Here is a 144179-nt window from a genome sequence, read left to right on the forward strand (position 1 = left end):
CCCTGAATACACAGAGACCCTGTACCGTAACCCTTACCCTGAATACACAGGGACCTTGTACAGTGACCCTTACCCTGAATACACAGGGACCCTGTACAGTGACCCTTACTCTGAATACACAGGGACCCTGTACAGTGACCCTTACCCTGAATACACAGGGATCCTGTACAATAACCCTTACCCTGAATACACACCGACACTGTACAGTGACCCTTACCCTGAATACACAGGGATCCTGTACAATAACCCTTACCCTGAATACACAGGGACCCTGTACAGTAACCCTTACCCTGAATACACAGGGACACTGTACAGTGACCCTTACCCTGAATATACAGGGACCCTGTACAGTAATCCTTACCCTGAATACACAGGGACCCTGTACAATAACCCTTACCCTGAATGCACAGGGACGCTGTACAGTGAACCTTACCCTGAATAAACAGAGACACTGTACAGTAATCCTTACCCTGAATACACAGGAACCCTGTACAGTGACCCTTACCCTGAATACACAGGGACCCTGTACATAGAAACATAGAAACATAGAAAATAGGTGCAGGAGCAGTCCATTCAGCCCTTCTAGCCTGCACCGCCATTCAATGAGTTCATGGCTGAACATGAAACTTCAGTACCCCCTTCCTGCTTTCTCGCCATAACCCTTGATCCCCCGAGTAGTAAGGACTTCATCTAACTCCCTTTTGAATATATTTAGTGAATTGGCCTCAACTACTTTCTGTGGTAGAGAATTCCACAGGTTCACCACTCTCTGGGTGAAGAAGTTTCTCCTCATCTCGGTCCTAAATGGCTTACCCCTTATCCTCAGATTGTGACCCCTGGTTCTGGACTTCCCCAACATTGGGAACATTCTTTCTGCATGTAACCTGTCTAAACCCGTTAGAATTTTAAACGTTTCTATGAGGTCCCCTCATTCTTCTGAACTCCAGTGAATACAAGCCCAGTTGATCCAATCTTTCTTGATAGGTCAGTCCCGCCATCCCGGGAATCAGTCTGGTGAACCTTCGCTGCACTCCCTCAATAGCAAGAATGTCCTTCCTCAAGTTAGGAGACCAAAATTGTACACAATACTCCAGGTGTGGCCTCACCAAGGCCCTGTACAACTGTAGCAACACCTCCCTGCCCGTGTATTCAAATCCCCTCGCTATGAAGGCCAACATGCCATTTGCTTTCTTAACCGCCTGCTGTACCTGCATGCCAACCTTCAATGACTGATGTACCATGACACCCAGGTCTCGTTGCACCTTCCCTTTTCCTAATCTGTCACCATTCAGATAATAGTCTGTCTCTCTGTTTTTACCACCAAAGTGGATAACCTCACATTTATCCACATTATACTTCATCTGCCATGCATTTGCCCACTCACCTAACCTATCCAAGTCACTCAGCAGCCTAATAGCATCCTCCTCGCAGCTCACACTGCCACCCAGTAACCCTTACCCTGAATACACAGGGACCCTGAACGGTGACCCTAACCCTGAATACACAGGTACCCTGTACAGTGACCCTTACCCTGAATACACAGGGAACCTGTACAGTAACCCTAACCCTGAATACACAGGTACCCTGTATAGTGACCCTTACCCTGAATACACAGCAACACTGTACATTAACCCTAACGCTGAATACACAGGTACCCTGTACAGTGACCCTTACCCTGAATACACAGGGACCCTGTACAGTGAACCTTACCCTAAATACACCGGGACCCTGTACATTAACCCTTACCCTGAATACACAGGGACACTTTACAGTAACCCTTACCCTGAATACACAGGTACCCTGTACAGTGACCCTAACCATGAATAAACTGGGACCCTGTACAGTGACCCTTAACCTGAATACACAGGGACCCTGTACAGAGACCCTAACCCTGAATACACAGGTACCCTGTATAGTGACCCTTACCCTGAATACACAGCGACACTGTACATTAACCCTAACGCTGAATACACAGGTACCCTGTACAGTGACCCTTACCCTGAATACACAGGGACCCTGTACAGTGAACCTTACCCTAAATACACCGGGACCCTGTACATTAACCCTTACCCTGAATACACAGGGACACTTTACAGTAACCCTTACCCTGAATACACAGGTACCCTGTACAGTGACCCTAACCATGAATAAACTGGGACCCTGTACAGTGACCCTTAACCTGAATACACAGGGACCCTGTACAGTAACCCTTACCCTGAATAAACAGGGACCTTGTAGAGTAACCCTTACGCAGAATACACAGGGACCCTGTACACTGACCCTTACCATGAATACACAGGGACCCTGAACAGTGATCATTACCCTGAATACACAGGGACCCTGTACAGTAACCCTTACCCTGAATACAAAGGGACAGTGTACAGTAAACCTTACCCTAAAGACAAAGGGATCCTCTACAGTGACCTTTACCCTGAATACACAGGGAGCTGTATAGTGACCCTTACCCAGAATACACAGGAACCCTGTACAGTGACACTTAACCTGAATACACTGGGACCCTGTTAGCGAACCTTACCCTGAATACACAGGGACCCTGTACAGTAAACCTTAACCTGAATACACAGGGACCCTGTACATTAACCCGTACTCTGAATACACAGGGACACTGTGCAGTAACCCTTACCCTGAATACAAAGGGACACTGTACACTGACCTTTACCCTGAATACACAGGGACCCTGTACAGTAACCCTTACCCTGTTTACACGGGGACCGTGTACTGTAACCCTTACCCTGAATACACAGGGACCTTGTACCGTAGCGCTTACCCTGAATACACAGGGACCGTATACAGTAACCCTTAACCTGAATACACAGGGACCCTGAACATTAACTATTACCCTGAATACACAGGGATCCTATACAGTAACCCTTACCCTGAATACACAGGGACCGTGTACAGTAACCCTTACCCAGAATACACAGGGACCCTGTACAGTAACCCTTACCCTGAATACACAGGGATCCTCTACAGTAACCCTTACCCTGAATACACAGGCACACTGTACACTGTCCCTTACCCAGAATACACAGGGACCGTGTACATTAACCCTTACCTTGAATACACAGGTACCCTGTACAGTAACCCTTACCCTGAATACACAGGGACCCTGTACAGTAACCCTTACCCTGAATACACAGGGACACTGTACAATGACCCTTACCCTGAATACACAGGGACCGTGTAGAGTAACCCATACCCTGAATACACAGGGACCCTGTACATTAACCCTTACCCTGAATACACAGGGACTCTGTACAGTAACCCTTACCTTGAATACACATGGACCCTGTGCAGTAACCCTTACCCTGAATACACAGGGACTCTGTACAGTCACCCTTACCCTGAATACACAGGGACCTGTATAGTAACCCTTACCCTGAATACACAGGGACCCTGCACAATAACCCTTACCCTGAATACACAGTGACACTGTACACTGACCCTTAGCCTGAATACACAGGGACCCTGTACAGTAACCTTACCCTGAATAAACAGGGACCCTGTACAGTAACCCTTACCCAGAATACACAGGGACACTGTAAACTGACCCTTACCATGAATACACAGGGACCCTGTACAGTGATCTTTACCCTGAATACACAGCGACCCTGTACAGTAACCCTTACCCTGAATACACAGGGACCGTGTACAGTAAACCTTACCATGAATACACAGGGACCCTATACAGTAATCCTTACCCTGAATACACAGGGACCATGTACAGTAACCCTTACGCTGAATACACAGGGACATGTACAGTGACCCTTACCCTGAATACACAGGGACCCTGTACAGTGATACTTACCCTGAATACACAGGAACCCTGTACAGTAAACCTTACCTTTAATAAACAGGGACCTGTACAGTGAACCTTACCCTGAATACACAGGGACCCTGTACAGTAACCCTTACCCTGAATACACAGGGACCCGCTACAGTGACCTTACCCTGAATACACAGGGACCCTGTACAGTAACCCTTACCCTGAATACACAGGGAACCTGTACAGTAACTCTTACCCTGAATACACAGGGATACTGTACAGTAAGCCTTACCCTGAATACACAGGGACCCTCTACACTGACCCTTACCCTGAATACACAGGGACCCTGTACAGTAACCCTTACCCTGAATACACAGGGATCCTGTACAATAACCCTTACCCTGAATACATAGGGACCCTGTACAGTAACCCTTACGCTGAATACACAGGGACCCTGTACAGTGTCCCTTACACTGAATACACAGGGATCCTATACAATAACCCTTAGCCTGAATACACAGGGACCCTGTACAGTGACCCTTACCCTGAATACACAGGGATCCTTTACAATAGACCTTACCCTGAATACACAGAGACCCTGTACCGTAACCCTTACCCTGAATACACAGGGACCTTGTACAGTGACCCTTACCCTGAATACACAGGGATCCTGTACAATAACCTTTACCCTGAATACACACGGACCCTGTACAGTGACCCTTACCCTGAATACACAGGGATCCTGTACAATAACCCTTACCCTGAATACACAGGGACACTGAACAGTAACCCTTACTCTGAATACACAGGGACACTGTACAGTGACCCTTACCCTGAATATACAGGGACCATGTACAGTAATCCTTACCCTGAATACACAGGGACCCTTTACAGTAACCCTTACCCTGAATGCACAGGGACGCTGTACAGTGAACCTTACCCTGAATAAACAGGGACACTGTACAGTAACCCTTACCCTGAATACACAGGAACCCTGTACAGTGACCCTTACCCTGAATACACAGGGACCCTTTACAGTAACCCTTACCCTGAATACACAGGGACCCTGTACAGTGACCCTAACCCTGAATACACAGGTACCCTGTACATTGACCCTTACCCTGAATACACAGGGACCCTGTACAGTAACCCTTACCCTGAATACACAGGGACCCTGTACAGTGACCCTAATCCTGAATTAACAGGTACCCTGTATAGTGACCTTTACCCTGAATACACAGCGACCCTGTACAGTAACCCTAACCCTGAATACACAGGTACCCTGTACAGTGACCCTTACCCTGAATACACAGGGACCCTGTACAGTGACCCATACCCTAAATACACAGGGACCCTGTACATTAACCCTTATCCTGAATACACAGGGAACTTTACAGTAACCCTTACCCTGATTACACAGGTACCCTGTTCAGTGACCCTAACCATGAATAAACTGCGAACCCGTACAGTGACCCATAACCTGAATACACAGGGACCCTGTACAGTAAACCTTACCCCGAATAAACAGGGACCCTGTAGAGTAACCCTTACGCAGAATACACAGGGATACTGTACACTGACCCTTATCATGCATACACAGGGACCCTGAACAGTGATCTTTACCCTGAATACACAGGGACCCTGTACAGTAACCCTTACCCTGAATACAAAGGGACAGTGTACAGTAAACCTTACCCTAAATACAAAGTGACCTTGTACAGTGACCTTTACCCTGAATCTACAGGGACCTGTACAGTGACCCTTACCCTGAATACACAGGGACCCTGTACAGTAAACCTTAACCTGAATACACAGGTACCCTGTACATTAACCCGTACCCTGAATACACAGGGACACTGTACAGTAACCCTTACCCTGAATACACAGGGACACTCTACACTGACCTTTACCCTGAATACACAGGGACACTGTACAGTAACCCTTACCCTGTTTACACGGGGACCCTGTACAGTTACCCTTACCCTGAATACACAGGGACCCTGTACAGTAAACTTTACCCTGAATACACAGGGACCGTATACAGTAACCCTTACCCTGAATACACAGGGAGCCTGTACAGTAACCCTTACCCTGAATACACAGGGACCCTGTACAGTAACCCTTACCCTGAATACACTGGGACCGTGTCCAGTAACCCTTACCCAGAATACACATGGACCCTGTACAGTGACCTTTACCCTGAATACACAGGGTCCCTGTACAGTAACCCTTACCCTGAATACACAGGGACCCGCTACAGTGACACTTACCCTGAATACACAGGGACCCTGTACAGTAACCCTTACCCTGAATACACAGGGAACCTGTACAGTAAATCTTACCCTGAATACACAGGGACCCTGTACAGTAACCCTTACCCTGAATACACAGGGACCCTCTACACTGACCCTTACCCTGAATACACAGGGACCCTGTACAGTAACCCTTACCCTGAATACACAGGGATCCTGTACAATAACCCTTACCCTGAATACACAGGGACCCTGTACAGTAACCCTTACGCTGAATACACAGGGACCCTGTACAGTGTCCCTTACACTGAATACACAGGGATCCTATACAATAACCCTTACCCTGAATACACAGGGACCCTGTACAGTGATCCTTACCCTGAATACACAGGGATCCTGTAGAATAGCCCTTACCCTGAATACACAGAGACCCTGTACCGTAACCCTTACCCTGAATACACAGGGACCTTGTACAGTGACCCTTACCCTGAATACACAGGGACCCTGTACAGTGACCCTTACTCTGAAAACACACGGACCCTGTACAGTGACCTTACCCTGAATACACAGGGATCCTGTACAATAACCCTTACCCTGAATACACACGGACCCTGTACAGTGACCCTTACCCTGAATACACAGGGATCCTGTACAATAACCCTTACCCTGAATACACAGGGACCCTGTACAGTAACCCTTACCCTGAATACACAGGGACACTGTACAGTGACCCTTACCCTGAATATACAGGGACCCTGTACAGTAATCCTTACCCTGAATACACAGGGACCCTGTACAGTAACCCTACCATGAATGCACAGGGACGCTGTACAGTGAACCTTACCCTGAATAAACAGGGACACTGTACAGTAACCCTTACCCCGAATACACAGGAACCCTGTACAGTGACCCTTACCCTGAATACACAGGGACCCTGTACAGTAACCCTTACCCTGAATACACAGAGACCCTGTACAGTGACCCTAACCCTGAATACACAGGTTCCCTGTACAGTGACCCTTACCCTGAATACACAGGGACCCTGTACAGTAACCCTTACCCTGAATACACAGGGACCCTGTACAGTGAACCTAACCCTGAATACACAGGTACCCTGTATAGTGACCCTGACCCTGAATACACAGCGACCCTGTACAGTAACCCTAAACCTGAATACACAGGTACCCTGTACAGTGACCCTTACCCTGAATACACAGGTACCCTGTACAGTGACCCTTACCCTAAATACACAGGGACCCTGTACTTTTACCCTTATCCTGAATACACAGGGACACTTTACAGTAACTCTTACCCTGAATACACAGGTACCCTGTTCAGTGACCCTAACCATGAATAAACTGGGACCCCGTACAATGACCCATAACCTGAATACACAGGGACCCTGTACAGTAACCCTTACCCTGAATAAACAGGAACCCTGTAGAGTAACCCTTACGCAGAATACACAGGGACACTGTACACTGACCCTTACCATGAATACACAGGGACCCTGAACAGTGATCTTTACCCTGAATACACAGGGACCCTGTACAGTAACCCTTACCCTGAATACAAATGGACAGTGTACAGTAAACCTTACCCTAAATACAAAGGGACCCTGTAAAGTGACCTTTACCCTGAATACACAGGGACCTGTACAGTGACCCTTACCCTGAATACACAGGAACCCTGTACAGTGACACTTAACCTGAATACACAGGGACCCTGTTAGCGACCCTTACCCTGAATACACAGGGACCCTGTACAGTAAACCTTAACCTGAATACACAGGGACCCTGTACATTAACCCGTACCCTGAATACACAGGGACACTGTACAGTAACCCTTACCCTGAATACACAGGGACCCTGTACAGTGACCCTAACCCTGAATACACAGTTACCCTGTATAGTGACCCTTACCTGAATACACAGCGACCCTGTACAGTGATCCTTACCCTGAATACACAGGTACCCTGTACAGTGAGCCTTACCCTGAATACACAGGGACCCTGTACAGTGACCCTTACCCTGAATACACAGGGCCCCTGTACATTATCCATAACCTGAATACACAGGGAGACTTTACAGTAACCCTTACCCTGAATACACAGGTACCCTGTACAGTGACCGTTACCCTGAATACACAGGGACCCTGTACAGTAACCCCTACCCTGAATACACAGGGTCAATGTACACTGACCCTTACCCTGAATACAAAGGGACCGTATACTGAAACCCTTACCCTGAATACACATGTACCCTGTACAGTAACCCTTAGCGTGAATACACAGGGACCCTTTACAGTAACCCTTACCCTGAATACACAGGGACACTGTACACTGACCCTTACCCTGAATACACAGGGACCGTGTACAGTAACACATACCCTGAATACACAGGGACCCTGTACAGTAACCCTTACCCTGAATATACAGGGACCCTGTACAGCAACTCTTATCCTGAATACACAGGGACACTGTACACTGACCCTTAACCTGAATACACAGGGACCGTGAACAGTATCCCTTACCCTGAATACACAGGGACCCTGTACAGTAACCCTTACCCTGAATACACAGGGACCCTGTACATTAACCCTTACCCTGAATAGACAGGGACACTGTACACTGACCTTTACCCTGAATACACAGAGACCCTGTACAGTAAACCTTAACCTGAATACACAGGGACCCTGTACATTAACCCTTACCCTGAATAAACAGGGACACTGTACAGTAACCCTTAGCCTGAATAAACAGGGACTCTGTACACTGACCCTTACCTTGAATACACAGGGACCCTGTACAGTGAACCTTACCCTGAATACACAGGGACCCTTTACAGTAATCCTTACCCTGAATACACAGGGGCCGTGTACAGTAACTCTTACCCTGAATACACAGGGACCGTGTACAGTAACCCTTACCCTGAATACACAGGGACCCTGTACTATAATCCTTACCCTGAATACACAGGGACCCTGTACAGTAACCCTTACCCTGAATACACAGGGACCGTGTACAGTAACCCTTACCCTGAATACACAGGTACCCTGCAGAGTAAGCCTTACCCTGAATACACAGGGATCCTGTACAGTGACCCTTACCCTGAATACACTGGGACCCTGTACAGTGACCCTAACCATGAATAAACTGGGACACTGTACAGTGACCCTTAACCTGAAAACACAGGGACCCTGTACAGTAACCCTTACCATGAATACACAGGGACACTTTACACTGACCCTTACCCTGAATACTCAGGGACCATATACAGTAACCCTTACCCTGAATACACATGTACCCTGTACAGTAACCCTTAGCGTGAATACACAGGGACCCTGTACATTAACCCTTACCCTGAATAAACAGGGACACTGTACAATAACCCTTACCCTGAATTAGCAGGGACAAGGTACACTGACCCTTACCCTGAATACACAGGGACCCTGTACAGTGACCCTTACCCTGAATACACAGGGACCCTTTACAGTAACCCTTACCCTGAATACACAGGGGCCGTGTACAGTAACTCTTACCCTGAATACACAGGGAGCCTGTACATTAAACCTTACCCTGAATACACAGGGACCCTTTACAATAACCCTTACCCTGAATGCACAGGGACCCTGTACAGTAACCCTTACCCTGAATACACAAGGACACTGTACATGACCCTTAACCTGAATACACAGGGACCCTGTAAAGTAACCCTTACCCTGTTTACACGGGGACCGTGTACAGTAACCCTTACCCTGAATACACAGGAACACTGTACAGTAACCCTTACCCTGAATACACAGGAACCGTGTACAGTAACCCTTACCATGAATACACAGGGACCCTGTACAATAATCCTTAACCTGAATACACAGGGACCCTGTACAGTAACCCTTACCCTGAATACACAGGGACCGTGTACAGTAACCCTTACCCTGAATAGACAGGGACCCTGCAGAGTAAGCCTTACCCTGAATACACAGGGATCCTGTACAGTGACCCTTACCCTGAATACACAGGTACCCTGTACAGTGACCCTAACCATGAATAAACTGGGACCCTGTACAGTGAACCTTACCCTGAATACACAGGGACACTGTACACTGACCCTTACCCTGAATACACAAAGACCGTGTACAGTAACCCATACCCTGAATACACAGGGACCATGTACAGTAACCCTTACCCTGAATACACAGGGACGCTGTACAGTAACCCTTATCCTGAATACACAGGGACACTGTACACTGACCCTTACCCTGAATACACAGGGAACCTGTACAGTAACTCTTACCCTGAATACACAGGGACCCTGTACAGTAACCCTTACCCTGAATATACAGGGACCCTGTACACTGACCCTTACCCTGAATACACAGGGACCCTGTACTGTAACCCTTACCCTGAATACACAGGGATCCTGTACAATAACCCCTACCCTGAATACACAGGGACCCTGTACAGTAACCCTTACGCTGAATACACAGGGACCCTGTACAGTGTCCCTTACACTGAATACACAGGGATCCTATACAATAATCCTTACCCTGAATACACAGGGACCCTGTACAGTGACCCTTACCCTGAATACACAGGGATCCTGTACAATAGCCCTTACCCTGAATACACAGAGACCCTGTACCGTAACCCTTACCCTGAATACACAGGGACCTTGTACAGTGACCCTTACCCTGAATACACAGGGACCCTGTACAGTGACCCTTACTCTGAATACACAGGGACCATGTACAGTGACCCTTATCCTGAATACACAGGGATCCTGTACAATAACCCTTACCCTGAATACACACCGACACTGTACAGTGACCCTTACCCTGAATACACTGGGATCCTGTACAATAACCCTTACATTGAATACACAGGGACCCTGTACAGTAACCCTTACCCTGAATACACAGGGACACTATACAGTGACCCTTACCCTGAATATACAGGGACCCTGTACAGTAAACCTTACCCTGAATACAGAGGGACCCTGTACAATAACCCTTACCCTGAATGCACAGGGACGCTGTACAGTGAACCTTACCCTGAATAAACAGGGACACTGTACAGTAATCCTTACCCTGAATACACAGGAACCCTGTACAGTGACCCTTACCCTGAATACACAGGGACCCTGTACAGTAACCCTTACCCTGAATACACAGGGACCCTGTACAGTGACCCTAACCCTGAATACACAGGTACCCTGTACAGTGACCCTTACCCTGAATACACAGGGACCCTGTACAGTAACCCTTAACCTGAATACACAGGTATCCTCTACAGTAACCCTTACCCTGAATACACAGGCACACTCTACACTGTCCCTTACCCAGAATACACAGGGACCGTGTACATTAACCCTTACCCTGAATACACAGGTACCCTGTACAGTAACCCTTACCCTGAATACACAGGGACCCTGTACAGTAACCCTTACCCTGAATACACAGGGACACTGTACACTGACCCTTACCCTGAATACACAGGGACCGTGTAGAGTAACCAATACCCTGAATACACAGGGACCCTGTACATTAACCCTTACCCTGAATACACAGGGACTCTGTACAGTAACCCTTACCCTGAATACACATGGACCCTGTGCAGTAACCCTTACCCTGAATACACAGGGATCTGTATAGTAACCCTTACCCTGAATACACAGGGACCCTGCACAATAACCCTTACCCTGAATACACAGTGACACTGTACACTGACCCTTACCCTGAATACACAGGGACCCTGTACAGTAACCTTACCCTGAATAAACAGGGACCCTGTACAGTAACCCTTACCGAGAATACACAGGGACACTGTACACTGACGCTTACCATGAATACACAGGGACCCTGTACAGTGATCATTACCCTGAATACACAGCGACCCTGTACAGTAACCCTTACCCTGAATACACAGGGACCGTGTAAAGTAAACCTTACCATGAATACACAGGGACCCTATACAGTAATCCTTACCCAGAATACACAGGGACCCTCTACAGTAACCCTTACGCTGAATACACAGGGACATGTACATTGACCCTTACCCTGAATACACAGGGACCCTGTACAGTGACACTTACCCTGAATACACAGGAACCCTGAACAGTAACCCTTACCTTTAATAAACACGGACCTGTACAGTGAACCTTATCCTGAATACACAGGGACCCTGTACAGTGATACTTACCCTGAATACACAGGGACCCTGTACAGTAACCCTTACCCTGAATACGCAGGGATCCTGTGCAGTGACCCTTACCCTGAATACACAGGGTCCCTGTACAGTAACCCTTACCCTGAATACACATGGTCCCGCTACAGTGACCCTTACCCTGAATACACAGGGACCCTGTACAGTAACCCTTACCCTGAATACACAGGGACCCTGTACAGTGACCCTTACCCTGAATACACAGGGTCCCTGTACAGTAACCCTTACCCTGAATACACAGGGACCCGCTACAGTGACCCTTACCCTGAATACACAGGGACCCTGTACAGTAACCCTTACCCTGAATACACAGGGAAACTGTACAGTAACTCTTACCCTGAATACACAGGGACCCTGTACATTAACCCTTACCCTGAATACACAGGGACCCTCTACACTGACCCTTACGCTGAATAAACAGGGACCCTGTACAGTGTCCCTTACACTGAATACACAGGGATCCTATACAATTAACCTTAACATGAATACACAGGGACCCTGTACAGTGACCCTTACCCTGAATACACAGGGATCCTGTACAATAGCCCTTACCCTGAATACACAGAGACCCTGTACAGTAACCCTTACCCTGAATACACAGGGACACTGTAGACTGACCCTTACCATGAATACACAGGGACCCTGAATAGTGATCTTTACCCTGAATACACAGGGACCCTCTACAGTAACCCTTACCCTGAATACAATGGGACAGTGTACAGTAAACCTTACCCTAAATAAAAGTGACCCTGTACAGTGACCTTTACGCTGAATACACAGGGACCTGTACAGTGAACCTTACCCTGAATACACAGGAACCCTGTACAGTGAAACTTAACCTGAATACACAGGGACCCTGTTAGCGACCCTTACCCTGAATACACAGGGACACTGTACAGTAAACCTTAACCTGAATACACAGGGACACTGTACAGTAACCCTTACCCTGAATACACAGGGACACTGTACACTGACCTTTACCCTGAATACACAGGGACCCTGTACAGTAACCCTTACCCTGTTTACACGGGGACCGTGTACAGTAACCCTTACCCTGAATACACAGGGACCCTGTACAGTAACCCTTACCCTGAATACACAGGGACCGTAAACAGTAACCCTTACCCTGAATACACAGGGACCCTGTACAGTAACCCTTACCCTGAATACACACGGACCCTGTACAGTAACCCTTACCCTGAATACACAGGGACCGTGTACAGTAAACCTTACCCAGAATACACAGGGACCCTGTACAGTGACCCTTACCATGAATACACAGGGTCCCTGTACAGTAACCCTTACCCTGAATACACAGGGACCCGCTACATTGACCCTTACCCTGAATACACAGGGACCCTTTACAGTAACCCTTACCCTGAATACACAGGGAACCTGTACAGTAACTCTTACCCTGAATACACAGGGACCCTCTACAGTAACCCTTACCCTGAATACACAGGGACCCTCTACACTGACCCTTACCCTGAATACACAGGGACCCTGTACAGTAACCCTTACCCTGAATACACAGGGATCCTGTACAATAACCCTTACCCTGAATACACAGGGACCCTGTACAGTAACCCTTACTCTGAATACACAGGGACACTGTACAGTGACCCTTACCCTGAATATACAGGGACCCTGTACAGTAATCCTTACCCTGAATACACAGGGACCCTGTACAGTAACCCTTACCCTGAATGCATAGGGACGCTGTACAGTGAACCTTACCCTGAATAAACAGGGATCCTATACAATTAACCTTAACCTGAATACACAGGGACCCTGTACAGTGACCCTTACCCTGAATACACAGGGATCCTGTACAATAGCCCTTACCCTGAATACACAGAGACCCTGTACGGTAACCCTTACCCTGAATACACAGGGACCTTGTACAATGACCCTTACCCTGAATACACAGGGACCCTGTACAGTGACCCTTACTCTGAATACACAGGGACCCTGTACAGTGACCCTTACCCTGAATACACAGGGATCCTGTACAATAAACCTTACCCTGAATACACACGGACACTGTACAGTGACCCTTACCCTGAATACACAGGGATCGTGTACAATAACCCTTACCCTGAATACACAGGGACCCTGTACAGTAACCCTTACCCTGAATACACAGGGACACTGTACAGTGACCCTTACCCTGAATAAACAGGGACACTGTACAGTAACCCTTACCCTGAATACACAGGAACCCTGTACAGTGACCCTTACCCTGAATACACAGGGACCCTGTACAATAACCCTTACCCTGAATACACAGGGACCCTGTACAGTGAACCTAACCCTGAATACACAGGTACCCTGTACAGTGACCCTTACCCTGAATACACAGGGACCCTGTACAGTAACCCTTACCCTGAATACACAGGGACCCTGTACAGTGACCCTAACCCTGAATACACAGGTACCCTGTGTAGTGACCCTTACCCTGAATACACAGCGACCCTGTACAGAAAACCTAACCCTGAATACACAGGTACCCTGTACAGTGATACTTACCCTGAATAGACAGGGACCCTGTACAGTGACCCTTACGCTAAATACACAGGGACCCTGTACATTAACCCTTATCCTGAATACACAGGGACACTTTACAGTAACCCTTACCCTGAAAACACAGGTACCCTGTTCAGTGACCCTAACCATGAATAAACTGGGACCCCGTACAGTGACCCATAACCTGAATACACAGCGCCCCTTTACAGTAACCCTTACCCTGAATAAACAGGGACCCTGTAGAGTAACCCTTACGCAGAATACACAGGGACACTGTAGACTGACCCTTACCATGAATACGCAGGGACCCTGAATAGTGATCTTTACCCTGAATATACAGGGACCCTCTACAGTAATCCTTACCCTGAATACAATGGGACAGTGTACAGTAAACCTTACCCTAAATACAAAGTGACCATGTACAGTGACCTTTACGCTGAATACACAGGGACCTGTACAGTGAACCTTACCCTGAATACACAGGAACCCTGTACAGTGAAACTTAACCTGAATACACAGGGACCCTGTTAGCGACCCTTACCCTGAATACACAGGGACCCTGTACAGTAAACCTTAACCTGAATACACAGGGACCCTGTACATTAACCCGTACACTGAATACACAGGGACACTGTACAGTAACCCTTACCCTGAATACACAGGGACACTGTACACTGACCTTTACCCTGAATACACAGGGACCCTGTACAGTAACCCTTACCCTGTTTACACGGGGACCGTGTACAGTAACCCTTACCCTGAATACACAGGGACCCTGTACAGTAACCCTTACCCTGAATACACAGGGACCGTAAACAGTAACCCTTACCCTGAATACACAGGGACCCTGTACAGTAACCCTTACCCTGAATACACAGGGACCCTGTACAGTAACCCTTACCCTGAATACACAGGGACCGTGTACAGTAAACCTTACCCAGAATACACAGGGACCCTGTACAGTGACCCTTACCATGAATACACAGGGTCCCTGTACAGTAACCCTTACCCTGAATACACAGGGACCCGCTACAGTGACCCTTACCCTGAATACACAGGGACCCTTTACAGTAACCCTTACCCTGAATACACAGGGAACCTGTACAGTAACTCTTACCCTGAATACACAGGGACCCTCTACAGTAAACCTTACCCTGAATACACAGGGACCCTCTACACTGACCCTTACCCTGAATACACAGGGTCCCTGTACAGTAACCCTTACCCTGAATACACAGGGATCCTGTACAATAACCCTTACCCTGAATACACAGGGACCCTGTACAGTAACCCTTACCCTGAATACACAGGGACACTGTACAGTGACCCTTATACCCTGAATATACAGGGACCCTGTACAGTAATCCTTACCCTGAATACACAGGGACCCTGTACAGTAACCCTTACCCTGAATGCATAGGGACGCTGTACAGTGAACCTTACCCTGAATAAACAGGGACACTGTACAGTAACCCTTACCCTGAATACACAGGAACCCTGTACAGTGACCCTTACCCTGAATACACAGGGACCCTGTACAGTAACCCTTACCCTGAATACACAGGGACCCTGTACAGTGACCCTAACCCTGAATACACAGGTACCCTGTACAGTGACCCTTACCCTGAATACACAGGGACCCTGTACAGTAACCCTTACCCTGAATACACAGGGACCCTGTACAGTGACCCTAACCCTGAATACACAGAGACCCTGTACAGTGACACTTACCCTGAATACACAGGAACCCTGAACAGTAACCCTTACCTTTAATAAACAGGGACCTGTACAGTGAACCTTACTCTGAATACACAGGGACCCTGTACAGTGACACTTACCCTGAATACACAGGGACCCTGTACAGTAACCCTTACCCTGAATAACAGGGATCCTGTACAGTGACCCTTACCCTGAATACACAGGGTCCCTGTACAGTAACCTTTACCCTGAATACACAGGTAAACTGTACAGTGAGCCTTACCATGAATACACAGGGGCCCTGTACAGTAACCCTTACCCTGAATACGCAGGGACCATGTACAGTGACCCTAACTCTGAATACACAGGTACCCTGTATAGTGACCCTTACCCTGAATACACAGCGAACCTGTACAGTAACCCTAACCCTGAATACACAGGTAACCTGTACAGTGACCCTTACCCTGAATACACAGGGACCCTGTACAGTGACCCTTACCCTAAATACACAGGGACCCTGTACATTAACCCTTATCCTGAATACACAGGGACACTTTACAGTAATCCTTACCCTGAATACACAGGTACCCTGTTCAGTGAGCCTAACAATGAATAAACTGGGACCCCGTACAGTGATCCATAACCTGAATACACAGGGACCCTGTACAGTAACCCTTACCCTGAATAAACAGGGACCCTGTAGAGTAACCCTTACGCAGAATACACAGGGACACTGTAGACTGACCCTTACCATGAATACACAGGGACCCTGAACAGTGATCTTTACCCTGAATACACAGGGACCTGTATAGTAACCCTTACCCTGAATACACAGGGACCCTGCACAATAACCCTTACCCTGAATACACAGTGACACTGTACACTGACCCTTACTCTGAATACACAGGGACCCTGTACAGTAACCATACCCTGAATAAACAGGGACCCTGTACAGTAACCCTTACCCAGAATACACAGGGACACTGTACACTGACCCTTACCATGAATACACAGGGACCCTGTACAGTGATCATTACCCTGAATACACAGCGACCCTTTACAGTAACCCTTACCCTGAATACACATGGACCGTGTCCGGAAACCTTACCATGAATACACAGGGACCCTATACAGTAATCCTTAACCAGAATACACAGGGACCCTGTACAGTAACCCTTACGCTGAATACACAGGGATATGTACAGTGACCCTTACCCTGAATACACAGGGACCCTGTACAGTGACACTTACCCTGAATACACAGGAACCCTGAACAGTAACACTTACCTTTAATAAACAGGGACCTGTACAGTGAACCTTACCCTGAATACACAGGGACCCTGTACAGTGACACTTACCCTGAATACACAGGGACCCTGTACAGTAAACCTTACCCTGAATACACAGGGATCCTGTACAATGACCCTTACCCTGAATACACAGGGTCCCTGTACAGTAACCCTTACCCTGAATACACAGGGACCCGCTACAGTGACCCTTACCCTGAATACACAGGGACCCTGTACAGTAACCCTTACCCTGAATACACAGGGAACCTGTACAGTAACTCTTACCCTGAATACACAGGGACCCTGAACAGTAACCCTTACCCTGAATACACAGGGACCCTCTACACTGACCCTTACCCTGAATACACAGGGACCATGTACAGTAACCCTTACCCTGAATACACAGGGATCCTGTACAATAACCCTTACCCTGAATACACAGGGACACTGTACAGTAACCCTTACGCTGAATACACAGGGACCCTGTACAGTGTCCCTTACACTGAATACACAGGGATCCTATACAATAACCCTTACCCTGAATACACAGGGACCCTGTACAGTGACCCTTACCCTGAATACACAGGGATCCTGTACAATAGCCCTTACCCAAATACACAGAGACCCTGTACCGTAACCCTTACCCTGAATACACAGGGACCTTGTACAGTGACCCTTACCCTGAATACACAGGGACCCTGTACAGTGACCCTTACTCTGAATACACAGGGACCCTGTACAGCGACCCTTACCCTGAATACACAGGGATCCTGTACAATAACCCTTACCCTGTATACACACGGACCCTGTACAGTGACCCTTACCCTGAATACACAGGGATCCTGTACAATAACCCTTACCCTGAATACACAGGGACCCTGTACAGTAACCCTTACCCTGAATACACAGGGACACTGTACAGTGACCCTAACCCTGAATACACAGGTACCCTGTATAGTGACCCTTACCCTGAATACACAGCGACCCTGTACAGTAACCCTTACCCTGAATACACAGGGACCCTGTACAGTGAACCTAACCCTGAATACACAGGTACCCTGTACAGTGACCCTTACCCTGAAAACACAGGGACCCTGTACAGTAACCCTTACCCTGAATACACAGGGACCCTGTACAGTGACCCTAACCCTGAATACACAGATACCCTGTATAGTGACCCTTACCCTGAATACACAGCGACCCTGTACAGTAACCCTAACCCTGAATACACAGGTACCCTATACAGTGACCCTTACCCTGAATACACAGAGACCCTGTACAGTGACCCTTACCCTAAATACACAGGGACCCTCTACATTAACCCTTATCCTGAATACACAGGGACACCTTACAGTAACCCTTACCCTGAATACACAGGTACCCTGTACAGTGACCCTAACCATGAATAAACTGGGACCTCATACAGTGACCCATAACCTGAATACACAGGGACCCTGTACAGTAATCCTTAGCCTGAATAAACAGGGACCCTTTAGAGTAACCCTTACGCAGAATACACAGGGACACTGTAGACTGACCCTTACCATGAATACACAGGGACCCTGAACAGTGATCTTTACCCTGAATACACAGGGACCCTGTACAGTAACCCTTACCCTGAATACAAAGGGACAGTGTACAGTAAACCTTACCCTAAATACAAAGTGACCATGTACAGTGACCTTTACCCTGAATACACAGGGACCTGTACAGTGACCCTTACCCTGAATACACAGGAACCCTGTACAGTGACACTTAACCTGAATACACAGGGACCCTGTACAGTAACCCTTACCCTGAATACACAGGGAACCTGTACAGTAACTCTTACCCTGAATACACAGGGACCTTGTACAGTAACCCTTACCCTGAATACACAGGGACCCTCTACACTTATCCTTACCCTGAATACACAGGGACCCTGTACAGTAACCCTTACCCTGAATACACAGGGACCCTGTACAATAACCCTTACCCTGAATACACAGGGACCCTGTACAGTAACCCTTACGCTGAATAAACAGGGACCCTGTACAGTGTCCCTTACACTGAATACACAGGGATCCTATACAATAACCCTTACCCTGAATACACAGGGACCCTGTACAGTGACACTTAACCTGAATACACAGGGACCCTGTACAGTAACCCTTACCCTGAATACACAGGGAACCTGTACAGTAACTCTTACCCTGAATACACAGGTACCCTGTTCAGTAACCCTAACCATGAATAAACTGGGACCCCATACAGTGACCCATAACCTGAATACACAGGGACCCTGTACAGTAACCCTTAGCCTGAATAAACAGGGACCCTGTAGAGTAACCCTTACGCAGAATACACAGGGACACTGTAGACTGACCCTTACCATGAATACACAGGGACCCTGAACAGTGATCTTTACCCTGAATACACAGGGACCCTGTACAGTAACCCTTACCCTGAATACAAAGGGACAGTGTACAGTAAACCTTACCCTAAATACAAAGTGACCATGTACAGTGACCTTTACCCTGAATACACAGGGACCTGTACAGTGACCCTTACCCTGAATACACAGGAACCCTGTACAGTGACACTTAACCTGAATACACAGGGACCCTGTACAGTAACCCTTACCCTGAATACACAGGGAACCTGTTCAGTAACTATTACCCTGAATACACAGGGACCTTGTACAGTAACCCTTACCCTGAATACACAGGGACCCTCTACACTTATCCTTACCCTGAATACACAGGGACCCTGTACAGTAACCCTTACCCTGAATACACAGGGATCCTGTACAATAACCCTTACCCTGAATACACAGGGACCCTGTACAGTAACCCTTACGCTGAATAAACAGGGACCCTGTACAGTGTCCCTTACACTGAATACACAGGGATCCTATACAATAACCCTTACCCTGAATACACAGGGACCCTGTACAGTGACCCTTACCCTGAATACACAGGGATCCTGTACAATAGCCCTTACCCAGAATACACAGAGACCCTGTACCGTAACCCTTACCCTGAATACACAGGGACCTTGTACAGTGACCCTTACCCTGAATACACAGGGACCCTATACAGTGACCCTTACTCTGAAAACACAGCGACCCTGTACAGTGACCCTTACCCTGAATACACAGGGATCCTGTACAATAACCCTTACCCTGAATACACACGGACACTGTACAGTGACCCTTACCCTGAAAACACAGGGATCCTGTACAATAACCCTTACCCTGAATACACAGGGACCCTGTACAGTAACCCTTACCCTGAATACACAGGGACACTGTACAGTGACCCTTACCCTGAATATACAGGGACCCTGTACAGTAATCCTTACCCTGAAGACACAGGGACGCTGTACAGTAACCCTTACCCTGAATGCACAGGGACGCTGTACAGTGAACCTTACCCTGAATAAAATGGGACACTCTACAGTAACCCTTACCCTGAATAAACAGGAACCCTGTAGAGTGACCCTTACCCTGAATAAACAGGGACCCTGTACAGTAACCCTTACCCTGAATACACAGGGACCCTGTACAGTGACCCTAACCCTGAATACACAGGTACCCTGTACAGTGACCCTTACCCTGAATACACAGGGATCCTGTACAATAACCCTTACCCTGTATACACACGGACCCTGTACAGTGACCCTTACCCTGAATACACAGGGATCCTGTACAATAACCCTTACCCTGAATACACAGGGACCCTGTACAGTAACCCTTAACCTGAATACACAGGGACACTGTACAGTGATCCTAACCCTGAATACACAGGTACCCTGTATAGTGACCCTTACCCTGAATACACAGCGACCCTGTACAGTAACCCTTACCCTGAATACACAGGGACCCTGTACAGTGAACCTAACCCTGAATACACAGGTACCCTGTACAGTGACCCTTACCCTGAATACACAGGGACCCTGTACAGTAACCCTTACCCTGAATACACAGGGACCCTGTACAGTGACCCTAACCCTGAATACACAGGGACCCTGTACAGTGACACTTACCCTGAATACACAGGAACCCTGAACAGTAACCCTTACCTTTAATAAACAGGGACCTGTACAGTGAACCTTACCCTGAATACACAGGGACACTGTACAGTGACACTTACCCTGAATACACAGGGACCCTGTACAGTAACCCTTACCCTGAATACACAGGGATCCTGTACAGTGACCCTTACCCTGAATACACAGGGTCCCTGTACAATAACCCTTACCCTGGATACACAGGGACCCGCTACAGTGACCCTTACCCTGAATACACAGGGACACTGTACAGTAACCCTTACCCTGAATACACAGGGAACCTGTACAGTAACTCTTACCCTGAATACACCGGGACCCTGTACAGTAACCCTTACCCTGAATACACAGGGACCCTCTACACTGACCCTTACCCTGAATACACAGGGACACTGTACAGTAACCCTTACCCTGAATACACAGGGATCCTGTACAATAACCCTTACCCTGAATACACAGGGACCCTGTACAGTAACCCTTACGCTGAATACACAGGGACCCTGTACAGTGTCCCTTACACTGAATACACAGGGATCCTATACAATAACCCTTACCCTGAATACACAGGGACCCTGTACAGTGACCCTTACCCTGAATACACAGGGATCCTGTACAAAACCCTTACCCTGAATACACAGAGACCCTGTACCGTAACCCTTACCCTGAATACACAGGGACCTTGTACAGTGACGCTTTACCCTGAATACACAGGGACCCTGTACAGTGACCCTTACTCTGAATACACAGGGACCCTGTACAGTGACCCTTACCCTGAATATACAGGGATCCTGTACAATAACCCTTACCCTGAATACACACGGACCCTGTACAGTGACCCCTACCCTGAATACACAGGGATCTGTACAATAACCCTTACCCTGAATACACAGGGACCCTGTACAGTAACCCTTACCCTGAATACAGAGGGACACTGTACAGTGACCCTTACCCTGAATATACAGGGACCCTGTACAGTAATCCTTACCCTGAATACACAGGGACCCTGTACAGTAACCCTTACCCTGAATGCACAGGGACGCTGTACAGTGAACCTTACCCTGAATAAACAGGGACACTGTACAGTAACCCTTACCCTGAATACACAGGAACCCTGTACAGTGACCCTTACCCTGAATACACAGGGACCCTGTACAGTAACCCTTACCCTGAATACACAGGGACCCTGTACAGTGACCCTAACCCTGAATACACAGGGACCCTGTACAGTGACCATTACCCTAAATACACAGGGACCCTGTACATTAACCCTTATCCTGAATACACAGGGACACTGTACAGTAACCCTTACCCTGAATACACAGGGACCCTGTACAGTGAACCTAACCCTGAATACACAGGTACCCTGTACAGTGACCCTTACCCTGAATACACAGGGACCCTGTACAGTAACCCTTACCCTGAATATACACGGACACTGTACAGTGACCCTTACCCTGAATACACAGGGTCCCTGTACAGTAACCCTTACCCTGAATACACAGGGACCCGCTACAGTGACCCTTACCCTGAATACACAGGGACCCTGTACAGTAACCCTTACCCTGAATACACAGGGAACCTGTACAGTAACTCTTACGCTGAATACACAGGGACCCTGAACAGTAACCCTTACCCTGAATACACAGGGACCCTCTACACTGACCCTTACCCTGAATACTCAGGGACCATGTACAGTAACCCTTACCCTGAATACACAGGGATCCTGTACAATAACCCTTACCCTGAATACACAGGGACCCTGTACAGTGTCCCTTACACTGAATACACAGGGATCCTATACAATAATCCTTACCCTGAATACACAGGGACCCTGTACAGTGACCCTTACCCTGAATACACAGGGATCCTGTACAATAACCCTTACCCTGTATACACACGGACCCTGTACAGTGACCCTTACCCTGAATACACAGGGATCCTGTACAATAACCCTTACCCTGAATACACAGGGACCCTGTACAGTAACCCTTAACCTGAATACACAGGGACACTGTACAGTGATCCTAACCCTGAATACACAGGTACCCTGTATAGTGACACTTACCCTGAATACACAGCGACCCTGTACAGTAACCCTTACCCTGAATACACAGGGACCCTGTACAGTGAACCTAACCCTGAATACACAGGTACCCTGTACAGTGACCCTTACCCTGAATACACAGGGACCCTGTACAGTAACCCTTACCCTGAATACACAGGGACCCTGTACAGTGACCCTAACCCTGAATACACAGATACCCTGTATAGTGACCCTTACCCTGAATACACAGCGACCCTGTACAGTAACCCTAACCCTGAATACACAGGTACCCTGTACAGTGACCCTTATCCTGAATACACAGAGACCCTGTACAGTGACCCTTACCCTAAATACACAGGGACCCTCTACATTAACCCTTATCCTGAATACACAGGGACACTTTACAGTAACCCTTACCCTGAATACACAGGTACCCTGTTCAGTGACCCTAACCATGAATAAACTGGGACCCCATACAGTGACCCATAACCTGAATACACAGGGACCCTGTACAGTAATCCTTAGCCTGAATAAACAGGGACCCTGTAGAGTAACCCTTACGCAGAATACACAGGGACACTGTAGACTGACCCTTACCATGAATACACAGGGACCCTGAACAGTGATCTTTACCCTGAATACACAGGGACCCTGTACAGTAACCCTTACCCTGAATACAAAGGGACAGTGTACAGTAAACCTTACCCTAAATACAAAGTGACCATGTACAGTGACCTTTACCCTGAATACACAGGGACCTGTACAGTGACCCTTACCCTGAATACACAGGAACCCTGTACAGTGACACTTAACCTGAATACACAGGGACCCTGTACAGTAACCCTTACCCTGAATACACAGGGAAGCTGTACAGTAACTCTTACCCTGAATACACAGGGACCTTGTACAGTAACCCTTACCCTGAATACACAGGGACCCTCTACACTTATCCTTACCCTGAATACACAGGGACCCTTGTACAGTAACCCTTACCCTGAATACACAGGGATCCTGTACAATAACCCTTACCCTGAATACACAGGGACCCTGTACAGTAACCCTTACGCTGAATAAACAGGGACCCTGTACAGTGTCCCTTACACTGAATACACAGGGATCCTATACAATAACCCTTACCCTGAATACACAGGGACCCTGTACAGTGAACCTTACCCTGAATACACAGGGATCCTGTACAATAGCCCTTACCCAGAATACACAGAGACCCTGTACCGTAACCCTTACCCTGAATACACAGGGACCTTGTACAGTGACCCTTACCCTGAATACACAGGGACCCTATACAGTGACCCTTACTCTGAATACACAGCGACCCTGTACAGTGAACCTTCCCTGAATACACAGGGATCCTGTACAATAACCCTTACCCTGAATACACACGGACCCTGTACAGTGACCCTTACCCTGAATACACAGGGATCCTGTACAATAACCCTTACCCTGAATACACAGGGACCCTGTACAGTAACCCTTACCCTGAATACACAGGGTCACTGTACAGTGACCCTTACCCTGAATATACAGGGACCCTGTACAGTGAACCTTACCCTGAATAAAATGGGACACTCTACAGTAACCCTTACCCTGAATAAACAGGAACCCTGTAGAGTGACCCTTACCCTGAATAAACAGGGACCCTGTACAGTAACCCTTACCCTGAATACACAGGGACCCTGTACAGTGAGCCTAACCCTGAATACACAGGTACCCTGTACAGTGACCCTTACCCTGAATACACAGGGACCCTGTACAGTAACCCTTACCCTGAATACACAGGGACCCTGTACAGTGACCCTAACCCTGAATACACAGGGACCCTGTACAGTGACACTTACCCTGAATACACAGGAACCCTGAACAGTAACCCTTACCTTTAATAAACAGGGACCTGTACAGTGAACCTTACCCTGAATACACAGGGACACTGTACAGTGACACTTACCCTGAATACACAGGGACCCTGTACAGTAACCCTTACCCTGAATACACAGGGATCCTGTACAGTGACCCTTACCCTGAATACACAGGGTCCCTGTACAGTAACCCTTACCCTGGATACACAATGACCCGCTACAGTGACCCTTACCCTGAATACACAGGGACACTGTACAGTAACCCTTACCCTGAATACACAGGGAACCTGTACAGTAACTCTTACCCTGAATACACAGGGACCCTGTACAGTAACCCTTACCCTGAATACACAGGGACCCTCTACACTGACCCTTACCCTGAATACACAGGGACCCTGTACAGTAACCCTTACCCTGAATACACAGGGATCCTGTACAATAACCCTTACCCTGAATACACAGGGACCCTGTACAGTAACCCTTACGCTGAATACACAGGGACCCTGTACAGTGTCCCTTACACTGAATACACAGGGATCCTATACAATAACCCTTACCCTGAATACACAGGGACCCTGTACAGTGACCCTTACCCTGAATACACAGGGATCCTGTACAATAGCCCTTACCCTGAATACACAGAGACCCTGTACCGTAACCCTTACCCTGAATACACAGGGACCTTGTACAGTGACGCTTTACCCTGAATACACAGGGACCCTGTACAGTGACCCTTACTCTGAATACACAGGGACCCTGTACAGTGACCCTTACCCTGAATACACAGGGATCCTGTACAATAACCCTTACCCTGAATACACACGGACCCTGTACAGTGACCCCTACCCTGAATACACAGGGATCCTGTACAATAACCCTTACCCTGAATACACAGGGACCCTGTACAGTAACCCTTACCCTGAATACAGAGGGACACTGTACAGTGACCCTTACCCTGAATATACAGGGACCCTGTACAGTAATCCTTACCCTGAATACACAGGGACCCTGTACAGTAACCCTTACCCTGAATGCACAGGGACGCTGTACATTGAACCTTACCCTGAATAAACAGGGACACTGTACAGTAACCCTTACCCTGAATACACAGGAACCCTGTACAGTGACCCTTACCCTGAATACACAGGGACCCTGTACAGTAACCCTTACCCTGAATACACAGGGACCCTGTACAGTGACCCTAACCCTGAATACACAGGGACCCTGTACAGTGAACCTTACCCTCAATACACAGGGACCCTGTACATTAACCCTTATCCTGAATACACAGGGACACTGTACAGTAACCCTTACCCTGAATACACAGGGACCCTGTACAGTGAACCTAACCCTGAATATACAGGTACCCTGTACAGTGACCCTTACCCTGAATACACAGGGACCCTGTACAGTAACCCTTACCCTGAATACACACGGACACTGTACAGTGACCCTTACCCTGAATACACAGGGATCCTGTACAATAACCCTTACCCTGAATACACAGGGACCCTGTACAGTAACCCTTAACCTGAATACACAGGGACACTGTACAGCGACCCTTACCCTGAATAAACAGGGACACTGTACAGTAACCCTTACCCTGAATACACAGGAACCCTGTACAGTGACCCTTACCCTGAAAACACAGGGACCCCGTACAATAACCCTTACCCTGAATACACAGGGACCCTGTACAGTGAACCTAATCCTGAATACACAGGTACCCTGTACAGTGACCCTTACCCTGAATACACAGGGACCCTGTACAGTAACCCTTACCCTGAATACACAGGGACCCTGTACAGTGACCCTAACCCTGAATACACAGGAACCCTGTATAGTGACCCTTACCCTGAATACACAGCGACCCTGTACAGTAACCCTAACCCTGAATACACAGGTACCCTGTACAGTGATACTTACCCTGAATACACAGGGACCCTGTACAGTGACCCTTACGCTAAATACACAGGGACCCTGTACATTAACCCTTATCCTGAATACACAGGGACACTTTACAGTAACCCTTACCCTGAATACACAGGTACCCTGTTCAGTGACCCTAACCATGAATAAACTGGGACCCCGTACAGTGACCCATAACCTGAATACACAGCGCCCCTTTACAGTAACCCTTACCCTGAATAAACAGGGACCCTGTAGAGTAACCCTTACGCAGAATACACAGGGACACTGTAGACTGACCCTTACCATGAATACACAGGGACCCTGAATAGTGATCTTTAACCTGAATACACAGGGACCCTCTACAGTACACTTTACCCTGAATACAATGGGACAGTGTACAGTAAACCTTACCCTAAATACAAAGTGACCCTGTACAGTGACCTTTACCCTGAATACACAGTGACCTGTACAGTGAACCTTACCCTGAATACACAGGAACCCTGTACAGTGAAACTTAACCTGAATACACAGGGACCCTGTTAGCGACCCTTACACTGAATACACAGGGACCCTGTACAGTAAACCTTAACCTGAATACACAGGGACCCTGTACATTAACCCGTACACTGAATACACATGGACACTGTACAGTAACCCTTACCCTGAATACACAGGGACACTGTACACAGACCTTTACCCTGAATACACAGGGACCCTGTACAGTAACCCTTACCCTGTTTACACGGGGACCGTGTACAGTAACCCTTACCCTGAATACACAGGGTCCCTGTACAGTAACCCTTACCCTGAATACACAGGGACCATAAACAGTAACCCTTACCCTGAATACACAGGGACCCTGTACAGTAACCCTTACCCTGAATACACAGGGACCCTGTACAGTAACCCTTACCCTGAATACACAGGGACCGTGTACAGTAAACCTTACCCAGAATACACAGGGACCCTGTACAGTGACCCTTACCATGAATACACAGGGTCCCTGTACAGTAACCCTTACCCTGAATACACAGGGACCCGCTACAGTGACCCTTACCCTGAATACACAGGGACCCTGTACAGTAACCCTTACCCTGAATAAACAGGGAACCTGTACAGTAACTCTTACCCTGAATACACAGGGACCCTCTACAGTAACCCTTACCCTGAATACACAGGGACCCTCTACACTGACCCTTACCCTGAATACACAGGGACCCTGTACAGTAACCCTTACCCTGAATACACAGGGATCCTGTACAATAACCCTTACCCTGAATACACAGGGACCCTGTACAGTAACCCTTACCCTGAATACACAGGGACACTGTACAGTGACCCTTACCCTGAATATACAGGGACCCTGTACAGTAATCCTTACCCTGAATACACAGGGACCCTGTACAGTAACCCTTACCCTGAATGCACAGGGACGCTGTACATTGAACCTTACCCTGAATAAACAGGGACACTGTACAGTAACCCTTACCCTGAATACACAGGAACCCTGTACAGTGACCCTTACCCTGAATGCACAGGGACCCTGTACAGTAACCCTTACCCTGAATACACAGGGACCCTGTACAGTGACCCTAACCCTGAATACACAGGTACCCTGTACAGTGACCCTTACCCTGAATACACAGGGACCCTGTACAGTAACCCTTACCCTGAATACACAGGGACCCTGTACAGTGACCCTAACCCTGAATACACAGAGACCCTGTACAGTGACACTTACCCTGAATACACAGGAAACCTGAACAGTAACCCTTACCTTTATTAAACAGGGACCTGTACAGTGAACCTTACCCTGAATACACAGGGACCCTGTACAGTGACACTTACCCTGAATACACAGGGACCCTGTACAGTAATCCTTACCCTGAATACACAGGGATCCTGTACAGTGACTCTTACCCTGAATACACAGGGTCCCTGTACAGTAACCCTTACCCTGAATACAGAGGTACCCTGTACAGTGAGCCTTACCCTGAATACACAGGGACCCTGTACAGTAACCCTTACCCTGAATACGCAGGGACCATGTACAGTGACCCTAACTCTGAATACACAGGTACCCTGTATAGTGACCCTTACCCTGAATACACAGCGACCCTGTACAGTAACCCTAACCCTGAATACACAGGTAACCTGTACAGTGACCCTTACCCTGAATACACAGGGACCCTGTACAGTGACCCTTACCCTAAATACACAGGGACCCTGTACATTAACCCTTATCCTGAATACACAGGGACACTTTACAGTAATCCTTACCCTGAATACACAGGTACCCTGTTCAGTGAGCCTAACCATGAATAAACTGGGACCCCGTACAGTGATCCATAACCTGAATACATAGGGACCCTGTACAGTAACCCTTACCCTGAATAAACAGGGACCCTGTAGAGTAACCCTTACGCAGAATACACAGGGACACTGTAGACTGACCCTTACCATGAATACACAGGGACCCTGAACAGTGATCTTTACCCTGAATACACAGGGACCTGTATAGTAACCCTTACCCTGAATACACAGGGACCCTGCACAATAACCCTTACCCTGAATACACAGTGACACTGTACACTGACCCTTACCCTGAATACACAGGGACCCTGTACAGTAACCTTAACCTGAATAAACAGGGACCCTGTACAGTAAACCTTACCCAGAATACACAGGGACACTGTACACTGACCCTTACCATGAATACACAGGGACCCTGTACAGTGATCATTACCCTGAATACACAGCGACCCTTTACAGTAACCCTTACCCTGAATACACATGGACCGTGTCCGGAAACCTTACCATGAATACACAGGGACCCGCTACAGTGACCCTTACCCTGAATACACAGGGACCCTGTACAGTAACCCTTACCCTGAATACACAGGGAACCTGTACAGTAACTCTTACCCTGAATACACAGGGACCCTCTACAGTAACCCTTACCCTGAATACACAGGGACCCTCTACACTGACCCTTACCCTGAATACACAGGGACCCTGTACAGTAACCCTTACCCTGAATACACAGGGATCCTGTACAATAACCCTTACCCTGAATACACAGGGACCCTGTACAGTAACCCTTACCCTGAATACACAGGGATACTGTACAGTGACCCTTACCCTGAATATACAGGGACCCTGTACAGTAATCCTTACCCTGAATACACAGGGACCCTGTACAGTAACCCTTACCCTGAATGCACAGGGACGCTGTACAGTGAACCTTACCCTGAATAAACAGGGACACTGTACAGTAACCCTTACCCTGAATACACAGGAACCCTGTACAGTGACCCTTACCCTGAATACACAGGGACCCTGTACAGTAACCCTTACGCTGAATACACAGGGACCCTGTACAGTGACCCTAACCCTGAATACACAGGTACCCTGTACAGTGACCCTTACCCTGAATACACAGGGACCCTGTACATTAACCCTTACCCTGAATACACAGGGACCCTGTACAGTGACCCTAACCCTGAATACACAGAGACCCTGTACAGTGACACTTACCCTGAATACACAGGAACCCTGAATAGTAACCCTTACCTTTAATAAACAGGGACCTGTACAGTGAACCTTACCCTGAATACACAGGGACCCTGTACAGTGACACTTAACCTGAATACACAGGGACCCTGTACAGTAATCCTTACCCTGAATACACAGGGATCCTGTACAGTGACCCTTACCCTGAATACACAGGGTCCCTGTACAATAACCCTTACCCTGAATACACAGGTACCCTGTACAGTGAGCCTTACCCTGAATACACAGGGACCCTGTACAGTAACCCTTACCCTGAATACGCAGGGACCATGTACAGTGACCCTAACTCTGAATACACAGGTACCCTGTATAGTGACCCTTACCCTGAATACACAGCGACCCTGTACAGTAACCCTAACCCTGAATACACAGGTAACCTGTACAATGACCCTTACCCTGAATACACAGGGACCCTGTACAGTGACCCTTACCCTAAATACACAGGGACCCTGTACATTAACCCTTATCCTGAATACACAGGGATACTTTACAGTAATCCTTACCCTGAATACACAGGTACCCTGTTCAGTGAGCCTAACCATGAATAAACTGGGACCCCGTACAGTGATCCATAACCTGAATACACAGGGACCCTGTACAGTAACCCTTACCCTGAATAAACAGGGACCCTGTAGAGTAACCCTTACGCAGAATACACAGGGACACTGTAGACTGACCCTTACCATGAATACACAGGGACCCTGAACAGTGATCTTTACCCTGAATACACAGGGACCTGTATAGTAACCCTTACCCTGAATACACAGGGACCCTGCACAATAACCCTTACCCTGAATACACAGTGACACTGTACACTGACCCTTACCCTGAATACACAGGGACCCTGTACAGTAAACTTACCCTGAATAAACAGGGACCCTGTACAGTAACCCTTACCCTGAATACACAGCTACCCTGTACAGTGAGCCTTACCCTGAATGCACAGGGACCCTGTACAGTAACCCTTACCCTGAATACGCAGGGACCATGTACAGTGACCCTAACTCTGAATACACAGGTACCCTGTATAGTGACCCTTACCCTGAATACACAGCGACCCTGTACAGTAACCCTAACCCTGAATACACAGGTAACCTGTACAATGACCCTTACCCTGAATACACAGGGACCCTGTACAGTGACCCTTACCCTAAATACACAGGGACCCTGTACATTAACCCTTATCCTGAATACACAGGGACACTGTACAGTGACCCTTACCCTAAATACACAGGGACCCTGTACATTAACCCTTACCCTGAATACACATGGACCGTGTCCGGAAACCTTACCATGAATACACAGGGACCCTATACAGTAATCCTTAACCAGAATACACAGGGACCCTGTACAGTGAACCTAACCCTGAATACACAGGTACCCTGTACAGTGACCCTTACTCTGAATACACAGGGACCCTGTACAGTAACCCTTACCCTGAATACACACGGACACTGTACAGTGACCCTTACCCTGAATACACAGGGACCCTGTACAGTGAACCTAACCCTGAATACACAGGTACCCTGTACAGTGACCCTTACCCTGAATACACAGGGATCCTGTACATTAACCCTTATCCTGAATACACAGGGACACTTTGCAGTAATCCTTACCCTGGATACACAGGTACCCTGTTCAGTGAGCCTAACCATGAATAAACTGGGACCCCGTACAGTGATCCATAACCTGAATACACAGGGACCCTGTACAGTAACCCTTACCCTGAATAAACAGGGACCCTGTAGAGTAACCCTTACGCAGAATACACAGGGACACTGTAGACTGACCCTTACCATGAATACACAGGGACCCTGAACAGTGATCTTTACCCTGAATACACAGGGACCTTTATAGTGACCCTTACCCTGAATACACAGGGATCCTGTACAATAACCCTTACCCTGAATACACAGGGACCCTGTACAGTAACCCTTACCCTGAATACACAGGGACACTGTACAGTGACCCTAACCCTGAATACACAGGTACCCTGTATAGTGACCCTTACCCTGAATACACAGCGACCCTGTACAGTAACCCTTACCCTGAATACACAGGGACCCTGTACAGTGAACCTAACCCTTTATACACAGGTACCCTGTACAGTGACCCTTACCCTGAATACACAGGGACCCTGTACAGTAATCCTTACCCTGAATACACAGGGACACTGTACAGTGACCCTAACCCTGAATACACAGGGACCCTGTACCGTAATCCTTACCCTGAAGACACAGGGACCCTGTACAGTAACCCTTACCCTGAATGCACAGGGACGCTGTACAGTGAACCTTACCCTGAATAAACAGGGACACTCTACAGTAACCCTTACCCTGAATACACAGGGACCCTCTACATTAACCCTTATCCTGAATACACAGGGACACTTTACAGTAACCCTTACCCTGAATACACAGGTACCCTGTTCAGTGACCCTAACCATGAATAAACAGGGACCTGTACAGTGACCCATAACCTGAATACACAGGGACCCTGTACAGTAACCCTTACGCAGAATACACAGGGACACTGTAGACTGACCCTTACCATGAATACACAGGGACCCTGAACATTGATCTTTACCCTGAATACACAGGGACCCTGTACAGTAACCCTTACCCTGAATACAAAGGGACAGTGTACAGTAAACCTTACCCTAAATACAAAGTGACCATGTACAGTGACCTTTACCCTGAATACACAGGGACCTGTACAGTGACCCTTACCCTGAATACACAGGAACCCTGTACAGTGACACTTAACCTGAATACACAGGGACCCTGTACAGTAACCCTTACCCTGAATACACAGGGAACCTGTACAGTAATTCTTACCCTGAATACACAGGGACCTTGTACAGTAACCCTTACCCTGAATACACAGGGACCCTCTACACTGATCCTTACCCTGAATACACAGGGACCCTGTACAGTAACCCTTACCCTGAATACACAGGGATCCTGTACAATAACCCTTACCCTGAATACACAGGGACCCTGTACAGTAACCCTTACGCTGAATAAACAGGGACCCTGTACAGTGTCCCTTACACTGAATACACAGGGATCCTATACAATAACCCTTACCCTGAATACACAGGGACCCTGTACAGTGACCCTTACCCTGAATACACAGGGATCCTGTACAATAGACCTTACCCTGAATACACAGAGACCCTGTACCGTAACCCTTACCCTGAATACACAGGGACCTTGTACAGTGGCCCTTACCCTGAATACACAGGGACCCTGTACAGTGACCCTTACTCTGAATACACAGGGACCCTGTACAGTGACCCTTACCCTGAATACACAGGGATCCTGTACAATAACCCTTACCCTGAATACACACGGACCCTGTACAGTGACCCTTACCCTGAATACACAGGGATCCTGTACAATAACCCTTACCCTGAATACACAGGGACCCTGTACAGTAACCCTTACCCTGAATACACAGGGACACTGTACAGTGACCCTTACCATGAATATACAGGGACCCTGTACAGTAATCCTTACCCTGAAGACACAGGGACCCTGTACAGTAACCCTTACCCTGAATGCACAGGGACGCTGTACAGTGAACCTTACCCTGAATAAACAGGGACACTCTACAGTAACCCTTACCCTGAATACACAGGAATCCTGTAGAGTGACCCTTACCCTGAATAAACAGGGACCCTGTACAGTAACCCTTACCCTGAATACACAGGGACCCTGTACAGTGACCCTAACCCTGAATACACAGGTACCCTGTACAGTAACCCTTACGCTGAATACACAGGGACCCTGTACAGTGTCCCTTACACTGAATACACAGGGATCCTATACAATAAACCTTACCCTGAATACACAGGGACCCTGTACAGTGACCCTTACCCTGAATACACAGGGATCCTGTACAATAGCCCTTACCCTGAATACACAGAGACCCTGTACCGTAACCCTTACCCTGAATACCCAGGGACCTTGTACAGTGAGTCTTTACCCTGAATACACAGGGACCCTCTACAGTGACCCTTACTCTGAATACACAGGGACCCTGTACAGTGACCCTTACCCTGAATACACAGGGATCCTGTACAATAACCCTTACCCTGAATACACACGGACCCTGTACAATGACCCCTACCCTGAATACACAGGGATCCTGTACAATAGCCCTTACCCTGAATACACAGGGACCCTGTACAGTAACCCTTACCCTGAATACAGAGGGACACTGTACAGTGACCCTTACCCTGAATATACAGGGACCCTGTACAGTAATCCTTACCCTGAATACACAGGGACCCTGTCCAGTAACCCTTACCCTGAATGCACAGGGACGCTGTACAGTGAACCTTACCCTGAATAAACAGGGACACTGTACAGTAACCCTTACCCTGAATACACAGGAACCCTGTACAGTGACCCTTACCCTGAATACACAGGGACCCTGTACAGTAACCCTTACCCTGAATACACAGAGACCCTGTACAGTGACCCTAACCCTGAATACACAGGTACCCTGTACAGTGACCCTTACCCTGAATACACAGGGACCCTGTACAGTAACCCTTACCCTGAATACATAGGGACCCTGTACAGTGACCCTAACCCTGAATACACAGGTACCCTGTATAGTGACCCTTACCCTGAATACACAGCGACCCTGTACAGTAAACCTAACCCTGAATACACAGGTACCCTATACAGTGACCCTTACCCTGAATACACAGGGACCCTGTACAGTGACCCTTACCCTAAATACACAGGGACCCTGTACATTAACCCTTATCCTGAATACACAGGGACACTGTACAGTAACCCTTACCCTGAATACACAGGTACCCTGTTCAGTGACCCTAACCATGAATAAACTGGGACACCGTACAGTGACGCATAACCTGAATACACAGGGACCCTGTACAGTAACCCTTACCCTGAATAAACAGGGACCCTGTAGAGTAACCCTTATGCAGAATACACAGGGACACTGTAGACTGACCCTTAGAATGAATACACAGGGACCCTGAACAGTGATCTTTACCCTGAATACACAGGGACCCTCTACAGTAACTCTTACCCTGAATACAAAGGGACAGTGTACAGTAAACCGTACCTTAAATATAAAGTGACCCTGTACAGTGACCTTTACCCTGAATACACAGGGACCTGTACAGTGACCCTTACCCTGAATACACAGGAACCCTGTACAGTGACACTTAACCTGAATACGCAGGGACCCTGTTAGCGACCCTTACCCTGAATACACAGGGACCCTGTACAGTAAACCTTAACCTGAATACACAGGGACCCTGTACATTAACCCGTACCCTGAATACACAGGGACACTGTACAGTAACCCTTACCCTGAATACACAGGGACACTGTACACTGACCTTTACCCTGAATACACAGGGACCCTGTACAGTAACCCTTGCCCTGTTTACACGGGGACCGTGTACAGTAACCCTTACCCTGAATACACAGGGACCCTGTACAGTAACCCTTACCCTGAATACACAGGGACCGTATACAGTAACCCTTACCCTGAATACACAGGGACCCTGTACAGTAACCCTTACCCTGAATACACAGGGACCCTGTACAGTAACCCTTACCCTGAATACACAGGGACCGTGTACAGTATCCCTTAGCCTGAATACACAGGAACCCTGTACAGTGACCCTTACCCTGAATACACACGGTCCCTGTACAGTAACCCTTACCCTGAATACACAGGGACCCGATAGAGTGACCCTTACCCTGAATACACAGGGACCCTGTACAGTAACCCTTACCCTGAATACACAGGGAACCTGTACAGTAACTCTTACCCTGAATACACAGGGACCCTGTACAGTAACCCTTACCCTGAATACACAGGGATCCTGTACAATAGCCCTTACCCTGAATACACAGAGACCCTGTACCGTAACCCTTACCCTGAATACACAGGGACCTTGTACAGTGACCTTACCGTGAATACACAGGGACCCTGTACAGTGACCCTTACTCTGAATACACAGGGACCCTGTACAGTGACCCTTACCCTGAATACACAGGGATCCTGTACAATAATCCTTACCCTGAATACACAGGGACCCTGTACAGTGACCCTTACCCTGAATACACAGGGATCCTGTACAATAACCCTTACCCTGAATACACACGGACCCTGTAGAGTAACCCTTACCCTGAATACACAGGGACACTGTACAGTGACCCTTACCCTGAATACAGAGGGACCCTGTACAGTAATCCTTACCCTGAATACACTGGGACCCTGTACATTAACCCTTACCCTGAATGCACAGGGACGCTGTACAGTGAACCTTACCCTGAATAAACAGGGACACTCTACAGTAACCCTTACCCTGAATACATAGGAACCCTGTACAGTGACCCTTACCCTGAATACACATGGACCCTGTACAGTAACCCTTACCCTGAATACACAGAGACCCTGTACAGTGACCCTAACCCAGAATACACAGGTTCCCTGTACAGTGACACTTCCCCTGAATACACAGAGACCCTGTACCGTAACCCTTACCCTGAATACACAGGGACCTTGTACAGTGACCCTTACCCTGAATACACAGGGACCCTGTACAGTGACCCTTACTCTGAATACACAGGGACCCTGTACAGTGACCCTTACCCTGAATACACAGGGATCCTGTACAATAATCCTTACCCTGAATACACAGGGACCCTGTACAGTGACCCTTACCCTGAATACACAGGGATCCTGTACAATAACCCTTACCCTGAATACACACGGACCCTGTAGAGTAACCCTTACCCTGAATACACAGGGACACTGTACAGTGACCCTTACCCTGAATACAGAGGGACCCTGTACAGTAATCCTTACCCTGAATACACTGGGACCCTGTACATTAACCCTTACCCTGAATGCACAGGGACGCTGTACAGTGAACCTTACCCTGAATAAACAGGGACACTCTACAGTAACCCTTACCCTGAATACATAGGAACCCTGTACAGTGACCCTTACCCTGAATACACATGGACCCTGTACAGTAACCCTTACCCTGAATACACAGAGACCCTGTACAGTGACCCTAACCCAGAATACACAGGTTCCCTGTACAGTGACACTTCCCCTGAATACACAGGGACCCTGTACAGTAACCCATACCCTGAATACACAGGGACCCTGTACAGTGACCCTAAACCTGAATACACAGGTACCCTGTATAGTGACCCTTACCCTGAATACACAGCGACCCTGTACAGTAAACCTAACCCTGAATACACAGGGATCCTCTACAATAACCCTTACCCTGAATACACAGGCACACTGTACACTGTCCCTTACCCAGAATACACAGGGACCTTGTACATTAACGCTTACCCTGAATACATAGGTACCATGTACAGTAACCCTTACCCTGAATACACAGGGACCCTGTACAGTAACCCTTACCCTGAATACACAGGGACACTGTACACTGACCCTTACCCTGAATACACAGGGACCTTGTAGAGTAACCCATACCCTGAATACACAGGGACACTGTACATTAACCCTTACCCTGAATACACAGGGACTCTGTACAGTAACCCTTACCCTGAATACACATGGACCCTGTGCAGTAACCCTTACCCTGAATACACAGGGACTCTGTACAGTCACCCTTACGCTGAATACACAGGGACCTGTATAGTAACCCTTACCCTGATTACACAGGGACCCTGCACAATAACCCTTACCCTGAATACACAGTGACACTGTACACTGACCCTTACCCTGAATACACAGGGACCCTGTACAGTAACCTTACCCTGAATAAACAGGGTCCCTGCACAGTAACCCTTACCGAGAATACACAGGGACACTGTACACTGACCTTACCATGAATACACAGGGACCCTGTACAGTGATCATTACCCTGAATACACAGCGACCCTGTACAGTAACCCTTACCCTGAATACACAGGGACCATGTACAGTAAACCTTACCATGAATAAACAGGGACCCTGTACAGTAATCCTTACCCTGAATACACAGGGACCCTCTACAGTAACCCTTACGCTGAATACACAGGGACATGTACAGTGACCCTTACCCTGAATACACAGGGACCCTGTACTGTGACACTTACCCTGAATACACAGGAAACATGTACAGTAACTCTTACCCTTAATACACAGGGACCTGTACAGTGACCCTTACCCTGAATACACAGGGACCCTGTACAGTGACACTTACCATGAATACACAGGGACCCTGTACAGTAACCCTTACCCTGAACACACAGGGATCCTGTACAGTGACCCTTACCCTGAATACACATGGTCCCTGTACAGTAAATCTTACCCTGAATACACAGGGACGAGCTACAGTGATCCTTACCCTGAATACACAGGGACCCTGTACAGTAACCCTTACCCTGAATACACAGGGAACCTGTACAGTAAATCTTACCCTGAATACACAGGGACCTTGTACAGTGACCCTTACCCTGAATACACAGGGACCCTGTACAGTGACCCTTACTCTGAATACACAGGGACCCTGTACAGTGATCCTTACCCTGAATACACAGGGATCCTGTACAATAACCCTTACCCTGAATACACACGGACCCTGTACAGTGACCCTTACCCTGAATACACCGGGATCCTGTACAATAACCCTTACCCTGAATACACAGGGACCCTGTACAGTAACCCTTACCCTGAATGCACAGGGACACTGTACAGTGACCCTTACCCTGAATATACATGGACCCTGTACAGTAATCCTTACCCTGAATACACAGGGACCCTGTACAGTAACCCTTACCCTGAATACACAGGGACGCTGTACAGTGAACCTTACCCTGAATAAACAGGGACACTGTACATTAACCCTTACCCTGAATACACAGGAACCCTGTACAGTGACCCTTACCCTGAATCCACAGGATCCTGTACAGTAACCCTTACCCTGAATACACAGGGCCCCTGTACAGTGACCTTAACCCTGAATACACAGGTACCCTGTACAGCGACCCTTACCCTGAATACACAGGGACCCTGTACAGTAACCCTTACCCTGAATACACAGGGACCCTGTACAGTGACCCTAACCCTGAATACACAGGTACCCTGTATAGTGACCCTTACCCTGAATACACAGCGAACCTGTACAGTAACCCTAACCCTGAATACACAGGTACCCTCTACAGGGAGCCTTACACTGAATACACAGGGACCCTGTACAGTGACCCTTACCCTGAATACACAGGGCCCCTGTACATTAACCCTTACCCTGAATACACAGGGACACTTTACAGTAACCCTTACCCTGAATACACAGGTACCCTGTACAGTGACCCTAACCATGAATAACCTTTTGACCCTGTACATTGACCCTTAACCTGAATAGACAGGGACCATGTACAGTAACCCTTACCCTGAATACACAGGGCCCCTGTACAGTGACCCTAACCCTGAATACAAAGGGACCATATACTGTAACCCTTACCCTGAATACACATGTACCCTTACAATAACCCTTAGCGTGAATACACAGGGACCCTGTACAGTATCCCTTACCCTGAATACACAGGGACACTGTACACTGACCCTTACCCTGAATACACAGGGACCGTGTACAGTAACACATACCCTGAATACACAGGGACCCTCTACAGTAACCCTTACCCTGAATACACAGGGACCCTGAACAGTAACCCTTATCCTGAATAGAGAGGGACACTGTACACTGACCCTTACTCTGAATACACAGGGACCGTGAACAGTATCCCTTACCCTGAATACACAGGGACACTGTACAGTAACCCTTACCTGAATACACAGGGACCCTGTACATTAACCCTTACCCTGAATAGACAGGGACACTGAACACTGACCCTTACCCTGAATACACAGGAACCCTGTACAGTAACTCTTACCCTGAATACACAGGGATCCTGTACAATAACCCTTACCCTGAATACACAGGGACCCTGTACAGTAACCCTTACGCTGAATACACAGGACACTGTACAGTGTCCCTTACACTGAATACACAGGGATCCTATACAATAACCCTTACCCTGAATACACAGGGACCCTGTACAGTGACCCTTACCCTGAATACACAGGGATCCTGTACAATAGCCCTTACCCTGAATACACAGAGACCCTGTACCGTAACCCTTACCCTGAATACACAGGGACCTTGTACAGTGACCCTTACACTGAATACACAGGGACCCTGTACAGTGACCCTTACTCTGAATACACAGGGACCCTGTACAGTGATCCTTACCCTGAATACACAGGGATCCTGTACAATAACCCTTACCCTGAATACACACGGACCCTGTACAGTGATCCTTACCCTGAATACACAGGGATCCTGTACAATAACCCTTACCCTGAATACACAGGGACCCTGTACAGTAACCCTTACCCTGAATACACAGGGACACTGTACAGTGACCCTTACCCTGAATATACATGGACCCTGTACAGTAATCCTTACCCTGAATACACAGGGACCCTGTACAGTAACCCTTACCCTGAATACACAGGGACGCTTTTCAGTGAACCTTACCCTGAATACACAGGAACTCTGTACAGTGACCCTTACCCTGAATACACAGGGACCCTGTACAGTAACCCTTACCCTGAATACACAGGGCCCCTGTACAGTGACCCTAACCCTGAATACACAGGTACCCTGTACAGTGACCCTTACCCTGAATACACAGGGACCTTGTACAGTAACCCTTACCCTGAATACACAGGGACCCTGTACAGTGACCCTAACCCTGAATACACAGGTACCCTGTATAGTGACCCTTACCCTGAATACACAGCGAACCTGTACAGTAATCCTAACCCTGAATACACAGGTACCCTGTACAGGGAGCCTTACACTGAATACACAGGGACCCTGTACAGTGACCCTTACCCTGAATACACAGAGCCCCTGTACATTAACCCTTACTCTGAATACACAGGGACACTTTACAGTAACCCTTACCCTGAATACACAGGTACCCTGTACAGTGACCCTAACCATGAATAAACTTTTGACCCTGTACAGTGACCCTTAACCTGAATACACAGGGACCCTGTATAGTAACCCTTACCCTGAATACACAGTGACAATGTACACTGACCCTTACCCTGAATACAAAGGGACCGTATACTGTAACCCTTACCCTGAATACACATGTACCCTGTACAATAACCCTTAGCGTGAATACACAGGGACCCTGTACAGTAACCCTTACCCTGAATACACAGGAACCCTGTACAGTGACACTTACCCTAAATACACAGGAAACCTGTACAGTAATTCTTACCCTTAATACACAGGGACCCTGTACAGTAACCCTTACCCTGAATACACAGGGACCCTGTACAGTAAATCTTATCCTGAATACAGAGGGACACTGTACAGTGACCCTTACCCTGAATAGACATGGTCCCTGTACAGGAACCCTTACCCTGAATACACAGGGACACTGTACATTAACCCTTACCCTGAATAGACAGGGACACTGTACACTGACCCTTACCCTGAATACACAGGGACCCTGTACAGTAAACCTTAACCTGAATACACAGGGACCCTGTACATTAACCCTTACCCTGAATAAACAGGGACACTGTACAGTAACCCTTACCCTGAATAAACAGGGACACTGTACACTGACCCTTACCCTGAATACACAGGAACCCTGTACAGTGACACTTACCCTAAATACACAGGAAACCTGTACAGTAATTCTTACCCTTAATACACAGGGACCTGTACAGTAACTCTTACCCTGAATACACAGGGACCCTGTACAGTAATCCTTACCCTGAATACACAGGGATCCTGTACAGTGACCCTTACCCTGAATAGACATGGTCCCTGTACAGGAACCCTTACCCTGAATACACAGGGACCCGCTACAGTGACCCTTACCCTGAATACACAGGGACCCTGTACAGTAACCCTTACCCTGAATACACAGGGAACCTGTACAGTAACTCTTACCCTGAATACACAGGGACCCTGTACAGTAACCCTTACCCTGAATACACAGGGACCCTGTACACTGACCCTTACCCTGAATACACAGGGACCCTGTACAGTAACCCTTACCCTGAATACAAAGGGATCCTGTACAATAACCCTTACCCTGAATACACAGGGACCCTGTACAGTAACCCTTACGCTCAATACACAGGTCCCTGTACAGTGTCCCTTACACCGAATACACAGGGATCCTATACAATAACCCTTACCCTGAATACACAGGGACCCTGTACAGTGACCCTTACTCTGAATACACAGGGATCCTGTACAATAGCCCTTACCCTGAATACACAGAGACTCTGTACCGTAACCCTTACCCTGAATACACAGGGACCTTGTACAGTGACCCATACCCTGAATACACAGGGACCCTGTACAGTGACCCTTACTCTGAATACACAGGGACCCTGTGCAGTGATCCTTACCCTGAATACACAGGGATCCTGTACAATAACCCTTACCCTGAATACACACGAACACTGTACAGTGACCCTTACCCTGAATATACATGGACCCTGTATACTAATCCTTACCCTGAATACACAGGGACCTTGTACAGTAACCCTTACCCTGAATACACAGGGACGCTGTACAGTGAACCTTACCCTGAATAAACAGGGACACTGTACAGTAACCCTTACCCTGAATACACAGGAACCCTGTACAGTGACCCTTACCCTGAATACACAGGGACCCTGTACAGTAACCCTAACCCTGAATACACAGGTAACCTATACAGTGACCCTTCCCTGAATACACAGGGACCCTGTACAGTAACCCTTACCCTGAATACACAGGGACCCTGTACAGTGACCCTAACCCTGAATACACAGGTACCCTGTATAGTGACCCTTACCCTGAATACACAGGGACCGTGAAAAGTATCCCTTACCCTGAATACACAGGGACCCTGTACAGTAACCGTTACCCTGAATACACAGGGACGCTGTACAGTAAACCTTAACCTGAATACACAGGGTCCCTGTACATTAACCCTTACCCTGAATAAACAGGGACACTGTACAGTAACCCTTACCCTGAATACACAGGGACACTGTACACTGACCCTTACCCTGAATACACAGGGACTCTGTACAGTGACCCTTACCCAGAATACACAGGGACCCTTTGCAGTAACCCTTACCCTGAATACACAGGGGCCGTGTACAGTAACTCTTACCCTGAATACTCAGGGACCCTGTACAGTAACCGTTACCCTGAATACACAGGGACCCTCTACAGTAAACCTTACCCTGAATACACAGGGACCCTGTACATTAATCCTTTCCCTGAATTCACAAGGACACTGTACACTGACCTTTACCCTGAATACACAGGGACCCTGTACAATAGCCCTTACCCTGAATACACAGAGACCCTGTACCGTAACCCTTACCCTGAATACACAGGGACATTGTACAGTGACCCTTACCCTGAATACACAGGGACCGTGTACAGTGACCCTTACTCTGAATACACAGGGACCCTGTACAGTGACCATTACCCTGCATACACAGGGATCCTGTACAATAACCCTTACCCTGAATACACACGGAGCCTGTACAGTGAACCTTACCCGGAATACACAGGGATCCTGTACAATAACCCTTACCCTGAATACACAGGGACCCTGTACAGTAACCCTTACCCTGAATACACAGGGACACTGTACAGTGACCCTTACCCTGAATATGCAGGGACCCTGTACAGTAATCCTTACCCTGAATACACAGGGAACCTGTACAGTAACCCTTACCCTGAATGCACTGGGACGCTGTACAGTGAACTTTACCCTGAATAAACAGGGACACTGTACATTAACCCTTACCCTGAATACACAGGAACCCTGTACAGTGACCCTTACCCTGAATACACAGGGACCCTGTACAGTAACCCTTACCCTGAATACACAGGGACCCTGTACAGTGACTCTAAATCTGAATACACAGGTACCCTGTACAGTGACCCTTACCCTGAATACACAGGGACCCTGTACAGTAACCCTTACCCTGAATACACAGGGACCCTGTACAGTGACCCTAACCCTGAATACACAGGTACCCTTTATAGTGACCCTTAACCTGAATACACAGGGACCTTGTACAGTAACCCTTACCCTGAATACACAGGGACGCTGTACAGTGAACCTTACCCTGAATAAACAGGGACACTGTACAGTAACCCTTACCCTGAATACACAGGAACCCTGTACAGTGACCCTTACCCTGAATACACAGGGACCCTGTACAGTAACCCTAACCCTGAATACACAGGTACCCTATACAGTGACCCTTACCCTGAATACACAGGGACCCTGTACAGTAACCCTTACCCTGAATACACAGGGACCCTGTACAGTGACCCTAACCCTGAATACACAGGTACCCTGTATAGTGACCCTTACCCTGAATACACAGCGACCCTGTACAGTAACCCTAACCCTGAATACACAGGTACCCTCTACAGGGAGCCTTACCCTGAATACACAGGGACCCTGTACAGTGACCCTTACCCTGAATACACAGGGACACTTTACAGTAAACCTTACCCTGAATACACAGGGGCCGTTTACAGTAACTCTTACCCTGAATACACAGGGACCCTGTACATTAATCCTTACCCTGAATAGACAGGGACCCTTTACAATAACCCTTAACCTGAATACACAGGGATCCTGTACAGTAACCCTTACCCTGAATACACAAGGACACTGTACATGACCCTTTCCCTGAATACACAGGGACCCTGTAAAGTAACCCTTACCCTGTTTACACGGGGACCGTGTACAGTAACCCTTACCCTGAATACACAGGGACCCTGTACAGTGACCCTAACCCTGAATACACAGGTACCCTTTATAGTGACCCTTAACCTGAATACACAGGGACCTTGTACAGTAACCCTTACCCTGAATACACAGGGACGCTGTACAGTGAACCTTACCCTGAATAAACAGGGACACTGTACAGTAACCCTTACCCTGAATACACAGGAACCCTGTACAGTGACCCTTACCCTGAATACACAGGGACCCTGTACAGTAACCCTAACCCTGAATACACAGGTACCCTATACAGTGACCCTTACCCTGAATACACAGGGACCCTGTACAGTAACCCTTACCCTGAATACACAGGGACCCTGTACAGTGACCCTAACCCTGAATACACAGGTACCCTGTATAGTGACCCTTACCCTGAATACACAGCGACCCTGTACAGTAACCCTAACCCTGAATACACAGGTACCCTCTACAGGGAGCCTTACCCTGAATACACAGGGACCCTGTACAGTGACCCTTACCCTGAATACACAGGGACACTTTACAGTAAACCTTACCCTGAATACACAGGGGCCGTTTACAGTAACTCTTACCCTGAATACACAGGGACCCTGTACATTAATCCTTACCCTGAATAGACAGGGACCCTTTACAATAACCCTTAACCTGAATACACAGGGATCCTGTACAGTAACCCTTACCCTGAATACACAAGGACACTGTACATGACCCTTTCCCTGAATACACAGGGACCCTGTAAAGTAACCCTTACCCTGTTTACACGGGGACCGTGTACAGTAACCCTTACCCTGAATACACAGGAACACTGTACAGTAACCCTTACCCTGAATACACAGGGACCGTGTACAGTAACCCTTACCCTGAATACACAGGGACCCTGTACAGTAAACCTTACCCTGAATACACAGGGACCCTGTAGAGTAACCCTTACCCTGAATACACAGGGATCCTGTACAGTAACACTTACACTGAATACACAGGGACCGTGTACAGTAACCCTTACCCTGTATACACAGGGACCCTGTAGAGTAACCCTTACCCTGAATACACAGGAATCCTGTACAGTGACCCTTATCCTGAATACACAGGGACCCTGTACAGTGACCCTAACCATGAATAAACTGGGACCCTGTACATTGACCCTTAACCTGAATACACAGGGACCCTGTACAATAACCCAAACCATGAATACACAGGGACACTGTACACTGACCCTTAAACTGAATATACAGGGACCATGTACAGTAACCCTTACCCTGAATACACATGTACCCTGTACAGTAACCCTTAGCGTGAATACACAGGGACCCTGCACAGTAACCCTTACCCTGAATACACAGGGACACTGTACACTGACCCTTACCCTGAATACACAGGGACCGTGTACAGTAACCCATACCATGAATACACAGGGACCATGTACAGTAACCCTTACCCTGAATAGACAGGGACGCTGTACAGTAACCCTTATCCTGAATACACAGGGACACTGTACACTGACCCTTACCCTGAATACACAGGGACCGTGAACAGTATCCCTTACCCTGAATACACAGGGACACTGTACAGTAACCCTTACCCTGAATACACAGGGACCCTGTACAGTAACCCTTACCCTGAATAGACATGGACACTGTACACTGACCCTTACCCTGAATAAACAGGGACCCTGTACAGTAAACCTTAACCTGAATACACAGGGTCCCTGTACACTGACCCTTACCTTGAATACACAGGGTCGCTGTACAGTAACCCTTACACTGAATACACAGGAATCCTAAACAATAACCCTTAACCTGAATACACAGGGACCCTGTACAGTGAACCTTACCCTGAATACACAGGGATCCTGTACAATAGCCCTTACCCTGAATACACAGAGACCCTGTACCGTAACCCTTACCCTGAATACACAGGGACATTGTACAGTGACCCTTACCCTGAATACACAGGGACCGTGTACAGTGACCCTTACTCTGAATACACAGGGACCCTGTACAGTGACCATTACCCTGAATACACAGGGATCCTGTACAATAACCCTTACCCTGAATACACACGGAGCCTGTACAGTGAACCTTACCCGGAATACACAGGGATCCTGTACAATAACCCTTACCCTGAATACACAGGGACCCTGTACAGTAACCCTTACCCTGAATACACAGGGGCCGTGTACAGTAACTCTTACCCTGAATACTCAGGGATCCTGTACAATAACCCTTACCCTGAATACACACGGAGCCTGTACAGTAACCCTTACCCTGAATGCACTGGGACGCTGTACAGTGAACTTTACCCTGAATAAACAGGGACACTGTACAGTAACCCTTACCCTGAATACACAGGGACACTGTACAGTGACCCTTACCCTGAATACACAGGGACCCTGTACAGTAACCCTTACCCTGAATACACAGGGACCCTGTACAGTGACTCTAAATCTGAATACACAGGTACCCTGTACAGTGACCCTTACCCTGAATACACAGGGACCCTGTACAGTAACCCTTACCCTGAATACACAGGGACCCTGTACAGTGACCCTAACCCTGAATACACAGGTACCCTGTATAGTGACCCTTACCCTGAATACACAGGGACCGTGAAAAGTATCCCTTACCCTGAATACACAGGGACCCTGTACAGTAACCCTTACCCTGAATACACAGGGACGCTGTACAGTAAACCTTAACCTGAATACACAGGGTCCCTGTACATTAACCCTTACCCTGAATAAACAGGGACACTGTACAGTAACCCTTACCCTGAATACACAGGGACACTGTACACTGACCCTTACCCTGAATACACAGGGACCCTGTACAGTGACCCTTACCCAGAATACACAGGGACCCTTTGCAGTAACCCTTACCCTGAATACACAGGGGCCGTGTACAGTAACTCTTACCCTGAATACTCAGGGACCCTGTACAGTAACCGTTACCCTGAATACACAGGGACACTCTACAGTAAACCTTACCCTGAATACACAGGGACCCTGTACATTAATCCTTACCCTGAATTCACAAGGACACTGTACACTGACCCTTACCCTGAATACACAGGGACCCTGTACAATAGCCCTTACCCTGAATACACAGAGACCCTGTACCGTAACCCTTACCCTGAATACACAGGGACATTGTACAGTGACCCTTACCCTGAATACACAGGGACCGTGTACAGTGACCCTTACTCTGAATACACAGGGACCCTGTACAGTGACCATTACCCTGCATACACAGGGATCCTGTACAATAACCCTTACCCTGAATACACACGGAGCCTGTACAGTGAACCTTACCCGGAATACACAGGGATCCTGTACAATAACCCTTACCCTGAATACACAGGGACCCTGTACAGTAACCCTTACCCTGAATACACAGGGACACTGTACAGTGACCCTTACCCTGAATCTGCAGGGACCCTGTACAGTAATCCTTACCCTGAATACACAGGGAACCTGTACAGTAACCCTTACCCTGAATGCACTGGGACGCTGTACAGTGAACTTTACCCTGAATAAACAGGGACACTGTACATTAACCCTTACCCTGAATACACAGGAACCCTGTACAGTGACCCTTACCCTGAATACACAGGGACCCTGTACAGTAACCCTTACCCTGAATACACAGGGACCCTGTACAGTGACTCTAAATCTGAATACACAGGTACCCTGTACAGTGACCCTTACCCTGAATACACAGGGACCCTGTACAGTAACCCTTACCCTGAATACACAGGGACCCTGTACACTGACCCTAACCCTGAATACACAGGTACCCTGTATAGTGACCCTTACCCTGAATACACAGGGACCGTGAAAAGTATCCCTTACCCTGAATACACAGGGACCCTGTACAGTAACCCTTACCCTGAATACACAGGGACGCTGTACAGTAAACCTTAACCTGAATACACAGGGTCCCTGTACATTACCCCTTAACCTGAATAAACAGGGACACTGTACAGTAACCCTTACCCTGAATACACAGGGACACTGTACACTGACCCTTACCCTGAATACACAGGGACCCTGTACAGTGACCCTTACCCAGAATACACAGGGACCCTTTGCAGTAACCCTTACCCTGAATACACAGGGGCCGTGTACAGTAACTCTTACCCTGAATACTCAGGGATCCTGTACAATAACCCTTACCCTGAATACACACGGAGCCTGTACAGTGAACCTTACCCGGAATACACAGGGATCCTGTACAATAACCCTTACCCTGAATACACAGGGACCCTGTACAGTAACCCTTACCCTGAATACACAGGGACACTGTACAGTGACCCTTACCCTGAATATGCAGGGACCCTGTACAGTAATCCTTACCCTGAATACACAGGGAACCTGTACAGTAACCCTTACCCTGAATGCACTGGGACGCTGTACAGTGAACTTTACCCTGAATAAACAGGGACACTGTACATTAACCCTTACCCTGAATACACAGGAACCCTGTACAGTGACCCTTACCCTGAATACACAGGGACCCTGTACAGTAACCCTTACCCTGAATACACAGGGACCCTGTACAGTGACTCTAAATCTGAATACACAGGTACCCTGTACAGTGACCCTTACCCTGAATACACAGGGACCCTGTACAGTAACCCTTACCCTGAATACACAGGGAGCCTGTACAGTGACCCTAACCCTGAATACACAGGTACCCTGTATAGTGACCCTTACCCTGAATACACAGGGACCGTGAAAAGTATCCCTTACCCTGAATACACAGGGACCCTGTACAGTAACCCTTACCCTGAATACACAGGGACGCTGTACAGTAAACCTTAACCTGAATACACAGGGTCCCTGTACATTAACCCTTACCCTGAATAAACAGGGACACTGTACAGTAACCCTTACCCTGAATACACAGGGACACTGTACACTGACCCTTACCCTGAATACACAGGGACCCTGTACAGTGACCCTTACCCAGAATACACAGGGACCCTTTGCAGTAACCCTTACCCTGAATACACAGGGGCCGTGTACAGTAACTCTTACCCTGAATACTCAGGGACCCTGTACAGTAACCGTTACCCTGAATACACAGGGACCCTCTACAGTAAACCTTACCCTGAATACACAGGGACCCTGTACATTAATCCTTACCCTGAATTCACAAGGACACTGTACACTGACCCTTACCCTGAATACACAGGGACCCTGTACAGTAACCCTTACCCTGTTTACACCTGGACCGTGTACAGTAACCCTTACCCTGAATATATATGGGCCCTGTGCATTAACCATTAACCTTAATACACAGGGACCGTATACAGTAACCCTTACCCTGAATACACAGGGACCCTGTACAGTAACCCTTACCCTGAATACACAGGGACCCTGTACAGTAATCCTTACCCTGAATACAAAGGGACCGTTTACAGTAACCCTTACCCTGAATACACAGGGACCCTGTAGAGTAACCCCTACCCTGAATACACAGGGATCCTGTACAGTAACCCTTAACCTGAATACACAGGCACACTGTACACTGTCCCTTACCCAGAATACACAGGGACCGTGTACATTAACCCTTACCCTGAATACACAAGGACACTGTACATGACCCTTACCCTGAATACACAGGGACCCTGTACTGTGACCCTAACCATGAATAAACTGGCACCCTGTACAATGACCCTTAACCTGAATACAGAGGGACCCTGTACAGTAACCCTTACCATGAATACACAGTGACACTCTACACTGACCCTTACCCTGAATACACAGGGACCGTGTACAGTAACCCTTACCCTGAATACACATGTACCCTGTACAGTAACCCTTAGCGTGAATACACAGGGACCCTGTACATTAACCCTTACGCTGAATACACAGGGACACTGTACACTGACCCTTACCCTGAATACACAGGGAGCGTGTACAGTAAACCATACCCTGAATACACAGGGACCCTGTACAGTAACCCTTACCCTGAATACACAGGGACGCTGTACAGTAAACCTTATCCTGAATACACAGGGACACTGTACACTGACCCTTACCCTGAATACACAGGGACCGTGAACAGTATCCCTTACCCTGAATACACAGGGACCCTGTACAGTAACCCTTACCCTGAATACACAGGGACCCTGTACAGTAACCCTTACCCTGAATAGACAGGGACACTGTACACTGACCCTTACCCTGAATACACAGGGACCCTGTACAATAAACCTTAACCTGAATACACAGGGTCCCTGTACATTAACCCTTACCCTGAATAAACAGGGACACTGTACAGTAACCCTTACCCTGAATACACAGGCACACTGTACACTGACCCTTACCCTGAATATACAGGGACCCTGTACAGTGACCCTTACCCTGAATACACAGGGGCCGTGTACAGTAACCCTTACCCTGAATACACATGTACCCTTTACAGTGACCCTTAGCGTGAATACACAGGGACCCTGTACAGTATCCCTTACCCTGAATACACACGGACACTTTACACTGACCCTTACCCTGAATACACAGGGAACGTGTACAGTAACACATACCCTGAATACACAGGGACCCTGTACAGTAACCCTTACCCTGAATACACAGGTACCCTGTACAGTAACCCTTATCCTGAACACACAGGGACACTGTACACTGACCCTTAACCTGAATACACAGGGACCGTGAACAGTATCCGTTACCCTGAATACACAGGGACCCTGAACAGTAACCCTTACCCTGAATACACAGGGACCCTGTACATTAACCCTTACCCTGAATAGACAGGGACACTTTACACTGACCCTTACCCTGAATACACAGGGACCCTGTACAGTAAACCTTAACCTGAATACACAGGGACCCTGTACATTAACCCTTACCCTGAATAAACAGGGACACTGTACATTAACCCTTACCCTGAATACACAGGGACACTGTACACTGACACTTACCATGAATACACAGGGACCCTGTACAGTGACCCTTACCCTGAATACACAGTGACACTTTACAGTAACCCTTACACTGAATACACAGGGGCCGTGTACAGTAACTCTTACCCTGAATACAGAGGGACCCTGTACATTAAACCTTACCCTGAATATACAGGGACCCTTTACAATAACCCTTACCCTGAATACACAGGGACCCTGTACAGTAACCCTTACCCTGAATACACAAGGACACTGTACATGACCCTTACCCTGAATACACAGGGACCCTGTACAGTAACCCTTACCCTGTTTACACGGGGACCGTGTAAAGTAACCCTTACCCTGAATACACAGGAACCCTGTACAGTAACCCTTACCCTGAATACACAGGGACCGTATACAGTAACCCTTACCCTGAATACACAGGGACCCTGTACATTAATCATTACCCTGAATACACAGGGATCCTGTACAGTAACCCTTACCCTGAATACACAGGGACCGTGTACAGTAACCCTTACCCTGAATACACCGGGACCCTGTAGAGTAACCCTTATCCTGAATACACAGGGATCCTGTACAGTGACCCTTACCCTGAATACACAGGGACCCTGTACAGTGAACCTAACCATGAATAAACTGGGACCATGTACACTGACCCTTACCCTGAATACACAGGGAGCGTGTACAGTAACCCATACCCTGAATACACAGGGACCCTGTACAGTAACCCTTACCCTGAATACACAGGGACGCTGTACAGTAACCCTTATCCTGAATACTGAGGGACAATGTACACTGACACTTACCCTGAATACACAGGGACCGTGAACAGTATCCCTTACCCTGAATACACAGGGACCCTGTACAGTAACCCTTACCCTGAATACACAGGGACCCTGTACAGTAACCCTTACCCTGAATAGACAGGGACACTGTACACTGACCCTTACCCTGAATACACAGGGACGCTGTACAGTAAACCTTAACCTGAATACACAGGGTCCCTGTACATTAAACCTTACCCTGAATAAACAGGGACACTGTACAGTAACCCTTACCCTGAATACACAGGGACACTGTACACTGATCCTTACCCTGAATACACAGGGACCCTGTACAGTGACCCTTACCCAGAATACACAGGGACCCTTTGCAGTAACCCTTACCCTGAATACACAGGGGCCGTGTACAGTAACTCTTACCCTGAATACTCAGGGACCCTGTACAGTAACCGTTACCCTGAATACACAGGGACCCTCTACAGTAACCCTTACCCTGAATACACAGGGACCCTGTACATTAATCCTTACCCTGAATTCACAAGGACACTGTACACTGAACCTTACCCTGAATACACAGGGACCCTGTACAGTAACCCTTACCCTGTTTACACGGGGACCGTGTACAGTAACCCTTACCCTGAATACATAGGGACCCTGTGCATTAACCATTACCCTTAATACACAGGGACCGTATACAGTAACCCTTACACTGAATACACAGGAACCCTGTAGAGTAACCCTTACCCTGAATACACAGGGACCCTGTACAGTAATCCTTACCCTGAATACACAGGGACCGTGTACAGTAACCCTTACCCTGAATACACAGGTACCCTGTAGAGTAACCCCTACCCTGAATACACAGGGATCCTGTACAGTAACCCTAAACCTGAATACACAGGCACACTGTACACTGTCCCTTACCCAGAATACACAGGGACCGTGTACATTAACCCTTACCCTGAATACACAAGGACACTGTACATGACCCTTACCCTGAATACACAGGGACCCTGTACTGTGACCCTAACCATGAATAAACTGGCACCCTGTACAATGACCCTTACCCTGAATACACAGGGACCCTGTACAGTAACCCTTACCATGAATACACAGTGACACTCTACACTGACCCTTACCCTGAATACACAGGGACCGTGTACAGTAACCCTTACCCTGAATACACATGTACCCTGTACAGTAACCCTTAGCGTGAATACACAGGGACCCTGTACAGTAACCCTTACGCTGAATACACAGGGACACTGTACACTGACCCTTACCCTGAATATACAGGGAGCGTGTACAGTAACCCATACCCTGAATACACAGGGACCCTGTACATTAACCCTTACCCTGAATACACAGGGACGCTGTACAGTAAACCTTATCCTGAATACACAGGGACACTGTACACTGACCCTTACGCTGAATACACAGGGACCGTGAACAGTATCCCTTACCCTGAATATACAGGGACCCTGTACAGTAACCCTTACCCTGAATACACAGGGACCCTGTACAGTAACCCTTACCCTGAATAGACAGGGACATTGTACACTGACCCTTACCCTGAATACACAGGGACCCTGTACAGTAAACCTTAATCTGAATACACAGGGTCCCTGTACATTAACCCTTACCCTGAATAAACAGGGACACTGTACAGTATCCCTTACCCTGAATACACAGGCACACTGTACACTGACCCTTACCCTGAATATACAGGGACCCTGTACAGTGACCCTTACCCAGAATACACAGGGACCCTTTACATTAACCCTTACCCTGAATACACAGGGGCCGTGTACAGTAACCCTTACCCTGAATACACAGGGACCCTGTACAGTAATCCTTACCCTGAATTCACAAGGACACTGTACACTGACCCTTACCCTGAATACACAGGGTCCCTGTACAGTAACCCTTACCCTGTTTACACGGGGACCGTGTACAGTAACATTTACTCTGAATACATAGGGACCCTGTACAGTAACCCTTACCCAGAATACACAGGGACCGTATACAGTAACCCTTACCCTGAATACACAGGGACCCTGTACAGTAACCCTTACCCTGAATACACAGGGACCCTTTACAGTAATCCTTACCCTGAATACACAGGGACCGTGTACAGTAAACCTTACCCTGAATACACAGGGACCCTGTAGAGTAACCCTTACACTGAATACACAGGGTTCCTGTACAGTAACCCTTACCCTGAATACACAGACACACTGTACACTGTCCCTTACCCAGAATACACAGGGACCGTGTACATTAACCCTTACCCTGAATACACAGGTGCCCTGTACATTAACCCTTACCCTGTATAAACAGGGACACAGTACAGTAACCCTTACCCTGCATACACAGGGACACTGTACACTGACCCTTACCCTGAATACACAGGGACCCTGTACAGTGACCCTTACCCTGAATACACAGGTACTCTTTACAGTAAACCTTACCCTGAATACACAGGGGCCGTGTACAGTAACTCTTACCCTGAATACACAGGGACCCTGTACATTAATCCTTACCCTGAATAGACAGGGACCCTTTACAATAACCCTTACCCTGAATACACAGGGACCCTGTACAGTAACCCTTACCCTGAATACACAAGGACACTGTACATGACCCTTACCCTGAATACACAGGGACCCTGTAAAGTAACCCTTACCCTGTTTACACAGGGACCGTGTACAGTAACCCTTACCCTGAATACACAGGAACATTCTACAGTAACCCTTACCCTGAATACACAGGGACCGTGTACAGTAACCCTTACCCTGAATACACAGGGACCCTGTACAGTAATCCTTAACCTGAATAAACAGGGACCCTGTAGAGTAACCCTTACCCTGAATACACAGGGATCCTGTAAAGTAACCCTTACACTGAATAAATAGGGACCGTGTACAGTAACCCTTACCCTGAATACACATGGACCCTGTAGACTAACCTTACCCTGAATACACAGGGATCCTGTACAGTGACCCTTACCCTGAATACACAGGGACCCTGTACAGTGACCCTAACCATGAATAAACTGGGACCCTGTACAGTGACCCTTAACCTGAATACACAGGGACCCTGTACATTATCCCTTACCCTGAATACACAGGGACCCTGTACAGTAACCCTTACCCTGAATACACAGGGACCCTGTACACTAACCCTTACCCTGAATAGACAGGGACACTGTACACTGAGCCTTACCCTGAATAAACAAGGACCCTGTACAGTAAACCTTAACCTGAATACACAGGGACCGTGTACATTAACCCTTACCCTGAATAAACAGGGACACTTTACAGTAAACCTTACCCTGAATACACAGGGACACTGTACACTGACCCTTACCCTGAATACACAGGGACCCTGTACAGTGATCCTTACCCTGAATACATAGGGACACTTTACAGTAAACCTTACCCTGAATACACAGGGGCCGTTTACAGTAACTCTTACCCTGAATACACAGGGACCCTGTACATTAATCCTTACCCTGAATAGACAGGGACCCTTTACAATAACCCTTAACCTGAATACACAGGGACCCTGTACAGTAACCCTTACCCTGAATACACAAGGACACTGTACATGACCCTTACCCTGAATACACAGGGTCCCTGTAAAGTAACCCTTACCCTGTTTACACGGGGACCGTGTACAGTAACCCTTACCCTGAATACACAGGAACACTGTACAGTAACCCTTACCCTGAATACACAGGGACCGTGTACAGTAACCCTTACCCTGAATACACAGGGACCCTGTACAGTAAACCTTACCCTGAATACACAGGGACCCTGTAGAGTAACCCTTACCCTGAATACACAGGGATCCTGTACAGTAACACTTACACTGAATACACAGGGACCGTGTACAGTAACCCTTACCCTGAATACACAGGGACCCTGTAGAGTAACCCTTACCCTGAATACACAGGAATCCTGTACAGTGACCCTTACCCTGAATACACAGGGACCCTGTACAGTGACCCTAACCATGAATAAACTGGGACCCTGTACATTGACCCTTAACCTGAATACACAGGGACCCTGTACAATAACCCTTACCATGAATACACAGGGACACTGTACACTGACCCTTAAACTGAATATACAGGGACCATGTACAGTAACCCTTACCCTGAATACACATGTACCCTGTACAGTAACCCTTAGCGTGAATACACAGGGACCATGCACAGTAACCCTTACCCTGAATACACAGGGACACTGTACACTGACCCTTACCCTGAATACACAGGGACCGTGTACAGTAACCCATACCATGAATACACAGGGATCATGTACAGTAACCCTTACCCTGAATAGACAGGGACCCTGTACAGTAACTCTTATCCTGAATACAGAGGGACACTGTACACTGACCCTTACCCTGAATACACAGGGACCGTGAACAGTATCCCTTACCCTGAATACACAGGGACACTGTACAGTAACCCTTACCCTGAATACACAGGGACCCTGTACATTAACCCTTACCCTGAATAGACAGGGACACTGTACACTGACCCTTACCCTGAATACACAGGGACCCTGTACAGTAAACCTTAACCTGAATACACAGGGACCCTGTACATTAACCCTTACCCTGAATAAACAGGGACACTGTACAGTAACCCTTACCCTGAATAAACAGGGACACTGTACACTGACCCTTACCCTAAATACACAGGAAACCTGTACAGTAACTCTTACCCTTAATACACAGGGACCTGTACAGTGACCCTTACCCTGAATACACAGGGACCCTGTACAGTAATCCTTACCCTGAATACACAGGGATCCTGTACAGTGACCTTACCCTGAATACACATGTTCCCTGTACAGTAACCCTTACCCTGAATACACAGGGACCCGCTACAGTGACCCTTACCCTGAATACACAGGGACCCTGTACAGTAACCCTTACCCTGAATACACAGGGAACCTGTACACTAACTCTTACCCTGAATACACAGGGACCCTGTACAGTAACCCTTACCCTGAATACACAGGGACCCTGTACACTGACCCTTACCCTGAATACACAGGGACCCGGTACAGTAACCCTTACCCTGAATACAAAGGGATCCTGTACAATAACCCTTACCCTGAATACACAGGGACCCTGTACAGTAACCCTTACGCTCAATACACAGGTCCCTGTACAGTGTCCCTTACACCGAATACACAGGGATCCTATACAATAACCCTTACCGTGAATACACAGGGACCCTGTACAGTGACCCTTACTCTGAATACACAGGGATCCTGTACAATAGCCCTTACCCTGAATACACAGAGACTCTGTACCGTAACCCTTACCCTGAATACACAGGGACCTTGTACAGTGACCCTTACCCTGAATACACAGGGACCCTGTACAGTGACCCTTACTCTGAATACACAGGGACCCTGTGCAGTGATCCTTACCCTGAATACACAGGGATCCTGTACAATAACCCTTACCCTGAATACACACGAACACTGTACAGTGACCCTTACCCTGAATATACATGGACCCTGTACAGTAATCCTTACCCTGAATACACAGGGACCTTGTACAGTAACCCTTACCCTGAATACACAGGGACGCTGTACAGTGAACCTTACCCTGAATAAACAGGGACACTGTACAGTAACCCTTACCCTGAATACACAGGAACCCTGTACAGTGACCCTTACCCTGAATACACAGGGACCCTGTACAGTAACCCTAACCCTGAATACACAGGTACCCTATACAGTGACCCTTCCCTGAATACACAGGGACCCTGTACAGTAACCCTTACCCTGAATACACAGGGACCCTGTACAGTGACCCTAACCCTGAATACACAGGTACCCTGTATAGTGACCCTTACCCTGAATACACAGCGACCCTGTACAGTAACCCTAACCCTGAATACACAGGTACCCTGTACAGGGAGCCTTACCCTGAATACACAGGGACCCTGTACAGTGACCCTTACCCTGAATACACAGGGCCCCTGTACATTAACCCTTACCCTGAATACACAGGGACACTTTACAGTAACCCTTACCCTGAATACACAGGTACCCTGTACAGTGACCCTAACCATGAATAAACTGGGACCCTGTACAGTGACCCTTAACCTGAATACACAGGGACCCTGTACAGTAACCCTTACCCTGAATACACAGGGAAAATGTACACTGACCCTTACCCTGAATACAAAGGGACCGTATACTGTAACCCTTACCCTGAATACACATGTACCCTGTACAATAACGCTTAGCGTGAATACACAGGGTCCCTGTACAGTAACCCTTACCCTGAATACACAGGGACACTGTACACTGACCCTTACCCTGAATACACAGGGACCGTTTACAGTAACACATACCCTGAATACACAGGGACCCTGTACAGTAACCCTTACCCTGAATACACAGGGAACCTGTACAGTAACCCTTATCCTGAATACACAGGGACACTGTACACTGACCCTTACCCTGAATACACAGGGACCGTGAACAGTATCCCTTACCCTGAATACACAGGGACACTGTACAGTAACCCTTACCCTGAATACACAGGGACCCTGTACATTAACCCTTACCCTGAATAGACAGGGACACTGTACACTGACCCTTACCCTGAATACACAGGGACCCTGTACAGTAAACCTTAACCTGAATACACAGGGACCGTGTACATTAACCCTTACCCTGAATAAACAGGGACACTGTACAGTAACCCTTACCCTGAATACACAGGGACACTGTACACTGACCCTTACCCTGAATACACAGGGACCCTGTACAGTGACCCTTACCCTGAATACACAGGGACACTTTACAGTAAACCTTACCCTGAATACACAGGGGCCGTTTACAGTAACTCTTACCCTGAATACACAGGGACCCTGTACATTAATCCTTACCCTGAATAGACAGGGACCCTTTACAATAACCCTTAACCTGAATACACAGGGATCCTGTACAGTAACCCTTACCCTGAATACACAAGGACACTGTACATGACCCTTACCCTGAATACACAGGGACCCTGTAAAGTAACCCTTACCCTGTTTACACGGGGACCGTGTACAGTAACCCTTACCCTGAATACACAGGAACACTGTACAGTAACCCTTACCCTGAATACACAGGGACCGTGTACAGTAACCCTTACCCTGAATACACAGGGACCCTGTACAGTAAACCTTACCCTGAATACACAGGGACCCTGTAGAGTAACCCTTACCCTGAATACACAGGGATCCTGTACAGTAACACTTACACTGAATACACAGGGACCGTGTACAGTAACCCTTACCCTGTATACACAGGGACCCTGTAGTGTAACCCTTACCCTGAATACACAGGAATCCTGTACAGTGACCCTTACCCTGAATACACAGGGACCCTGTACAGTGACCCTAACCATGAATAAACTGGGACCCTGTACATTGACCCTTAACCTGAATACACAGGGACCCTGTACAATAACCCTTACCATGAATACACAGGGACACTGTACACTGACCCTCAAACTGAATATACAGGGACCATGTACAGTAACCCTTACCCTGAATACACATGTACCCTGTACAGTAACCCTTATCGTGAATACACAGGGACCCTGCACAGTAACCCTTACCCTGAATACACAGGGACACTGTACACTGACCCTTACCCTGAATACACAGGGACCGTGTACAGTAACCCATACCATGAATACACAGGGACCATGTACAGTAACCCTTACCCTGAATAGACAGGGACGCTGTACAGTAACCCTTATCCTGAATACACAGGGACACTGTACACTGACCCTTACCCTGAATACACAGGGACCGTGAACAGTATCCCTTACCCTGAATACACAGGGACACTGTACAGTAACCCTTACCCTGAATACACAGGGACCCTGTACAGTAACCCTTACCCTGAATAGACATGGACACTGTACACTGACCCTTACCCTGAATAAACAGGGACCCTGTACAGTAAACCTTAACCTGAATACACAGGGTCCCTGTACACTGACCCTTACCTTGAATACACAGGGTCGCTGTACAGTAACCCTTACCCTGAATACACAGGGATCCTGTACAATAACCCTTACCCTGAATACACAGGGACCCTGTACAGTAACCCTTACGCTGAATACACAGGGACCCTGTACAGTGTCCCTTACACTGAATACACAGGAATCCTAAACAATAACCCTTAACCTGAATACACAGGGACCCTGTACAGTGACCCTTACCCTGAATACACAGGGATCCTGTACAATAGCCCTTACCCTGAATACACAGAGACCCTGTACCGTAACCCTTACCCTGAATACACAGGGACATTGTACAGTGACCCTTACCCTGAATACACAGGGACCGTGTACAGTGACCCTTACTCTGAATACACAGAGACCCTGTACAGTGACCATTACCCTGAATACACAGGGATCCTGTACAATAACCCTTACCCTGAATACACACGGAGCCTGTACAGTGAACCTTACCCGGAATACACAGGGATCCTGTACAATAACCCTTACCCTGAATACACAGGGACCCTGTACAGTAACCCTTACCCTGAATACACAGGGACACTGTACAGTGACCCTTACCCTGAATATGCAGGGACCCTGTACAGTAATCCTTACCCTGAATACACAGGGAACCTGTACAGTAACCCTTACCCTGAATGCACTGGGACGCTGTACAGTGAACTTTACCCTGAATAAACAGGGACACTGTACATTAACCCTTACCCTGAATACACAGGAACCCTGTACAGTGACCCTTACCCTGAATACACAGGGACCCTGTACAGTAACCCTTACCCTGAATACACAGGGACCCTGTACAGTGACTCTAAATCTGAATACACAGGTACCCTGTACAGTGACCCTTACCCTGAATACACAGGGACCCTGTACAGTAACCCTTACCCTGAATACACAGGGACCCTGTACAGTGACCCTAACCCTGAATACACAGGTACCCTGTAAGTGACCCTTACCCTGAATACACAGGGACCGTGAAAAGTATCCCTTACCCTGAATACACAGGGACCCTGTACAGTAACCCTTACCCTGAATACACAGGGACGCTGTACAGTAAACCTTAACCTGAATACACAGGGTCCCTGTACATTAACCCTTACCCTGAATAAACAGGGACACTGTACAGTAACCCTTACCCTGAATACACAGGGACACTGTACACTGACCCTTACCCTGAATACACAGGGACCCTGTACAGTGACCCTTACCCAGAATACACAGGGACCCTTTGCAGTAACCCTTACCCTGAATACACAGGGGCCGTGTACAGTAACTCTTACCCTGAATACTCAGGGACCCTGTACAGTAACCGTTACCCTGAATACACAGGGACCCTCTACAGTAAACCTTACCCTGAATACACAGGGACCCTGTACATTAATCCTTACCCTGAATTCACAAGGACACTGTACACTGACCTTTACCCTGAATACACAGGGACCCTGTACAATAGCCCTTACCCTGAATACACAGAGACCCTGTACCGTAACCCTTACCCTGAATACACAGGGACATTGTACAGTGACCCTTACCCTGAATACACAGGGACCGTGTACAGTGACCCTTACTCTGAATACACAGGGACCCTGTACAGTGACCATTACCCTGCATACACAGGGATCCTGTACAATAACCCTTACCCTGAATACACACGGAGCCTGTACAGTGAACCTTACCCGGAATACACAGGGATCCTGTACAATAACCCTTACCCTGAATACACAGGGACCCTGTACAGTAACCCTTACCCTGAATACACAGGGACACTGTACAGTGACCCTTACCCTGAATATGCAGGGACCCTGTACAGTAATCCTTACCCTGAATACACAGGGAACCTGTACAGTAACCCTTACCCTGAATGCACTGGGACGCTGTACAGTGAACTTTACCCTGAATAAACAGGGACACTGTACATTAACCCTTACCCTGAATACACAGGAACCCTGTACAGTGACCCTTACCCTGAATACACAGGGACCCTGTACAGTAACCCTTACCCTGAATACACAGGGACCCTGTACAGTGACTCTAAATCTGAATACACAGGTATCCTGTACAGTGACCCTTACCCTGAATACACAGGGACCCTGTACAGTAACCCTTACCCTGAATACACAGGGAGCCTGTACAGTGACCCTAACCCTGAATACACAGGTACCCTGTATAGTGACCCTTAACCTGAATACACAGGGACCTTGTACAGTAACCCTTACCCTGAATACACAGGGACGCTGTACAGTGAACCTTACCCTGAATAAACAGGGACACTGTACAGTAACCCTTACCCTGAATACACAGGAACCCTGTACAGTGACCCTTACCCTGAATACACAGGGACCCTGTACACTAACCCTAACCCTGAATACACAGGTACCCTATACAGTGACCCTTACCCTGAATACACAGGGACCCTGTACAGTAACCCTTACCCTGAATACACAGGGACCCTGTACAGTGACCCTAACCCTGAATACACAGGTACCCTGTATAGTGACCCTTACCCTGAATACACAGCGACCCAGTACAGTAACCCTAACCCTGAATACACAGGTACCCTGTACAGGGAGCCTTACCCTGAATACACAGGGACCCTGTACAGTGACCCTTACCCTGAATACACAGGGCCCCTGTACATTAACCCTTACCCTGAATACACAGGGACACTTTACAGTAACCCTTACCCTGAATACACAGGTACCCTGTACAGTGACCCTAACCATGAATAAACTGGGACCCTGTACAGTGACCCTTAACCTGAATACACAGGGACCCTGTACAGTAACCCTTACCCTGAATACACAGGGAAAATGTACACTGACCCTTACCCTGAATACAAAGGGACCGTATACTGTAACCCTTACCCTGAATACACATGTACCCTGTACAATAACGCTTAGCGTGAATACACAGGGTCCCTGTACAGTAACCCTTACCCTGAATACACAGGGACACTGTACACTGACCCTTACCCTGAATACACAGGGACCGTTTACAGTAACACATACCCTGAATACACAGGGACCCTGTACAGTAACCCTTACCCTGAATACACAGGGACCCTGTACAGTAACCCTTATCCTGAATACACAGGGACACTGTACACTGACCCTTACCCTGAATACACAGGGACCGTGAACAGTATCCCTTACCCTGAATACACAGGGACACTGTACAGTAACCCTTACCCTGAATACACAGGGACCCTGTACATTAACCCTTACCCTCAATAGACAGGGACACTGTACACTGACCCTTACCCTGAATACACAGGGACCCTGTACAGTAAACCTTAACCTGAATACACAGGGACCGTGTACATTAACCCTTACCCTGAATAAACAGGGACACTGTACAGTAAACCTTACCCTGAATACACAGGGACACTGTACACTGACCCTTATCCTGAATACACAGGGACCCTGTACAGTGACCCTTACCCTGAATACACAGGGACACTTTACAGTAAACCTTACCCTGAATACACAGGGGCCGTTTACAGTAACTCTTACCCTGAATACACAGGGACCCTGTACATTAATCCTTACCCTGAATAGACAGGGACCCTTTACAATAACCCTTAACCTGAATACACAGGGATCCTGTACAGTAACCCTTACCCTGAATACACAAGGACACTGTACATGACCCTTTCCCTGAATACACAGGGACCCTGTAAAGTAACCCTTACCCTGTTTACACGGGGACCGTGTACAGTAACCCTTACCCTGAATACACAGGAACACTGTACAGTAACCCTTACCCTGAATACACAGGGACCGTGTACAGTAACCCTTACCCTGAATACACAGGGACCCTGTACAGTAAACCTTACCCTGAATACACAGGGACCCTGTAGAGTAACCCTTACCCTGAATACACAGGGATCCTGTACAGTAACACTTACACTGAATACACAGGGACCGTGTACAGTAACCCTTACCCTGTATACACAGGGACCCTGTAGAGTAACCCTTACCCTGAATACACAGGAATCCTGTACAGTGACCCTTATCCTGAATACACAGGGACCCTGTACAGTGACCCTAACCATGAAAAAACTGGGACCCTGTACATTGACCCTTAACCTGAATACACAGGGACCCTGTACAATAACCCAAACCATGAATACACAGGGACACTGTACACTGACCCTTAAACTGAATATACAGGGACCATGTACAGTAACCCTTACCCAGAATACACATGTACCCTGTACAGTAACCCTTAGCGTGAATACACAGGGACCCTGCACAGTAACCCTTACCCTGAATACACAGGGACACTGTACACTGACCCTTACCCTGAATACACAGGGACCGTGTACAGTAACCCATACCATGAATACACAGGGACCATGTACAGTAACCCTTACCCTGAATAGACAGGGACGCTGTACAGTAACCCTTATCCTGAATACACAGGGACACTGTACACTGACCCTTACCCTGAATACACAGGGACCGTGAACAGTATCCCTTACCCTGAATACACAGGGACACTGTACAGTAACCCTTACCCTGAATACACAGGGACCCTGTACAGTAACCCTTACCCTGAATAGACATGGACACTGTACACTGACCCTTACCCTGAATAAACAGGGACCCTGTACAGTAAACCTTAACCTGAATACACAGGGTCCCTGTACACTGACCCTTACCTTGAATACACAGGGTCGCTGTACAGTAACCCTTACCCTGAATACACAGGGATCCTGTACAATAACCCTTACCCTGAATACACAGGGACCCTGTACAGTAACCCTTACGCTGAATACACAGGGACCCTGTACAGTGTCCCTTACACTGAATACACAGGAATCCTAAACAATAACCCTTAACCTGAATACACAGGGACCCTGTACAGTGACCCTTACCCTGAATACACAGGGATCCTGTACAATAGCCCTTACCCTGAATACACAGAGACCCTGTACCGTAACCCTTACCCTGAATACACAGGGACATTGTACAGTGACCCTTACCCTGAATACACAGGGACCGTGTACAGTGACCCTTACTCTGAATACACAGGGACCCTGTACAGTGACCATTACCCTGAATACACAGGGATCCTGTACAATAACCCTTACCCTGAATACACACGGAGCCTGTACAGTGAACCTTACCCGGAATACACAGGGATCCTGTACAATAACCCTTACCCTGAATACACAGGGACCCTGTACAGTAACCCTTACCCTGAATACACAGGGACACTGTACAGTGACCCTTACCCTGAATATGCAGGGACCCTGTACAGTAATCCTTACCCTGAATACACAGGGAACCTGTACAGTAACCCTTACCCTGAATGCACTGGGACGCTGTACAGTGAACTTTACCCTGAATAAACAGGGACACTGTACATTAACCCTTACCCTGAATACACAGGAACCCTGTACAGTGACCCTTACCCTGAATACACAGGGACCCTGTACAGTAACCCTTACCCTGAATACACAGGGACCCTGTACAGTGACTCTAAATCTGAATACACAGGTACCCTGTACAGTGACCCTTACCCTGAATACACAGGGACCCTGTACAGTAACCCTTACCCTGAATACACAGGGACCCTGTACAGTGACCCTAACCCTGAATACACAGGTACCCTGTATAGTGACCCTTACCCTGAATACACAGGGACCGTGAAAAGTATCCCTTACCCTGAATACACAGGGACCCTGTACAGTAACCTTACCCTGAATACACAGGGACGCTGTACAGTAAACCTTAACCTGAATACACAGGGTCCCTGTACATTAACCCTTACCCTGAATAAACAGGGACACTGTACAGTAACCCTTACCCTGAATACACAGGGACACTGTACACTGACCCTTACCCTGAATACACAGGGACCCTGTACAGTGACCCTTACCCAGAATACACAGGGACCCTTTGCAGTAACCCTTACCCTGAATACACAGGGGCCGTGTACAGTAACTCTTACCCTGAATACTCAGGGACCCTGTACAGTAACCGTTACCCTGAATACACAGGGGCCCTCTACAGTAAACCTTACCCTGAATACACAGGGACCCTGTACATTAATCCTTACCCTGAATTCACAAGGACACTGTACACTGACCCTTACCCTGAATACACAGGGACCCTGTACAATAGCCCTTACCCTGAATACACAGAGACCCTGTACCGTAACCCTTACCCTGAATACACAGGGACATTGTACAGTGACCCTTACCCTGAATACACAGGGACCGTGTACAGTGACCCTTACTCTGAATACACAGGGACCCTGTACAGTGACCATTACCCTGCATACACAGGGATCCTGTACAATAACCCTTACCCTGAATACACACGGAGCCTGTACAGTGAACCTTACCCGGAATACACAGGGATCCTGTACAATAACCCTAACCCTGAATACACAGGGACCCTGTACAGTAACCCTTACCCTGAATACACAGGGACACTGTACAGTGACCCTTACCCTGAATATGCAGGGACCCTGTACAGTAATCCTTACCCTGAATACACAGGGAACCTGTACAGTAACCCTTACCCTGAATGCACTGGGACGCTGTACAGTGAACTTTACCCTGAATAAACAGGGACACTGTACATTAACCCTTACCCTGAATACACAGGAACCCTGTACAGTGACCCTTACCCTGAATACACAGGGACCCTGTACAGTAACCCTTACCCTGAATACACAGGGACCCTGTACAGTGACTCTAAATCTGAATACACAGGTACCCTGTACAGTGACCCTTACCCTGAATACACAGGGACCCTGTACAGTAACCCTTACCCTGAATACACAGGGACCCTGTACACTGACCCTAACCCTGAATACACAGGTACCCTGTATAGTGACCCTTACCCTGAATACACACGGACCGTGAAAAGTATCCCTTACCCTGAATACACAGGGACCCTGTACAGTAACCCTTACCCTGAATACACAGGGACGCTTTACTTTAAACCTTAACCTGAATACACAGGGTCCCTGTACATTACCCCTTACCCTGAATAAACAGGGACACTGTACAGTAACCCTTACCCTGAATACACAGGGACACTGTACACTGACCCTTACCCTGAATACACAGGGACCCTGTACAGTGACCCTTACCCAGAATACACAGGGACCCTTTGCAGTAACCCTTACCCTGAATACACAGGGGCCGTGTACAGTAACTCTTACCCTGAATACTCAGGGATCCTTTACAATAACCCTTACCCTGAATACACACGGAGCCTGTACAGTGAACCTTACCCGGAATACACAGGGATCCTGTACAATAACCCTTACCCTGAATACACAGGGACCCTGTACAGTAACCCTTACCCTGAATACACAGGGACACTGTACAGTGACCCTTACCCTGAATACACAGGGACCCTGTACAGTAACCCTTACCCTGAATACACAGGGAACCTGTACAGTGACTCTAAATCTGAATACACAGGTACCCTGTACAGTGACCCTTACCCTGAATACACAGGGACCCTGTACAGTAACCCTTACCCTGAATACACAGGGACCCTGTACAGTGACCCTAACCCTGAATACACAGGTACCCTGTATAGTGACCCTTACCCTGAATACACAGGGACCGTGAAAAGTATCCCTTACCCTGAATAAACAGGGACCCTGTACAGTAACCCTTACCCTGAATACACAGGGACGCTGTACAGTAAACCTTAACCTGAATACACAGGGTCCCTGTACATTAACCCTTACCCTGAATAAACAGGGACACTGTACAGTAACCCTTACCCTGAATACACAGGGACACTGTACACTGACCCTTACCCTGAATACACAGGGACCCTGTACAGTGACCCTTACCCAGAATACACAGGGACCCTTTGCAGTAACCCTTACCCTGAATACACAGGGGCCGTGTACAGTAACTCTTACCCTGAATACTCAGGGACCCTGTACAGTAACCGTTACCCTGAATACACAGGGACCCTCTACAGTAAACCTTACCCTGAATACACAGGGACCCTGTACATTAATCCTTACCCTGAATTCACAAGGACACTGTACACTGACCCTTACCCTGAATACACAGGGACCCTGTACAATAGCCCTTACCCTGAATACACAGAGACCCTGTACCGTAACCCTTACCCTGAATACACAGGGACATTGTACAGTGACCCTTACCCTGAATACACAGGGACCGTGTACAGTGACCCTTACTCTGAATACACAGGGACCCTGTACAGTGACCATTACCCTGCATACACAGGGATCCTGTACAATAACCCTTACCCTGAATACACACGGAGCCTGTACAGTGAACCTTACCCGGAATACACAGGGATCCTGTACAATAACCCTTACCCTGAATACACAGGGACCCTGTACAGTAACCCTTACCCTGAATACACAGGGACACTGTACAGTGACCCTTACCCTGAATATGCAGGGACCCTGTACATTAATCCTTACCCTGAATACACAGGGAACCTGTACAGTAACCCTTACCCTGAATGCACTGGGACGCTGTACAGTGAACTTTACCCTGAATAAACAGGGACACTGTACATTAACCCTTACCCTGAATACACAGGAACCCTGTACAGTGACCCTTACCCTGAATACACAGGGACCCTGTACAGTAACCCTTACCCTGAATACACAGGGACCCTGTACAGTGACTCTAAATCTGAATACACAGGTACCCTGTACAGTGACCCTTACCCTGAATACACAGGGACCCTGTACAGTAACCCTTACCCTGAATACACAGGGACCCTGTACACTGACCCTAACCCTGAATACACAGGTACCCTATATAGTGACCCTTACCCTGAATACACAGGGACCGTGAAAAGTATCCCTTACCCTGAATACACAGGGACCATGTACAGTAACCCTTACCCTGAATACACAGGGACGCTGTACAGTAAACCTTAACCTGAATACACAGGGTCCCTGTACATTACCCCTTACCCTGAATAAACAGGGACACTGTACAGTAACCCTTACCCTGAATACACAGGGACACTGTACACTGACCCTTACCCTGAATACACAGGGACCCTGTACAGTGACCCTTACCCAGAATACACAGGGACCCTTTGCAGTAACCCTTACCCTGAATACACAGGGGCCGTGTACAGTAACTCTTACCCTGAATACTCAGGGATCCTGTACAATAACCCTTACCCTGAATACACACGGAGCCTGTACAGTGAACCTTACCCGGAATACACAGGGATCCTGTACAATAACCCTTACCCTGAATACACAGGGACCCTGTACAGTAACCCTTACCCTGAATACACAGGGACACTGTACAGTGACCCTTACCCTGAATATGCAGGGACCCTGTACAGTAATCCTTACCCTGAATACACAGGGAACCTGTACAGTAACCCTTACCCTGAATGCACTGGGACGCTGTACAGTGAACTTTACCCTGAATAAACAGGGACACTGTACATTAACCCTTACCCTGAATACACAGGAACCCTGTACAGTGACCCTTACCCTGAATACACAGGGACCCTGTACAGTAACCCTTACCCTGAATACACAGGGACCCTGTACAGTGACTCTAAATCTGAATACACAGGTACCCTGTACAGTGACCCTTACCCTGAATACACAGGGACCCTGTACAGTAACCCTTACCCTGAATACACAGGGACCCTGTACAGTGACCCTAACCCTGAATACACAGGTACCCTGTATAGTGACCCTTACCCTGAATACACAGGGACCGTGAAAAGTATCCCTTACCCTGAATACACAGGGACCCTGTACAGTAACCCTTACCCTGAATACACAGGGACGCTGTACAGTAAACCTTAACCTGAATACACAGGGTCCCTGTACATTAACCCTTACCCTGAATAAACAGGGACACTGTACAGTAACCCTTACCCTGAATACACAGGGACACTGTACACTGACCCTTACCCTGAATACACAGGGACCCTGTACAGTGACCCTTACCCAGAATACACAGGGACCCTTTGCAGTAACCCTTACCCTGAATACACAGGGGCCGTGTACAGTAACTCTTACCCTGAATACTCAGGGACCCTGTACAGTAACCGTTACCCTGAATACACAGGGACCCTCTACAGTAAACCTTACCCTGAATACACAGGGACCCTGTACATTAATCCTTACCCTGAATTCACAAGGACACTGTACACTGACCCTTACCCTGAATACACAGGGACCCTGTACAGTAACCCTTACCCTGTTTACACCTGGACCGTGTACAGTAACCCTTACCCTGAATACATATGGGCCCTGTGCATTAACCATTAACCTTAATACACAGGGACCGTATACAGTAACCCTTACCCTGAATACACAGGGACCCTGTACAGTAACCCTTACCCTGAATACACAGGGACCCTGTACAGTAATCCTTACCCTGAATACAAAGGGACCGTTTACAGTAACCCTTACCCTGAATACACAGGGACCCTGTAGAGTAACCCCTACCCTGAATACACAGGGATCCTGTACAGTAACCCTTAACCTGAATACACAGGCACACTGTACACTGTCCCTTACCCAGAATACACAGGGACCGTGTACATTAACCCTTACCCTGAATACACAAGGACACTGTACATGACCCTTACCCTGAATACACAGGGACCCTGTACTGTGACCCTAACCATGAATAAACTGGCACCCTGTACAATGACCCTTAACCTGAATACAGAGGGACCCTGTACAGTAACCCTTACCATGAATACACAGTGACACTCTACACTGACCCTTACCCTGAATACACAGGGACCGTGTACAGTAACCCTTACCCTGAATACACACGTACCCTGTACAGTAACCCTTAGCGTGAATACACAGGGACCCTGTACAGTAACCCTTACGCTGAATACACAGGGACACTGTACACTGACCCTTACCCTGAATACACAGGGAGCGTGTACAGTAAACCATACCCTGAATACACAGGGACCCTGTACAGTAACCCTTACCCTGAATACACAGGGACGCTGTACAGTAAACCTTATCCTGAATACACAGGGACACTGTACACTGACCCTTACCCTGAATACACAGGGACCGTGAACAGTATCCCTTACCCTGAATACACAGGGACCCTGTACAGTAACCCTTACCCTGAATACACAGGGACCCTGTACAGTAACCCTTACCCTGAATAGACAGGGACACTGTACACTGACCCTTACCCTGAATACACAGGGACCCTGTACAATAAACCTTAACCTGAATACACAGGGTCCCTGTACATTAACCCTTACCCTGAATAAACAGGGACACTGTACAGTAACCCTTACCCTGAATACACAGGCACACTGTACACTGACCCTTACCCTGAATATACAGGGACCCTGTACAGTGACCCTTACCCTGAATACACAGGGGCCGTGTACAGTAACCCTTACCCTGAATACACATGTACCCTTTACAGTGACCCTTAGCGTGAATACACAGGGACCCTGTACAGTATCCCTTACCCTGAATACACACGGACACTTTACACTGACCCTTACCCTGAATACACAGGGACCGTGTACAGTAACACATACCCTGAATACACAGGGACCCTGTACAGTAACCCTTACCCTGAATACACAGGTACCCTGTACAGTAACCCTTATCCTGAACACACAGGGACACTGTACACTGACCCTTAACCTGAATACACAGGGACCGTGAACAGTATCCCTTACCCTGAATACACAGGGACCCTGAACAGTAACCCTTACCCTGAATACACAGGGACCCTGTACATTAACCCTTACCCTGAATAGACAGGGACACTGTACACTGACCCTTACCCTGAATACACAGGGACCCTGTACAGTAAACCTTAACCTGAATACACAGGGACCCTGTACATTAACCCTTACCCTGAATAAACAGGGACACTGTACATTAACCCTTACCCTGAATACACAGGGACACTGTACACTGACACTTACCATGAATACACAGGGACCCTGTACAGTGACCCTTACCCTGAATACACAGGGACACTTTACAGTAACCCTTACACTGAATACACAGGGGCCGTGTACAGTAACTCTTACCCTGAATACAGAGGGACCCTGTACATTAAACCTTACCCTGAATATACAGGGACCCTTTACAATAACCCTTACCCTGAATACACAGGGACCCTGTACAGTAACCCTTACCCTGAATACACAAGGACACTGTACATGACCCTTACCCTGAATACACAGGGACCCTGTACAGTAACCCTTACCCTGTTTACACGGGGACCGTGTAAAGTAACCCTTACCCTGAATACACAGGAACCCTGTACAGTAACCCTTACCCTGAATACACAGGGACCGTATACAGTAACCCTTACCCTGAATACACAGGGACCCTGTACATTAATCATTACCCTGAATACACAGGGACCCTGTACAGTAACCCTTACCCTGAATACACAGGGACCGTGTACAGTAACCCTTACCCTGAATACACCGGGACCCTGTAGAGTAACCCTTATCCTGAATACACAGGGATCCTGTACAGTGACCCTTACCCTGAATACACAGGGACCCTGTACAGTGAACCTAACCATGAATAAACTGGGACCATGTACACTGACCCTTACCCTGAATACACAGGGAGCGTGTACAGTAACCCATACCCTGAATACACAGGGACCCTGTACAGTAACCCTTACCCTGAATACACAGGGACGCTGTACAGTAACCCTTATCCTGAATACTGAGGGACAATGTACACTGACACTTACCCTGAATACACAGGGACCGTGAACAGTATCCCTTACCCTGAATACACAGGGACCCTGTACAGTAACCCTTACCCTGAATACACAGGGACCCTGTACAGTAACCCTTACCCTGAATAGACAGGGACACTGTACACTGACCCTTACCCTGAATACACAGGGACGCTGTACAGTAAACCTTAACCTGAATACACAGGGTCCCTGTACATTAAACCTTACCCTGAATAAACAGGGACACTGTACAGTAACCCTTACCCTGAATACACAGGGACACTGTACACTGATCCTTACCCTGAATACACAGGGACCCTGTACAGTGACCCTTACCCAGAATACACAGGGACCCTTTGCAGTAACCCTTACCCTGAATACACAGGGGCCGTGTACAGTAACTCTTACCCTGAATACTCAGGGACCCTGTACAGTAACCGTTACCCTGAATACACAGGGACCCTCTACAGTAACTCTTACCCTGAATACACAGGGACCCTGTACATTAATCCTTACCCTGAATTCACAAGGACACTGTACACTGAACCTTACCCTGAATACACAGGGACCCTGTACAGTAACCCTTACCCTGTTTACACGGGGACCGTGTACAGTAACCCTTACCCTGAATATATAGGGATCCTGTGCATTAACCATTACCCTTAATACACAGGGACCGTATACAGTAACCCTTACCCTGAATACACAGGGACCCTGTAGAGTAACCCTTACCCTGAATACACAGGGACCCTGTACAGTAATCCTTACCCTGAATACACAGGGACCGTGTACAGTAACCCTTACCCTGAATACACAGGTACCCTGTAGAGTAACCCCTACCCTGAATACACAGGGATCCTGTACAGTAACCCTTAACCTGAATACACAGGCACACTGTACACTGTCCCTTACCCAGAATACACAGGGACCGTGTACATTAACCCTTACCCTGAATACACAAGGACACTGTACATGACCCTTACCCTGAATACACAGGGACCCTGTACTGTGACCCTAACCATGAATAAACTGGCACCCTGTACAATGACCCTTACCTTGAATACACAGGGACCCTGTACAGTAACCCTTACCATGAATATACAGTGACACTCTACACTGACCCTTACCCTGAATACACAGGGACCGTGTACAGTAACCCTTACCCTGAATAGACATGTACCCTGTACAGTAACCCTTAGCGTGAATACACAGGGACCCTGTACAGTAACCCTTACGCTGAATACACAGGGACACTGTACACTGACCCTTACCCTGAATATACAGGGAGCGTGTACAGTAACCCATACCCTGAATACACAGGGACCCTGTACATTAACCCTTACCCTGAATACACAGGGACGCTGTACAGTAAACCTTATCCTGAATACACAGGGACATTGTACACTGACCCTTACGCTGAATACACAGGGACCGTGAACAGTATCCCTTACCCTGAATATACAGGGACCCTGTACAGTAACCCTTACCCTGAATACACAGGGACCCTGTACAGTAACCCTTACCCTGAATAGACAGGGACATTGTACACTGACCCTTACCCTGAATACACAGGGACCCTGTACAGTAAACCTTAATCTGAATACACAGGGTCCCTGTACATTAACCCTTACCCTGAATAAACAGGGACACTGTACAGTATCCCTTACCCTGAATACACAGGCACACTGTACACTGACCCTTACCCTGAATATACAGGGACCCTGTACAGTGACCCTTACCCAGAATACACAGGGACCCTTTACATTAACCCTTACCCTGAATACACAGGGGCCGTGTACAGTAACCCTAACCCTGAATACACAGGGACCCTGTACAGTAATCCTTACCCTGAATTCACAAGGACACTGTACACTGACCCTTACCCTGAATACACAGGGTCCCTGTACAGTAACCCTTACCCTGTTTACACGGGGACCGTGTACAGTAACATTTACTCTGAATACATAGGGACCCTGTACAGTAACCCTTACCCTGAATACACAGGGACCGTATACAGTAACCCTTACCCTGAATACACAGGGACCCTGTACAGTAACCCTTACCCTGAATACACAGGGACCCTTTACAGTAATCCTTACCCTGAATACACAGGGACCGTGTACAGTAAACCTTACCCTGTATACACAGGGACCCTGTAGAGTAACCCTTACACTGAATACACAGGGTTCCTGTACAGTAACCCTTACCCTGAATACACAGACACACTGTACACTGTCCCTTACCCAGAATACACAGGGACCGTGTACATTAACCCTTACCCTGAATACACAGGTGCCCTGTACATTAACCCTTACCCTGTATAAACAGGGACACAGTACAGTAACCCTTACCCTGAATACACAGGGACACTGTACACTGACCCTTACCCTGAATACACAGGGACCCTGTACAGTGACCCTTACCCTGAATACACTGGTACTCTTTACAGTAAACCTTACCCTGAATACACAGGGGCCGTGTACAGTAACTCTTACCCTGAATACACAGGGACCCTGTACATTAATCCTTACCCTGAATAGACAGGGACCCTTTACAATAACCCTTACCCTGAATACACAGGGACCCTGTACAGTAACCCTTACCCTGAATACACAAGGACACTGTACATGACCCTTACCCTGAATACACAGGGACCCTGTAAAGTAACCCTTACCCTGTTTACACGGGGACCGTGTACAGTAACCCTTACCCTGAATACACAGGAACATTCTACAGTAACCCTTACCCTGAATACACAGGGACCGTGTACAGTAACCCTTACCCTGAATACACAGGGACCCTGTACAGTAATCCTTAACCTGAATAAACAGGGACCCTGTAGAGTAACCCTTACCCTGAATACACAGGGATCCTGTAAAGTAACCCTTACACTGAATAAATAGGGACCGTGTACAGTAACCCTTACCCTGAATACACATGGACCCTGTAGACTAACCTTACCCTGAATACACAGGGATCCTGTACAGTGACCCTTACCCTGAATACACAGGGACCCTGTACAGTGACCCTAACCATGAATAAACTGGGACCCTGTACAGTGACCCTTAACCTGAATACACAGGGACCCTGTACAGTATCCCTTACCCTGAATACACAGGGACCCTGTACAGTAACCTTACCCTGAATACACAGGGACCCTGTACACTAACCCTTACCCTGAATAGACAGGGACACTGTACACTGAGCCTTACCCTGAATAAACAAGGACCCTGTACAGTAAACCTTAACCTGAATACACAGGGTCCCTATACACTGACCTTACCCTGAATACACAGGGACCCTGTACAGTAACCCTTACCCTGAATACACAGGGATCCTGTACAATAACCCTTACCCTGAATACACAGGGACCCTGTACAGTAACCCTTACGCTGAATACACAGGGACCCTGTACAGTGTCCCTTACACTGAATACACAGGAATCCTATACAATAACCCTTACCCTGAATACACAGGGACCCTGTACAGTGACCCTTACCCTGAATACACAGGGATCCTGTACAATAGCCCTTACCCTGAATAAACAGAGACCCTGTACCGTAACCATTACCCTGAATACACAGGGACATGGTACAGTGACCCTTACCCTGAATACACAGGGACCCTGTACTGTGACCCTTACTCTGAATACACAGGGACCCTGTACAGTGACCATTACCCTGAATACACAGGGATCATGTACAATAACCCTTACCCTGAATACACACGGAGCCTGTACAGTGACCCTTACCCGGAATACACAGGGATCCTGTACAATAATCCTTACCCTGAATACACAGGGACCCTCTACAGTAACCCTTACCCTGAATACACAGGGACACAGTACAGTGACCCTTACCCTGAATATGCAGGACCCTGTACAGTAATCCTTACCCTGAATACACAGGGAACCTGTACAGTAAACCTAACCCTGAATGGACTGGGACGCTGTACATTAACCCTTACCCTGAATACACAGGAACTCTTTACAGTGACCCTTACCCTGAATACACAGGGACCCTGTACAGTAACGCTTACCCTGAATACACAGGGACCCTGTACAGTGACCCTAAATCTGAATACACAGGCACCCTGTACAGTGACCCTTACCCTGAATACACAGGGACCCTGTACAGTAACCCTTACCCTGAATACACAGGGACCCTGTACAGTGACCCTAACCCTGAATACACAGGTACCCTGTATAGTGACCCTTACCCTGAATACACAGCGACGCTGAACAATAACCCTAACCCTGAATACACAGGTACCCTGTACAATAACCCTTACCCTGAATACACAGGGACCCTGTACAGTGACCCTTACCCTGAATACACAGGGACCCTGTACATTAACCCTTACCCTGAATACACAGGGACACTTTACAGTAACCCTTACCCTGAATACACAGGTACCCTGTACAGTGACCCTAACCATGAATAAACTGGGACCCTGTACAGTGACCCTTAACCTGAATACACAGGGACCCTGTACAGTAATCCTTACCCTGAATACACAGGGACACTGTACACTGACCCTTACCCTGAATACAAAGGGACCATATACTGTAACCCTTACCCTGAATACACATGTACCCTTTACAGTGACCTTTAGCGTGAATACACAGGGACCCTGTACAGTAAACCTTACCCTGAATACACAGGGACACTGTACACTGACCCTTACCCTGAATACACAGGGACCGTGTACAGTAACACATACCCTGAATACACAGGGACCCTGTAGAGTAACCCTTACCCTGAATACACAGGGACCCTGTACAGTAACCCTTATCCTGAACACACAGGGACACTGTACACTGACCCTTAACCTGAATACACATGGACCGTGACCAGTATCCCTTACCCTGAATACACAGGGACCCTGTACAGTAACCCTTACCCTTAATACAAAGGGACCCTGTACATTAACCCTTACCCTGAATAGACAGGGACACTGTACACTGACCCTTACCCTGAATACACAGGGACCCTGTACAGTAAACCTTAACCTGAATACACAGGGACCCTGTACATTAACCCTTACCCTGAATAAACAGGGACACTGTACAGTAACCCTTACCCTGAATACACAGGGACACTGTGCACTGACCCTTTCCATGAATACACAGGGACCCTGTACAGTGACCCTTACCCTGAATACACAGGGACACTGTACAGTAACCTTTACCCTGAATACACAGGGACCCTGTACATTAACGCTTACCCTGAATAGACAGGGACACTGTACACTGACCCTTACCCTGAATAAACAGGGACCTTGTACAGTGACCCTTACCCTGAATACACAGGGACCCTGTAGAGTGACCCTTACTCTGAATACACAGGGACCCTGTACAGTGATCCTTACCCTGAATACACAGGGATCCTGTACAATAACCCTTACCCTGAATACACACGGACCCTGTACAGTGACCCTTACCCTGAATACACAGGGATCCTGTACAATAACCCTTACCCTGAATACACAGGGACCCTGTACAGTAACCCTTACCCTGAATACACAGGGACACTGTACAGTGACCCTTACCCTGAATATACATGGACCCTGTACAGTAATCCTTACAATGAATACACAGGGACCCTGTACAGTAACCCTTACCCTGAATACACAGGGACGCTGTACAGTGAACCTTACCCTGAATAAACAGGGACACTGTACAGTAACCCTTACCCTCAATACACAGGAACCCTGTACAGTGACCCTTACCATGAATACACAGGGACCCTGTACAGTAACCCTTACCCTGAATAAACAGTGACAATGTACACTGACCCTTACCCTGAATACAAAGGGACCGTATACTGTAACCCTTACCCTGAATACACATATACCCTGCACAATAACACTTAGCGTGAATACACAGGGACCCTGTACAGTAACCCTTACCCTGAATACACAGGGACCCTGTACAGTAACCCTTACCCTGAATACACAGGGACCCTGTACAGTAACCCTTATCCTGAATACAGAGGAACACTGTACACTGACCCTTACCCTGAATACACAGGGTCCGTGAAAAGTATCCCTTACCCTTAATACACAGGGACACTGTACAGTAACCCTTACCCTGAATACACAGGGACCCTATACATTAACCCTTACCCTGAATAGACAGGGACACTGTACACTGACCCTTACCCTGAATACACAGGGACCATGTACAGTAAACCTTAACCTGAATACACAGGGACCCTGTACATTAACCCTTACCCTGTATAAAGAGGGACACCGTACAATAACCCTTACCCTGAATACACAGGGACACTGTACACTGACCCTTACCCTGAATACACAGGGACCCTGTACAGTGACACTTACCCTGAATACACAGGAAACCTGTACAGTAACTCTTACCCTTAATACACAGGGACCTGTACAGTGACCCTTACCCTGAATACACAGGGACCCTGTACAGTAACCCTTACCCTGAATACACAGGGATCCTGTACAGTGACCCTTACCCTGAATACACATGGTCCCTGTACAGTAACCCTTACCCTGAATACACAGGGACCCGCTACAGTGACCCTTACCCTGAATACACAGGGACCCTGTACAGTAACCCTTACCCTGAATACACAGGGAACCTTTACAGTAACTCTTACCCTGAATACACAGGGACGCTGTACAGTAACCCTTACCCTGAATACACAAAGACCCTGTACACTGACCCTTACCCTGAATACACAGGGACCCTGTACAGTAACCCTTACCCTGAATACACAGGGATCCTGTACAACAACCCTTACCCTGAATACACAGGGACCCTGTACAGTAACCCTTACGCTCAATACACAGGACCCTGTACAGTGTCCCTTACATCGAATACACAGGGATCCTATACAATAACCCTTACCCTGAATACGCAGGGACCCTGTACAGTGACCCTTACTCTGAATACACAGGGATCCTGTACAATAGCCCTTACCCTGAATACACAGAGACCCTGTACCGTAACCCTTACCCTGAATACACAGGGACCTTGTACAGTGACCCTTACCCTGAATACACAGGGACCCTGTACAGTGACCCTTACTCTGAATACACAGGGACCCTGTACAGTGATCCTTACCCTGAATACACAGGGATCCTGTACAATAACCCTTACGCTGAATACACACGAACAATGTACAGTGACCCTTACCCTGAATATACATGGACCCTGTACAGTAATCCTTACCCTGAATAAACAGGGACCCTGTACAGTAACCCTTACCCTGAATACACAGGGACGCTGTACAGTGAACCTTACCCTGAATAAACAGGGACACTGTACAGTAACCCTTACCCTGAATACACAGGAACCCTGTACAGTGACCATTACCCTGAATACACAGGGACCCTGTACAGTAACCCTAACCCTGAATACACAGGTACTCTGTACAGTGACCCTTACCCTGAATAGACAGGGACCCGGTACAGTAACCCTTACCCTGAATACACAGGGACCCTGTACAGTGACCCTAACCCTGAATACACAGGTACCCTGTATAGTGACCCTTACCCTGAATACACATGGTCCCTGTACAGTAACCCTTACCCTGAATACACAGGGACCCGCTACAGTGACCCTTACCCTGAATACACAGGGACCCTGTACAGTAACCCTTACCCTGAATACACAGGGAACCTTTACAGTAACTCTTACCCTGAATACACAGGGACGCTGTACAGTAACCCTTACCCTGAATACACAAAGACCCTGTACACTGACCCTTACCCTGAATACACAGGGACCCTGTACAGTAACCCTTACCCTGAATACACAGGGATCCTGTACAACAACCCTTACCCTGAATACACAGGGACCCTGTACAGTAACCCTTACGCTCAATACACAGGACCCTGTACAGTGTCCCTTACATCGAATACACAGGGATCCTATACAATAACCCTTACCCTGAATACGCAGGGACCCTGTACAGTGACCCTTACTCTGAATACACAGGGATCCTGTACAATAGCCCTTACCCTGAATACACAGAGACCCTGTACCGTAACCCTTACCCTGAATACACAGGGACCTTGTACAGTGACCCTTACCCTGAATACACAGGGACCCTGTACAGTGACCCTTACTCTGAATACACAGGGACCCTGTACAGTGATCCTTACCCTGAATACACAGGGATCCTGTACAATAACCCTTACGCTGAATACACACGAACACTGTACAGTGACCCTTACCCTGAATATACATGGACCCTGTACAGTAATCCTTACCCTGAATAAACAGGGACCCTGTACAGTAACCCTTACCCTGAATACACAGGGACGCTGTACAGTGAACCTTACCCTGAATAAACAGGGACACTGTACAGTAACCCTTACCCTGAATACACAGGAACCCTGTACAGTGACCATTACCCTGAATACACAGGGACCCTGTACAGTAACCCTAACCCTGAATACACAGGTACTCTGTACAGTGACCCTTACCCTGAATAGACAGGGACCCGGTACAGTAACCCTTACCCTGAATACACAGGGACCCTGTACAGTGACCCTAACCCTGAATACACAGGTACCCTGTATAGTGACCCTTACCCTGAATACACAGCGACCCTGTACAGTAACCATAACCCTGAATACACAGGTGCCCTGTACAGGGAGCCTTACCCTGAATACACAGGGACCCTGTACAGTGACCCTTACCCTGAATACACAGGGCCCCTGTACATTAACCCTTACCCTGAATACACAGGTACCCTGTACAGTGACCCTAACCATGAATAAACTGGGACCCTGTACAGTGACCCTTAACCTGAACACACAGGGACCCTGTACAGTAACCCTTACCCTGAATACACAGGGACAATATACACTGACCCTTACCCTGAATACAAAGGGACCGTATACTGTAACCCTTACCCTGAATACACATGTACCCTGTACAATAACGCTTAGCGTGAATACACAGGGTCCCTGTACAGTAACCCTTACCCTGAATACACAGGGACACTGTACACTGACCCTTACCCTGAATACACAGGGTCCGTGTACAGTAACACATACCCTGAATACACAGGGAACCTGTACAGTAACCCTTACCCTGAATACACAGGGACACTGTACAGTAACCCTTATCCTGAATACACAGGGGCATTGTACACTGACCCTTACCCTGAATACACAGGGACCGTGAACAGTATCCCTTACCCTGAATACACAGGGACACTGTACAGTAACCCTTACCCTGAATACACAGGGACCCTGTACATTAACCCTTACCCTGAATAGACAGGGACACTGTACACTGACCCTTACCCTGAATACACAGGGACCCTGTACAGTAAACCTTAACCTGAATACACAGGGACCCTGTACATTAACCCTTACCCTGAATAAACAGGGACACTGTACAGTAACCCTTACCCTGAATACACAGGGACACTGTACACTGACCCTTACCCTGAATACACAGGGACACTGTACAGTGACACTTACCCTGAATACACAGGAAACCTGTACAGTAACTCTTACCCTTAATACACAGGGACATGTACAGTGACCCTTACCCTGAATACACAGGGACCCTGTACAGTAACCCTTACCCTGAATACACAGGGATCCTCTACAGTGACCCTTACCCTGAATACACATGGTCCCTGTACAGTAACCCTTACCCTGAATACACAGGCACCCGCTACAGTGACCCTTACCCTGAATACACAGGGACCCTGTACAGTAACCCTTACCCTGAATACACAGGGAACCTGTACAGTAACTCTTACCCTGAATACACAGGGACCCTGTACAGTAACCCTTACCCTGAATACACAGGGCCCCTGTACACTGACCTTACCCTGAATACACAGGGACCCTGTACAGTAACCCTTACCCTGAATACACAGGGATCCTGTACAATAACCCTTACCCTGAATACACAGGGACCCTGTATAGTAACCCTTACGCTCAATACACAGGACCCTGTACAGTGTCCCTTACACCGAATACACAGGGATCCTATACAATAACCCTTACCCTGAATACACAGGGACCCTGTACAGTGACCCTTACTCTGAATACACAGGGATCCTGTACAATAGCCCTTACCCTGAATACACAGAGACCCTGTACCGTAACCCTTACCCTGAATACACAGGGACCTTGTACAGTGACCCTTACCCTGAATACACAGGGACCCTGTACAGTGACCCATACTCTGAATACACAGGGACCCTGTACAGTGATCCTTACCCTGAATACACAGGGATCCTGTACAATAACCCTTACCCTGAATACACACGAACACTGTACAGTGACCCTTACCCTGAATATACATGGACCCTGTACAGTAATCCTTACCCTGAATACACAGGGACACTGTACAGTAACCCTTACCCTGAATACACAGGGACGCTGTACAGTGAACCTTACCCTGAATAAACAGGGACACTGTACAGTAACCCTTACCCTGAATACACAGGAACCCTGTACAGTGACCCTTACCCTGAATACACAGGGACCCTGTACAGTAACCCTAACCCTGAATACACAGGTACCCTGTACAGTGACCCTTACCCTGAATACACAGGGACCCGGTACAGTAACCCTTACCCTGAATACACAGGGACCCTGTACAGTGACCCTAACCCTGAATACACAGGTACCCTCTATAGTGACCCTTACCTTGAATACACAGCGACCCTGTACAGTAACCCTAACCCTGAATACACAGGTACCCTGTACAGGGAGCCTTACCCTGAATACACAGGGCCCCTGTACATTAACCCTTACCCTGAATATACAGGGACACTTTACAGTAACCCTTACCCTGAATACACAGGTACCCTGTACAGTGACCCTAACCATGAATAAACTGGGACCCTGTACAGTGACCCTTAACCTGAATACACAGAGACCCTGTACAGTAACCCTTACCCTGAATACACAGGGACAATGTACACTGACCCTTACCCTGAATACAAAGGGACCGTATACTGTAACACTTACCCTGAATACACATGTACCCTGTACAATAACGCTTAGCGTGAATACACAGGGTCCCTGTACAGTAACCCTTACCCTGAATACACAGGGACACTGTACACTGACCCTTACCCTGAATACAGAGGGACCGTGTACAGTAACACATACCCTGAATACACAGGGACCCTGTACAGTAACCCTTACCCTGATTACACAGGGACCCTGTACAGTAACCCTTATCCTGAATACACAGTGACACTGTACACTGACCCTTACCCTGAATACACAGGGACCGTGAACAGTATCCCTTACCCTGAATACACAGGGACACTGTACAGTAACCCTTACCCTGAATACACAGGGACCCTGTACATTAACCCTTACCCTGAATAGACAGGGACACTCTACAGTGACCCTTACCCTGAATTCACAGGGACCCTGTACAGTAAACCTTAACCTGAATACACAGGGACCCTGTACATTAACCCTTAACCTGAATAAACAGGGACACTGTACAGTAACCCTTACCCTGAATACACAGGGACACTGTACACTGACCCTTACCCTGAATACACAGGGACCCTGTACAGTGACCCTTACCCTGAATACACAGGGACACTTTACAGTAAACCTTACACTGAATACACAGGGGCCGTGTACAATAACTCTTACCCTGAATACACAGGGACCCTGTACATTAATCCTTAACCTGAATAGACAGGGACCCTTTACAATAACCCTTAACCTGAATACACAGGGACCCTGTACAGTAACCCTTACCCTGAATACACAAGGACACTGTACATGACCCTTACCCTGAATACACAGGGACCCTGTAAAGTAACCCTTACCCTGTTTACACGGGGACCGTGTACATTAACCCTTACCCTGAATACACAGGAACACTGTACAGTAACCCTTACCCTGAATACACAGGGACCGTCTACAGTAACCCTTACCCTGAATATACAGGGACCCTGTACAGTAACCCTTACCCTGAATACACAGGGACCCTGTAGAGTAACCCTTACCCTGAATACACAGGGATCCTGTACAGTAACCCTTACACTGAATACACAGGGACCGTGTACAGTAACCCTTACCCTGAATACACAGGGACCCTGTAGAGTAACCCTTACCCTGAATACACAGGAATCCTGTACAGTGACCCTTACCCTGAATACACAGGGACCCTGTACAGTGACCCTAACCATGAATAAACTGGGACCCTATACATTGACCCTTAACCTGAATACACAGGGACCCTGTACAATAACCCTTACCATGAATACACCGGGACACTGTACGCTGACCCTTAAACTGAATACGCAGGGACCGTGTACAGTAACCCATACCCTGAATACACAGGGACCATGTACAGTAACCCTTACCCTGAATACACAGGGACGCTGTACAGTAACCCTTATCCTGAATACACAGGGACACTGTACACTGACCCTTACCCTGAATACACAGGGACTGTGAACAGTATCCCTTACCCTGAATACACAGGGACCCTGTACAGTAACCCTTACCCTGAATACTCAGGGACCCTGTACAGTAACCCTTACCCTGAATAGACAGGGACACTGTACACTGACCCTTACCCTGAATAAACAGGGACCCTGTACAGTAAACCTTAACCTGAATACACAGGGTCCCTGTACACTGACCCTTACCTTGAATACACAGGGTCGCTGTACAGTAACCCTTACCCTGAATACACAGGGATCCTGTACAATAACCCTTACCCTGAATACACAGGGACCCTGTACAGTAACCCTTACGCTGAATACACAGGGACCCTGTACAGTGTCCCTTACACTGAATACACAGGAATCCTATACAATAACCCTTAACCTGAATACACAGGGACCCTGTACAGTGACCCTTACCCTGAATACACAGGGATCCTGTACAATAGCCCTTACCGTGAATATACAGAGACCCTGTACCGTAACCCTTACCCTGAATACACAGAGACATTGTACAGTGACCCTTACCCTGAATACACAGGGACCCTGTACAGTGACTCTTACTCTGAATACACAGGGACCCTTTACAGTGACCATTACCCTGAATACACAGGGATCCTGTACAATAACCCTTACCCTGAATACACACGGAGCCTGTACAGTGAACCTTACCCGGAATACACAGGGTTCCTGTACAATAACCCTTACCCTGAATACACAGGGACCCTGTACAGTAACCCTTACCCTGAATACACAGGGACACTATACAGTGACCCTTACCCTGAATACACAGGGAACCTGTACAGTAACCATTACCCTGAATGCACTGGGACGCTGTACAGTGAACTTTACCCTGAATAAACAGGGACACTGTACATTAACCCTTACCCTGAATATACAGGAACCCTGTACAGTGACCCTTACCCTGAATACACAGAGACCCTGTACAGTAACCCTTACCCTGTATACACAGGGACCCTGTACAGTGACTCTAAATCTGAATACACAGGTACCCTGTACAGTGACCCTTACCCTGAATACACAGGGACCCTGTACAGTAACCCTTACCCTGAATGCACAGGGACCCTGTACATTGACCCTGACCCTGAATACACAGGTACGCTGTATAGTGACCCTTACCCTGAATACACAGCGACCCTGAACAGTAACCCTAACCCTGAATACACAGGTACCCTGTACAATGACCCTTACCCTGAATACACAGGGACCCTGTACATTAACCCTTACCCTGAATACACAGGGACACTTTACAGAAACCCTTATTCTGAATACACAGGGACACTGTACACTGACCCTTACCCTGAATACAAAGGGACCATATACGGTAACCCTTACCCTGAATACACATGTACACTTTACAGTGACCCTTAGCGTGAATACACAGGGACCCTGTAAATTATCCCTTACCCTGAATACACAGGGACACTGTACACTGACCCTTACCCTGAATACACAGGGACCGTGCACAGTAACACATACCCTGAATACACAGGGACACTGTACAGTAACCCTTACCTTGAATACACAGGGACCCTGTACAGTAACCCTTATCCTGAACACACAGGGACACTGTACACTGACCCTTAACCTGAATACACAGGGACCGTGAACAGTATCCCTTACCCTGAATATACAGGGACCCTGTAACGTAACCCTTACCCTGAATACACAGGGACCCTGTACATTAACCCTTACCCTGAATAGACAGGGATACTGTACACTGACCCTTACTCTGAATACACAGGGACCCTGTACAGTAAACCTTAACCTGAATACACAGGGACCCTGTACATTAACCCTTACCCTGAATAAACAGGGACACTGTACAGTAACCCTTACCCTGAATACACAGGGACACTCTACACTGACCCTTACCCTGAATAAACAGGGACCCTGTACAGTAAACCTTAACCTGAATACACAGGGTCCCTGTACACTGACCCTTACCTTGAATACACTGGGTCGCTGTACAGTAACCCTTACCCTGAATACACAGGGATCCTGTACAATAACCCTTACGCTGAATACACAGGGACCCTGTACAGTGTCCCTTACACTGAATACACAGGAATCCTATACAATAACCCTTAACCTGAATACACAGGGACCCTGTACAGCGACCCTTACCCTGAATACACAGGGATCCTGTACAATAGCCCTTACCCTGAATATACAGAGACCCTGTACCGTAACCCTTACCCTGAATACACAGGGACATTGTACAGTGACCCTTACCCTGAATACACAGGGACCCTGTACAGTGACCCTTACTCTGAATACACAGGGACCCTGTACAGTGACCATTACCCTGAATACACAGGGATCCTGTACAATAACCCTTACCCTGAATACACACGGAGCCTGTACAGTGAACCTTACCCGGAATACACAGGGATCCTGTACAATAACCCTTACCCTGAATACACAGGGACCCTGTACAGTAACCCTTACCCTGAATACACAGGGACACTCTACAGTGACCCTTACCCTGAATATGCAGGGACCACTTACAGTAATCCTTACCCTGAATACACAGGGAACCTGTACAGTAACCCTTACCCTGAATGCACTGGGACGCTGTACAGTGAACTTTACCCTGAATAAACAGGGACACTGTACATTAACCCTTACCCTGAATACACAGGAACCCTGTACAGTGACCCTTACCCTGAATACACAGGGACCCTTTACAGTAACCCTTACCCTGAATACACAGGGACCCTGTACAGTGACTCTAAATCTGAATACACAGGTACCCTGTACAGTGACCCTTACCCTGAATACACAGGGACCTTGTACAGTAACCCTTACCCTGAATACACAGGGACCCTGTACAGTGACCCTAACCCTGAATACACAGGTACCCTGTATAGTGACCCTTACCCTGAATACACAGCGACCCTGAACAGTAACCCTAACCCTGAATACACAGGTACCCTGTACAATGACCCTTACCCTGAATACACAGGGACCCTGTACATTAACCCTTACCCTGAATACACAGGGACACTTTACAGTAACCCTTACCCTGAATACACAGGTACCATGTACAGTGGTCCTAACCATGAATAAACTGGGACCCTGTACAGTGACCCTTAACCTGAATACACAGGGACCCTGTACAGTAATCCTTACCCTGAATACACAGGGACACTGTACACTGACCCTTACCCTGAATACAAAGGGACCATATACTGTAACCCTTACCCTGAATACACATGTACCCTTTACAGTGACCCTTAGCGTGAATACACAGGGACCCTGTAAATTATCCCTTACCCTGAATACACAGGGACACTGTACACTGACCCTTACCCTGAATACGCAGGGACCGTGTACAGTAACACATACCCTGAATACACAGGGACACTGTACAGTAACCCTTACCCTGAATACACAGGGACCCTGTACAGTAACCCTTATCCTGAACACACAGGGACACTGTACACTGACCCTTAACCTGAATACACAGGGACCGTGAACAGTAGCCCTTACCCTGAATACACAGGGACCCTGTACAGTAACCCTTACCCTGAATACACAGGGACCCTGTACAGTAAACCTTAACCTGAATACACAGGGACCCTGTACATTAACCCTTACCCTGAATAAACAGGGACACTGTACAGTAACCCTTACCCTGAATACACAGGGACACTGACACTGACACTTACCATGAATACACAGGGACCCTGTACAGTGACTCTTACCCTGAATACACTGGGACACTTTACAGTAACCCTTACCCTGAATATACAGGGGCCGTGTACAGTAACTCTTACCCTGAATACAGAGGGACCCTGTACATTAAACTTACCCTGAATATACAGGGACCCTTTACAATAAACCTTACCCTGAATACACAGGGACCCTGTACAGTAACCCTTACCCTGAATACACAAGGACACTGTACATGACCCTTACCCTGAATACACAGGGACCCTGTACATTAACCCTTACCCTGTTTACACGGGGACCGTGTACAGTAACCCTTACCCTGAATACACAGGAACCCTGTACAGTAACCCTTACCCGGAATATACAGGGACCGTATACAGTAACCCTTACCCTGAATACACAGGGACCCTGTACATTAATCATTACCCTGAATACACAGGGACCCTGTACAGTAACCCTTACCCTGAATACACAGGGACCGTGTACAGTAACCCTTACCCTGAATACACATGGACCCTGTAGAGTAACCCTTACCCTGAATAGACAGGGATCCTGTACAGTGACCCTTACCCTGAATACACAGGGACCCTGTACAGTGAACCTAACCATGAATAAACTGGGACACTGTACAGTGAACCTTAACCTGAATACACAGGGACCCTGTACAGTAACCCTTACTATGAATACACAGGGACACTGTACACTGACCCTTACCCTGAATACACCGGGACCGTGTACAGTAACCCTTACCCTGAATACACATGTACCTAGTACAGTAACCCTTAGCGTGAATACACAGGGACCCTGTACATTAACCCTTACCCTGAATACACAGGGACACTGTACACTGACCCTTACCCTGAATACACAGGGAGCGTGTACAGTAACCCATACCCTGAATACACAGGGACCCTGTACAGTAACCCTTACCCTGAATACACAGGGACGCTGTACAGTAATCCTTATCCTGAATACAGAGGGACACTGTACACTGACACTTACCCTGAATACACAGGGACCGTGTACAGTAACACATACCCTGAATACACAGGGACCCTGTACAGTAACCCTTACCCTGAATACACAGGGACCCTGTACAGTAACCCGTATCCTGAACACACAGGGACACTGTACACTGACCCTTAACCTGAATACACAGGGACCGTGAACAATATCCCTTACCCTGAATACACAGGGACCCTGTACAGTAACCCTTACCCTGAATACACAGGGACCCTGTACATTAACCCTTACCCTGAATAGACAGGGACACTGTACACTGACCCTTACCCTGAATACACAGGGACCCTGTACAGTAAACCTTAACCTGAATACACAGGGACCCTGTACATTAACCCTTACCCTGAATAAACAGGGACACTGTACAGTAACCCTTACCCTGAATACACAGGGACACTGTACACTGACACTTACCATGAATACACAGGGACCCTGTACAGTGACCCTTACCCTGAATACACAGGGACACTTTACAGTAACCCTTACCCTGAATACACAGGGGCCGTGTACAGTAACTCTTACCCTGATTACAGAGGGACCCTGTACATTAAACCTTACCCTGAATATACAGGGACCCTTTACAATAACCCTTACTCTGAATACACAGGGACCCTGTACAGGAACCCTTACCCTGAATACACAAGGACACTGTACATGACCCTTACCCTGAATACACAGGGGCCATGTACATTAACCCTTACCCTGTTTACACGGGGACCGTGTACAGTAACCCTTACCCTGAATACACAGGATCCTGTACAGTAACCCTTACCCGGAATACACAGGGACCGTATACAGTAACCCTTACCCTGAATACACAGGGACCCTGTACATTAATCATTACCCTGAATACACAGGGACCCTGTACAGTAACCCTTACCCTGAATACATAGGGACCGTGTACAGTAACCCTTACCCTGAATACACTGGGACCCTGTAGAGTAACCCTTACCCTGAATACACAGGGATCCTGTACAGTGACCCTTACCCTGAATACACAGGGACCCTGTACAGTGAACTTAACCATGAATAAACTGGGACCCTGTACAGTGAACCTTAACCTGAATACACAGGGACCCTGTACAGTAACCCTTACTATGAATACACAGGGACACTGTACACTGACCCTTACCCTGAATACACAGGGACCGTGTACAGTAAACCTTACCCTGAATACACATGTACCCAGTACAGTAACCCTTAGCGTGAATACACAGGGACCCTGTACATTAACCCTTACCCTGAATACACAGGGACACTGTACACTGACCCTTACCCTGAATATACAGGGAGCGTGTACAGTAACCCATACCCTGAATACACAGGGACCCTGTACAGTAACCCTTACCCTGAATGCACAGGGATGCTGTAGAGTACCCCTTATCCTGAATACAGAGGGACTCTGTACACTGACACTTACCCTGAATACACAGGGACCGTGAACAGTATCCCTTACCCTGAATACACAGGGATCCTGTACAGTAACCCTTACCCTGAATACACAGGGACCCTGTACAGTAACCCTTACCCTGAATAGACAGGGACACTTTACACTGAACCTTACCCTGAATACACAGGGACGCTGTACAGTAAACCTTAACCTGAATACACAGGGTCCCTGTACATTAACCCTTACCCTGAATAAACAGGGACACTGTACAGTAACCCTTACCCTGAATACACAGGGACACTGTACACAGACCCTTACCCTGAATACACAGGGACCCTGTACAGTGACCCTTACCCAGAATACACAGGGACCCTTTACAGTAACCCTTACCCTGAATACACAGGGGCCGTGTACAGTAACTCTTACCCTGAATACTCAGGGACCCTGTACAGTAACCGTTACCCTGAATACACAGGGACCCTCTACAGTAACCCTTACCCTGAATACACAGGGACCCTGTACATTAATCCTTACCCTGAATTCACAAGGACACTGTACACTGACCCTTACCCTGAATACACTGGGACCCTGTACAGTAACCCTTACCCTGTTTACACGGGGACCGTGTACAGTAACCCTTACCCTGAATATATAGGGACCCTGTGCATTAACCCTTACCCTTAATACACAGGGACCGTATACAGTAACCCTTACCCTGAATACACAGGGACCCTCTACAGTAACCCTTACCCTGAATACACAGGGACCCTGTACAGTAATCCTTACCCTGAATACACAGGGACCGTGTACAGTAACCCTTACCCTGAATACACAGGGAACCTGTAGAGTAACCCCTACCCTGAATACACAGGGATCCTGTACAGTAACCCTTAACCTGAATACACAGGCACACTCTACACTGTCCCTTACCCAGAATACACAGGGACCGTGTACATTAACCCTTACCCTGAATACACATGGACACTGTACATGACCCTTACCCTGAATACACAGGGACCCTGTACTGTGACCCTAACCATGAATAAACTGGCACCCTGTACAATGACGCTTAACCTGAATACACAGGGACCCTGTACAGTAACCCTTACCATGAATACACAGTGACACTGTACACTGACCCTTACCCTGAATACACAGGGACCGTGTACAGTAAACCTTACCCTGAAGACACATGTACCCTTTACAGTAACCCTTAGCGTGAATACACAGGGACCCTGTACAGTAACCCTTACGCTGAATACACAGGGACACTGTACACTGACCCTTACCCTGAATACACAGGGAGCGTGTACAGTAAACCATACCCTGAATACGCAGGGACCCTGTACAGTAACCCTTATCCTGAATACACAGGGATGCTCTACAGTAAACCTTATCCTGAATACACAGGGACACTGTACACTGACCCTTACCCTGAATACACAGGGACCGTGAACAGTATCCCTTACCCTGAATACACAGGGACCCTGTACAGTAACCCTTACCCTGAATACACAGGGACCCTGTACAGTAACCCTTACCCTGAATAGACAGGGACACTGTACACTGACCCTTACCCTGAATACACAGGGACCCTGTACAGTAAACCTTAACCTGAATACACAGGGTCCCTGTACATTAACCCTTACCCTGAATAAACAGGGACACTGTACAGTAACCCTTACCCTGAATACACAGGCACACTGTACACTGACCCTTACCCTGAATATACAGGGACCCTGTACAGTGACCCTTACCCTGAATTCACAAGGACACTTTACACTGACCCTTACCCTGAATACACAGGGACCCTGTACATTAACCCTTACCCTGTTTACACGGGGACCGTGTACAGTAACATTTACTCTGAATACATAGGGACCCTGTACAGTAACCCTTACCCTGAATACACAGGGACCGTATAGAGTAACCCTTAACCTGAATACACAGGGACCCTGTACAGTAACCTTACCCTGAATACACAGGGGCCGTGTACAGTAACCCTTACCCTGAATACACAGGGACCCTGTACAGTAATCCTTACCCTGAATTCACAAGGACACTGTACACTGACCCTTGCCCTAAATACACAGGGACCCTGTACATTAAACCTTACCCTGTTTACACGGGGACCGTGTACAGTAACATTTACTCTGAATACATAGGGACCCTGTACAGTAACCCTTACCCTGAATACACAGGGACCGTATAGAGTAACCCTTACCCTGAATAAACAGGGACCCTGTACAGTAAACCTTACCCTGAATACACAGGGACCCTTTACAGTAATCCTTACCCTGAATACACAGGGACTCTGTACAGTAACCCTTACCCTGAATACACATGTACCCCGTACAGTAACCCTTAGCGTGAATACACAGGGACCCTGTACATTAACCCTTACCCTGAATACACAGGGACACTGTACACTGACCCTTACCCTGAATACACAGGGAGCGTGTACAGTAACCCATACCCTGAATACACAGGGACCCTGTACAGTAACCCTTACCCTGAATACACAGGGATGCTGTACAGTAACCCTTATCCTGAATACAGAGGGACACTGTACACTGACACTTACCCTGAATACACAGGGACCGTGAACAGTATCCCTTACCCTGAATACACAGGGACCCTGTACAGTAACCCTTACCCTGAATTCACAGGGACCCTGTACAGTAACCCTTACCCTGAATAGACAGGGACACTGTACACTGAACCTTACCCTGAATACACAGGGACGCTGTACAGTAAACCTTAACCTGAATACACAGGGTCCCTGTACATTAACCCTTACCCTGAATAAACAGGGACACTGTACAGTAACCCTTACCCTGAATACACAGGGACACTGTACACTGACCCTTACCCTGAATACACAGGTACCCTGTACAGTGACCCTTACCCAGAATACACAGGGACCCTTTACAGTAACCCTTACCCTGAATACACAGGGGCCGTGTACAGTAACTCTTACCCTGAATACTCAGGGACCCTGTACAGTAACCGTTACCCTGAATACACAGGGACCCTCTACAGTAACCCTTACCCTGAATACACAGGGACCCTGTACATTAATCCTTACCCTGAGTTCACAAGGACACTGTACACTGACCCTTACCCTGAATACACAGGGACCCTGTACAGTAACCCTTACCCTGTTTACACGGGGACCGTGTACAGTAACCCTTACCCTGAATATATAGGCACCCTGTGCATTAACCCTTACCCTTAATAAACAGGGACCGTATACAGTAACCCTTACCCTGAATACACAGGGACCCTGTACAGTAACCCTTACCCTGAATACACAGGGACCCTGTACAGTAATCCTTACCCTGAATACACAGGGACCGTGTACAGTAACCCTTACCCTGAATACACAGGGACCCTGTAGAGTAACCCCTACCCTGAATACACAGGGATCCTGTACAGTAACCCTTAACCTGAATACACAGGCACACTGTACACTGTCCCTTACCCAGAATACACAGGGACCGAGTACATTAACCCTTACCCTGAATACACAAGGACACTGTACATGACCCTTATCCTGAATACACAGGGACCCTGTACTGTGACCCTAACCATGAATAAACTGGCACCCTGTACAATGACCCTTAACCTGAATACACAGGGACCCTGTACAATAACCCTTACCATGAATACACAGTGACACTGTACACTGACCCTTACCCTGAATACACAGGGACCGTGTACAGTAACCCTTACCCTGAATACATATGTACCCTTTACAGTAACCATTAGCGTGAATACACAGGGACCCTGTACAGTAACCCTTACGCTGAATACACAGGGACACTGTACACTGACCCTTACCCTGAATACACAGGGAGCGTGTACAGTAAACCATACCCTGAATACACAGGGACCCTGTACAGTAACCCTTACCCTGAATACACAGGGACGCTGTACAGTAAACCTTACCCTGAATACACAGGGACACTGTACACTGACCCTTACCCTGAATACACAGGGACCGTGAACAGTATCCCTTACCCTGAATACACAGGGACCCTGTACAGTAACCCTTACCCTGAATACACAGGGACCCTGTACAGTAACCCTTACCCTGAATAGACAGGGACACTGTACACTGACCCTTACCCTGAATACACAGGGACCATGTACAGTAAACCTTAACCTGAATACACAGGGTCCCTGTACATTAACCCTTACCCTGAATAAACAGGGACACTCTACAGTAACCCTTACCCTGAATACACAGGCACACTGTACACTGACCCTTACCCTGAATATACAGGGATCCTGTACAGTTATCCTTACCCAGAATACACAGGGACCCTTTAAAGTAACCCTTACCCTGAATACACAGGGGCCGTGTACAGTAACCCTTACCCTGAATACACAGGGACCCTGTACAGTAATCCTTACCCTGAATTCACAAGGACACTGTACACTGACCCTTACCCTGAATACACAGGGACCCTGTACATTAACCCTAACCCTGTTTACACAGGGACCGTGTACAGTAACATTTACTCTGAATACATAGGGACCCTGTACAGTAACCCTTACCCTGAATACACAGGGACCTTATAGAGTAACCCATACCCTGAATACACAGGGACCCTGTACAGTAACCCTTACCCTGAATACACAGGGACCCTTTACAGTAATCCTTACCCTGAATACACAGGGACCGTGTACAGTAACCCTTACCCTGAATGCACAGGGACCCTGTAGAGTAACCCTTACCCTGAATACACAGGGTTCCTGTACAGTAACCCTTACCCTGAATAAACAGGCACACTGTACACTGTCCCTTACCCAGAATACACAGGGACCGTGTACATTAAACCTTACCCTGAATACACAGGTGCCCTGTACATTAACCCTTACCCTGTATAAACAGGGACACAGTACAATAAAACTTACCCTGAATACACAGGGACACTGTAAACTGACCCTTACCCTGAATACACAGGGACCCTGTACAATGACCCTTACCCTGAATACACAGGGACTCTTTACAGTAAACCTTACCCTGAATACACAGGGGCCGTGTACAGTAACTCTTACCCTGAATACACAGGGACCCTGTACATTAATCCTTACCCTGAATACACAGGGACCCTTTACAATAACCCTTACCCTGAATACACAGGGACCCTGTACAGTAACCCTTACCCTGAATACACAAGGACACTGTACATGACCCTTACCCTGAATACACAGGGCCCCTGTAAAGTAACCCTTACCCTGTTTACACGGGGACCGTGTACAGTAACCCTTACCCTGAATACACAGGAACACTCTACAGTAACCCTTACCCTGAATACACAGGGACCGTGTACAGTAACCCTTACCCTGAATACACAGGGACCCTGTACAGTAATCCTTACCCTGAATACACAGGGACCCAGTAGAGTAACCCTTACCCTGAATACACAGGGATCCTGTACAGTAACCCTTACACTGAATACATAGGGACCATGTACAGTAACCCTAACCCTGAATACACAGGGACCCTGTAGATTAACCCTTACCCTGAATACACAGGGATACTGTACAGTGACCCTTACCCTGAATACACAGGGACCCTGTACAGTGACCCTAACCATGAATAAACTGGGACCCTGTACAGTGACCCTTAACCTGAATACACAGGGACCCTGTACAGTAACCCTTACCATGAATACACAGGGACACTGTACACTGACCCTTACCCTGAATACACAGGGACCATGTACAGTAACCCTTACCCTGAATACACATGTACCCTGTACAGTAACCCTTAGCGTGAATACACAGGGACCCTGCACAGTAACCCTTACCCTGAATACACAGGGACACTGTACACTGACCCTTACCCTGAATACACAGGGACCGTGTACAGTAACCCATACCCTGAATACACAGGGACCATGTACAGTCACCCTTACCCTGAATACACAGGGACGCTGTACAGTAACGCTTATCCTGAATACACAGGGACACTGTACACTGACTCTTACCCTGAATATACAGGGACCCTGTACAGTAACCCTTACGCTGAATAAACAGGGACCCTGTACAGTGTCCCTTACCCTGAATACACAGGGACCCTGTACAGTAACCCTTACCCTGAATAGACAGGGACACTGTACACTGACCCTTACCCTGAATAAACAGGGACCCTGTACAGTAAACCTTAACCTGAATACACAGGGTCCCTGCACACTGAACCTTACCCTGAATATACAGGGACCCTGTACAGTAACCCTTACGCTGAATAAACAGGGACCCTGTACAGTGTCCCTTACACTGAATACACAGGAATCCTCTACAATAACCCTTACCCTGAATACACAGGGACCCTGTACAGTGACCGTTACCCTGAATACACAGGGATCCTGTACAATAGCCCTTACCCTGAGTACACAGAGACCCTGTACCGTAACCATTACCCTGAATACACAGGGACATTGTACAGTGACCCTTACCCTGAATACACAGGGACCCTCTACTGTGAACCTTACTCTGAATACACAGGGACCCTGTACAGTGACCATTACCCTGAATACACAGGGATCCTGTACAATAACCCTTACCCTGAATACACACGGAGCCTGTACAGTGACCCTTACCCGGAATACACAGGGATCCTGTACAATAACCCTTACCCTGAATACACAGGGACGCTGTACAGTAACCCTTACCCTGAATACACAGGGACACTGTACAGTGACCCTTACCCTGAATATGCAGGGACCCTGTACAGTAATCCTTACCCTGAATACACAGGGAACCTGTACAGTAACTCTTACCCTGAATGCACTGGGACGCTGTACAGTGAACTTTACCCTGAATAAACAGGGACACTGTACATTAACCCTTACCCTGAATACACAGGAACTCTGTACAGTGACCCTTACCCTGAATACACAGGGACCCTGTACAGTAACCCTTACCCTGAATACACAGGGACCCTGTACAGTGACCCTAAATCTGAATACACAGGTACCCTCTACAGTGACCCTTACCCTGAATACACAGGGACCCTGTACAGTAACCCTTACCCTGAATACACAGGGACCCTGTACAGTGACCCTAACCCTGAATACACAGGTACCCTGTATAGTGACCCTTACCCTGAATACACAGCGACCCTGAACAATAACCCTAACCCTGAATACACAGGTACCCTGTACAATGACCCTTACCCTGAATACACAGGGACCCTGTACAGTGACCCTTACCCTGAATACACAGGGACCCTGTACATTAATCCTTACCCTGAATACACAGGGACACTTTACAGTAACCCTTACCCTGAATACACAGGTACCCTGTACAGTGACCCTAACCATGAATAAACTGGGACCCTGTACTGTGACCCTTAACCTGAATACACAGGGACCCTGTACAGTAATCCTTACCCTGAATACACAGGGACACTGTACACTGACCCTTACCCTGAATACAAAGGGACCATAGACTGTAACCCTTACCCTGAATACACATGTACCCTTTACAGTGACCCTTAGCGTGAATACACAGGGACCCTGTACAGTAACCCTTACCCTGAATACACAGGGACACTGTACACTGACCCTTACCCTGAATACACAGGGACCGTGTACAGTAACACATAGCCTGAATACACAGGGACCCTGTACAGTAACCCTTACCCTGAATACACAGGGACCCTGTACAGTAACCCTTATCCTGAACACACAGGGACACTGTACACTGACCCTTAACCTGAATACACAGGGACCGTGACCAGTATCCCTTACCCTGAATACACAGGGACCCTGTACAGTAACCCTTACCCTGAATACACAGGGACCCTGTACATTAACCCTTACCCTGAATAAACAGGGACACTCTACACTGACCCTTACCCTGAATACACAGGGACCCTGTACAGTAAACCTTAACCTGAATACACAGGGACCCTGTACATTAACCCTTACTCTGAATAAACAGGGACACTGTACAGTAAACCTTACCCTGAATACACAGGGACACTGTACACTGACCCTTACCATGAATACACAGGGACCCTGTACAGTGACCCTTACCCTGAATACACAGGGTCACTGTACAGTAACCCTTACCCTGAATACACAGGGACCCTGTACATTAACCCTTACCCTGAATAGACAGGGACACTGTACACTGACCCTTACCCTGAATACACAGGGACCTTGTACAGTGACCCTTACCCTGAATACACAGGGACCGTGTACAGTAACACATACCCTGAATACACAGGGACCCTGTACAGTAACCCTTACCCTGAATACACAGGGACCCTGTACAGTAAACCTTATCCTGAATACAGAGGGACACTGTAAACTGACCCTTACCCTGAATACACAGGGACCGTGAACAGTATCCCTTACCCTTAATACACAGGGACACTGTACAGTAACCCTTACCCTGAATACACAGGGACCCTGTACATTAACCCTTACCCTGAATAGACAGGGACACTGTACACTGACCCTTACCCTGAATACACAGGGACCCTGTACAGTAAACCTTACCCTGAATACACAGGGACCCTGTACAGTAACCATTACCCTGAATACACAAGGACACTGTACATGACCCTTACCCTGAATACACAGGGATCCTGTAAAGTAACCCTTACCCTGTTTACACGGGGACCGTGTACAGTAACCCTTACCCTGAATACACAGGAACACTCTACAGTAACCCTTACCCTGAATACACAGGGACCGTGTACAGTAACCCTTACCCTGAATACACAGGGACCCTGTACAGTAATCCTTACCCTGAATACACAGGGACCCTGTAGAGTAACCCTTACCCTGAATACACAGGGATCCTGTACAGTAACCCTTACACTGAATACATAGGGACCGTGTACAGTAACCCTTACCCTGAATACACAGGGACCCTGTAGAGTAACCCTTACCCTGAATACACAGGGATCCTGTACAGTGACCCTTACCCTGAATACACAGGGACCCTGTACTGTGACTCTAACCATGATTTAACTGGGACCCTGTACAGTGACCCTTAACCTGAATACACAGGGACCCTGTACAGTAACCCTTACCATGAATACACAGGGACACTGTACATTGACCCTTACCCTGAATACACAGGGACCATGTACAGTAACCCTTACCCTGAATACACATGTACCCTGTACAGTAACCCTTAGCGTGAATACACAGGGACCCTGCACAGTAACCCTTACCCTGAATACACAGGGACACTGTACACTGACCTTACCCTGAATACACAGGGACCGTGTACAGTAACCCATACCCTGAATACACAGGGACCATGTACAGTAACCCTTATCCTGAATACACAGGGACGCTGTACAGTAACGCTTATCCTGAATACACAGGGACACTGTACACTGACTCTTACCCTGAATACACAGGGACCGTGAACAGTATCCCTTACCCTGAATACACAGGGACCCTGTACAGTAACCCTTACCCTGAATACACAGGGACCCTGTACAGTAACCCTTACCCTGAATAGACAGGGACATTCTACACTGACCCTTACCCTGAATAAACAGGGACCCTGTACAGTAAACCTTAACCTGAATACACAGGGTCCCTGTACACTGACCCTTACCCTGAATACACAGGGACCCTGTACAGTAACCCTTACCCTGAATACACAGGGATCCTGTACAATAACCCTTACCCTGAATACACAGGGACCCTGTACAGTAACCCTTACGCTGAATACACAGGGACCCTGTACAGTGTCCCTTACACTGAATACAAAGGAATCCTATACAATAACCCTTACCCTGAATACACAGGGACCCTGTACAGTGACCCTTACCCTGAATACACAGGGATCCTGTACAATAGCCCTTACCCTGAATACACAGATACCCTGTACCGTAACCATTACCCTGAATACACAGGGACATTGTACAGTGACACTTACCCTGAATACACAGGGACCCTGTACTGTGAACCTTACTCTGAATACACAGGGACCCTGTACAGTGACCATTACCCTGAATACACAGGGATCCTGTACAATAACCCTTACCCTGAATACACACGGAGCCTGTACAGTGACCCTTACCCGGAATACACAGGGATCCTGTAAAATAACCCTTACCCTGAATACACAGGGAGCCTGTACAGTAACCCTTACCCTGAATACACAGGGACACTGTACAGTGACCCTTACCCTGAATATGCAGGGACCCTGTACAGTAATCCTTACCCTGAATACACAGGGAACCTGTATAGTAACCCTTACCCTGAATGCACTTGGACGCTGTACAGTGAACTTTACCCTGAATAAACAGGGACACTGTACATTAACCCTTACCCTGAATACACAGGAACTCTGTACAATGACCCTTACCCTGAATACACAGGGACCCTGTACAGTAACCCTTACCCTGAATACACAGGGACCCTGTACAGTGACCCTAAATCTGGATACACAGGTACCCTGTACAGTGACCCTTACCCTGAATACACAGGGACCCTGTACAGTAACCCTTACCCTGAATACACAGGGACCCTGTACAGTGACCCTAACCCTGAATACACAGGAACCCTGTATAGTGACCCTTACCCTGAATACACAGCGACCCTGAACAATAACCCTAACCCTGAATACACAGGTACCCTGTACAATGACCCTTACCCTGAATACACAGGGACCCTGTACAGTGACCCTTACCCTGAATACACAGGGACCCTGTACATTAACCCTTACCCTGAATACACAGGGACACTTTACAGTAACCCTTACCCTGAATACACAGGTACCCTGTACAGTGACCCTAACCATGAATAAACTGGGACCATGTACTGTGACCCTTAACCTGAATACACAGGGACCCTGTACAGTAATCCTTACCCTGAATACACAGGGACACTGTACACTGACCCTTACCCTGAATACAAAGGGACCATATACTGTAACCCTTACCCTGAATACACATGTACCCTTTACAGTGACCCTTAGCGTGAATACACAGGGACCCTGTAAAGTAACCCTTACCCTGAATACACAGGGACACTGTACACTGACCCTTACCCTGAATACACAGGGACCGTGTACAGTAACACATACCCTGAATACACAGGGACCCTGTACAGTAAACCTTACCCTGAATACACAGGGACCCTGTACAGTAACCCTTATCCTGAACACACAGGGACACTGTACACTGACCCTTAACCTGAATACACAGGGACCGTGACCAGTATCTCTTACCCTGAATACACAGGGACCCTGTACAGTAACCCTTACCCTGAATACACAGGGACCCTGTACATTAACCCTTACCCTGAATAAACAGGGGCACAGTACAGTAACCGTTACTCTGAATACACAGGGACACTGTACAGTAAACCTTAACCTGAATACACAGGGACCTTGTACATTAACCCTTACCCTGAATAAACAGGGACACTGTACAGTAACCCTTACCCTGAATACACAGGGACAATGTACACTGACCCTTACCATGAATACACAGGGACCCTGTACAGTGACCCTTACCCTGAATACACAGGGTCACTGTACAGTAACCCTTACCCTGAATACACAGGGACCCTGTACATTAACCCTTACCCTGAATAGACAGGGACACTGCACACTGACCCTTACCCTGAATACACAGGGACCTTGTACAGTGACCCTTACCCTGAATACACAGGAACCATGTACAGTGACCCTTACCCTGAATACACAGGGACCCTGTACAGTAACCCTTACCCTGAATACACACGGCCCCTTTACAGTGACCCTAACCCTGAATACACAGGTACCCTGTACAGTGACCCTTACCCTGAATACACAGGGACCCTGTACAGTAACCCTTACCCTGAATACACAGGGACCGTGTACAGTAACACATACCCTGAATACACAGGGACCCTGTACAGTAACCCTTACCCTGAATACACAGGGACCTTGTACATTAACCCTTACCCTGAATAAACAGGGACACTGTACAGTAACCCTTACCCTGAATACACAGGGACAATGTACACTGACCCTTACCATGAATACACAGGGACCCTGTACAGTGACCCTTACCCTGAATACACAGGGTCACTGTACAGTGACCCTTACCCTGAATACACAGGGACCCTGTACATTAACCCTTACCCTGAATAGACACGGCCCCTTTACAGTGACCCTAACCCTGAATACACAGGTACCCTGTACAGTAACCCTTACCCTGAATACACAGGGACCCTGTACATTAACCCTTACCCTGAATAGACAGGGACACTGTACACTGACCCTTACCCTGAATACACAGGGACCTTGTACAGTGACCCTTACCCTGAATACACAGGAACCATGTACAGTGACCCTTACCCTGAATACACAGGGACCCTGTACAGTAACCCTTACCCTGAATACACACGGCCCCTTTACAGTGACCCTAACCCTGAATACACAGGTACCCTGTACAGTGACCCTTACCCTGAATACACAGGGACCCTGTACAGTAACCCTTACCCTGAATACACAGGGACCGTGTACAGTAACACATACCCTGAATACACAGGGACCCTGTACAGTAACCCTTACCCTGAATACACAGGGACCTTGTACATTAACCCTTACCCTGAATAAACAGGGACACTGTACAGTAACCCTTACCCTGAATACACAGGGACACTCTACACTGACCCTTACCATGAATACACAGGGACCCTGTACAGTGACCCTTACCCTGAATACACAGGGTCACTGTACAGTAACCCTTACCCTGAATACACAGGGACCCTGTACATTAACCCTTACCCTGAATAGACAGGGACACTGTACACTGACCCTTACCCTGAATACACAGGGACCTTGTACAGTGACCCTTACCCTGAATACACAGGAACCATGTACAGTGACCCTTACCCTGAATACACAGGGACCCTGTACAGTAACCCTTACCCTGAATACACACGGCCCCTTTACAGTGACCCTAACCCTGAATACACAGGTACCCTGTACAGTGACCCTTACCCTGAATACACAGGGACCGTGTACAGTAACCCTTACCCTTAATACACAGGGACCGTGTACAGTAACACATACCCTGAATACACAGGGACCCTGTACAGTAACCCTTAACCTGAATACACAGGGACCCTGTACAGTAAACCTTATCCTGAATACAGAGGGACACTGTACACTGACCCTTACCCTGAATACACAGGGACCGTGAACAGTATCCCTTACCCTGAATACACAGGGACACTGTACAGTAACCCTTACCCTGAATACACAGGGACCCTGTACATTAACCCTTACCCTGAATAGACAGGGACACTGTACACTGACCCTTACCCTGAATACACAGGGACCCTGTACAGTAAACCTTACCCTGAATACACAGGGACCCTGTACAGTAACCCTTACCATGAATACACAGGGACACTGTACACTGACCCTTACCCTGAATACACAGGGACCATGTACAGTAACCCTTACCCTGAATACACATGTACCCTGTACAGTAACCCTTAGCGTGAATACACAGGGACCCTGCACAGTAACCCTTACCCTGAATACACAGGGACACTGTACACTGACCTTACCCTGAATACACAGGGACCGTGTACAGTAACCCATACCCTGAATACACAGGGACCATGTACAGTAACCCTTATCCTGAATACACAGGGACGCTGTACAGTAACGCTTATCCTGAATACACAGGGACACTGTACACTGACTCTTACCCTGAATACACAGGGACCGTGAACAGTATCCCTTACCCTGAATACACAGGGACCCTGTACAGTAACACTTACCCTGAATACACAGGGACCCTGTACAGTAACCCTTACCCTGAATAGACAGGGACACTCTACACTGACCCTTACCCTGAATAAACAGGGACCCTGTACAGTAAACCTTAACCTGAATACACAGGGTCCCTGTACACTGACCCTTACCCTGAATACACAGGGACCCTGTACAGTAACCCTTACCCTGAATACACAGGGATCCTGTACAATAACCCTTACCCTGAATACACAGGGACCCTGTACAGTAACCATTACGCTGAATACACAGGGACCCTGTACAGTGTCCCTTACACTGAATACAAAGGAATCCTATACAATAACCCTTACCCTGAATACACAGGGACCCTGTACAGTGACCCTTACCCTGAATACACAGGGATCCTGTACAATAGCCCTTACCCTGAATACACAGAAACCCTGTACCGTAACCATTACCCTGAATACACAGGGACATTGTACAGTGACCCTTACCCTGAATACACAGGGACCCTGTACTGTGAACCTTACTCTGAATACACAGGGACCCTGTACTGTGACCATTACCCTGAATACACAGGGATCCTGTACAATAACCCTTACCCTGAATACACACGGAGCCTGTACAGTGACCCTTACCCGGAATACACAGGGATCCTGTACAATAACCCTTACCCTGAATACACAGGGACCCTGTACAGTAACCCTTACCCTGAATACACAGGGACACTGTACAGTGACCCTTACCCTGAATATGCAGGGACCCTGTACAGTAATCCTTACCCTGAATACACAGGGAACCTGTACAGTAACCCTTACCCTGAATGCACTGGGACGCTGTACAGTGAACTTTACCCTGAATAAACAGGGACACTCTACATTAACCCTTACCCTGAATGCACACGAACTCTGTACAGTGACCCTTACCCTGAATACACAGGGACCCTGTACAGTAACCCTTACCCTGAATACACAGGGACCCTGTACAGTGACCCTAAATCTGAATACGCAGGTACCCTGTACAGTGACCCTTACCCTGAATACACAGCGACCCTGTACAGTAACCCTTACCCTGAATACACAGGGACCCTGTACAGTGACCCTAACCCTGAATACACAGGTACCCTGTATAGTGACCCTTACCCTGAATACACAGCGACCCTGAACAATAACCCTAACCCTGAATACACAGGTACCCTCTACAATGACCCTTACCCTGAATACACAGGGACCCTGTACAGTGACCCTTACCCTGAATACACAGGGACCCTGTACAGTAACCCTTACCCTGAATACACAGGGACAATGTACACTGACCCTTACCATGAATACACAGGGACCCTGTACAGTGACCCTTACCCTGAATACACAGGGTCACTGTACAGTGACCCTTACCCTGAATACACAGGGACCCTGTACATTAACCCTTACCCTGAATAGACACGGCCCCTTTACAGTGACCCTAACCCTGAATACACAGGTACCCTGTACAGTAACCCTTACCCTGAATACACAGGGACCCTGTACATTAACCCTTACCCTGAATAGACAGGGACACTGTACACTGACCCTTACCCTGAATACACAGGGACCTTGTACAGTGACCCTTACCCTGAATACACAGGAACCATGTACAGTGACCCTTACCCTGAATACACAGGGACCCTGTACAGTAACCCTTACCCTGAATACACACGGCCCCTTTACAGTGACCCTAACCCTGAATACACAGGTACCCTGTACAGTGACCCTTACCCTGAATACACAGGGACCCTGTACAGTAACCCTTACCCTGAATACACAGGGACCGTGTACAGTAACACATACCCTGAATACACAGGGACCCTGTACAGTAACCCTTACCCTGAATACACAGGGACCTTGTACATTAACCCTTACCCTGAATAAACAGGGACACTGTACAGTAACCCTTACCCTGAATACACAGGGACACTCTACACTGACCCTTACCATGAATACACAGGGACCCTGTACAGTGACCCTTACCCTGAATACACAGGGTCACTGTACAGTAACCCTTACCCTGAATACACAGGGACCCTGTACATTAACCCTTACCCTGAATAGACAGGGACACTGTACACTGACCCTTACCCTGAATACACAGGGACCTTGTACAGTGACCCTTACCCTGAATACACAGGAACCATGTACAGTGACCCTTACCCTGAATACACAGGGACCCTGTACAGTAACCCTTACCCTGAATACACACGGCCCCTTTACAGTGACCCTAACCCTGAATACACAGGTACCCTGTACAGTGACCCTTACCCTGAATACACAGGGACCGTGTACAGTAACCCTTACCCTTAATACACAGGGACCGTGTACAGTAACACATACCCTGAATACACAGGGACCCTGTACAGTAACCCTTAACCTGAATACACAGGGACCCTGTACAGTAAACCTTATCCTGAATACAGAGGGACACTGTACACTGACCCTTACCCTGAATACACAGGGACCGTGAACAGTATCCCTTACCCTGAATACACAGGGACACTGTACAGTAACCCTTACCCTGAATACACAGGGACCCTGTACATTAACCCTTACCCTGAATAGACAGGGACACTGTACACTGACCCTTACCCTGAATACACAGGGACCCTGTACAGTAAACCTTACCCTGAATACACAGGGACCCTGTACAGTAACCCTTACCCTGAATACACAAGGACACTGTACAGTAACCCTTACCCTGAATACACAGGGACCCTGTACATTAACCCTTACCCTGAATAGACAGGGACACTGTACACTGACCCTTACCCTGAATACACAGGGACCCTGTAAAGTAACCCTTACCCTGTTTACACGGGGACCGTGTACAGTAACCCTTACCCTGAATACACAGGAACACTCGACAGTAACCCTTACCCTGAATACACAGGGACCGTGTACAGTAACCCTTACCCTGAATACACAGGGACCCTGTACAGTAATCCTTACCCTGAATACACAGGGACCCTGTAGAGTAACCCTTACCCTGAATACACAGGGATCCTGTACAGTAACCCTTACACTGAATACATAGGGACCGTGTACAGTAACCCTTACCCTGAATACACAGGGACCCTGTAGAGTAACCCTTACCCTGAATACACAGGGATCCTGTACAGTGACCCTTACCCTGAATACACAGGGACCCTGTACTGTGACTCTAACCATGATTTAACTGGGACCCTGTACAGTGACCCTTAACCTGAATACACAGGGACCCTGTACAGTAACCCTTACCATGAATACACAGGGACACTGTACACTGACCCTTACCCTGAATACACAGGGACCATGTACAGTAACCCTTACCCTGAATACACATGTACCCTGTACAGTAACCCTTAGCGTGAATACACAGGGACCCTGCACAGTAACCCTTACCCTGAATACACAGGGACACTGTACACTGACCTTACCCTGAATACACAGGGACCGTGTACAGTAACCCATACCCTGAATACACAGGGACCATGTACAGTAACCCTTATCCTGAATACACAGGGACGCTGTACAGTAACGCTTATCCTGAATACACAGGGACACTGTACACTGACTCTTACCCTGAATACACAGGGACCGTGAACAGTATCCCTTACCCTGAATACACAGGGACCCTGTACAGTAACACTTACCCTGAATACACAGGGACCCTGTACAGTAACCCTTACCCTGAATAGACAGGGACACTCTACACTGACCCTTACCCTGAATAAACAGGGACCCTGTACAGTAAACCTTAACCTGAATACACAGGGTCCCTGTACACTGACCCTTACCCTGAATACACAGGGACCCTGTACAGTAACCCTTACCCTGAATACACAGGGATCCTGTACAATAACCCTTACCCTGAATACACAGGGACCCTGTACAGTAACCATTACGCTGAATACACAGGGACCCTGTACAGTGTCCCTTACACTGAATACAAAGGAATCCTATACAATAACCCTTACCCTGAATACACAGGGACCCTGTACAGTGACCCTTACCCTGAATACACAGGGATCCTGTACAATAGCCCTTACCCTGAATACACAGAAACCCTGTACCGTAACCATTACCCTGAATACACAGGGACATTGTACAGTGACCCTTACCCTGAATACACAGGGACCCTGTACTGTGAACCTTACTCTGAATACACAGGGACCCTGTACTGTGACCATTACCCTGAATACACAGGGATCCTGTACAATAACCCTTACCCTGAATACACACGGAGCCTGTACAGTGACCCTTACCCGGAATACACAGGGATCCTGTACAATAACCCTTACCCTGAATACACAGGGACCCTGTACAGTAACCCTTACCCTGAATACACAGGGACACTGTACAGTGACCCTTACCCTGAATATGCAGGGACCCTGTACAGTAATCCTTACCCTGAATACACAGGGAACCTGTACAGTAACCCTTACCCTGAATGCACTGGGACGCTGTACAGTGAACTTTACCCTGAATAAACAGGGACACTCTACATTAACCCTTACCCTGAATGCACACGAACTCTGTACAGTGACCCTTACCCTGAATACACAGGGACCCTGTACAGTAACCCTTACCCTGAATACACAGGGACCCTGTACAGTGACCCTAAATCTGAATACGCAGGTACCCTGTACAGTGACCCTTACCCTGAATACACAGCGACCCTGTACAGTAACCCTTACCCTGAATACACAGGGACCCTGTACAGTGACCCTAACCCTGAATACACAGGTACCCTGTATAGTGACCCTTACCCTGAATACACAGCGACCCTGAACAATAACCCTAACCCTGAATACACAGGTACCCTCTACAATGACCCTTACCCTGAATACACAGGGACCCTGTACAGTGACCCTTACCCTGAATACACAGGGACCCTGTACATTAACCCTTACCCTGAATACACAGGGACACTTTACAGTAACCCTTACCCTGAATACACAGGTACCCTGTACAGTGACCCTAACCATGAATAAACTGGGACCCTGTACTGTGACCCTTAACCTGAATACACAGGGACCCTGTATTGTAATTCTTACCCTGAATACACAGGGACACTGTACACTGACCCTTACCCTGAATACAAAGGGACCATATACTGTAACCCTTACCCTGAATACACATGTACCCTTTACAGTGACCCTTAGCGTGAATACACAGGGACCCTGTAAAGTAACCCTTACCCTGAATACACAGGGACACTGTACACTGACCTTACCCTGAATACACAGGGACCGTGTACAGTAACACATACCCTGAATACACAGGGACCCTGTACAGTAACCCTTACCCTGAATACACAGGGACCCTGTACAGTAACCCTTATCCTGAACACACAGGGACACTGTACACTGACCCTTAACCTGAATACACAGGGACCGTGACCAGTATCCCTTACCCTGAATACACAGGGACCCTGTACAGTAACCCTTACCCTGAATACACAGGGACCCTGTACATTAACCCTTACCCTGAATAGACAGGGACACTGTACACTGACCCTTACCCTGAATACACAGGGACCCTGTACAGTAAACCATAACCTGAATACACAGGGACCCTGTACATTAACCCTTACCCTGAATAAACAGGGACACTGTACAGTAACCCTTACCCTGAATACACAGGGACACTCTACACTGACCCTTACCATGAATACACAGGGACCCTGTACAGTGACCCTTACCCTGAATACACAGGGACACTGTACAGTAACCCTTAACCTGAATACACAGGGACCCTGTACATTAACCCTTACCCTGAATAGACAGGGACACTGTACACTGACCCTTACCCTGAATACACAGGGACCTTGTACAGTGACCCTTACCCTGAATACACAGGAACCCTGTACAGTGACCCTTACCCTGAATACACAGGGACCCTGTACAGTAACCCTTACCCTGAATACACAGGGCCCCTGTACAGTGACCCTAACCCTGAATACACAGGTACCCTGTACAGTGACCCTTACCCTGAATACACAGGGACCCTGTACAGTAACCCTTACCCTGAATACACAGGGACCGTGTACAGTAACACATACCCTGAATACACAGGGACCCTGTACAGTAACCCTTATCCTGAATACAGAGGGACACTGTACACTGACCCTTACCCTGAATACACAGGGACCGTGAACAGTATCCCTTACACTGAATACACAGGGACACTGTACACTGACCCTTACCCTGAATACACAGGGACCCTTTACAGTAAACCTTAACCTGAATACACAGGGACCCTGTACATTAACCCTTACCCTGAATAAACAGGGACACTGTACTGTAACCCTTACCCTGAATACACAGGGACACTGTACACTGACCCTTACCCTGAATACACAGGGACCCTGTACAGTGACACTTACCCTGAATACACAGGAAACCTGTACAGTAACTCTTACCCTTAATACACAGGGACCTGTACAGTGACCCTTACCCTGAATACACAGGGACCCTGTACAGTAACCCTTACCCTGAATACACAGGGATCCTGTACAGTGACCCTTACCCTGAATACACAGGGATCCTGTACAATAACCCTTACCCTGAATACACACGGAGCCTGTACAGTGACCCTTACCCGGAATACACAGGGATCCTGTACAATAACCCTTACCCTGAATACACAGGGACCCTTTACAGTAACCCTTACCCTGAATACACAGGGACACTGTACAGTGACCCTTACCCTGAATATGCAGGGACCCTATACAGTAATCCTTACTCTGAATACACAGGGACACTGTACATTAACCCTTACCCTGAATACACAGGAACTCTGTACAGTGACCCTTACCCTGAATACACAGGGACCCTGTACAGTAAACCTTACCCTGAATACACAGGGACCCTGTACAGTGACCCTAAATCTGAATACACAGGTACCCTGTACAGTGACCCTTACCCTGAATACACAGGGACCCTGTACAGTAACCCTTACCCTGAATACACAGGGACCCTGTACAGTGACCCTAACCCTGAATACACAGGTACCCTGTATAGTGACCCTTACCCTGAATACACAGCGACCCTGAACAATAACCCTAACCCTGAATACACAGGTACCCTGTACAATGACCCTTACCCTGAATACACAGGGACCCTGTACAGTGACCCTTACCCTGAATACACAGTGACCCTGTACATTAACCCTTACCCTGAATACACAGGGACACTTTAAAGTAACCCTTACCCTGAATACACAGGTACCCTGTACAGTGACCCTAACCATGAATAAACTGGGACCCTGTACTGTGACCCTTAACCTGAATACACAGGGACCCTGTACAGTAATCCTTACGCTGAATACACAGGGACACTGTACACTGACCCTTACCCTGAATACAAAGGGACCATATACTGTAACCCTTACCCTGAATACACATGTACCCTTTACAGTGACCCTTAGCGTGAATACACAGGGACCCTGTACAGTAACCCTTACCCTGAATACACAGGGACCTTGTACAGTGACCCTTACCCTGAATACACAGGAACCCTGTACAGTGACCCTTACCCTGAATACACAGGGACCCTGTACAGTAACCCTTACCCTGAATACACAGGGCCCCTGTACAGTGACCCTAACCCTGAATACACAGGTACCCTGTACAGTGACCCTTACCCTGAATACACAGGGACCCTGTACAGTAACCCTTACCCTGAATACACAGGGACCGTGTACAGTAACACATACCCTGAATAAACAGGGACCCTGTACAGTAACCCTTACCCTGAATACACAGGGACCCTGTACAGTAACCCTTATCCTGAATACAGAGGGACACTGTACACTGACCCTTACCCTGAATACACAGGGACCGTGAACAGTATCCCTTACACTGAATACACAGGGACACTGTACAGCAACCCTTACCCTGAATACACAGGGACACTGTACATTAACCCTTACCCTGAATAGACAGGGACACTGTACACTGACCCTTACCCTGAATACACAGGGACCCTTTACAGTAAACCTTAACCTGAATACACAGGGACCCTGTACATTAACCCTTACCCTGAATAAACAGGGACACTGTACTGTAACCCTTACCCTGAATACACAGGGACACTGTACACTGACCCTTACCCTGAATACACAGGGACCCTGTACAGTGACACTTACCCTGAATACACAGGAAACCTGTACAGTAACTCTTACCCTTAATACACAGGGACCTGTACAGTGACCCTTACCCTGAATACACAGGGACCCTGTACAGTAACCCTTACCCTGAATACACAGGGATCCTGTACAGTGACCCTTACCCTGAATACACAGGGATCCTGTACAATAACCCTTACCCTGAATACACACGGAGCCTGTACAGTGACCCTTACCCGGAATACACTGGGATCCTGTACAATAACCCTTACCCTGAATACACAGGGACCCTGTACAGTAACCCTTACCCTGAATACACAGGGACACTGTACAGTGACCCTTACCCTGAATATGCAGGGACCCTATACAGTAATCCTTACTCTGAATACACAGGGACACTGTACATTAACCCTTACCCTGAATACACAGGAACTCTGTACAGTGACCCTTACCCTGAATACACAGGGACCCTGTACAGTAAACCTTACCCTGAATACACAGGGACCCCGTACAGTGACCCTAAATCTGAATACACAGGTACCCTGTACAGTGACCCTTACCCTGAATACACAGGGACCCTGTACAGTAACCCTTACCCTGAATACACAGGGACCCTGTACAGTGACCCTAACCCTGAATACACAGGTACCCTGTATAGTGACCCTTACCCTGAATACACAGCGACCCTGAACAATAACCCTAACCCTGAATACACAGGTACCCTCTACAATGACCCTTACCCTGAATACACAGGGACCCTGTACAGTGACCCTTACCCTGAATACACAGGGACCCTGTACATTAACCCTTACCCTGAATACACAGGGACACTTTAAAGTAACCCTTACCCTGAATACACAGGTACCCTGTACAGTGACCCTAACCATGAATAAACTGGGACCCTGTACTGTGACCCTTAACCTGAATACACAGGGACCCTGTACAGTAATCCTTACCCTGAATACACAGGGACACTGTACACTGACCCTTACCCTGAATACAAAGGGACCATATACTGTAACCCTTACCCTGAATACACATGTACCCTTTACAGTGACCCTTAGCGTGAATACACAGGGACCCTGTACAGTAACCCTTACCCTGAATACACAGGGACACTGTACATTGACACTTACCCAAGATTACACAGGGACCGTGTACAGTAACACATAGCCTGAATACACAGGGACCCTGTACAGTAACCCTTACCCTGAATACACAGGGACCCTGTACAGTAACCCTTATCCTGAACACACAGGGACACTGTACACTGACCCTTAACCTGAATACACAGGGACCGTGACCAGTATCCCTTACCCTGAATACACAGGGACCCTGTACAGTAACCCTTACCCTGAATACACAGGGACCCTGTACATTAACCCTTACCCTGAATAGACAGGGACACTCTACACTGACCCTTACCCTGAATACACAGGGACCCTGTACAGTAAACCTTAACCTGAATACACAGGGACCCTGTACATTAACCCTTACTCTGAATAAACAGGTACACTGTACAGTAACCCTTACCCTGAATACACAGGGACACTGTACACTGAACCTTACCATGAATACACAGGGACCCTGTACAGTGACCCTTACCCTGAATACACAGGGTCACTGTACAGTAACCCTTACCCTGAATACACAGGGACCCTGTACATTAACCCTTACCCTGAATAGACAGGGACACTGTACACTGACCCTTACCCTGAATACACAGGGACCTTGTACAGTGACCCTTACCCTGAATACACAGGAACCCTGTACAGTGACCCTTACCCTGAATACACAGGGACCCTGTACAGTAACCCTTACCCTGAATACACAGGTACCCTGTACAGTGACCCTAACCATGAATAAACTGGGACCCTGTACTGTGACCCTTAACCTGAATACACAGGGACCCTGTATTGTAATTCTTACCCTGAATACACAGGGACACTGTACACTGACCCTTACCCTGAATACAAAGGGACCATATACTGTAACCCTTACCCTGAATACACATGTACCCTTTACAGTGACCCTTAGCGTGAATACACAGGGACCCTGTAAAGTAACCCTTACCCTGAATACACAGGGACACTGTACACTGACCTTACCCTGAATACACAGGGACCGTGTACAGTAACACATACCCTGAATACACAGGGACCCTGTACAGTAACCCTTACCCTGAATACACAGGGACCCTGTACAGTAACCCTTATCCTGAACACACAGGGACACTGTACACTGACCCTTAACCTGAATACACAGGGACCGTGACCAGTATCCCTTACCCTGAATACACAGGGACCCTGTACAGTAACCCTTACCCTGAATACACAGGGACCCTGTACATTAACCCTTACCCTGAATAGACAGGGACACTGTACACTGACCCTTACCCTGAATACACAGGGACCCTGTACAGTAAACCATAACCTGAATACACAGGGACCCTGTACATTAACCCTTACCCTGAATAAACAGGGACACTGTACAGTAACCCTTACCCTGAATACACAGGGACACTCTACACTGACCCTTACCATGAATACACAGGGACCCTGTACAGTGACCCTTACCCTGAATACACAGGGACACTGTACAGTAACCCTTAACCTGAATACACAGGGACCCTGTACATTAACCCTTACCCTGAATAGACAGGGACACTGTACACTGACCCTTACCCTGAATACACAGGGACCTTGTACAGTGACCCTTACCCTGAATACACAGGAACCCTGTACAGTGACCCTTACCCTGAATACACAGGGACCCTGTACAGTAACCCTTACCCTGAATACACAGGGCCCCTGTACAGTGACCCTAACCCTGAATACACAGGTACCCTGTACAGTGACCCTTACCCTGAATACACAGGGACCCTGTACAGTAACCCTTACCCTGAATACACAGGGACCGTGTACAGTAACACATACCCTGAATACACAGGGACCCTGTACAGTAACCCTTATCCTGAATACAGAGGGACACTGTACACTGACCCTTACCCTGAATACACAGGGACCGTGAACAGTATCCCTTACACTGAATACACAGGGACACTGTACACTGACCCTTACCCTGAATACACAGGGACCCTTTACAGTAAACCTTAACCTGAATACACAGGGACCCTGTACATTAACCCTTACCCTGAATAAACAGGGACACTGTACTGTAACCCTTACCCTGAATACACAGGGACACTGTACACTGACCCTTACCCTGAATACACAGGGACCCTGTACAGTGACACTTACCCTGAATACACAGGAAACCTGTACAGTAACTCTTACCCTTAATACACAGGGACCTGTACAGTGACCCTTACCCTGAATACACAGGGACCCTGTACAGTAACCCTTACCCTGAATACACAGGGATCCTGTACAGTGACCCTTACCCTGAATACACAGGGATCCTGTACAATAACCCTTACCCTGAATACACACGGAGCCTGTACAGTGACCCTTACCCGGAATACACAGGGATCCTGTACAATAACCCTTACCCTGAATACACAGGGACCCTTTACAGTAACCCTTACCCTGAATACACAGGGACACTGTACAGTGACCCTTACCCTGAATATGCAGGGACCCTATACAGTAATCCTTACTCTGAATACACAGGGACACTGTACATTAACCCTTACCCTGAATACACAGGAACTCTGTACAGTGACCCTTACCCTGAATACACAGGGACCCTGTACAGTAAACCTTACCCTGAATACACAGGGACCCTGTACAGTGACCCTAAATCTGAATACACAGGTACCCTGTACAGTGACCCTTACCCTGAATACACAGGGACCCTGTACAGTAACCCTTACCCTGAATACACAGGGACCCTGTACAGTGACCCTAACCCTGAATACACAGGTACCCTGTATAGTGACCCTTACCCTGAATACACAGCGACCCTGAACAATAACCCTAACCCTGAATACACAGGTACCCTGTACAATGACCCTTACCCTGAATACACAGGGACCCTGTACAGTGACCCTTACCCTGAATACACAGTGACCCTGTACATTAACCCTTACCCTGAATACACAGGGACACTTTAAAGTAACCCTTACCCTGAATACACAGGTACCCTGTACAGTGACCCTAACCATGAATAAACTGGGACCCTGTACTGTGACCCTTAACCTGAATACACAGGGACCCTGTACAGTAATCCTTACGCTGAATACACAGGGACACTGTACACTGACCCTTACCCTGAATACAAAGGGACCATATACTGTAACCCTTACCCTGAATACACATGTACCCTTTACAGTGACCCTTAGCGTGAATACACAGGGACCCTGTACAGTAACCCTTACCCTGAATACACAGGGACCTTGTACAGTGACCCTTACCCTGAATACACAGGAACCCTGTACAGTGACCCTTACCCTGAATACACAGGGACCCTGTACAGTAACCCTTACCCTGAATACACAGGGCCCCTGTACAGTGACCCTAACCCTGAATACACAGGTACCCTGTACAGTGACCCTTACCCTGAATACACAGGGACCCTGTACAGTAACCCTTACCCTGAATACACAGGGACCGTGTACAGTAACACATACCCTGAATAAACAGGGACCCTGTACAGTAACCCTTACCCTGAATACACAGGGACCCTGTACAGTAACCCTTATCCTGAATACAGAGGGACACTGTACACTGACCCTTACCCTGAATACACAGGGACCGTGAACAGTATCCCTTACACTGAATACACAGGGACACTGTACAGCAACCCTTACCCTGAATACACAGGGACACTGTACATTAACCCTTACCCTGAATAGACAGGGACACTGTACACTGACCCTTACCCTGAATACACAGGGACCCTTTACAGTAAACCTTAACCTGAATACACAGGGACCCTGTACATTAACCCTTACCCTGAATAAACAGGGACACTGTACTGTAACCCTTACCCTGAATACACAGGGACACTGTACACTGACCCTTACCCTGAATACACAGGGACCCTGTACAGTGACACTTACCCTGAATACACAGGAAACCTGTACAGTAACTCTTACCCTTAATACACAGGGACCTGTACAGTGACCCTTACCCTGAATACACAGGGACCCTGTACAGTAACCCTTACCCTGAATACACAGGGATCCTGTACAGTGACCCTTACCCTGAATACACAGGGATCCTGTACAATAACCCTTACCCTGAATACACACGGAGCCTGTACAGTGACCCTTACCCGGAATACACTGGGATCCTGTACAATAACCCTTACCCTGAATACACAGGGACCCTGTACAGTAACCCTTACCCTGAATACACAGGGACACTGTACAGTGACCCTTACCCTGAATATGCAGGGACCCTATACAGTAATCCTTACTCTGAATACACAGGGACACTGTACATTAACCCTTACCCTGAATACACAGGAACTCTGTACAGTGACCCTTACCCTGAATACACAGGGACCCTGTACAGTAAACCTTACCCTGAATACACAGGGACCCCGTACAGTGACCCTAAATCTGAATACACAGGTACCCTGTACAGTGACCCTTACCCTGAATACACAGGGACCCTGTACAGTAACCCTTACCCTGAATACACAGGGACCCTGTACAGTGACCCTAACCCTGAATACACAGGTACCCTGTATAGTGACCCTTACCCTGAATACACAGCGACCCTGAACAATAACCCTAACCCTGAATACACAGGTACCCTCTACAATGACCCTTACCCTGAATACACAGGGACCCTGTACAGTGACCCTTACCCTGAATACACAGGGACCCTGTACATTAACCCTTACCCTGAATACACAGGGACACTTTAAAGTAACCCTTACCCTGAATACACAGGTACCCTGTACAGTGACCCTAACCATGAATAAACTGGGACCCTGTACTGTGACCCTTAACCTGAATACACAGGGACCCTGTACAGTAATCCTTACCCTGAATACACAGGGACACTGTACACTGACCCTTACCCTGAATACAAAGGGACCATATACTGTAACCCTTACCCTGAATACACATGTACCCTTTACAGTGACCCTTAGCGTGAATACACAGGGACCCTGTACAGTAACCCTTACCCTGAATACACAGGGACACTGTACATTGACACTTACCCAAGATTACACAGGGACCGTGTACAGTAACACATAGCCTGAATACACAGGGACCCTGTACAGTAACCCTTACCCTGAATACACAGGGACCCTGTACAGTAACCCTTATCCTGAACACACAGGGACACTGTACACTGACCCTTAACCTGAATACACAGGGACCGTGACCAGTATCCCTTACCCTGAATACACAGGGACCCTGTACAGTAACCCTTACCCTGAATACACAGGGACACTGTACATTAACCCTTACCCTGAATAGACAGGGACACTCTACACTGACCCTTACCCTGAATACACAGGGACCCTGTACAGTAAACCTTAACCTGAATACACAGGGACCCTGTACATTAACCCTTACTCTGAATAAACAGGTACACTGTACAGTAACCCTTACCCTGAATACACAGGGACACTGTACACTGAACCTTACCATGAATACACAGGGACCCTGTACAGTGACCCTTACCCTGAATACACAGGGTCACTGTACAGTAACCCTTACCCTGAATACACAGGGACCCTGTACATTAACCCTTACCCTGAATAGACAGGGACACTGTACACTGACCCTTACCCTGAATACACAGGGACCTTGTACAGTGACCCTTACCCTGAATACACAGGAACCCTGTACAGTGACCCTTACCCTGAATACACAGGGACCCTGTACAGTAACCCTTACCCTGAATACACAGGGCCCCTTTACAGTGACCCTAACCCTGAATACACAGGTACCCTGTACAGTGACCCTTACCCTGAATACACAGGGACCCTGTACAGTAACCCTTACCCTGAATACACAGGGACCGTTTACAGTAACACATACGCTGAATACACAGGGACCCTGTACATTAACCCTTACCCTGAATACACAGGGACCCTGTACAGTAAACCTTATCCTGAATTCAGAGGGACACTGTACACTGACCCTTACCCTGAATACACAGGGACCGTGAACAGTATCCCTTACCCTGAATACACAGGGACACTGTACAGTAACCCTTACCCTGAATACACAGGGACCCTGTACATTAACCCTTACCCTGAATAGACAGGGACACTGTACACTGACCCTTACCCTGAATACGCAGGGACCCTGTACAGTAAACATTACCCTGAATACACAGGGACCCTGTACAGTAACCCTTACCCTGAATACACAAGGACACTGTACATGACCCTTACCCTGAATACACAGGGACCCTGTAAAGTAACCCTTACCCTGTTTACACGGGGACCGTGTACAGTAAACCTTACCCTGAATACACAGGAACACTCTACAGTAACCCTTACCCTGAATACACAGGGACCGTGTACAGTAACCCTTACCCTGAATACACAGGGACCCTGTACAGTAATCCTTACCCTGAATACACAGGGACCCTGTAGAGTAATCCTTACCCTGAATACACAGGGATCCTGTACAGTAACCCTTACACTGAATACATAGGGACCGTGTACAGTAACCCTTACCCTGAATACACAGGGACCCTGTAGAGTAACCCTTACCCTGAATAAACTGGGACCCTGTACAGTGTCCCTTAACCTGAATACACAGGGACCCTGTACAGTAACCCTTACCATGAATACACAGGGACACTGTACACTGACCCTTACCCTGAATACACAGGGACCATGTACAGTAACCCTTACCCTGAATACACATGTACCCTGTACAGTAACCCTTAGCGTGAATACACAGGGACCCTGCACAGTAACCCTTACCCTGAATACACAGGGACACTGTACACTGACCTTACCCTGAATACACAGGGACCGTGTACAGTAACCCATACCCTGAATACACAGGGACCATATACAGTAACCCTTACCCTGAATACACAGGGACGCTGTACAGTAACGCTTATCCTGAATACACAGGGACACTGTACACTGACTCTTACCCTGAATACACAGGGACCGTGAACAGTATCCCTTACCCTGAATACACAGGGACCCTGTACAGTAAACCTTACCCTGAATACACAGGGACCCTGTACAGTAACCCTTACCCTGAATAGACAGGGACACTCTACACTGATCCTTACTCTGAATAAACAGGGACCCTGTACAGTAAACCTTAACCTGAATACACAGGGTCCCTGTACACTGACCCTTACCCTGAATACACAGGGACCCTGTACAGTAACCCTTACCCTGAATACACAGGGATCCTGTACAATAACCCTTACCCTGAATACACAGGGACCCTGTACAGTAACCCTTACGCTGAATACACAGGGACCATGTACAGTGTCCCTTACACTGAATACAAAGGAATCCTATACAATAACCCTTACCCTGAATACACAGGGACCCTGTACAGTAACCCTTACCCTGAATACACAGGGATCCTGTACAATAGCCCTTACCCTGAATACACAGAGACCCTGTACCGTAACCATTACCCTGAATACACAGGGACATTGTACAGTGACCCTTACCCTGAATACACAGGGACCCTGTACTGTGAACCTTACTCTGAATACACAGGGACCCTGTACAGTGACCATTACCCTGAATACACAGGGATCCTGTACAATAACCCTTACCCTGAATACACACGGAGCCTGTACAGTGACCCTTACCCGGAATACACAGGGATCCTGTACAATAACCCTTACCCTGAATACACAGGGACCCTGTACAGTAACCCTTACCCTGAATACACAGGGACACTGTACAGTGACCCTAAATCTGAATACACAGGTACCCTGTACAGTGACCCTTACCCTGAATACACAGGGACCCTGTACAGTAACCCTTACCCTGAATACACAGGGACCCTGTACAGTGACCCTAAATCTGAATACACAGGTACCCTGTACAGTGACCCTTACCCTGAATACACAGGGGCCCTGTACAGTAACCCTTACCCTGAATACACAGGGACCCTGTACAGTGAACCTAACCCTGAATACACAGGTACCCTGTAGAGTGACCCTTACCCTGAATACACAGCGACCCTGAACAATAACCCTAACCCTGAATACACAGGTACCCTGTACAATGACCCTTACCCTGAATACACAGGGACCCTGTACAGTGACCCTTACCCTGAATACACAGGGACCCTGTACATTAACCCTTACCCTGAATACACATGGACACTTTACAGTAACCCTTACCCTGAATACACAGGTACCCTGTACAGTGACCCTAACCACGAATAAACTGGGACCATGTACTGTGACCCTTAACCTGAATACACAGGGACCCTGTACAGTAATCCTTACCCTGAATACACAGGGACACTGTACACTGACCCTTACCCTGAATACAAAGGGACCATATACTGTAACCCTTACCCTGAATACACATGTACCCTTTACAGTGACCCTTAGCGTGAATACACAGGGACCCTGTACAGTAACCCTTACCCTGAATACACAGGGACACTGTACACTGACCCTTACCCTGAATACACAGGGACCGTGTACAGTAACACATACCCTGAATACACAGGGACCCTGTACAGTAACCCTTACCCTGAATACACAGGGACCCTGTACAGTAACCCTTATCCTGAACACACAGTGACACTGTACACTGACCCTTAACCTGAATACACAGGGACCGTGACCAGTATCCCTTACCCTGAATACACAGGGATCCTCTACAGTAACCCTTACCCTGAATACACAGGGACCCTGTACATTAACCCTTACCCTGAATAAACAGGGACACTGTACAGTAACCCTTACCCTGAATACACAGGGACACTGTACAGTAAACCTTAACCTGAATACACAGGGACCTTGTACATTAACCCTTACCCTGAATAAACAGGGAAACTGTACAGTAACCCTTACCCTGAATACACAGGGACACTGTACACTGACCCTTACCATGAATACACAGGGACCTTGTACAGTGACCCTTACCCTGAATACACAGGGTCACTGTACAGTAACCCTTACCCTGAATACACAGGGACCCTGTACATTAACCCTTACCCTGAATAGACAGGGACACTGTACACTGACCCTTACCCTGAATACACAGGGACCTTGTACAGTGACCCTTAACCTGAATACACAGGAACCCTGTACAGTGACCCTTACCCTGAATACACAGGGACCCTGTACAGTAAACCTTACCCTGAATACACAGGGCCCCTTTACAGTGACCCTAACCCTGAATACACAGGTACCCTGTACAGTGACCCTTACCCTGAATACACAGGGACCCTGTACAGTAACCCTTATCCTGAACACACAGGGACACTGTACACTGACCCTTAACCTGAATACACAGGGACCGTGACCAGTATCCCTTACCCTGAATACACAGGGAACTTGTACAGTAACTCTTACCCTGAATACACAGGGACCCTGTACATTAACCCTTACCCTGAATAGACAGGGACACTCTACACTGACCCTTACCCTGAATACACAGGGACCCTGTACAGTAAACCTTAACCTGAATACACAGGGACCCTGTACATTAACCCTTACTCTGAATAAACAGGGACACTGTACAGTAACCCTTACCCTGAATACACAGGGACACTGTACACTGAACCTTACCATGAATACACAGGGACTCTGTACAGTGACCCTTACCCTGAATACACAGGGTCACTGTACAGTAACCCTTACCCTGAATACACAGGGACCCTGTACATTAACCCTTACCCTGAATAGACAGGGACACTGTACATGACCCTTACCCTGAATACACAGGGACCCTGTAAAGTAACCCTTACCCTGTTTACACGGGGACCGTGTACAGTAACCCTTACCCTGAATACACAGGAACACTCTACAGTAACCCTTACCCTGAATACACAGGGACCGTGTACAGTAATCCTTACCCTGAATACACAGGGACCCTGTACAGTAATCCTTACCCTGAATACACAGGGACCCTGTAGAGTAACCCTTACCCTGAATACACAGGGATCCTGTACAGTAACCCTTACACTGAATACATAGGGACCGTGTACAGTAATCCTTACCCTGAATACACAGGGACCCTGTAGAGTAACCCTTACCCTGAATACACAGGGATCCTGTACAGTGACCCTTACCCTGAATACACAGGGACCCTGTACAGTGACCCTAACCATGAATAAACTGGGACCCTGTACAGTGACCCTTAACCTGAATACACAGAGACCCTGTACAGTAACCCTTACCATGAATACACAGGGACACTCTACACTGACCCTTACCCTGAATACACAGGGACCATGTACAGTAACCCTTACCCTGAATACACATGTACCCTGTACAGTAACCCTTAGCGTGAATACACAGGGACCCTGCACAGTAACCCTTACCCTGAATACACAGGGACACTGTACAGGGACCCTTACCCTGAATACACAGGGACCGTGTACAGTAACCCATACCCTGAATACACAGGGACCATGTACAGTAACCCTTACCCTGAATACACAGGGACGCTGTACAGTAACGCTTATCCTGAATACACAGGGACACTGTACACTGACTCTTACCCTGAATACACAGGGACCGTGAACAGTATCCCTTACCCTGAATACACAGGGACCCTGTACAGTAACCCTTACCTTGAATACACATGGACACTTTACAGTAACCCTTACCCTGAATACACAGGTACCCTGTACAGTGACCCTAACCATGAATAAACTGGGACCCTGTACTGTGACCCTTAACCTGAATACACAGGGACCCTGTACAGTAATCCTTACCCTGAATACACAGGGACACTGTACACTGACCCTTACCCTGAATACAAAGGGACCATATACTGTAACCCTTACCCTGAATACACATGTACCCTTTACAGTGACCCTTAGCGTGAATACACAGGGACCCTGTACAGTAACACTTACCCTGAATACACAGGGACACTGTACACTGACCCTTACCCAAGAATACACAGGGACCGTGTACAGTAACACATAGCCTGAATACACAGGGACCCTGTACAGTAACCCTTACCCTGAATACACAGGGACCCTGTACAGTAACCCTTATCCTGAACACACAGGGACACTGTACACTGACCCTTAACCTGAATACACAGGGACCGTGACCAGTATCCCTTACCCTGAATACACAGGGAACTTGTACAGTAACCCTTACCCTGAATACACAGGGACCCTGTACATTAACCCTTACCCTGAATAGACAGGGACACTCTACACTGACCCTTACCCTGAATACTCATTGACCCTGTACAGTAAACCTTAACCTGAATACACAGGGAGCCTGTACATTAACCCTTACTCTGAATAAACAGGGACACTGTACAGTAACCCTTACCCTGAATACACAGGGACACTGTACACTGAACCTTACCATGAATACACAGGGACCCTGTACAGTGACCCTTACCCTGAATACACAGGGTCACTGTACAGTAACCCTTATCCTGAATACACAGGGACCCTGTACATTAACCCTTACCCTGAATAGACAGGGACACTGTACACTGACCCTTACCCTGAATACACAGGGACCTTGTACAGTGACCCTTACCCTGAATACACAGGAACCCTGTACAGTGACCCTTACCCTGAATACACAGGGACCCTGTACAGTAACCCTTACCCTGAATACACAGGGCCCCTTTACAGTGACCCTAACCCTGAATACACAGGTACCCTGTACAGTGACCCTTACCCTGAATACACAGGGACCCTGTACAGTAACCCTTACCCTGAATACACAGGGACCGTGTACAGTAACACATACCCTGAATACACAGGGACCCTGTACATTAACCCTTACCCTGAATACACAGGGACCCTGTACAGTAAACCTTATCCTGAATACAGAGGGACACTGTACACTGACCCTTACCCTGAATACACAGGGACCGTGAACAGTATCCCTTACCCTGAATACACAGGGACACTGTACAGTAACCCTTACCCTGAATACACAGGGACCCTGTACATTAACCCTTACCCTGAATAGACAGGGACACTGTACACTGACCCTTACCCTGAATACACAGGGACCCTGTACAGTAAACCTTACCCTGAATACACAGGGACCCTGTAAAGTAACCCTTACCCTGTTTACACGGGGACCGTGTACAGTAAACCTTATCCTGAATACACAGGAACACTCTACAGTAACCCTTACCCTGAATACACAGGGACCGTGTACAGTAACCCTTACCCTGAATACACAGGGACCCTGTACATTAACCCTTACCCTGAATAGACAGGGACACTGTACACTGACCCTTACCCTGAATACACAGGGACACTGTACATGACCCTTACCCTGAATACACAGGGACCCTGTAAAGTAACCCTTACCCTGTTTACACGGGGACCGTGTACAGTAAACCTTATCCTGAATACACAGGAACACTCTACAGTAACCCTTACCCTGAATACACAGGGACCGTGTACAGTAACCCTTACCCTGAATACACAGGGACCCTGTACAGTAATCCTTACCCTGAATACACAGGGACCCTGTAGAGTAATCCTTACCCTGAATACACAGGGATCCTGTACAGTAACCCTTACACTGAATACATAGGGACCGTGTACAGTAACCCTTACCCTGAATACACAGGGACCCTGTAGAGTAACCCTTACCCTGAATACACAGGGATCCTGTACAGTGACCCTTACCCTGAATACACAGGGACCCTGTACTGTGACCCTAACCATGAATAAACTGGGACCCTGTACAGTGTCCCTTAACCTGAATACACAGGGACCCTGTACAGTAACCCTTACCATGAATACACAGGGACACTGTACACTGACCCTTACCCTGAATACACAGGGACCATGTACAGTAACCCTTACCCTGAATACACATGTACCCTGTACAGTAACCCTTAGCGTGAATACACAGGGACCCTGCACAGTAACCCTTACCCTGAATACACAGGGACACTGTACACTGACCTTACCCTGAATACACAGGGACCGTGTACAGTAACCCATACCCTGAATACACAGGGACCATGTACAGTAACCCTTACCCTGAATACACAGGGACGCTGTACAGTAACGCTTATCCTGAATACACAGGGACACTGTACACTGACTCTTACCCTGAATACACAGGGACCGTGAACAGTATCCCTTACCCTGAATACACAGGGACCCTGTACAGTAAACCTTACCGTGAATACACAGGGACCCTGTACAGTAACCCTTACCCTGAATAGACAGGGACACTCTACACTGACCCTTACCCTGAATAAACAGGGACCCTGTACAGTAAACCTTAACCTGAATACACAGGGTCCCTGTACACTGACCCTTACCCTGAATACACAGGGACCCTGTACAGTAACCCTTACCCTGAATACACAGGGATCCTGTACAATAACCCTTACCCTGAATACACAGGGACCCTGTACAGTAACCCTTACGCTGAATACACAGGGACCCTGTACAGTGTCCCTTACACTGAATACAAAGGAATCCTATACAATAACCCTTACCCTGAATACACAGGGACCCTGTACAGTGACCCTTACCCTGAATACACAGGGATCCTGTACAATAGCCCTTACCCTGAATACACTGAGACCCTGTACCGTAACCATTACCCTGAATACACAGGGACATTGTACAGTGACCCTTACCCTGAATACACAGGGACCCTGTACTGTGAACCTTACTCTGAATACACAGGGACCCTGTACAGTGACCATTACCCTGAATACACAGGGATCCTGTACAATAACCCTTACCCTGAATACACACGGAGCCTGTACAGTGACCCTTACCCGGAATACACAGGGATCCTGTACAATAACCCTTACCCTGAATACACAGGGACCCTGTACAGTAACCCTTACCCTGAATACACAGGGACACTGTACAGTGACCCTTACCCTGAATATGCAGGGACCCTGTACAGTAATCCTTACCCTGAATACACAGGGAACCTGTATAGTAACCCTTACCCTGAATGCACTTGGACGCTGTACAGTGAACTTTACCCTGAATAAACAGGGACACTGTACATTAACCCTTACCCTGAATACACAGGAACTCTGTACAGTGACCCTTACCCTGAATACACAGGGACCCTGTACAGTATCCCTTACCCTGAATACACAGGGACCCTGTACAGTGACCCTAAATCTGAATACACAGGTACCCTGTACAGTGACCCTTACCCTGAATACACAGGGACCCTGTACAGTAACCCTTACCCTGAATACACAGGGACCCTGTACAGTGACCCTAACCCTGAATACACAGGTACCCTGTATAGTGACCCTTACCCTGAATACACAGCGACCCTGAACAATAACCCTAACCCTGAATACACAGGTACCCTGTACAATGACCCTTACCCTGAATACACAGGGACCCTGTACAGTGACCCTTACCCTGAATACACAGGGACCCTGCACATTAACCCTTACCCTGAATACACATGGACACTTTACAGTAACCCTTACCCTGAATACACAGGTACCCTGTACAGTGACCCTAACCATGAATAAACTGGGACCATATACTGTGACCCTTAACCTGAATACACAGGGACCCTCTACAGTAATCCTTACCCTGAATACACAGGGACACTGTACACTGACCCTTACCCTGAATACAAAGGGACCATATACTGTAACCCTTACCCTGAATACACATGTACCCTTTACAGTGACCCTTAGCGTGAATACACAGGGACCCTGTACAGTAACCCTTACCCTGAATACACAGGGACACTGTACACTGACCCTTACCCTGAATACACAGGGACCGTGTACAGTAACACATACCCTGAATACACAGGGACCCTGTACAGTAACCCTTACCCTGAATACACAGGGACCCTGTACAGTAACCCTTATCCTGAACACACAGTGACACTGTACACTGACCCTTAACCTGAATACACAGGGACCGTGACCAGTATCCCTTACCCTGAATACACAGGGACCCTGTACAGTAACCCTTACCCTGAATACACAGGGACCCTGTACATTAACCCTTACCCTGAATAAACAGAGACACTGTACAGTAACCCTTACCCTGAATACACAGGGACACTCTACAGTAAACCTTAACCTGAATACACAGGGACCTTGTACATTAACCCTTACCCTGAATAAACAGGGACACTGTACAGTAACCCTTACCCTGAATACACAGGGACACTGTACACTGACCCTTACCATGAATACACAGGGACCTTGTACAGTGACCCTTACCCTGAATACACAGGGTCACTGTACAGTAACCCTTACCCTGAATACACAGGGACCCTGTACATTAACCCTTACCCTGAATAGACAGGGACACTGTACACTGACCCTTACCCTGAATACACAGGGACCTTGTACAGTGACCCTTACCCTGAATACACAGGAACCCTGTACAGTGACCCTTACCCTGAATACACAGGGACCCTGTACAGTAACCCATACCCTGAATACACAGGGCCCCTTTACAGTGACCCTAACCCTGAATACACAGGTACCCTGTACAGTGACCCTTACCCTGAATACACAGGGACCCTACACAGTAAACCTTACTCTGAATACACAGGGACCGTGTACAGTAACACATACGCTGAATACACAGGGACCCTGAACAGTAACCCTTACCCTGAATACACAGGGACCCTGTACAGTAAACCTTATCCTGAATACAGAGGGACACTGTACACTGACCTTACCCTGAATACACAGGGACCGTGAACAGTATCCCTTACCCTGAATACACAGGGACACTCTACAGTAACCCTTACCCTGAATACACAGGGACCCTGTACATTAACCCTTACCCTGAATAGACAGGGACACTGTACACTGACCCTTACCCTGAATACACAGGGACCCTGTACAGTAAACCTTACCCTGAATACACAGGGACCCTGTACAGTAACCCTTACCCTGAATACACAAGGACACTGTACATGACCCTTACCCTGAATACACAGGGACCCTGTAAAGTAACCCTTACCCTGTTTACACGGGGACCGTGTACAGTAACCCTTACCCTGAATACACAGGAACACTCTACAGTAACCCTTACCCTGAATACACAGGGACCGTGTACAGTAATCCTTACCCTGAATACACAGGGACCCTGTACAGTAATCCTTACCCTGAATACACAGGGACCCTGTAGAGTAACCCTTACCCTGAATACACAGGGATCCTGTACAGTAACCCTTACACTGAATACATAGGGACCGTGTACAGTAAACCTTACCCTGAATACACAGGGACCCTGTAGAGTAACCCTTACCCTGAATACACAGGGATCCTGTACAGTGACCCTTACCCAGAATACACAGGGACCCTGTACAGTGACCCTAACCATGAATAAACTGGGACCCTGTACAGTGACCCTTAACCTGAATACACAGAGACCCTGTACAGTAACCCTTACCATGAATACACAGGGACACAGTACACTGACCCTTACCCTGAATACACAGGGACCATGTACAGTAACCCTTACCCTGAATACACATGTACCCTGTACAGTAACCCTTAGCGTGAATACACAGGGACCCTGCACAGTAACCCTTACCCTGAATACACAGGGACACTGTACAGGGACCCTTACCCTGAATACACAGGGACCGTGTACAGTAACCCATACCCTGAATACACAGGGAGCATGTACAGTAACCCTTACCCTGAATGCACTGGGACGCTCTACAGTGAACTTTACCCTGAATAAACAGGGACACTGTACATTAACCCTTACCCAGAATACACAGGAACTCTGTACAGTGACCCTTACCCTGAATACACAGGGACCCTGTACAGTAACCCTTACCCTGAATACACAGGGACCCTGTACAGTGACCCTAAATCTGAATACACAGGTACCCTCTACAGTGACCCTTACCCTGAATACACAGGGACCCTGTACAGTAACCCTTACCCTGAATAAACAGGGACCCTGTACAGTGACCCTAACCCTGAATACACAGGTACCCTGTATAGTGACCCTTACCCTGAATACACAGCGACCCTGAACAATAACCCTAACCCTGAATACACAGGTACCCTGTACAATGACCCTTACCCTGAATACACAGGGACCCTGTACAGTGAACCTTACCCTGAATACACAGGGACCCTGTACATTAACCCTTACCCTGAATACACAGGGACACTTTACAGTAACCCTTACCCTGAATACACAGGTACCCTGTACAGTGACCCTAACCATGAATAAACTGGGACCCTGTACTGTGACCCTTAACCTGAATACACAGGGACCCTGTACAGTAATCCTTACCCTGAATACACAGGGACACTGTACACTGACCCTTACCATGAATACAAAGGGACCATATACTGTAACCCTTACCCTGAATACACATGTACCCTTTACAGTGACCCTTAGCGTGAATACACAGGGACCCTGTACAGTAACCCTTACCCTGAATACACAGGGACACTGTACACTGACCTTACCCTGAATACACAGGGACCGTGTACAGTAACACATACCCTGAATACACAGGGACCCTGTACAGTAACCCTTACCCTGAATACACAGGGACCCTGTACAGTAACCCTTATCCTGAACACACAGGGACACTGTACACTGACCCTTAACCTGAATACACAGGGACCGTGACCAGTATCCCTTACCCTGAATACACAGGAACCCTGTACAGTAACCCTTACCCTGAATACACAGGGACCCTGTACATTAACCCTTACCCTGAATAGACAGGGACACTGTACACTGACCCTTACACTGAATACACAGGGACCCTGTACAGAAAACCTTAACCTGAATACACAGGGACCCTGTACATTAACCCTTACCCTGAATAAACAGGGACACTGTACAGTAACCCTTACCCTGAATACACAGGGACACTCTACACTGACCCTTACCATGAATACACAGGGACCCTGTACAGTGACCCTTACCCTGAATACACAGGGACACTGTACAGTAACCCTTACCCTGAATACACAGGGACCCTGTACATTAACCCTTACCCTGAATAGACAGGGACACTGTACACTGACCCTTACCCTGAATACACAGGGACCTTGTACAGTGACCCTTACCCTGAATACACAGGAACCCTGTACAGTGACCCTTACCCTGAATACACAGGGACCCTGTACAGTAATCCTTACCCTGAATACACAGGGCCCCTGTACAGTGACCCTAACCCTGAATACACAGGTACCCTGTACAGTGAACCTTACCCTGAATACACAGGGACCCTGTAGAGTAACCCTTACCCTGAATACACAGGGACCGTGTACAGTAACACATACCCTGAATACACAGGGACCCTGTACAGTAACCCTTACCCTGAATACACAGGGACACTGTACAGCAACCCTTACCCTGAATAGACAGGGACACTGTACACTGACCCTTACCCTGAATACACAGGGACCCTTTACAGTAAACCTTAACCTGAATACACAGGGACCCTCTACAGTAATCCTTACCCTGAATACACAGGGACACTGTACACTGACCCTTACCCTGAATACAAAGGGACCATATACTGTAACCCTTACCCTGAATACACATGTACCCTTTACAGTGACCCTTAGCGTGAATACACAGGGACCCTGTACAGTAACCCTTACCCTGAATACACAGGGACACTGTACACTGACCCTTACCCTGAATACACAGGGACCGTGTACAGTAACACATACCCTGAATACACAGGGACCCTGTACAGTAACCCTTACCCTGAATACACAGGGACCCTGTACAGTAACCCTTATCCTGAACACACAGTGACACTGTACACTGACCCTTAACCTGAATACACAGGGACCGTGACCAGTATCCCTTACCCTGAATACACAGGGACCCTGTACAGTAACCCTTACCCTGAATACACAGGGACCCTGTACATTAACCCTTACCCTGAATAAACAGGGACACTGTACAGTAACCCTTACCCTGAATACACAGGGACACTCTACAGTAAACCTTAACCTGAATACACAGGGACCTTGTACATTAACCCTTACCCTGAATAAACAGGGACACTGTACAGTAACCCTTACCCTGAATACACAGGGACCTTGTACAGTGACCCTTACCCTGAATACACAGGGTCACTGTACAGTAACCCTTACCCTGAATACACAGGGACCCTGTACATTAACCCTTACCCTGAATAGACAGGGACACTGTACACTGACCCTTACCCTGAATACACAGGGACCTTGTACAGTGACCCTTACCCTGAATACACAGGAACCCTGTACAGTGACCCTTACCCTGAATACACAGGGACCCTGTACAGTAACCCATACCCTGAATACACAGGGCCCCTTTACAGTGACCCTAACCCTGAATACACAGGTACCCTGTACAGTGACCCTTACCCTGAATACACAGGGACCCTACACAGTAAACCTTACCCTGAATACACAGGGACCGTGTACAGTAACACATACGCTGAATACACAGGGACCCTGAACAGTAACCCTTACCCTGAATACACAGGGACCCTGTACAGTAAACCTTATCCTGAATACAGAGGGACACTGTACACTGACCTTACCCTGAATACACAGGGACCGTGAACAGTATCCCTTACCCTGAATACACAGGGACACTGTACAGTAACCCTTACCCTGAATACACAGGGACCCTGTACATTAACCCTTACCCTGAATAGACAGGGACACTGTACACTGACCCTTACCCTGAATACACAGGGACCCTGTACAGTAAACCTTACCCTGAATACACAGGGACCCTGTACAGTAACCCTTACCCTGAATACACAAGGACACTGTACATGACCCTTACCCTGAATACACAGGGACCCTGTAAAGTAACCCTTACCCTGTTTACACGGGGACCGTGTACAGTAACCCTTACCCTGAATACACAGGAACACTCTACAGTAACCCTTACCCTGAATACACAGGGACCGTGTACAGTAATCCTTACCCTGAATACACAGGGACCCTGTACAGTAATCCTTACCCTGAATACACAGGGACCCTGTAGAGTAACCCTTACCCTGAATACACAGGGATCCTGTACAGTAACCCTTACATTGAATACATAGGGACCGTGTACAGTAAACCTTACCCTGAATACACAGGGACCCTGTAGAGTAACCCTTACCCTGAATACACAGGGATCCTGTACAGTGACCCTTACCCAGAATACACAGGGACCATGTACAGTGACCCTAACCATGAATAAACTGGGACCCTGTACAGTGACCCTTAACCTGAATACACAGAGACCCTGTACAGTAACCCTTACCATGAATACACAGGGACACAGTACACTGACCCTTACCCTGAATACACAGGGACCATGTACAGTAACCCTTACCCTGAATACACATGTACCCTGTACAGTAACCCTTAGCGTGAATACACAGGGACCCTGCACAGTAACCCTTACCCTGAATACACAGGGACACTGTACAGGGACCCTTACCCTGAATACACAGGGACCGTGTACAGTAACCCATACCCTGAATACACAGGGAGCATGTACAGTAACCCTTACCCTGAATGCACTGGGACGCTCTACAGTGAACTTTACCCTGAATAAACAGGGACACTGTACATTAACCCTTACCCTGAATACACAGGAACTCTGTACAGTGACCCTTACCCTGAATACACAGGGACCCTGTACAGTAACCCTTACCCTGAATACACAGGGACCCTGTACAGTGACCCTAAATCTGAATACACAGGTACCCTCTACAGTGACCCTTACCCTGAATACACAGGGACCCTGTACAGTAACCCTTACCCTGAATAAACAGGGACCCTGTACAGTGACCCTAACCCTGAATACACAGGTACCCTGTATAGTGACCCTTACCCTGAATACACAGCGACCCTGAACAATAACCCTAACCCTGAATACACAGGTACCCTGTACAATGACCCTTACCCTGAATACACAGGGACCCTGTACAGTGAACCTTACCCTGAATACACAGGGACCCTGTACATTAACCCTTACCCTGAATACACAGGGACACTTTACAGTAACCCTTACCCTGAATACACAGGTACCCTGTACAGTGACCCTAACCATGAATAAACTGGGACCCTGTACTGTGACCCTTAACCTGAATACACAGGGACCCTGTACAGTAATCCTTACCCTGAATACACAGGGACACTGTACACTGACCCTTACCATGAATACAAAGGGACCATATACTGTAACCCTTACCCTGAATACACATGTACCCTTTACAGTGACCCTTAGCGTGAATACACAGGGACCCTGTACAGTAACCCTTACCCTGAATACACAGGGACACTGTACACTGACCTTACCCTGAATACACAGGGACCGTGTACAGTAACACATACCCTGAATACACAGGGACCCTGTACAGTAACCCTTACCCTGAATACACAGGGACCCTGTACAGTAACCCTTATCCTGAACACACAGGGACACTGTACACTGACCCTTAACCTGAATACACAGGGACCGTGACCAGTATCCCTTACCCTGAATACACAGGAACCCTGTACAGTAACCCTTACCCTGAATACACAGGGACCCTGTACATTAACCCTTACCCTGAATAGACAGGGACACTGTACACTGACCCTTACACTGAATACACAGGGACCCTGTACAGAAAACCTTAACCTGAATACACAGGGACCCTGTACATTAACCCTTACCCTGAATAAACAGGGACACTGTACAGTAACCCTTACCCTGAATACACAGGGACACTCTACACTGACCCTTACCATGAATACACAGGGACCCTGTACAGTGACCCTTACCCTGAATACACAGGGACACTGTACAGTAACCCTTACCCTGAATACACAGGGACCCTGTACATTAACCCTTACCCTGAATAGACAGGGACACTGTACACTGACCCTTACCCTGAATACACAGGGACCTTGTACAGTGACCCTTACCCTGAATACACAGGAACCCTGTACAGTGACCCTTACCCTGAATACACAGGGACCCTGTACAGTAACCCGTACCCTGAATACACAGGGCCCCTGTACAGTGACCCTAACCCTGAATACACAGGTACCCTGTACAGTGAACCTTACCCTGAATACACAGGGACCCTGTACAGTAACCCTTACCCTGAATACACAGGGACCGTGTACAGTAACACATACCCTGAATACACAGGGACCCTGTACAGTAACCCTTACCCTGAATACACAGGGACACTGTACAGCAACCCTTACCCTGAATAGACAGGGACACTGTACACTGACCCTTACCCTGAATACACAGGGACCCTTTACAGTAAACCTTAACCTGAATACACAGGGACCCTGTACATTAACCCTTACCCTGAATAAACAGGGACACTGTACAGTAACCCTTACCCTGAATACACAGGGACACTGTACACTGACCCTTACCCTGAATACACAGGGACCCTGTACAGTGACACTTACCCTGAATACACAGGAAACCTGTACAGTAACTCTTACCCTTAATACACAGGGACCTGTACAGTGACCCTTACCCTGAAGACACAGGGACCCTGTACAGTAACCCTTACCCTGAATAGACAGGGATCCTGTACAGTGACCCTTACCCTGAATACACATGGTCCCTGTACAGTAACCCTTACCCTGAATACACAGGGACCCGCTACAGTGACCCTTACCCTGAATACAGAGGGACCCTTTACAGTAACCCTTACCCTGAATACACAGGGAACATGTACAGTAACTCTTACCCAAAATACACAGGGACCCTGTACAGTAACCCTTACCCTGAATACACAGGGACCCTGTACACTGACCCTTACCCTGAATACACAGGGACACTGTACAGTAACCCTTATCCTGAATACACAGGGATCCTGTACAATAACCCTTACCCTGAATACACAGGGACCCTGTACAGTAACCCTTACGCTCAATACACAGGACCCTGTACAGTGTCCCTTACACCCAATACACAGGGTTCCTATACAATAACCCTTACCCTGAATACACAGGGACCCTGTACAGTGACCCTTACTCTGAATACACAGGGATCCTGTACAATAGCCCTTACCCTGAATACACAGAGACCCTGTACCGTACCCTTACCCTGAATACACAGGGACCTTGTACAGTGACCCTTACCCTGAATACACAGGGACCCTGTACAGTGACCCTTACTCTGAATACACAGGGACCCTGTACAGTGATCCTTACCCTGAATACACAGGGATCCTGTACAATAACCCTTACCCTGAATACACACGAACACTGTACAGTGACCCTTACCCTGAATATACATGGACCCTGTACAGTAATCCTTACCCTGAATACACAGGGACCCTGTACAGTAACCGTTACCCTGAATACACAGGGACGCTGTACAGTGAACCTTACCCTGAATAAACAGGGACACTGTACAGTAACCCTTACCCTGAATACACAGGAACCCTGTACAGTGACCCTTACCCTGAATACACAGGGACCCTGTACAGTAACCCTAACCCTGAATACACAGGTACCCTGTACAATGACCCTTACCCTGAATACACAGGGACCCTGTACAGTAACCCTTACCCTGAATACACAGGGACCCTGTACAGTGAACCTAACCCTGAATACACAGGTACCCTGTATAGTGACCCTTACCCTGAATACACAGCGACCCTGTACAGTAACCCTTACCCTGAATACACAGGGACACTGTACAGTGACCCTTACCCTGAATATGCAGGGACCCTGTACAGTAATCCTTACCCTGAATACACAGGGAAGCTGTATAGTAACCCTTACCCTGAATGCACTTGGACGCTGTACAGTGAACTTTACCCTGAATAAACAGGGACACTGTACATTAACCCTTACCCTGAATACACAGGAACTCTGTACAGTGACCCTTACCCTGAATACACAGGGACCCTGTACAGTAACCCTTACCCTGAATACACAGGGACCCTGTACAGTGACCCTAAATCTGAATACACAGGTACCCTGTACAGTGACCCTTACCCTGAATACACAGGGACCCTGTACAGTAACCCTTACCCTGAATACACAGGGACCCTGTACAGTGACCCTAACCCTGAATACACAGGTACCCTGTATAGTGACCCTTACCCTGAATACACAGCGACCGTGAACAATAACCCTAACTCTGAATACACAGGTACCCTGTACAATGACCCTTACCCTGAATACACAGGGACCCTGTACAGTGACCCTTACCCTGAATACACAGGGACCCTGTACATTAACCCTTACCCTGAATACACATGGACACTTTACAGTAACCCTTACCCTGAATACACAGGTACCCTGTACAGTGACCCTAACCATGAATAAACTGGGACCATGTACTGTGACCCTTAACCTGAATACACAGGGACCCTGTACAGTAATCCTTACCCTGAATACACAGGGACACTGTACACTGACCCTTACCCTGAATACAAAGGGACCATATACTGTAACCCTTACCCTGAATACACATGTACCCTTTACAGTGACCCTTAGCGTGAATACACAGGGACCCTGTACAGTAACCCTTACCCTGAATACACAGGGACACTGTACACTGACCCTTACCCTGAATACACAGGGACCGTGTACAGTAACACATACCCTGAATACACAGGGACCCTGTACAGTAACCCTTACCCTGAATACACAGGGACCCTGTACAGTAACCCTTATCCTGAACACACAGTGACACTGTACACTGACCCTTAACCTGAATACACAGGGACCGTGACCAGTATCCCTTACCCTGAATACACAGGGACCCTGTACAGTAACCCTTACCCTGAATACACAGGGACCCTGTACATTAACCCTTACCCTGAATAAACAGGGACACTGTACAGTAACCCTTACCCTGAATACACAGGGACACTGTACAGTAAACCTTAACCTGAATACACAGGGACCTTGTACATTAACCCTTACCCTGAATAAACAGGGACACTGTACAGTAACCCTTACCCTGAATACACAGGGACACTGTACACTGACCCTTACCATGAATACACAGGGACCTTGTACAGTGACCCTTACCCTGAATACACAGGGTCACTGTACAGTAACCCTTACCCTGAATACACAGGGACCCTGTACATTAACCCTTACCCTGAATAGACAACGACACTGTACACTGACCCTTACCCTGAATACACAGGGACCTTGTACAGTGACCCTTACCCTGAATACACAGGAACCCTGTACAGTGACCCTTACCCTGAATACACAGGGACCCTGTACAGTAACCCTTACCCTGAATACACAGGGCCCCTTTACAGTGACCCTAACCCTGAATACACAGGTACCCTGTACAGTGACCCTTACCCTGAATACACAGGGACCCTGTACAGTAAACCTTACCCTGAATACACAGGGACCGTGTACAGTAACACATACGCTGAATACACAGGGACCCTGTACAGTAACCCTTACCCTGAATACACAGGGACCCTGTACAGTAAACCTTATCGTGAATACAGAGGGACACTGTACACTGACCCTTACCCTGAATACACAGGGACCGTGAACAGTATCCCTTACCCTGAATACACAGGGACACTGTACAGTAACCCTTACCCTGAATACACAGGGACCCTGTACATTAACCCTTACCCTGAATAGACAGGGACACTGTACACTGACCCTTACCCTGAATACACAGGGACCCTGTACAGTAAACCTTACCCTGAATACACAGGGACCCTGTACAGTAACCCTTACCCTGAATACACAAGGACACTGTACATGACCCTTACCCTGAATACACAGGGACCCTGTAAAGTAACCCTTACCCTGTTTACACGGGGACCGTGTACAGTAACCCTTACCCTGAATACACAGGAACACTCTACAGTAACCCTTACCCTGAATACACAGGGACCGTGTACAGTAATCCTTACCCTGAATACACAGGGACCCTGTACAGTAATCCTTACCCTGAATACACAGGGACCCTGTAGAGTAACCCTTACCCTGAATACACAGGGATCCTGTACAGTAACCCTTACACTGAATACATAGGGACCGTGTACAGTAAACCTTACCCTGAATACACAGGGACCCTGTAGAGTAACCCTTACCCTGAATACACAGGGATCCTGTACAGTGACCCTTACCCTGAATACACAGGGACCCTGTACAGTGACCCTAACCATGAATAAACTGGGACCCTGTACAGTGACCCTTAACCTGAATACACAGAGACCCTGTACAGTAACCCTTACCATGAATACACAGGGACACTGTACACTGACCCTTACCCTGAATACACAGGGACCATATACAGTAACCCTTACCCTGTATACACATGTACCCTGTACAGTAACCCTTAGCGTGAATACACAGGGACCCTGCACAGTAACCCTTACCCTGAATACACAGGGACACTGTACAGGGACCCTTACCCTGAATACACAGGGACCGTGTACAGTAACCCATACCCTGAATACACAGGGACCATGTACAGTAACCCTTACCCTGAATACACAGGGACGCTGTACAGTAACGCTTATCCTGAATACACAGGGACACTGTACACTGACTCTTACCCTGAATACACAGGGACCGTGAACAGTATCCCTTACCCTGAATACACAGGGACCCTGTACAGTAACCCTTACCCTGAATACACAGGGACCCTGTACAGTAACCCTTACCCTGAATAGACAGGGACACTCTACACTGACCCTTACCCTGAATAAACAGGGACCCTGTACAGTAAACCTTAACCTGAATACACAGGGTCCCTGTACACTGACCCTTACCCTGAATACACAGGGACCCTGTACAGTAACCCTTACCCTGAATACACAGGGATCCTGTACAATAACCCTTACCCTGAATACACAGGGACCCTGTACAGTAACCATTACGCTGAATACACAGGGACCCTGTACAGTGTCCCTTACACTGAATACAAAGGAATCCTATACAATAACCCTTACCCTGAATACACAGGGACCCTGTACAGTGACCCTTACCTAGAATACACAGGGATCCTGTACAATAGCCCTTACCCTGAATACACAGAGACCCTGTACCGTAACCATTACCCTGAATACCCAGGGACATTGTACAGTGACCCTTACCCTGAATACACAGGGACCCTGTACTGTGAACCTTACTCTGAATACACAGGGACCCTGTACAGTGACCATTACCCTGAATACACAGGGATCCTGTACAATAACCCTTACCCTGAATACACACGGAGCCTGTACAGTGACCCTTACCCGGAATACACAGGGATCCTGTACAATAACCCTTACCCTGAATACACAGGGACCCTGTACAGTAACCCTTACCCTGAATACACAGGGACACTGTACAGTGACCCTTACCCTGAATATGCAGGGACCCTGTACAGTAATCCTTACCCTGAATACACAGGGAACCTGTACAGTAACCCTTACCCTGAATGCACTGGGACGCTGTACAGTGAACTTTACCCTGAATAAACAGGGACACTGTACATTAACCCTTACCCTGAATACACAGGAACTCTGTACAGTGACCCTTACCCTGAATACACAGGGACCCTGTACAGTAACCCTTACCCTGAATACACAGGGACCCTGTACAGTGACCCTAAATCTGAATACACAGGTACTCTGTACAGTGACCCTTACCCTGAATACACAGGGACCCTGTACAGTAACCCTTACCCTGAATAAACAGGGACCCTGTACAGTGACCCTAACCCTGAATACACAGGTACCCTGTATAGTGATCCTCACCCTGAATACACAGCGACCCTGAACAATAACCCTAACCCTGAATACACAGGTACCCTGTACAATGACCCTTACCCTGAATACACAGGGACCCTGTACAGTGACCCTTACCCTGAATACACAGGGACCCTGTACATTAACCCTTACCCTGAATACACAGGGACACTTTACAGTAACCCTTACCCTGAATACACAGGTACCCTGTACAGTGAACCTAACCATGAATAAACTGGGACCCTGTACTGTGACCCTTAACCTGAATACACAGGGACCCTGTACAGTAATCCTTACCCTGAATACACAGGGACACTGTACACTGACCCTTACCCTGAATACAAAGGGACCATATACTGTAACCCTTACCCTGAATACACATGTACCCTTTACAGTGACCCTTAGCGTGAATACACAGGGATCCTGTACAGTAACCC

The sequence above is a fragment of the Pristiophorus japonicus genome, chromosome Y, assembly GCF_044704955.1.
Source record: "Pristiophorus japonicus isolate sPriJap1 chromosome Y, sPriJap1.hap1, whole genome shotgun sequence".
Taxonomy (NCBI): Eukaryota; Metazoa; Chordata; class Chondrichthyes; family Pristiophoridae; genus Pristiophorus; species Pristiophorus japonicus.